A 144,179-nucleotide genomic window follows, 5' to 3' on the forward strand; every position below is an offset into this window, starting at 1 on the left:
ACCTTGAACCACCCCAAAGCTCCCCAACTCCTAACCAATTAATCCCAACTCCTTTAACATGATCTAAACAACATAATTCCACAGAAAAAACAGCCTAGCACACTCTAATCTTCTCCTTCCAATTTCTGAAACCTAAGAGCTATAAACACTTAAACCAACCATTCAAACCCAATTTAAAACCTCTAAACTAGGAGTTAAAGCTTACCTTTCCTGTTGAGTCACCTCACCAAACTATAGCCAAGCTAAGTCCCCAAGTTTCCTTCTTAATTCTGCCTTAAAACATTAAAACCATATTTGCTTCAACACTTAGCCAAAACCCAACTAGAACTCAGAATTCAACCACAGAAAATAAGATTAGATGCTTACCTTAATCCCTGTTTTAGTTCTTGATTTACTCCTGAGCTAGACCTCCAAATCCACACCACAAATCTCAGAAATTCCAGCTTGTTCCCCTGTTTTATGTGTTCTTTTTCCTTCCCTTTGTTTTCCTTAAGCGTGAGAGAGAGCTGAGGTAAAGGCTCTTAGTCGGTTTGTGTTTTTCTTCTAATAGCTTCCTTATGTCTAACTTACCTGTAAAGTTAATCCCGAGGCTAGGGGTGCCGGAACCGTCCCCAAGGCCAAAATGGTAAAATCCCCCATTATTCCCGCCTAGCCATCCTAACCTCAAATATATCTCCATATATTTATTTTCATGACCCGATAGTCCAAATCGCTACCCACTATCTAAAAGTACCCCCGACTTATCCAAAGTCATATCTTAAGTCCCGTTGTGACTTTTCCTGCTATCTGACCCTAGAATCGTCTTGAGTCGTGCTCTGCGAACCTGTCCACATAATAATGTGGTTCTCACATATATCACATATTTATTTCATATCATACTACCACATAATACCATCAATTATCATATAAGCATTACTAAACATATAATTACTCATTTAAATCACAATTATTCCATTAATGCCCTCTTGGCACACAAATCAAGGCCCTTAAGCCTTATTAGCGATTTTGGGTTGTTACATTGCCACTGAACGATCTTCTGTTAGATCTGGTATCCCTTTCTGTTGTTGAACATCAATGAACCTGTCAATTTCTTCCTCATGGAAGTACTCAGAAAAATCTTTTAGATCATCAACAATCACGTTAGCAGATTGCATAATAGTTTGGGTTCCCATGTTATAACACTATAAGCCTTACTATTATTGGAATAACCAAGAAAAACCCATAGATCGCTTTTGGCATAAAATTTTCCAAGATTCTCACGATCTATAAGAATATAACAAAGGCACCCAAAAACATGAAAATAATTGACATTGAGCTTCATACCTTTCCAGATCTCATAAGGAGTTTTATTTGTACCTGGACGCAGAAAAACATGATTAATTGTGTAGCGAACAATGTGAATTGCTTCAACCCACAATTTCTTTGTGAGTTTTTTGCTATTTAGCATAACTCTACCCATTTCCTGCAAGGTATGATTTTTCTGTTCCACTACCCCATTTTTTTTTGGGGTTTTAGGTGCAGAAAATTCATGCAGAATTCCAAAAGATTTACAATATTCATCATAAACAGAATTTTCAAACTCCTTACCATGATCACTTCGTATTCATACGATTTTTCCAGTGTTGCAATTTTTTTCAACTCTTATTCTTGTACAGAGAGTTTTAAAAGCTTCAAATGTGTCTGATTTTTCTCTTAAGAAATCAACCCAAGTAAATCTAGAAAATCACCCACACAGACAAAAATGTATCTCTTACTGTTTACCCCAAAACGGCTCCTGATGACGTGGCTAGAATTTCTCACACGTGGTTGGCACGTGGCAGCGTCAATGTGATGGAATGCTGTTCAATAGTCGACTAGGCGTTTCTTCCACTATAAGATCTCGTGATTAGATGCGACCAGCTTGGTCGCATGCTTCGGTTTATTTCCTTTAAAGATATGTAATATTGTAATAACTACATTTATTATTTCCTCTTTATTGCCTTGATACGCTGATATTAAGGATAATTAAGGTCCATTGGCCCATGTAACCCCCCTTGAGCCTATAAATATGCATGAACCTTTTCTCTAAATACTCAAGAAAGAGCGTAAGTGTGATTATTCACCGAAAAGTTGTAATTCTCCTAAGGCTTTTAAAACTCAAGAACCCTAGTTCTTTGATCACGGCATTGGGATTCAACATCAATAATAACACTAAGTGGACGTATGTTGTTACCACATTGTTGGGGCCGAACCACTATAAATCATTTGTGTCATTTCTTTACCATTTGATTCGATTCTTGATTGCCTTCTTATTTCTTTGTCGTTAATCTAACTCCGTGTCGTTGGCCAAATCGAGGGTCAACATTCTGGTGCTTTCATTGAGAGTTTGATCAAGAAGTCTTAAGAAGATCAAACGGCAAAGACATCCAAGAGAGCTAGACAGACCGCTGGCACTGTGTCATCTCAACCTCCTCCTCCAAATGTGGCTGAGAATGAACCACATTTGGAATTCGAAGAGGAGGAATTGAATTCAGAGATGCTGAGGGCAACACTAGGGGTGTTGCAAGACGAGTTGGCCAATCTGAAGGCCAATCAAGAGAGTGAAGTGGAAACCTTGGCGCTGCAGCAAAGGGAGAATGAGCGTCAATGCCAGGAGCTGAATGAGCGGCAGGCGGACATGGACCGTCGACAGAGGGATGCCACGGCCGCTCTTGAAGCAGCCATTCAATTGGCTCGAGGACAGGCTGCGCCGGCCTCTCAACCGGATCAGCCACCGAGTGCTCCACCTCAGCGGGCTCCCAATCCAAGTCCTCCGCTCCAGCTAGCAAGCCCTCAAAGGTCGGAGCAGCCACCTGTGGCTCAGGATGATGTCCCAATTCGGGATCCTAAGTAGCAGCCTCCATCTCAAGCTAGTTAAGGAAATCCCCAGCGCCAGAGGCAGAATAGGGCCGGGCAGCTGCCCCGCAGTCCTAGACGCCCAAGGGACGAAAAGCCAAATCCACCGAGCAAGGGGCAACATCCTTCTGCAAACAGAAGGCACAACAAGTCAGGCTTTGCGGTCAGGGGCCCCCCACAGCATAATAATGCACGGGGACCCCACGACCAATGCAGGCCTCCCCCTGACGCTCGGGAGATGCCAACCCGAGGAGGAAACTGCATGAGCAGCCGATCGCGCCATAGTCGGCCACAATTTAGAGACAACCATGACTATAATAAGGCCGATTTTGGTAGAAGGAATGATGGTCGGAGAAATGAAGAAAGAGGTGGAGATAGAAACCCCCCACCTAGAGAAAATAGGCTGACGAGCCATAACACTGGGGGGCAACCCCGACAAAATAACGTCTTTGATTGGCTAGGAGTTAGGGAGCATAGGCACAGGGATGATGATTTGAGGGACGTGCTCAACGACCATCATGAGAGGCACGATGAGTACGCTCCTCCAGCACCAGCCACCCCATCAATCCCTGACGCAGTTTAGGCACAAATTGATGCTCTGAACCAGGCAGTACATCAGCTGGTTGAGAGTTGAACATCCCACATAGAGTACGACCGGAGGAGAGGCACTTCATTTGTGCAAAGGATTAATGTGGCAGAAACCCCCAATAAATTCAAAATGCCAGTACTGCCAAACTTTGATGGGTACGGAGACCCAGTATCTCATGTCAACAAATTTGAGATACAAATGGATATTCAGAAAGTGTCGGACGATGCCCGCTGCAGGATCTTCCCCGCCACACTATCTGACATCTCCCAGGAGTGGTTCTTTAAGTTCCCTCCTACTAGCATAGTATCCTGGGAGATGTTCGTGAAGGAATTTTACGGAAAATTTTATGCGGGTCGCGTACACCCCATTGAGGCCAACCAGTTGGTCGAGATACGCTAAAAGGAGGGAGATCCCTTAAAGAAGTATTTCCAGTGCTTTATGCGAGCAGCAGCTGGAGCCAAAACAGTGGGTGACGAGGGAAAGATGATGGCCCTAACTGCCGGGGTCAGATGCCATTCTCCCCTCTGGAATAGCCTGAGGAAAAATGGGGTAAAGAGTACCCAGGAGTTTCTAGATCGAGCTGATCGGTACATTAAGCTCAAGGACACGATTGCCAACGAGGGGAAATTGCCTACAAAAGACAAGGGACTGAAGGAAGAACCCGCCAAGGCCGCCAACGGGTCGGATAAACCCAATGGCAACGGCAAGGGCAACGGGAACGAAAATGGCATAAATGGTGGAAAAAGGGCGGGCAACGAGCCGTCAGCTTCGTAGAATAAATGCCCCAAGGGCAATAGATATGAACCGAGATTCACCAACTATACGACCCTTGTCGAAAGTCGAGCAGAGGTCTACCAGGCGACCAGCTCTAATGTTCCTTATAAGCGACCCGCACCTACTAGGAAGGATATCTCCAAGAGAGATACAACAAAATTCTGTCGTTCTCACAGCGACTACGAACATGACACAATGAGTGCAACCAGTTGAAGGATGAGATTGAGTTCCTGATTAGGCAGGGACATCTAAGGAAATATGTGCGAGCTACAGGAGGGTCTCAGCGAGAGGCTCAAAGTGGCAACAAGCAGGCGTTTGCACGCCAACGCTCGCCACCTTTACAGCCAGCTCATGTGGCAGGTACATTACTTACCATCTGTGGTGGCACAGTGGGAAGACAAGGGAACAATACGCTCGAACCTTACGCCATGACCAGGACATCGAGATGAAGAGTGTGGAGGATCAAGCACCAAAGAAGGCTCGAACAGAGGAGGAATTAATAACCTTCTCTGAGGATGATGCCCAGCACGTACGATTTCCACACTCCGATCCGCTGGTCGTTGACGTTCAAATCGCCAACATGATGGTTAATAGGGTGTTGGTTGACACAGGAAGCTCAGTCAACATCTTATACAAGTCTTCACTGGAAAGAATGAAATTGTCCGTCAAGGACCTGGAGCCGTGAAACCAAACCATTTATGGTTTTTCTGGCGAAGGGCTCTCCCCAACTGGGTCGATTAGGCTCCCGATTACGGCAGGAACTACACCTGCAAACAAGACATTACTCACTACTTTCATAGTCCTTCAGCATATAATGCTGTAATTGGGAGGCCAATTTTGGTCGACCTGCAAGCCGTTACCTCGATATGGCACCTGGCCATGAAATTCCCAACCAATGTAGGGATAGGATGCGTGTTGGGAAATCAGCGGGAAGCCATGGAGTGCTACAACGCCTCGATATCTAAGGTGAAGAAAGGTGTATCAAGGGAAGTTTCCGGAAAAGAGTTGCAAATGGCAACTGATGTACAAGCCCAATCAGGTGATGATGTCACCAAATAGGGCGTTTCCAAAAGTGAGGATAGAGATTTAGATCCTCGCTTTGGGGATTTTGATGAAGATATAGGACCCATCGATGACCTTGAGGAGGTCCAACTCGATGAAGAAAATTCGACTAGGGTTGTGAAAGTCGATAAAAACTTAGAGACAACAATGAAGCAAGCACTGGTGGAATTTTTTAGGAAAAACCAAGAAGTCTTTGCTTGGTCGCACAAAGACATGGTTGGAATAGACCCTGCAGTCATTAGCCATGTCCTGAACAGAGACAAGAGTTTTCCACCAGTACAACATAAAATAAGGCTGCTCGACAAAGATAGATCAAAGGCTCTAAAGAAAGAAGTCGAGAAGTTGAAGGAGAATGGATTCATCAGGGTAGCGTTTTATCCACCATGGGTCTCTAATCCCGTGCTTGTTCCCAAGTCGAATGGCAAATGGCGAACATGCGTGGATTTCAGAGACCTTAATAAAGCTTGCCCTAAAGATTGTTTCCCACTCCCTAGAATCGACCAACTGGTTGATGCCACTGCACGACACGAGATTCTCTCATTCATGGATGCATACTCCGGATATAATCAGATCAGTATGCATCCTCCTGATGAGGATCACACTAGCTTTCAGACTGATACAGGGCTTTACTGTTACAAAGTAATGCCCTTAGGTTTGAAAAACACTGGTGCGACTTACCAGCAACTGGTCAACCACATGTTTAAGGAGCTGATCGACACAAACATGGAAGTATATGTCGATGACATGCTGGTTAAGTCAAAGAAGGCAGAAGGGCATATAGGGGACTTGCAAGAATGCTTCAACGTCTTGAACAAATACCAGATGAAGCTGAATCCCCTCAAGTGCTCCTTCGGAGTAGGATTAGGGAAGTTCTTAGGATTCATAGTAAACTCGTGAGGAATTGAGGCCAATCCCGAAAAGATCAAAGCCCTGGTCGTTATGAAATCGCCAACAAAAATCAAGGATGTTCAAAGCTTGACCGAAAGAGTTGCTGCCCTCAGTAGATTTATTTCCAAATCAACAGACAAATGCATCCCATTTTTTAATCTACTCAGAGGCAACAAGAAATTCGAATGGACGGAGGAGTGTGAACAAGCTTTTCAAGCCTTAAAGACTCACATCTCGCAACCTCCGATTCTATCAAAGCCGGTTGATAAAGAGACTTTGTACATATATTTGGCGATCGCTGAATACGCTGCTAGTGTTGTCCTAGTAAGAGAAGAGGAAGGCATGCAAAAGGTTGTTTATTATGTAAGCAAGAGGCTAATAGGAGTGTAGCTGCGGTATCCACCTATTGAAAAATTAGCCTATTGCCTGATCTTAGCCTCCAGGAAGCTGTGGCCCTACTTCTAAGCTCACCCAATCATAGTTTTGATCGACCAACCTCTATGGAAAGTTCTACAAAAGCCAGAAGCTGCAGGTAGATTGTTGAAATGGGCAGTTGAACTTGGGTAGTTTGATATCTCTTACATGCCACGAGCAGCGATAAAAGGACAGGCTCTGGCTGATTTCGTCGCATAACTCATTGGGTTTCTAAACAGCGAGCAGCTGAAAGGGTCTGAAGAACCTGAGTCTCAAAGCCAAACTCCTTCTTGGAAGTTGTCTACAAACGGTTCTTTTAATGAGCACCACGCAGGAGCAGGAGTGATTTTGATAACACCTGAGGGGCATCGATTTCACTGCGCAATCAGGTTTGACTTCACTGCTTCTAACAACGAAGCCAAGTATGAAGCACTGCTCGCTGCACATAAAGTCACTTGACATCTACAATGACTCTCAGTTAGTAGTCAATCAGATCATTGGAGAGTACCAGGCCCAAGGCTTAAAAATGGTCGCTTACTTGAATAAAGTGAAGGATCTATTGGCACAGTTTGATGAGTACACTCTCCAGCAAGTACCTCGTGACCAATATTCAAATGCTAATGATTTGGCCAAACTGGCAAGTGCCAAGGATGCTGACACTCTGAACATAGTGCCAGTTGAGCGATTATCTGCACCAAGCATCCAAGCAGAGGAGACCTCTTTGGTGATCCAGGCGGCGGATACATGGATGACACCTTACATAGAGTACCTGATGCAAGGCGTGTTACTGACGGACAGAAACAAAGCTAGGACCCTTCAACGGCAGGCTGCTAGGTATATCCTAGTCGATGGAATCTTGTACCGAAGGGGATACTCAATGCCACTCCTCAGATGTATTTCGAAAGAGAAGGCCAAAGAATTGATGAAAGAGATCCACGAAGGCTTTTGTGGGGACCCTGCTGGGGGGCAGAGTTTATAAAAAAAGATCTTAAGGCAAGGATACTTCTGGCCATCAATGAATGAAGACTCGATGGAATTCATGCGGAGGTGTGACAAATTCCAGAGGTTCTAAAAAATTCCACGAGCGGCCCCTAATGAACTAAAACAGATGCAAAGTCCGTGGCCATTCGCAGTCTGGGGTATAGACCTAATCGGATCTTTGCCCACAGGAAAGGGCAGCGTCAAGTACGCTGTGGTGGCCGTTGATTACTTCACAAAATGGGCCGAAGTCGAGCCACTTGCAACCATAACGACCAAGAAAGTGCTGGATTTCGTGGTTAAAAACATTGTGTGTCGCTATGGATTGCCAAGAAAAATTATCTCAGACAACGACACACAGTTTGATAGTGATCTGTTCACGGATTTTTGCGAACGACATGGAATTATCAAGAGATTTTCTTCAGTCGCTCATCCCCAAGCAAACGGACAAGTCGAAGCAGTCAATAAAACGCTAAAGGATACTCTGAAGAAAAGACTTGAGAAAGCAAAGGGGGCATGGCCAGAGCAATTGCCTGAAGTCCTTTGGTCGTACAGAACTTCCCATCGAGCAGCAACAGGCCATACTCCATTCTCCCTAGCTTATGGATATGAGGTTATGTTGCCTGTCGAATTAGATCTGCCATCGCATCGAAGAATAACGTACGATCAAGGCTCCAATAGCCAGTTGTTGATGGAATCTCTAGATTTGGTCGATGAAAAGCGTGAGCAAGCCCAACTCTGAGTAGCAGCTTACCAGCAAAAGGTTGCCCGGTATTTCAATTCTAAAGTATGCGAAAGGAAATTCAATGTCGGAGATTTAATACTTCGAAGGGTTTTCCTCAACACCCGTGACCAGGCTGCTGGAGTACTCAGACCTAATTGGGAAGGACCGTACCAGATTGAAGAAGTCCTCCATCCAGGCACTTACAAACTTGCTCGCTTAAATGGAGATCTCATTCCTCGCTATTGGAATGGAGAACACCTGCGCAAGTACTATCAATAAACAATTCTTCTTAAAGAATAAGCTTGTATTAATTTTACTTTTTACAAGTTATGAAAAAGGGTTGGTCATTTTATGTGATTGATCGCTTATTAGTGTAAGATCATTTCAATGATCACTCGTACAGACACGATTTATCCATTTATTACTAGAAATATAAGGGATTGTGCGTAGCCAGTCATTATTGTTAATTATTGTATTTATTACAAGTATTTGCTCATTACGTATGTTGTTTTGCTGTATTATCGTTTTAAATTCTCTACTGCGAGCAGAAATGTTCGAACATGTTTTGGTCAAGGCAAGTGATCGAGGACCTAAAGCTCCTCCATCACTTGGGGGGCATATAAGGCATCTAGTAAGAAAAGCATATCGAAAGGTATGTAAACACATGAGCAAAATAAGTGAAAGCATGCTAGGGTACTTAGAGTATTTTTCAAAATTTTGTTATTTTGTTAAATCAATCCAAAGTACTATGCTAAGTTCAGCCATGCGAACAGATATTATAATAAAATGCAAATATTATAATATCAAATGTGAATCCCTTTACACCACGAGCCATCACTGCTCGGATGTAATTGTTTGTTAAAAGGAAAAAAGCTGCCCATGCAGCAATTAAAGATAACAACTGTCTTTACATTTTGACCCGTAGGTCGTATATTGAAAATTTAAAATTAAAAGAGAAATAAGCTAAGAAGCAGGAGGGTCTTGTGGAGGCTCCTATTCGACAGCAGCTTTGGCTTCATCTTCTGTGCCCTCAACACCAGTGGCCAAAGAGATTTCGGGCAAGGCTGGGGTTTTCGCTCTCTGTTCTTCTTCCAAGCGAGCAACGCACCTGGCTAATTCTGTTTGCTTCATGCGCTCGGAGAGATAGCTGAAATTGGCCCCTTGATTGTGCTTCCAGAAATCATAGAAGCACTTGGACGTGGCACCCTTGTACCTCTCAAGATTGTTGGCATTGGTTTTCTCGAGCTCGGTGATGCGAGCCTCCAACTTTTCAGCCTCCTGCCTGCTCTCGATCAGGTCCGCATCAAGTCTTTTGGCTTCGCGAAAATTGATAAGGTGAGACTCTTTGTACTGCGCCTTTGCCTCGAGAGCTTTGTCTAGAGCAGCCTGCTTCTCCTTTATCTCCCTAGCCAGTGTATTTTTCTCCTCGACCAATGTCGCATTTGCCTTCTGAGCCGCCTCAAGCTGCTCAGCATATTTCACTTTGACGGCCTTCAGCTCCTCAGCGTACCGTCGCTCAGACGCCTTGGATTTCTCGGTGATGACCCCCAAGCGGAGCCGGCTGGCAGTTAGGATGAGCATTGCCTGTGATCAGAACCAAAGATTAAAATGACTATAATAGATAAAAGGTTAAGTCTTAACAGGAAGAAACAACTTACACTAGCATGTTCGTTTAGGGAGCGGTTCAGAATCTGGTCGACCTCCATCAACTCAGTCCCAGCCATGGCTTCGCGGCTGTGCTCATGCCTCAGGATCCTTGTCATCCTGTCCTTGGCCGATCTTAGAGCGCGGCTCGATATGTCGTCCCCTGTTGGAGCAAGGGCAGCTGGCTGAGTCTGGTCAACTGGAACCGGTACAGACAGAGTTTGCTGCTCGACGGGAGATGGAGGTGGTGTTGTGTTTTTTGAAGGATCAACTACTGGAGGGTCCTCAGTGTGGGCCTTCTTGGCCGGGGGATCTTTACTGCAATCCCTGCGATGCCTCCTCCTTGCCTTTTTCTTGCTCGCAGGAGCATCAGGCGCACTGTAGAAATCGAACATGTCATTGGATGCCATGTCTGCAAGAATTCAAGTACATGAACAGTGAGATGGTATAAATAAATGAGTGTGCTATGTCAGAAAAAAGAAACAAAGAAAATTGTAAGTAAAATACCCGAGCTATCATTACTAGTCGCTACATTATATACTCTACTAGTGTTACACTCACTCTCTAACATGAAGAAGTCTGAATCTAAATTAGGAGTGTACATAAAGTTGCCGTCCCCGTCAAATAAGTGACAGGGAATTGGCAAACTATCTAAGAGCGAGAGATTAGTACCATTCTCATCCGAAGACTCGTCGATAGGCTCGAGGGGTTCAGAAGCTTTCTTTTTTCCCTTTCCCGAAGGGGCAGGGGGTGCAGTCGCTCGCGGGGTGCTAGAGGGTTCCCTAATTGTCACACCAGTTGTTCTCCTCCTTTGAGGTTGCGACACATTTGGGTGCTGCTCAGGAATTTCCTCACCAGTGGCACTCCTCGCCGTGGACTCCCTCACGTCCTGGTGAGGTGCCAGAAGCCCGACCAGTCTCAGGTTTGCCTCAGTGACCAGCTGTTTGACGATCTTCTCTACGCTAGACATGCTAGCTAGTAGCGCTGCTCGAAGCTCCATTTCTGGAGTAGGAGCCGGTCGCAGCCATGGACCTGAAGAAAGCTAAATTTCTAAGAGAGACGTAGATAAAATAAAGGAAAATATACGACCAAGAAAATGAAGAAGTTACCTCCTTGGGTGAAGGCTAAGTTGTTGGCGACCAGGTCGGTAGTTAAAAAGTACTCCTGGAGTACTTTCCTACATTAGACTTGAAGGTAGTCCCACTCAGGAAGGTGTAGGTCATTTCCTGGTGGCAAAGATGAAAAAACCTTGTATTTTCTTGGTTGGGGTTGGATTTGAGGTCGAACAGGTAGTTGACTTCATGTGGCGTAGGAACATGCCACTTTTTATGACTGTAGAGGATATAGAGCGCGGAAAGCATTCTATACCCATTAGGGGTTATTTGGAAAGGAGCGACCCCAAAATAGTTGGCCACTCCTTGGAAAAAAGGATGGAGAGGCAAGATTGCTCCTACCTCGATGTGAAACCGCGACCAGGCGCTGAAGGTGCCTCTAGGTAGGTTTGCTCGTTGGTCTCTGGTGGGAAGGAATAGAGTAATCCTGGAAAGTCCATACTTTCTAAGGAAATTATTTATCATCCTAGCAGTGATTGTGCTAGGAGGAGCAAGGTACCATTCAACGTCTGGTCGAATAGCGTTTTGGAGTTAGGCTTGATTTTAAATTTCTGGGTCGGGGGTATTTTCTTCTCGACCACTGGTCGAAGGAATTTCAGCCCGAGGAGCAGGTTGATTTGAAGGAGGAGTAGATGGTTTCTTTTTCTGGGCTTTGGACTTTACTCGACTCATATTTTGAAGTGGGGTTGATGGATTATTTGGGGTGTTTCGAGAAAAAGGGATCTTCGGAATTAGCCATGATGGTTGTTCCTCGTCCTCGAGCAGTTGGGCCAGCAGATCATCGTCGATTGGCCTCTCACCTCCCCACGAATCTTGCATGAAAATCTGCAAATAGAGAAGGGGAGATGAGAATCTACGACCTAAAAACTTGTGTTACGACCAGCAGCATTCTAACAAAAAACACTACATTTCAAGTGAAAAATTTGGAAAATGGATTGAAAAGCAGAAGTGAAAAGTTTCTCAGGAAAAACTTTTCGACTCTGAAAGGGCGGGAAAAACCCAGTTTTTTCTACTTGCTCAGAAATCGAATTTTTACTTCGTTTTCACGCCCTAAGTTAAAAATCCTGACAACCAAACTGATTCTTAACCCCAGCAGAGTGTCTTTTTCCTTCCATATTAAACATCGATCAATATACCCATTTATCCCAAAATAGTTTATGTCAAGAACATGCAATAACCCAGGATATGAAACAGATAAAAAATAATATTGCATGACATGTCAACAACTGAAAGGGTTGATAAACTTACTTGGATAAAAGAGTGAAGCAAGTCTCTGAGATACTAAGTTGGTTGGCTGGGTAGAAATTCCGTGGATCGTCAAGTTCGTCTGAGATTTCTGGGTTTTCCACGCCTGGTTCTTCAGTGTGTCTTGAAGAGAAAGTGGAATGTAAAAAGTGAAAAATGTTCTTGGGGGATTATTTATATTGATCATAGCACTGTAAAAGAGGTAATCATGAAATTATTTTTTTCAAAGCATGGAGAAACGCAATAGCCGTCAGACAATGTCTTGGAAACTGAAAAGACATGATTGGTTGCCTTTTTTGAAAAGGCATGGGTGACTCTGACAGATTTGGTGGGGTACGCGAATGGTCAGTCTCTTAAGTTTACTTTATGCTGGTCGCAGTAAAATAAACTTGGGGGGCAAATGTTTACCCAAAAATGGATCCTGATGACGTAGCAAGAATTTCTCACACGTGGTTGGCACGTGGCAGCATCAAGGTGATGGAATGCTCTTCGATAGTCGACCAGGCGTTTCTTCCACTATCAGATCTCGCGATTAGATGCAACCAGCCTGGTCGCATGCTTCGGTTTATTTCCTTTGAAGATATGTAATCTTGTAATAACTACATTTATTATTTCCTCTTTATTGCCTTGATACGCTGATATTAAGGATAATTAAGGCCCATTGGCCCATGTAACCTCCCTTGAGCCTATAAATATGCATGAGAGGGCTCAAGGAAGGAACTTTTGAACCTTTTCTCTATATACTCAAGAAAGAGCATAAGTGTGATTATCCACCGAAAAGTTGTAATTCTCCTAAAGCTTGTGAAACTCAAGAACCCTAGTTCTTTGATCACGGCATTGGGATTCAACATCAATAATAACACTAAGTGGACGTAGGTTGTTACCACATTGTTGGGGCCAAACCACTATAAATCATTTGTGTCATTTCTTTACCATTTGATTCGATTCTTGATTGCCTTCTTATTTCTTTGTCGTTAATCTGACTCTATGTCGTTGGCCAAATCGAGGGTCAACACTTACCATTAATACTTTCAACCTGTATAGGACCCATGAGATCCATATGCAATAATTCCAACACATATGAAGTATTAATATCATATAGAACTTTATGGAAAACTTTCAACTGTTTTCCCAATTGACATGATTCACACTTACCAGGTGATTCTTTACCCAACTTGGGTATACCACGGACGAGACCTGTATTAGCAATCTTTTTCAAAATTTTCAAATTTATATGACCAAGTTTTTCATGCCACAAATCAGTATTATTAAAACTAGATGATGATGCATGACATGTGAATTTTTGTGTTAAGTATGTAACAATTATCCAAGGAGCGAGAACATTTAAGAACAATGTCACCACTTTGATTTACAACATTATACTCATCATACGAAAAATTAACAAATAAACCTTGGTCACAAATTTGGCTTATGCTAATTAAGTTAGCTTTCAGTCCATCAACAAGAAGAACATTTTTTAGTTTTGGTAACCCTTCAATGTTTAGGGTACCTTTTCCTAAAATGTTTCCTGTCATCTTATCCCCGAAAGTTACTACTCCACATTTCAAATATTTGAAGTTCGTTTGTATGCTGGCATTACCTGTCATATGTCTTGAACAACCACTATCAAATACCATGAACTAGATGCATGTATTTTATGACATGTAAAAGTAGTCAAACAAACTGAGTTATTTTTCTTGACCATATTGTTTTTTATTTTGAATTTATTTTGGTCAAGAATTGATTCATGCTACCAAAGTGTTTACCATAATTCTTTCTAAACAAGTTTAACATAGAAAAACACTTAGGTCTTATGTGTTATTCATACCACAAAAATGACAAACTGGTACAAATTGTCCAATTTTTGTCTTCGGAGAAATTCTCTTTAATTGTAGGTCTTTTGGAACAGATGACAACCGTGTGTTCTCCAAAGAGCCACTTGTTCCTGCAAAACGGTTAGTTGTCACAACAGAAGGATAATTCACATATTTTACAAAAACCTTTTTTCTTAGAGGATTCAGATCCATTATATCCTAATCCACTGAAATCACCAGCTCTTTTTCCTACAGAGAGAACATCATCCAAAATTCCAGATCTTGGATTAAGCATTTTGACACATTTTTGCATAAGATCAATTTCTTTACTCAAAGAATTAATTTCATTATTTTTGGAAGCAATAATCAATTCAAGTTCTTTATTTTTTTCAACCGATTTCTTGTTATTGCTAGCCATTAATCGATTCTCAGAGCAAAATTTCAACCATTGATCATACATTATTTTGTAAGAATCTTTCAATGAATCCTTATCTAAGTCAGATTCATCAGAGTCATGTTAGATTCTTCATCATTCTGAAACATAATTATTAAGGCATACAAAATCCTTGGAATCAACTGAAGGAAAAATCATACCTTTGTAAATAGAGGTTAAGGCAACACTATTGTCTTCCTCATCACTCTGTTTAGAGTTTTGATCACTCCAAGTAGCTGTCATGACTTTCTTTTTCTTTAAACTATTGGCACACTCAGATTGAATGTGTCCAAATCATTCACCTTCCCTGCACTGAATACCCTTTTTGTTAGTTTCAAAGGGTTTAGAAAAATTACCTTTTGGGTTTTTGAATATGGCCTTTTTGTTTCCCAATTTCTTTATGTACTTTTGAAAATTTTGTGTTAACAAGGCCATGTCATCATCCGAACTTTCTTTCTTATGTTTGGAAGATTTCAAGGCAATAGATTTCTCCTTGAGTTCCTCTATTTTAACTTTTTGTCTGATTTGTTGATTCAATTCAAAAATTTGATGTGAACCCATCAATTCTTTTACTTTTATTTTGTCTAGATCTTTTGCTTCCTCAATTGCAGTGATCTTAGTCTGAAACCTGCCAAGAGGAACTCTAACAATTTTTTGGACCAAAACATTCTCTTCAAGTTTCTCACCAAGAGCAAAATATTCGTTAATAATATCTGACAAATTTTCATAAAATTTGGTGAGGGTTTCATTTTCAAAATTTGTTGTGAGCATAACAAGCCTAGAATGCTTAACATAAGCAGTTCCTTCAAATTGGGTTTGAAGGATTTGCCAAGCATCTTTGGCCGAAACACATGAAGAAATCAATTTAATGTAACATTCACTGACACCATTAAAAATAGCATGTAATGCTTTATTATTGCAACTGGACAGTTTATCATATTTAAAATCATATTTTAAATAAAAAATATCTCTATAAAATTTGTCAATTTTAGGATTTACAATTTTTTTTTAAATTTCTTCCTGTCATTGCCCAAGAAGTGCTAATGGAGCGACCCGTTCTCTGGCGCAATTGGCTCTTTCTTCAGAGGCTCACTATGTATGTTGGCTTGGTCATCACCACTGTATTGGCTCTATTATTTAGGCAGATTTCATTCATCGATGATATCTCTTTGGTACTATTTTTTCCTTCTTGAGCTTTTTCTCATTGGGTTTTACTCTTCATGAGTTTTAATGAGCCCAATTTTTCTCAAAAATAAAAAAAGGTTAATAGGAGCTTTGATAAAATGGTTGTTTATAAAATTATGAAATTTAAAGTAGCTATTAAATTAATTTTTATTGGTCAAGTCAGACAGTTTTCAACCATTAATGTTAATTAGTATGTAATTAAAGGAAGAGTAATGACCAAGACATACATTTTTTTTTCTATATAAATTGTTCACACACTAATGTGACAGTAATATTAACATTCTTTTTTATAGTTCATTTTATACAATAATCTCATTTTGATAATTTTTTACAAATTACTCTTTAACATTTAGTCGAAAATTCTTAATACACCGTAAAAAATTCCAAACACCCTAATATGAATTCTTTACAATTTATTTGGAATGTCATTTTGAAAAATGATATTATAAATTAGGTTATTGTCACCAATTACTCTTTTTTTTTTTTTTTTTTGAGGAAAAATTTGGCATCGTTAAAACCTTTCAAGAACAAAATTTAATGAGAAAAAGCACAGGAAAGGAAAAAGAGTGTCAATGAGATATCATTGACAGCAGACATCAGTATGAATAATAATATCAATATAACGGGGATGGCCAGGCCACCATACATGATAAGAGTCCAAAGAAAGTGCCAATTTTGCCAAAGAGTGAGCTACTCCATTGGCATTTATGGGACAATGACAAAAAATAATGTTAAAAAAGTCATTACAAATTATAATGATATCTCTAACAATACGACCTAAATAAGAGTTGTCAGATCGCTTGTATTGGATTGCTCGAACAACATAAAAACAGTCTAATTCCACAATGACATTCATATAATTCAAACTTTTACATAACTAAAAGCTCTGTAGAACTGCCAATGCTTCAACAATTGGAGGATTGTAAGAGGCCATGTGAGTCCAAGTGGCTGAGACAATAGATGTATTAAGGTCGTCTCTCAAGGCCATTCCAAAACAAACCTTCCCCACATTACTACTTATCGCAACATCTATATTAAGTTTAAGGTTAGTAACAGGCGGGGGACTTCAACACTGGGTGATTGGTTACTATGGGGAGAGAGCGCTAGCTAAGTAGAGTTAGCATTAATCACTCATAAAAAAATATTTTCTCATTTTTTAAATAAATATGTGATTAAAAAAATTATCATGTTATTGTATATACAATGTGGGAAAAAAAAATAATGGAATGTGTACCAAAATTATGCCTCAAAACATTGCATTAAATGACGTTGTACTGTTTTTTAAAACAGTGAGTCCCATCTAAAATGAATATGAATAATTAAAAAAAATTACTATATGAGTTGGAGTAATATTTTGAAGCATTTATTATTACTAAAAAAAAATAATATATAATATATATATATATGAGTCGTCAAATCTACATCACTCGAATGTATATATATATATATATATATATATATGAATGAGTCGTCAAATCTACATCTTTAAATTTCTAGGATCAATCCACTTGATTAAAACATTGTGTTTAATTTAAGCATTTTTTTCTTTCTAAATTTGGCTCGGCACACATCATATCATACATGTGTAAGTTTAATTTTAAAATATAAATTTTGAATTTTCACAATATTAATTAGAAAATCCAATTTGTTAACTATATTTTATAAATTTAGTTGAATATAAATTATTAAGAAGACAAGAAATTTGATCCTTTCAAAATTTTGTAATTTTGTCTTAACTAGAGCCGACAATTATTATTCCATATGTTGCATTATAAGAATCATTTGATACATACACACTCTAATATAAAATAATAGTGGACTATTTTATAATTATTTCTAATTTTAAATATTAACTTTTTTCCACATAATTTGTAACATCCATTAGACTTTTGAACCAATTTACCAATGGTGGTGACATATTCTCCATTATTTTTTACAAACCTTCACAATATAGTTTAGGAAATTTACTTATTTGGTATTTTGTATTTTTACAAAATATTATCTTGGTATTTTTTTTTCTTTTCAATAATGCTCATATAGTATCCTATATTTTAAAATCATATATATTTGATACCCTATACTCATATTGTATTAAATATGTACGATTTTAAAATATAAAGTGTCAAATATATAATAATACAATATACTAAATAAGCATTATTTTAAACACAATATACTAAAATAATTCTTTAATAAATATAAAATACAAAATAGTTAACTACCTTGTAATTTATCAAAAAAAAAAGAAGGACTAGAATTTATTCGAACCCATGATGGGCTAGTTTGAATTTTAATTTTATTTCTTTTAAAAACATAAATAAATAAAACAAATTATTGGTGTGTGCTTAAATGGGACAAGCAATAATTAAGTTTAAATTTTTATTTTTTATTTATATTTATTTGTTTTTGGTATAAATGAGATCCAACACTTTTTCAAATTTCAGTCAATCACGTCCTAATCTCGTGGGAAAATACATACATACATACATAAAGAGAGAGTCAGAGTGAGGTGAGCCAATTTGGTGGTCCTATTACCCAATTCTCTTTTAGCAGCCTTTTTATTTTATTTATTATTTATAAATTATTCTTACCTTTCTTCATGTCTATTTCCAACATTTTCTATTTCTCTCTTTTTGAAATCTTTTGTCTATTATACTAACCCCACGAATATCTCAAAACCCTCAATCTTTCCCCTTTTACTTTTTTTTTTTTTGGGTGACTGACTAATATAGATTATTATTATTTAAAGATAATGAATAATGAATTGTATGAATAAATAAAAATTGTGGGGGACAAAATGGGGATTACATGTATTTTAACCGCAAACCTTGGTCGAAGTGAAAAACTAGGGACTTAAGATTTGGACACTTTCAGCGGCTCTACACTTCTTCTGAACCAATCAAAATTCGAAACGTGTCCACAAGACTAAAGTACATCCCATCCTCTTTGAAAGAGCGTGGGCCACGCGCTGTATTTGTCCGTACAAAACGTCCCAAAAACCAACGTATTTTAAATTTTTTGTAGATTTGTAGGAATTGGAATATTCCTTTTCTTATATATGTTAAAAAAATAAAATAGAATTCGAATATCTTATTAAAGTGAAGAAAGACAATAGATTTTCTCTTCTTAGGATCAAAAGACAAATATTTACTGGGATCTCTTTCTATCTTTAAAAAATAAACTAAAATGAATGATAGTCCTATACGCGATCAAATTTTAGATTTGGATCCTCCTAAAAGAAAAATAGTCACAATGATAAAGCATTTTTTTTATTCACATACTTTATGTACTTAAAATTTGAACACAATAATATAGACTCATTTTTTAATACGTGCTCTAAAATAATACCATAACATGAAGTATAATATACATAATTTTGTATCTAAAAATCTTGGGTAAATATTTTTTAAAAATAAATATTTACCCAAATATTTTAAAAATATTTGAAAGTATAAATATTTTTTTAAAAATAAAGAATTAAATTTAATGTAGCTCTATAAAATTTTAAAAAAATATATTGAAAGTATATTATAAAATTGGATAATTAGCCGTATAAATACCAAATATTTGTATTTTGTTGTAATTATATATTTAATTTTTTTCTTCAAACAATAAGGCCTTGTTTAAACCTTCAATTTTAAGAATGGAAAAATTGAAATTTAAATAATTCTATTTTTTCATGTGTAGATTAAATCAATAAATTAATAATTTTTTTAAAAATTTAAATGTAGTATGATTTTATAAAATTTACAACAATTATAAATATCTACAAAAAAAAATAAAAAAATATCTTATCAAATTTGTAGAAAAACATTTTCCACTATTTTTTTTCTCAATTTATGACTCCAATTTCCTTTGGAGTTCCAAACGAAATTTTAGAAAACTATTTATTTATAAATTAAAAAAAAAAAGAAAACACAAAATAATAAATCTGTAAAAGGAATGAACACGGAAAGTGGGTTTTAGCACGTGGTAACGTGGCGCGTGAGGGATGTGGCATTAAATTCCGTTCAAGAGCCAAACAAAGGGGCAGTAAAGAAAACTACGATTATATATGTAGAGAGAGAGGGAGGTGGATTTGGAGGTGTTGGTAACTCCGACAAAGGAAGGGTGGAGATGCGTGGAAGGAGAATGGACGGCTGAGATGGAAGGAGTGTCAGCATCGGGGCAGTGGCGAAGTCGGGAGTGAGTCGGCGGTGAAGTGAGGAGTAGGTAAGAAGTGTATAAATGCACAATAATAATTCGGTGCAGCGGGTAAAACCGGTAACCGGGAGTAGCCTTGGGTGAGGCTGGATTGGGTAACCGGGGTAGCCGGTAAGCAGGTGGAAAGTGGTTTTGTTTGACTTGGACAATATTTGGCCACAAGTGGAACTTTTTAAGATTTGGTACTGTTGCTCTTTCTCTGGACTGTAGCAACCGTATCTTCATCATCCAAATGTCGGCGACCCTTTTTTATTTATTTTTATTTTTATTTTTGGTTGGTGGAATAATGGGTTGGTTTGGCAAAATCTTTGTTGTGTTTATTCACCTGTCTAATGAGTATTGGGTTGGGCATTGGGATAGGTGAGCCCATTGGGCCTTCATAGACCATTTTGGTCTATTATGTTAGAAAAATTAGCCTATTTATGAGTTTTTGATTTGGAAAATTATCAAATTATTTGCAAACATGCTTTTTTTAATGTATAAAATGAATTTAGGTTATTTATATTTGAAACCCTGAAAAGTGGTCTTTAGCTTAAATAAATGAATAAAGGGAGAAGAAGAAGTAGTAGTAGTAGTAATAGTAAAGAGACATCAAAATTTGCACTTAAAAAAACCTTACATTCAACGCTCATGACATCATTTTTGGCATACATTTTAATTTCAAAGTGGTTTGGCCCACACCATTTAATGCGATTAAAGTGCAATTTGTGAGTATCTTACCTATCCCTCCTAAATGAAAATAGGCTTTATAGCCTTTATTAATGTTTATATATCTACTAGGAGGAGATAGAGTTGTCAATAAATCATGTGATGATGTGAAGACCACAGGTTTAGAGATAAGTAAACACAAAATTGAGGAAAATCATATCCCCTCGACTTTAGGATAAGAGTAAGAGACATTCAAACATTACATAACATGACAAGTTTTTTATTTATTTTATATATAGTAAGTTTTATTTTAAATAAATGTGATTAATTGAAACTGTTGGTTTATATCTATTAATTTTTTTTATAAATAATGCATCTGCTATAAAGGAGTAAATATTAAAAAAAAAAGCGTTTATCTTTAACTTACAAAAAATTAAATTGTAGTGACTATAACTTATAAGTGTTTTCATTGGAGTTTCCAAACTTCAAAAAAAAAAAAAAGAATTAAAGAAAAGGTCGAGAGTTAGTTTCAAAATTTGGAGGATTAATTACTTTTCAAAATTGGAAAGTTATTATATGGAAAGTAATTAATCAATGAATATTTCAATAATTTTGATTCGAAGGCATGGCCAATGTCATATAGGCGAGACAAACTTAGACTTGTGCATAGGGCTTCCAGTTATAATGGTTCTAAATTTTAGAAAAATATAATTTTTTTTCTTAAATATATGTATAGGACAATATTTTTATAAGAGCTTTATTTTAAGCCCTACTGGTAGGGCTCTCAGTGTTTCTTGACCTGTGAACAGTTTTTAGCGCGATATTTTTTTATAATCGTGTATATTGTAGCTATTTAGAGCATCCTGGAAATTTTTAGAAAATTCTGAATAGTTTACAGTACCGAAAACTAGATTCAAACATGTTGTTTTCCACTTGCATAAAAAAATTAATCACACGTACAACTACATGTTTGAACTTAGTTTTTGGTACTATAAACTATTCGAAATTTTCTGAAAATTTGCACGATGCTTTAAATAGCTACAATATACACGGTTATAAAAAAAAATCGTGTCGAAAACTCTTCACAGATTGAGAATACTGAGAGCCCCACTGGTAGAACTTAAAGTAAAGCCCGAATTCCCCAATATATACATAGATAATACTTAAACTTTGAATTATATCATTTTATATATATATAGTTATCATAAAAAAATCAAATTATTTATTGGCCCTAATGCTTCAGGGCGGTTAATTTAAACCTCAATCATTTTCCATCTCACAGAATAATTGAGAATAGTGATTTACCTACAAAATGTTTTTCAATGCTTAAGTTAGTAAAATCTCCAGCAACTAATAAGCAAAAGAGAAGTTTGTAGCTAAAATACTAAAATTTTTACTTTTCTTACATTGAAATACTAATTTTTTTTTTATTGTGGTGTAAGTATTACATCGTTATTTTTTCTTGTATTTCAGTATCAACTATTAAATCTAAATTTTGACCATGTCAACTAACAGTAGTTCTACATTTTTGTACTTTCACCACCAAAAATAGTAAGTTTTGGTATTTAGCCGTAACTAAACACATAGTTTAGGTATTTAGCCATAAGTAAACACAAAGTTTAGGTATTTTAGCCACAAATTTCTCTTATTTTTTTTTTAGAAGACAAAAATAAATTTTAGGATTTAATTTTATTTTTTTAATACATAATTTTTTTAATTAAAATAGATTTTTAATGTATTTTTTAAATTTCAAATCAATTTATATATATTTTGCTAATTTTTTTAATTTTAAAATTACTATAGGACTTAAAAAATTGAGAATCCAAAATAAAAAATAAATAATGCTTGATTACGCCCAAAATGTGACTTCCAATAACGAGCTTCATTTTTTTTTTAGCCTTTGAGCTTCAAAAACACTATTTTTAACTTGAGAAATAAATTTTTTTATTTTTTTATATTTTTTATTCATTTAAAAAAATTCCAAAATGCATTTAATTTCCTAGATAACAAATATAAATATAGCATTTTTAATTTTGAAATATATCATATAAAATTGACGAAAATATTAGATAAAATCAATTTATTTTAACTTTAATATCAGTAAAATGGCATTGCCATGTCTTAATAAATGCTATGAAAACAAAATCTGAATCCAACTCTATTAACATTCTATCATTTATTTTCTTGCTTTAAAAAAACTTATTTTTTGTTTTTATTTTATTTTATAACATAATTAAAATATAAAAATAATTAAAAAATATTTTAATTGATTTAAAAATAAAAAAAATCTATTATAATTAAAATAAATCAATATTAAAATAAAAATTAAATCTTAAAACTTATTTTTGTTTTCTAAAAAATAAAGAAGGTAATAACTTTGCAGTTAAAATGTGTAAACTTTGTGTTATACCAAAATGTGAAGCAATCGTTAATTGATACGTGATTGTTGACGCCGTTTTTCATCAACTTGAATTTGAAGAGCACTAAACAATATTTTAGAAAAGAAAAAAAGAATAGCAGAACTTTTACATGGTTCAACAGTTAAAATCTGTCTAGTTCACAAGTCAATATTATTGATCTTAATATTCTCTCAAAGCTTTCTCAGAGCAATTCGACAGAGTATTCTCAGTACAAATTTGTGTCTTAATATAAATGAAAATTACCAAGCTATTTATAAGCCTGGTTGGGAGAATATCTTCCCCTGATTCAGGGAAGTTACAACAATTTATTCCAATATGAAATAAATATTAATAAATACATTAAATACATAATATCCTATGATAATCGAGATTTAATATCAGATAACAACAAATCCCTAAGGAATAGGGATCTCCTAATAGCTGTTGTGTGCGAAACGTGTTTATGACCTCGAATGCAAGGTTAACGAGCTTTCAAGATCGACCAATACTTCGAGCTCGTTATTGCAGCCAGTCTCCTCCTTAGCTATTGATTTCATCGAAATCAATCTTCGGAGACCAATATCTTCAAGCTTACAACTCATGCTCGAATAATACCCATATGCGTCAGAGAAAATTATTTCTTTCGAGCTTGAAGCTTAAGCTCGAACCTTTTAAACTTGTGCTCGATCACCAACAAGAACAGGTCAGGAATCATGCATATTTATACAAGTGTTCATCCTCGAAATTTGGGTGTAACATTTTGCCCCCTCAAAAGAGTTGGTTCGAATCCTAAGAGAAGGAAACTTTTGAACTCCATTTTCGAAAATCGTGTCACCTACCACACTCGAGTGTGGACACGCGTCCCTCAGGATTGAATACCCAGAGTACTCGAGTACTCTCTTTTGTTGCACACATCCTTTTCTATTCCTTTTTTCTGCCATATTTCAGGAATCAAACGTGATCCCTTGGATCTTCTTCTAACGCAAACCAACGGTCCAGATCAATTCGACAACTGGGGTATATATATAACCTTTCTCCATATTCCCCATTCTCACTTTTACCTTTCAAAAAAATGAACCAGAGATAAAAATAAAGAAAGAACCAGAGCTCTCTTTGCATGTTTTCTAAACCAAAGAAGTAAAGTCATTCTAGTACATTCAACTCCATGAAATCATTCTTGCTTCCACTACTTCAATCGACGATCTCATCATATCCTCGATCCAATTCGCGTAAGTGGGGGCCCAGGTTTGCTATCCCTTACCACCCATCAACTCCCAGTCCTGAATCGTCTTTCACCTGAAACTAGTGATTGATCCAAGAGCACAAAGAATGGTGTGAGCAAGAGGATATACGAGACCACTTTCGACGTCAGTTCGACGAGGTCGAAGAGAGAAAAAGGAAGAGACTCCGAGTGGCAGCCTATCCTAACCCAGACCTCGAGATCCGACCTATTCCATTAGACCCAAAACTCAAAGTTACCATAGCCTATCCACCTGGTGAGCTTGTATACAGTCTTATGGAGGGTCCTTCTAACTAGTCGCCTAAAGCTCCCAAATCCCTTTCTATCCCGGTCTCGGAGAGTTCTTTCTTTAAGGTCGAACACTATCAAAGTTCCATAACCTCGACTCAAAATTTTTTTGAGCTCCTCTCTTGTTACGGGTTGAAGCTCTCTGGAAAGTTAGTTTGTCGCTCTACCAGCTCCGACGAGAGGAGCTGCTTTGCACCTAGAGAAGACAATCCAAATAGAAAAGTCAAGCTTGCGGCGTGGAGCCGTAAGAACTTACAAGTTGGGGCCCTACTGCCCCTAAAGGATTACTTCCGGAGCTTTCTAAACTACGATGGCATAGCTGTAATGCCCCAAATTTCCTAATGAGGTTTAGGACCTTGATTAGGAGGCCGGGAGGGCCATAATTGATTTATTATAGTATTTAATGATTATATGCATGTTTACGTGAATTATAATATTATATGATGGTGAATGCATGCATATGGGCTCATATGTTAACTATGAGGGTATTTTGGTAATTTGGCCACTGCGGGCGTAATTGTATATTTTGGGTGCATGATTGTGATTAATTAATATAGCCACATTATAAGGTGGATTGGTTTGAGCTAATCGACATGAGACGATCATGTGATGTAAGTGTTCGGTCTAGTCATAACGGGTTTAAGTTCGAGGCTCGGGGTGAGACTCGAGGTGGAATTGATGATTAGAGCATTACCGGGAATTAAAGGGTAATGGGATGTGATTTATTGGTATTGGGGAATATTGAGAATAGCGGGAGTTAGAGAGCGTTAATTATAATTAACGGTATAGGTTGGAAAGGACAATTTTGCCCTTGGGGTGATTTTAGAAGCCTTAAGTGACCTAGGGGAATTTAGGTCATTTGGCAAAGGATATGTATCAGCCTTTTGAGTTTTAGAAGGCTGTGGAATGAAAATAAAACAGAGCATCAATAACCTTCTTCCTCTCCCTCACCCGTGTACCATTTTCCTTCCTTTTCTCTTTGGAATTTTGGAGCCAACTTGAGGAGTTAAGCTAGGGAATCAAAGGTGGGAGCTTAGGGTCGTGATTCAGCCATTAAAGGGGAATCAAAACCAAGTTTGAGGTAAGTTTCAGCCATGAAATCCCTGGTTATACTCTGTTTTTGATTTAAGTTTCAGCTTGTGATTTCTTGATAAAGAGTTGGAATTAATGGAAGTTTAATTGAGGTTTAACTTGGGTTTTGATGTGGGTGAGTTGTAGATGATGTTTGGTGGTTAAATTGGGTATTAGGTTGAGGTTTGGGACTGGTTTGAAGGGTTGGTTTCGAAGGAAAACGCAGGGGAACGCAAGCTGGTGCTTGCTGGTTTTGGTAATGGGCCGCGGCACGGCTATGGTGAGCCGCGGCCTACGTGCGTTTTTGTGAAGGGTTTGGCTCTGTCAGGAAGGTGAGCCGCGGCGTGGCTATGGCGAGCCGCGGCCCATCAGGGCAGATTTGGCCAGAATAGGGTTTTTGACTTGGGGATGCTTACCATAGGCCTCGGGGTTGATCCTACTACTTGGTTAAGTGGGGATTGATGTCCCGGAGGCTAGATATTGATTTGGGAACTTATGTTGATCGTTTTTATTGATGATACCTTATATTTGGTTATGACTAGGTGACCGCTAAAGGATTAAAGGTTGATCGTTCTCAAGGGTTGTTCTTATAATTATTCTAGCTCGACTTTGAGGTAAGAAAACTGCACCCTGTGTATATGTGACATGCATGGCTATTATGGTGCATGTTGGTTGATTAATGAGTATGAGACATGCATGGATATTCTAGATGCATGTTGGTTGACTATTAAACGTGACATGCATGGCTGTTATTGGTGCATGTTGGATTGTTGGATTTATTACATATGATGCATGAGAAACATGTGTTTGGGACATGCTTTATATACTGAGTATGATACTGTTCAGAGCTTGAGCCTCTGTGTTTATGCATGGCCCTAATAGCACTACTATCTGTTTGGTAAGCATGCTAAATGCCTCGTTTATGGATGTGGAACATGTGATATGTGATTGGTGGCATGTCTTACTAGTGAAAGACACTGACTAGTCAGGGACCGACTCTAGAGTCGAGAATCATGCATTGAATGACTCATATGGGGTATTAATGCTAGACCGACCCAAAGGGTCGAAGAACTTATAAGCGCTTGCCTGGTCTACGACCAGATGACTATAGCCAAGGTATTGACCCCGGTGACCGTTTGTCACATGGCTAAGGGACGTTGTCCATAGCTTCGACTCTAGAGTCGTGAGGAAGGTTATGTTGGTGACTAATCACCTTGCACCTGTCCTAATCAAGCTTAAGTCGAGAGTCATGCATTGAATGACTCATATGGGGTATTAATGCTAGACCGACCCAAAGGGTCGAAGAACTTATAAGCGCTTGCCTGGTCTACGACCAGATGACTATAGCCAAGGTATTGACCTCGGTGACCGTTTGTCACATGGCTAAGGGACGTTGTCCATAGCTTCGACTCTAGAGTCGTGAGGAAGGTTATGTTGGTGACTAATCACCTTGCACCTGTCCTAATCAAACTTATGGAAGGATCATGTATCAGTTAAGCCCTGGTGACCCTATCGTCACATGGCTTGAAGGAGCGATGCTCATTATTGTGACTTTTGGCTATTGTCACCTATTTGCTTGGAATGATAGTCCTGAATGGTTATTATGATCGTTGTTGATATTATATCATGCTTTATTGTGTTTTCTTGCTGGGCTTCGGCTCACGGGTGCTACGTGGTGCAGGTAAAGGCAAAAGGAAGCTGGACCATCCTTGAGTTGGAGAGCTTAGGTGATGATGTGTACATATGCAGCTGCTCGTCCGCCACGGCCGAGGTTTAAAGTGGAACTAGGGTTGAACCCTGTTTTGCCGCTTAGAACGGCCTGTTGTAAATATTTTCTGTAATAGACTCTGAAATTATATTTTCGGGATCCCAACGTATATATTAAACGTTCTAGTGAAACGTTACATCTTAACCAAAAATGTTTAGACCCTAAACCGCTAATCATACTTAGTTACACGTTTTGGCCAAATGACTCGATTAGCGAGTTTAGCACTGTTTACAAGGCACACCGTAACGGTCCCTGGAGTTTGGGGCGTTACAACTTGGTATCAGAGCGAGCCAAGGTTTATGGTTCCTGAAGACAAGCTGGGCATGTACACTCATCACTGAAGATAGCTTCACTCAAGGAATGGTAACTATTTCTGTAGCTATGTGTATAGCTGTTTGAGTAAAATGTGAATGCTTTACCTGCATATTGTATTAGGGAGCATGAGATTCTGATAGAGCCTGGCTCTTGACTATATGATTATATGCTCCGTGAGTATATATGTATATATGACTGTGATCATATAGTTACCTGCTCTATGAATATATATATAATTGTGTTATTTGCATGCTGGGATTGGAAGCATGGTTTGGGTATTGGAAGAGCAGGGATTATGAGTGTGTGTGAATGCATGGGCATGTTTGCAGCACAGCAAGTGGTTTATGATTGTGGTGTGGTAAGGTTTATCCCGTGGGGGAAAGCCCTTGATATGCTAATTGTGATTAATGGATCAAGTTATTGACTGCAGATTGAATCAGCAGGTTTATGTTCAAGGCAGATTATGAGGCCTGGTGATAGTTATACAGGGGCTGGGAGTTACAACCAGGGTATCAGTTCTTCGTCTGCATCTTTGAATGTTCAGCAGACGCTTACAGATTTGCAATTAAGATTGCAGAGGCAGGAGGAAGAGATCAGGTATTTAAAGCAACAGCGGAGATTGTTGGGTAGTACCTCTGCCTTTCCTATGCCAGGGGTGGCATCAGTTTCAGCTCAGCCTAGGGTTGAGAATAGATGGGAATTTCTCTGTGGAAGATTCCTGAAGTTTTATCCTCCGATCTTTGAGGGAGGCCTAGATCCATTCAGAGCTGAGCAATGGATGGGTATGATCAGCTCCATTCTTGATAGTATGGGACTGGTGGGTCACGATAGAGTGATCTGTGCTACATGTGTACTGCGGGATGATGCCCGGATATGGTGGGAGGTAGTATCCCAAACACGAGACACAGCTGTGATGGACTAGAAAGAATTTAGGCAGCTGTTTAATGAGAAGTATTACTGTGATGTGGCTAAGACTGCCAAGATGAATGAGTTTCTGAATCTTGTTCAGGGTAATGCATCAGTGACTGAGTATGTTGCTAAATTTGATGAGTTGGCCAAGTTTTCCTTAGACATGGTACCCACAGACGTGGCCCGGAAGGAAAGATTTATTCAGGGGTTGAATCCTGGAATAGCTCAGGGCATTAGGGCTGCCCCGGTGTATGAGGTCTCTACCTATGCTCAGGTGGTATAGAAGGCCCTTGCTGTCGAGAGTATAGGGGTTGGGCAGCAGGGTTCTGTAGAGCACAGAGCTCAGATAGTGGTATCTCCACTTATTGGGACAAGTAACAGGGAAAGCTGGAAGACTCGTCAAAAGTGCACTCGGTGCAAGAGGCATCATTTGGGAGAATGCCGAGCACAGGCATGTTTTTTATGTAGAATGGTTGGGCATCTTAAGAAGGATTGTCCAAGTCTAAGAGAGCTTAAGCAAAGGAGGATAGACAGCTCGACTCCAGCTTGAGTGTTTATTCCAGGGCAATCAGAGTCTGAGACCGAGACTAGTTCCTCGGGGGTGACAGGTCAGTTTTCTAGTTCTAAGTTGTGAATTATGTTGTTTGGCTTTGGCACCATGTTATTCTTTTGTTGGTTTGTATACAGAGAAGGGTATAAATATGGTGTATATAGATCACATGGTTACGTTGTGATGGGAAAAGTAATACGGTATTGGCAACTTAAGAGATAAGTTGGGTTATGGAAAGGACTCATCGTTGGTTCCATGAGTTAGTTATGACTGACTATGGTTGATCCAGAGTGTGGATCGGTTAAGTAATTGTGGGACAACTTTATATAGCAAGGAAAGTATAGTAATTATTGAGCTTGTGAGCAGAAAGTCTTTTGGAAATCGGCACTGTGTATGGTTTGATATGTTCATGATACTGGGTGTGAGAGCTAGAGTTTGTGCAGGGGATGCATGGAACTTTTAGCTAGTGTGATGGATATCACCTGGATTGTACCAGTGAGATCAGGACAGACTGGACTAGTCTGTGAGCTCTGAATGTGTTCCCAAGTGGTCTGCCAGGCCTTCTTTTTATTAAAAGAAGATTAGAATGGTGATTGGTTTAGTACCGGAGATGGAATCAGATGTAAACACTGTTTTGAGTGGCTCAGTGGAATTATAAGAATTAAAGGTTTAATTGTTGAGTAAGATGAAATCCTTTGAAGTGGATCTTGGATCTGGTTAAGACCAGTTAGAGATCAAAGTGAGGAAATCAAGTAAGGAGTTGTGTTGGTATCAGATTAGAGCACTGCGAGTGCTGAGCATATCTTGAGAATTGTTTGATACTAAGTGTTTGTGAGTCAGATGAATAGAGCATTCAAAGGTTTATTTGAATGGGATTTATGATCGTCTTGGACGATGGAATAGTGGTGCTTTCTCTGCGGAGAATTGCCAAGAGTGAAAAGTGCCTTGGGGACAGGAAGGTCCATGGATAGTAAAGATATTTCAGGTGCCTTGGGAAGAAAGTGCTGGGTCTGTATGGACCAGGATCAGTTAGTGGATTGTTATGACATCCTAGTGATAAAGAAAAAATGTTTGCCTATGTAACATGTTGATTAAAGAATCTGTCCAGAACTGGAGTAGAGTTTCTGGTGGGCCAGGTGGCCAGTTTATTGTTTGAGATTATTATCCCAAGAAAGATAAAGGGAAAGATGGTTAAGTGAGCCACAAACGGGCAAGATTGAATGGAAAGCTTTAGCTGGATTAGCTAAAGGTTGTTTGGTGACAGACATGAGTTTATGGTGGTATAGAGATCGGATTTGGGATCCGATGGACATTGAGATTAACTGAGAGATTCCGGATGAATCTCACGCTATTCTTTTATTAGCTTCATTCAGGCATCGTGAAAGGGTTACATGATGTGAAAGCTTTATAGTGATGGCCTGAGATGAAGGGAAATATATTAAGGCATGTGTAAAGTTCTTAACCTGTAGCAGATCGAGGCAGAATGTCAGGAAACAGCAAGGCCATTACAGCCTTTGGGTATTTTATAGTGGGAATAAGAGAGCATCGTGGTGAGTTTCGCGATGGGATTCCCAAGTTGATGGATCGGTATGATTTGGCATTAAGACATTGTGGACTGGTAGTCCAAGTGAGTTTATTTTATCAGTAAGGATAGAGAGCCTTCGTGAACTCAAGGTCTATCTTATCAGATGAAGACTTTATTGTGACTTCCAGGTTTTGAAAGGGTTAGGAAGGCAATGAGTATATAAATGGAACTCAGTACAGTTTATCACTCTCAGACTGGTGGTAAATCAGAGAGAGAGGGTTATCCAATTATTGTTGGAGGAACATCTTATAAGATGAGTGAGGAAATATGTATACGTCTGAATCCTGAGGTGGTTCAGGGGAGTTATGGGATTGCTGGAGCTTGAATTTTGGTTGCTCATTTCTTAGAATAGATGGAAAAGAGTTATTGAATTGAAAAGTAGGAATATGGAATTCCAGGTAGGAGAATGTATCTTCTCTAAGGTATCACCATGGGAAAAGGGGTGAGGAATTAAGACAAGTTAAGCCCTAGTTTGTTTCAGCAGTTGGATCCTGAGTGGGTCTGAACAGGGTGACTTTGAATCGGTTTTACTTTTGGCACTGGCAGTTGTACATAGTGAGTTATGTGCTTTCATGCAGTGGGCATGGACCGAAGGAACCTATGAGTTGAATTATGAGGATCTGAAGGTTAGGTTAAGTATTCCGGTAAGGAATAGCCAGTTCAGGTTGTGACATAAGTAATGAAGTTCTATTAAACAGAATGTACCTTAGGTTAAGGTAAGGCTATTGAAATAGTGAGGTCAAGGAAATGACTTAAGGAATTTGTGACAAGTAAGTGGAATTCTAGTTCCGAGCTGTTGAGTAAATTTCGAGGACGAAATTTCTGTAAGGAGGGGATAGTTGTAATGCCCAAAATTTCCTAATGAGGTTTAGGACCTTGATTAGGAGGCCGGGAGTGCCATAATTGATTTATTATAGTATTTAATGATTATATGCATGTTTACGTGAATTATATTATTATATGATGGTGAATGCATGAATATGGGCTCATATGTTAATTATGAGGGTATTTTGGTAATTTGGCCACTACGGGCATAATTGTATATTTTGGGTGCATGATTGTGATTAATTAATATAGCCACATTATAAGGTGGATTGGTTCGAGCTAATTGACATGAGACGATCATGTGATGTAAGTGTTCGGTCTAGTCATAACGGGTTTAAGTTCGAGGCTCGGGGTGAGACTCGAGGTGGAATTGATGATTAGAGCATTACCGGGAATTAAAGGGTAATGGGATGTGATTTATTGGTATTGGGGAATATTGAGAATAGCGGGAGTTAGAGAGCGTTAATTATAATTAACGGTATAGGTTGGAAAAGACAATTTTGCCCTTGGGGTGATTTTAGAAGCCTTAAGTGACCTAGGGGCATTTAGGTCATTTGGCAAAGGATATGTATCAGCCTTTTGAGTTTTAGAAGGCTGTGGAATGAAAATAAAACAGAGCATCAATAACCTTCTTCCTCTCCCTCACCCGTGTACCATTTTCCTTCCTTTTCTCTTTGGAATTTTGGAGCCAACTTGAGGAGTTAAGCTAGGGAATCAAAGGTGGGAGCTTAGGGTCGTGATTCAGCCATTAAAGGGGAATCAAAACCAAGTTTGAGGTAAGTTTCAGCCATGAAATCCCTGGTTATACTCTGTTTTTGATTTAAGTTTCAGCTTGTGATTTCTTGATAAAGAGTTGGAATTAATGGAAGTTTAATTGAGGTTTAACTTGGGTTTTGATGTGGGTGAGTTGTAGATGATGTTTGGTGGTTAAATTGGGTATTAGGTTGAGGTTTGGGACTGGTTTGAAGGGTTGGTTTCGAAGGAAAACGCAGGGGAACGCAAGCTGGTGCTTGCTGGTTTTGGTAATGGGCCGCGGCACGGCTATGGTGAGCCGCGGCCTACGTGCGTTTTTGTGAAGGGTTTGGCTCTGTCAGGAAGGTGAGCCGCGGCGTGGCTATGGCGAGCCGCGGCCCATCAGGGCAGATTTGGCCAGAATAGGGTTTTTGACTTGGGGATGCTTACCATAGGCCTCGGGGTTGATCCTACTACTTGGTTAAGTGGGGATTGATGTCCCGGAGGCTAGATATTGATTTGGGAACTTATGTTGATCGTTTTTATTGATGATACCTTATATTTGGTTATGACTAGGTGACCGCTAAAGGATTAAAGGTTGATCGTTCTCAAGGGTTGTTCTTATAATTATTCTAGCTCGACTTTGAGGTAAGAAAACTGCACCCTGTGTATATGTGACATGCATGGCTATTATGGTGCATGTTGGTTGATTAATGAGTATGAGACATGCATGGATATTCTAGATGCATGTTGGTTGACTATTAAACGTGACATGCATGGCTGTTATTGGTGCATGTTGGATTGTTGGATTTATTACATATGATGCATGAGAAACATGTGTTTGGGACATGCTTTATATACTGAGTATGATACTGTTCAGAGCTTGAGCCTCTGTGTTTATGCATGGCCCTAATAGCACTACTATCTGTTTGGTAAGCATGCTAAATGCCTCGTTTATGGATGTGGAACATGTGATATGTGATTGGTGGCATGTCTTACTAGTGAAAGACACTGACTAGTCAGGGACCGACTCTAGAGTCGAGAATCATGCATTGAATGACTCATATGGGGTATTAATGCTAGACCGACCCAAAGGGTCGAAGAACTTATAAGCGCTTGCCTGGTCTACGACCAGATGACTATAGCCAAGGTATTGACCCCGGTGACCGTTTGTCACATGGCTAAGGGACGTTGTCCATAGCTTCGACTCTAGAGTCGTGAGGAAGGTTATGTTGGTGACTAATCACCTTGCACCTGTCCTAATCAAGCTTAAGTCGAGAATCATGCATTGAATGACTCATATGGGGTATTAATGCTAGACCGACCCAAAGGGTCGAAGAACTTATAAGCGCTTGCCTGGTCTACGACCAGATGACTATAGCCAAGGTATTGACCTCGGTGACCGTTTGTCACATGGCTAAGGGACGTTGTCCATAGCTTCGACTCTAGAGTCGTGAGGAAGGTTATGTTGGTGACTAATCACCTTGCACCTGTCCTAATCAAACTTATGGAAGGATCATGTATCAGTTAAGCCCTGGTGACCCTATCGTCACATGGCTTGAAGGAGCGATGCTCATTATTGTGACTTTTGGCTATTGTCACCTATTTGCTTGGACTGATAGTCCTGAATGGTTATTATGATCGTTGTTGATATTATATCATGCTTTATTGTGTTTTCTTGCTGGGCTTCGGCTCACGGGTGCTACGTGGTGCAGGTAAAGGCAAAAGGAAGCTGGACCATCCTTGAGTTGGAGAGCTTAGGTGATGATGTGTACATATGCAGCTGCTCGTCCGCCACGGCCGAGGTTTAAAGTGGAACTAGGGTTGAACCTTGTTTTGCCGCTTAGAACGGCCTGTTGTAAATATTTTCTGTAATAGACTCTGAAATTATATTTTCGGGATCCCAACGTATATATTAAACGTTCTAGTGAAACGTTACATCTTAACCAAAAATGTTTAGACCCTAAACCGCTAATCATACTTAGTTACACGTTTTGGCCAAATGACTCGATTAGCGAGTTTAGCACTGTTTACAAGGCACACCGTAACGGTCCCTGGAGTTTGGGGCGTTACAATAGCTCCGTTCCAACTCTAGACAAACTCATACAGGGTTCTGTCTGTGTTGAAGTCGGTTTACAAGGAGATGAAGTGGGAGGAGCCCACAACACATGAGATCTTGTACCTCTTTTGCCTCAAAAGCAACCTTTCCCGAGCTCATGGTGGGCATGGGTTCTACTATCTGTCCAGCTACCCGAAGGAGAAGCGACTGTTTGAGGATATTCCAAACCACCTCCGAACTTCAAGATCGCTTTCTTCTGGACAGACGGTCTCGCTCCCTCCCGATTCTACTCTTTTCGGAGAATTCGTATGTTCCTTACTTGTGTTTTCTGATTAAATTTTCCTTTAATATGTGAGCCCCAACTGACTTGCTCAAACCTTTTATATAGCCACCTACCATCGTCCCCAGCCTACAAATGCCATGAGGGAACATAGGGAAGCCATCCTCAAACTCCCCTATGGTCGACGTCCCTCTCTTATCTTCTTCATGAGGAGAAGCTTCTGCTTTGCAACCTTCTAGAAGAGGTTGCGTAACCCCGTGGGACAAACCCCTCAAGCCTCGTGGAACCAAACGAGGTTGCGTAACCTCAAAGAAAAGGGTCGCCTCGAAGTCGGCCAAGATCGCTGAGGGTTCTTCTCCCTCGAAGCCCACCTCTTCCGAGCCCAAAGCCCAGGCTTCGGAATCCACGGACATGGTTTCTGACAGCCCTTGCGACCTCAACAGTCACCACCGCTAAACCTCCAAAGACCATGCCACCTCCCCAACCTGCTGGAGATAAAGGCAAACAAGTCATGCCTTATTTGACTCTCAAGTCTACGAGTGCCCCAACCGTGGTCCGCAAATTTGTGGCATCATCCCACGTGCGGGAGTACCCTCTGGAGAACATTGCAGAATCTCTGGGAGCCAACCTTTGCCCAGACCTATTGTCCCAAATAGGCCAATCCTACAGCAACCTCGACGCCAATGTGTGGCAGTTTTTGAGGGGGGACAATCCCACATGCCTCACCGACCAGACAATGGAGCTTGGGGTTTCGGTAAGCTTGTTCCTCACGACTTTTACTTTCTTTGGTCATCTGTGTCGACTGGTTTCACTACAACAAAATAGGCATTTAATGGCTATATGAGGGAGACATTGTAGACATTTAATGTCTTCCCCTAAGGGAGACGTTGAATGAGCCATCTTAAGTGGCCCTACGATGACTCCCATGAGGAGACTTTGTAGACATTCAACGTCTCCCCCTGGGAGTCATTATAGGGTGTACGTTTTACACCCTACGATGACTCCCAGGGGGAGACGTTGAATGTCTACAAAGTCTCCCCATGTGAGTCATCGTAGGTACCTATGACGTCTCCCCTTGGGAGACGTTGAATGTATTCAAAATCTTCCCCTGTGAGTCATCGTAGGGTTTTATATTTAAAAAAAATTTAATTATATAATATTTTAATATATTAATTTAAAATAAAATTGAATAAATTTATTAATTAAATATATTATATTTACCTATTTTGCTCGATTTTATTTTGCAAATTTTAGTTGTTTTTACAATATTTTAATTGGCTTTTTTAAGACATGTATAATATTTCATTTTGCCAAAACTGGTTTTAATTTACACTATTCTAAAAACTATTTTGTACAATCTGAAAAGAAAGCCCACATCAACACTACAATTAAACCAAAAATCACAACAACAACAACAAAAATAACTTATTAACACCAACATTTAGATCTAAATCAAAAACAAAAGTATATACAAAGAGTTCTCCAAAATTTATATAAATAATATTAAAAAAATAGATTATGAACAAAAATATCAGAGAACAAAATGACCAAAACTTTTGAGCTTTAGAGGCTTCGACGGAGGCGCGGCCACGAGGAGGTGAGGAGGTCCGGCGTCAAGGGAGGGGCGCGATTACGAGGGAGCAACGACGTTGAGGGAGGCCTAGCCATGAGGAGGTGCGAAATCAATGGAGCAGCGACATCGAAGGAGGGGTAGAGATGAGGGGTGCTGTGATGAAGGAGGTTGCGTGTCTTTGGAGGCCGCCGATGACGACTGGAAGAGAAGGAGAGAAGAGAAAGAGAGAAGGAGGGAAGAGAAGAAGATGAATGGATTTTTTTTGTTCTTGGAGTGGAGATGAACGGTTATGAGAGAGAGAGAGAGAGAGAGAGAGAGAGAGAGAGAGAGAGAGAAAAGTTAGGGTTTGAATTGAATAGAAAAAGGCAACTAATTAGGGTTAATTTGTAAAGTCATTTACATTTTTATTAATTTATTTATTTTTTAAATAAAATATTTAAGAAGATGAATCGGTTGTGTACAGGCAATTAAAACCGTGTACCTTATTTCCTTTTATATACTTTATTTATTATTTTTTTAAGAAAGAATTTTAATGTCTCCCTAAGGGAGACGTTAGAAGCAATTTTTAATTATTTAAAAAAAAAAAAAGACTTTCAACGTCTCCCTAAGGGAGACGTTATAAGTAATTTTTAATTATTATTTAAAAAAAAAGACTTTCATAGTCTCTTTTAGGGAGACCTTAGAAGTAATGTCAAATTGGGCCCACCGAGTTTATTTACAACGTCTATCCATATTTTTAATGACTTACAATTATAGTAAAAAATAAAACATTCAATGTCTCCCACCATAAGACATTAAATACTCATTCTAATTTTTAATGTCTTACACCATATGTGTAAGACATCATAGGGAGTCATTATAAGTAAAAATTATTGTAGTGTTTTTTGGTCAACTAACGTGGAGTTAAAATAATTAACTAGAGAGCTTTCATTCAGACAATCAATGAACCATAAATAAGCCAAGAACCTAATAACTATGAGCAATGAATGATAAAAGACACCAGAAATTATAGAGGTTCGACCCCAAGAAACGGTAATGACCTACTTCCTCTTTAATTTGTGTTGTATCCTAATTTTAGCACGAGTTCATTCACTCAACTCGGGTACAGCTGGCAGATAAATACGTGAAAAAATAACCAAGTAGGATATCTGATTGTTATCCATGTGGACAGCTCGAGATTCATAATGGTTAGACCTAGTATTAGGCGTCCTAATTTTACCACGAACTAAGAATAAGATAGTTGTCAAAGCGCTAGCTCAGGGTCAGATAGCTGTCAGAGCACAAGCTCGTGGGGATTCAGATATAACGCATACTAAAGGATCCCCAAAGATTCGAGATTTGTTTATACGCTAATTAATGACCAGGCTGCATCATATTCATGTCATTTATTACCCAAGATAGCAGGAACATATTTATTTTGTTATCAAATCAAATCCCAACATAAACGGGAATGATTTGTGTTAAATATAGACATTATGTAATTACATGATTGACTCACGCAGTTACCCAAACCTGTTCATGGAATTCCGCTATAAATACTGGGAATATTGAACAGGAAAGGGAGGATTTTTTTTAATACCGAAACTCTGCTAAAATAGAGAGAGAAACATCAATAATATTGACTCGTGGACTAGGTGAATTTTAACCACCGAACCACGTAAAAGTTCTGTGTTTTTGAGAGAAATCTTGTTATTTTTGTTATGGTTTATCATAAAGCACTAATCTGCCCTAATTATTTCTCAATACACTATTGGCGAAAAACTGCGTCAACAATTTGTATTGATCTTTAAGGTTTACACAAGATGACCAGTGAAAAAAAGTACGATTCTAAGTGTAAAAACAATACAGAATGGCAGAAATCACTGCTTTGTGTTCCTAACAGGCTGGTCGGTAGGCTAAAAATCTGAACCCCTTCCACAGTGGTGGAAGATTTGTATTTATACTGTCCCCAACGCGCAGGAAGTTGCGCTTGCACCGCAACCGCTGCAAAATATCCCTTCCTTTTCGCAGGTAGTTGTAGTCCTATTCCTCAGGAGTTTGACCGAGTTTTCAGGTGAACTGTTAGGCGTGAGGAGGATGTAACTGACTTCATCTGACCAGGTATACCGGGTTTCCTGGAGAGCATACCGAGCAGCCTCTTTTTTGGTGAGTATACTGCGCAGCTGCTTTCTTGGTGAGCATATTGCACATTAATTGTTATTCATTTGGCACATGTGCTCTCTCCAGCTTGTTTGAATGTTGGATGCCTATGCCACGTGTCAAGAATATGATGACACATGTCCAGAATATGATGTCACGTGTCCAACCTTCATGTCGTATCAACTGTGTATATTTTTGGGATAACATTTGCCTCCCAAGTTTGCAATGGTGCTGAGCAGTATGTAAACTTTCCTTCTGGATACCACCACCTCTAGCCTGGTTGGGGGTATGTTCTCTTTGTTACGTAGCATCTTCATTTAATAGAGTAAAGTGTCATAGTGGCTTCTCTTAATAACTGTACCGTTGGTTTGTGTAGTTACCAACAAGTGGCTGACGTGTTGGGCGGTTGAGGTGAAGTGACTAGAAGGACGTGCTGGGTGGTGTGCTGACGTGTCTGGGGAGACGTGCTTGCAGCAGTTGAAGGGATGTCTCATCAATGCTCATAGGAGGAGGTAGAGCGTTGATACCTGGACTATAAATAGCTTCCTTCTCTTCTGACTTCATTTTTTACAGTCTCTTCTCCTTTCAGACTCCCCAAACGCTCAGAGCTTTCCTCCTTGTGAACTTTGAGTTTCTACACCGACCAGTGCCCAACCCGTGATCACTGAAGCTTTTCAGCTTGTATTACCCTCACAGACATACTACCAGTAAGTTCTTCTTTTTTCTCCTTGGTATATCTGTGATTTATGCGAGAATACTTCTGTTTTTTTTTCTGTGGCTGTGGGTTTTGTTTTTTCCAAACCCTTGGATTTCTTGCATGAATGTTGTTTGAATCAATAAATAAAAAAACTGCTTTGAGTAGCTCTTGTAATAAGTAACCTGTTTTATATTCTGATTTTATAAAAAACCATTTCTTTCACAACCCATTTTGGTAGATTTATGTTCTGTGTTCTTGAAAAACACCAAGAACGGCTCTCTGATAAATTTTTCCGAAAACCCTTCATTTTTTCAGTTTCCTTTACTTTTGATCTTGCCTTCATGTTGTGTGATATATTGTGCCGTGTTTACTCCTGAGCTGGTCGGTATACCCTACGATAATTATACCGACCGGTACTGTTCGGTGCCTTACTAACCTTTTATTTTGATTTGCAGATATGTCATCTGTGCTCTTTAAGAAATTTTCTCAGAAGCATGCCCCCGATTCGAGCAGTGAGGCTCCCCCAACCAAACGACAGAACACAGACTCTCCAGATGAACCTGCCAAGCAGATTTCTAGGACCCCGAACAGACTCCTTCTCAGAAAATTTCATAATCGCAGACCCCGATTTGCAAATCTGCCAAAGGCAAGGGACCTCAAACTGAAGAGGTTATTCACTCGTCCCCTGCGCAAAGGTCTGGCCCCCAGAGTAGAGTCCTAGAGGGTGCTGCTAAGGACCCTGCCAAATAGTTTCATTGTAATGCCCCAAATTTCCTAATAAGGTTTAGGAACTTGATTAGGAGGCCGAGAGGGCCATAATTGATTTATTATGCTATTTAATGATAACATGCATATTTAGGTGTATTAAATATGCATTTGAACCCATTTCTAATTAATTGGGTGATTTTCATATTTTGGCCATTTCAAGCATATTTGGCATGTGTGTGTGGTGATTTATTATTATTTGGTTATGCTAGGGTTACTCAGCATGAGACGATCCTAGGAGGTAAGCTAGTGGAAAAGTCACAACGGGATTTATTCTTGACTCGGAGTGAGTCAAGGGGTATTTAGTGCATTACCAGGTTATTGGGTAATGGGAATAAATATTTGGTGATAAATTGGGAGTTAGTAAGATTAGGGGGAAATTCTGGAGGTTTTGACTATTTTGCCCCCGGGGACGTTCTCAGGACCCCGAGCGTTAGGATTTTTTTGAGGCTACTTAAGCTTGAAGTAACCTTTTAAGAAATAAAAAGAACGTTCAGTAAGTTCTCTCTCCCTCTAAGTTCCATTTCGTCTCCCGATCACATTTTCGAAGGAAACTTGAGTTCTAGGACTCGGATTCAAGCGAGGATCGAGGCATAACGATCCTAGGAAAGATTAGAAGCTTATTAGCCGAAGGATTTAGTTGGGAACAACTCAATTAAAGGTAATCCAAGTTTTAAGTTCTAAGTTTTTAAGCTTGAATTGGACTTTGTGTTTTGATGAGTTTTTGATTGAATTGAAGCTTGGGTTTTATGGGTTTTGGATCATGGGGATGTTTGGGAACTTTGATTTTTGAGTTTGGAGGTGTTTGGATAGGTTTTTGGAAGGTTTTAAAATTGAGAAATTGGGGAAAAATGGTTGGTTCGAGGTTGGGCCACGACCCTGTTCTTGGGCACTGCGGCCCAGGCTCGATGAAGCAGGTGAAGGTTGCTGAAGGGGTCTGGGGGCTGCGGTGCTTGAATAGTGACACCGCGGTGCTTGGTGCTGATGCCTGATGTTGGCACCTCTGTTTTGGCTGGGGGCCGCGACTCAGTGAGTTGGGGCCACGCCGCTTGAGGGGTTTTATGGCCGAAGTGATGTTTTGATCATGGGAACTCAAACCTTAAGCCTTAGGAGCATTCTTACTACCCGGTTTAGTGGGGATCAATGTCCCGGAGGCTAGGTCTTGGTTCCGGGATTGGGTTTTAGAACTTGAACTCATTGGATCCCCGTTTGTGGTTGTGACTAGGTTATCACTAGAGGCTTCGAATAAGGATCGTGCTTGTGGCTCGTTTATTGGTAACCTGTGCTTGGACCAGAGGTAAGAAAACTACACCCCATATGTGACATGCATGGTTATTCTTGATGCATGTTGGATGTTCAAATGTGATGCATGTGATGCACGAGAAACATGTGACTAGGGCATGCCATGAATGTTGAATATGAGATTGATCAGAGCTTAAGTCTCTGTGTTTGTGCATGATCATAATTATGCTAGCAACTGTTAAGTAAGTATGCTGAATGCCCTACTTTTGGATATTTGACATATGATATATGCCTGGTAGCATTGCTTACTTGTGTGTGGCACTGACTAACTAGTCAGATTTGGCAATGGTGTCAGTATTAACTGTGAAGCTGTGACCTACTTGTCAAAGTTCATAGTAGTACTGAGCACTGGTCATCTGGTATTGAAAAATAAGTCAAGGACGACCTTAGCATGTTTAACGCTAGCCGATAAATATTAGATCTAATTGTCATTTGCATTGAATGACTCAAATGAGCATTAATGCCGGACCGACCTCGAGTTCGATGAAAACTAAAAGCGCTTGTCTAGCCAAAGGCTAGTCACTTAGAGCCAAGGCCAGAGAGTCCCACTGACTGTTTAGTCACATGGCTATGGGTGTTGAGCCCAAGTGACTTACCCAGCAGTCACTCATCTGATTATAGCCAATGCTGAAAAAGCTAGGTGACGGTTTCGTCACACGGCTGTGGGTGCTGAGCCCCGTAGTGACTTGTTTGTCAGTCACTCATTATGGTTTAACAGAACCTCAAAGTGATATTCACTCAGATGTTCAGGGCTATAAGCTCTGTATGATCATAATGATCATCATTGGCATGGCTGTGGGTGCTGATCCCCATGGTGATTTGCTTGTCAGTCACTCAGTATGGTTTACCAGAACCTCCAGTGTTAAATCACTCATTTGATTAGGATTGACTTGATAGTCATCCAATCAAGAGGGCATGGTTTCTTATCCTGGATACCCCGTCATTACTTGAACTTATTTGCATGCTTGAATAGAGCTATATTTGCTAGGCATGCCATATATGATTTGATGTCATGATATGACTATTCATGAGCATATTGAGTTTTCTTGATGGGCTTCGGCTCATGGGTGCTATGTGGTGCAGGTAAAGGCAAAAGAAAGCTGGACCATCCTTGAGTTAGAGAGCTTAGGTGACGATGTGTACATATGCGGCTGCTCGACTGCCACGACCGAGGGTTGAAGGAGGAACTAGGGTTAAACTCTGTTTTGCCGCTTAGAACGGCTGGTTGTAATTTTTTTCTTGTAATAGACCTTTAAATTATATTTTTGGGATCCCAATGTATACAGTAAACGTTTTAGTGAAACGTTATATCTTAAGCAAAATTTTTAATCCCTAAACCGCTAATCAAACTTAGTTACACGATTATGGCCGAATGACTTGGTTAGCGAGTTTAGCACTGTTTGAAATGCGCACCATAACGGTCCCTGGAGTTTAGGGCGTTACATTCATGGACCTTTAAAGAAGGCCTTAGCCATTCATCAAGGCCACACAAAAGGGGTCTCCTCTACCCAATCTGACTTCATGACTAATTTAAGTACCAAATCCTTGGAGTATATCACCAGTACTGGCCTCCAGGATGTTGTTAGGGTAAGTATTTGGCATTCTTGGAGCTAATTGATTTTCCTTGTCTGTCACTTGTTCTCAGTTTCCTTATTTCATGTTGCAGGGTATGCTGGTCCTTAGCTACGCTCATTATCATGCCAAAGGAGCAAGAAAGCAAGTGATTGGATTGGTGAAGGAGTCTGAAGACAAAACCTCCCAAGTTAATGAGTTGTCCGAACAAGTTCAGAATCTTCAACGGACCTCCGAGCAGGTTATTAAGGAAAATGAGAGTCTTAAAAATTCTGCCGAACAGAGGAACCTTGATGCTAACCGGTTGGAGAGGAGGATCAAAGAGCTGAAGGAAAAGATTGCTGTTGTTGAGAAGGCCGCCCATGAAAAGGAGGACAGATTGGTAAAGGCTCTTGAGCAAGAAAAATCTGATCGGGCTGCCGATGCTAAGGCTTTGGAGGATTTTGGCCTAAGCCCTTTCTTTGATTTTTGAGTTTGTAACAAAACAGTGGACTTCAGTTATTTGGGAGAGGCTTACGATGAGCTCATGCAGTACTGCACTGAGCGATAGAAGAACGAGGCTCTTGCCAGACCTACCGAGCAGCTGCCAGTTTCTGAGCCAGAGACTGTTGAGCCGCCCACCGAGCTAGTCGTCATAGCTTTTTAAGAGGGTGTCTTGCCATCCGACCCAAGTTTTTCAACTGAGGCTCCAACTCCTATGGACCAGTACATCAATCTCCCAGCCAAACCTCCTGTTGTTGAGCCCGAGCAACACATCCCCGACTCTTGAAAACTCTATCTGTCTTTTTATTTTTTTTATTTTTTTTTATTTTTTATAGTCTATGTCTGAACAAAAATGACTAAGTCGAGCAGTCTTTATTCTCGCACACTTATTTTCTTTTTTTTGATGCATCAGTTGAGCCGAGCAGCTTTCAATCTCGAGCGCCTTTTGACATATGTCTATATGATATTTTTATTTGGGTATGTATCTGCTCGTACTTTATTTTTCATTACTGCTCGGTGTGTACTATTTTTTTTTGGAGCTATGCGGCTCTGTTTGGAGCTGTGCGACTCTATCTGTTGATCGGAGCTAACCAATTTTTTTTCGAATGAGTTGTAAACAATACTGTTCAACCCTATCTACAGAAATTATTTTATGGCTCTTTTTGTTGCCTGGTATACCGAGCAATGCGCAAGCACTTTAGCATTAATAAAAATTAACACTTCTATGTCCTTTTAATTACGCACTTTTTTTTTCTCTTCTTGTCCATGTATGACTATGGTGCCTCCCAAGTGACCGAGCGGGATTCATAACTCTTGGGTTATCCTCTTGGTCACTTGCTAATTTACCAAAGCTGTTCATAATAACCTGTTTGGGCCCACTTGGGTTTGCCGAAACCTGCAAAGGTTTCATACACTACCGACAATCCGTGATGTAATTCACTAGTTAGGAAGATAATCATTATAAAAATGAAGGCTTGTAAAAATGGACAAAACGTGTCTTATTGATTAAAGATTAGCCATACAAGCTGTGTCGCTACAACGTAGCTTACATTCATAAACATTAATTATTACAATAAATGGGCAAATCATGCTTGTGCATAATTAATAAAACTAACTTTGGCTGGTCGGTGGTAAGGGCAATCGTGCCTGTACCAGCTAGTCAACAATCACTTAAAAGCAATCTTATTGATAGTACTTCCTTAGGTGTTGCCCATTCCAATAACGGGGGACATGTACTAGTTGGAGATCTTGGTTATATCGGGCTAGCTTGTATCTGCCGGGTGTACTATCTCCGTAACCTGGTAAGGACCTTCCTAGTTGGGGCCTAGTACTCCTGCTGAAGCATCTCGAGTTTCTAGGAATATTCTTCATAAGACTAGGTCTCCTACGCCAAATTTTTGTTCTTTAACGCTAGAATTGAAGTACCGGGCAACTTTTTGCTGATGGGCGGCCAGGCGTTTGTTGGACTTTTCGTGTCTTTCTTCAATTAGTTCCAAGGATTCAGCTAATAGCTGGTGATTACCATCCTAGTCGTATGCCGTGCACCTGTGATATGGTGGAGTCACCTCTACGGGCAACATCCCTTCACACTCGTATGTAAGTGCAAAGGGGGTATCTCCAGTAGCTGTTCGTTCGGTAGTCCTATAGGACCATAGTACTTCAGGTAGTCTCTCAGGCCAGTTTCGCTTAGCCTCTTCTAAACACTTCTTCAGAGTATCTTTGAGAGTCTTGTTTACTGCTTTTACCTGTCCATTTGCTTATGGGTGTGAGACGACTGAGAAGCTTTTTGTGATGACATGTTTAGTGTAGAAATTAGTAAATAACTGTCTGTCAAACTGTGTGCCATTTTCATACACTATTTTGTGGGGTAGACCAAACCTACAAATTATATTCTTTACCACAAAGTCCAATACTTTCTTGGAAGTGATTGTTGCCAGCGGCTTAGCCTCTGTCCATTTGGTAAAGCGATCCACTACTACTACCACGTATTGTACTCCCTACTTTCCTTTTGGCAACCGACCAATAGGGTCGATTCCCCAAATGACAAAGGGCCATGGACTTTGGATCTGTGTTAGTTCGTTCGGGGCTGCTCAGAGGATTTTTGCAAATCTCTGACACTTGTCACATTTTTGAACATGCGATATGTGTTATATTATTTCATATAATATAATATTAGATTAAATAATGTGACAAAATGTGATTTGTCACACCTTGTAACATATTATTGAGAGTCACAAAATTGGACACATGTGTATGCCTAAATGTGACATATTTTGGAGTTACAAAATTAGTTACAAATTTGTAACTCCAAAATATTACCCAATAATGTGTATATTATATGTTACACATTTGAGATTGGATTTCATAAAGCCATATGAGAAATGGCTGATAGAGATGTGATTTTAACTCCCATATTGTGTATGGAAGTTACAAAATCAAGTGGGAATAAATTGGAACGTTTTGGAAAAAACTAAAAAAAATTGGTTGCTGAAAATGACCAAGGGCCGCGGCGCTAGTGGCTGACAGCTTCATACCAATTCAGTTTTTGTCCAATTTTGAATGTTTCCAATAGCCAAGTAACTCCCAAATCTCTATTTTAATTCCATAAAACATCCAATTAATCATTGGTAACAGCCATGGGGGTTGGTGGAATTTGAAATTCAAAGGGTGTCTCAAAACTCTATAAATAGGAGCCTAATGCTCACTTGTAAGACACACCATTTTTCATCCACAAAGCACTTGGCTGAAAAATACACCAAAAGGCTTGATAATTCCAGAGAGCTATTTCCTAGAGAGATCCCTTAGTGCTTAGAGAATAGGGGGAAATAAGCTTTTGGACAAAGGTCTTGAACCTTGTTCAAGTTGGTGATCCCCACTACTCTACACTTTGGTTGTGTGAGAGTTTGTTTGTGTTTTTCATTCTTGTGTTCTTCTTATTTACTTGTATTGTTATAGTATTGAGTTGTAATACTTATTTAATAAATATTATCTTGTCCATTGTATTTTTGCATAGAGTTGTAATTGGTTTTTCCATATTTCCATTGAGCAATAATATATATTCTCTAACAATATGGAGTCCTCATTCATAGTTGGCCAGAAGTATCTTCGCCTTAGAATTTTCTTAGATAGACTCTGCCCCCAACATGATTCCCACGAAAACCCTCATGTAGCTCTTCAAGAAGCCATCCTGATTCTGTATGGATGACGCACCTAAGCAATGGCATGGAAAATCCTCTTCTGTATATGATCTCGTCCAGGATGAGGTACCAAGCAACTGCCCTTATCAATTTTCTAGACTTGTTACGACTGCTGGGCAGGATTCTGTGCTCTAGATAAGCTACAATCGGGGTCATCCAGGATGGAGTGTTGTCTATTAGAAGGACTGGTTCTGGCAGGTTGATACTGGGTCGGTCTAGATACTCAATGGGGACCAAATTGGCTTTGTCTACCATGGCACTGCTGGCCAGCCTAGCCAGTGCATCTGCCGTGGCATTTTGTTCTCTAGGTATCTGCTGGATGGTGTATCTCTTAATTTGAGAAAGCAAATCTTTGATTTTACTGAGATAGCCATCATTTTCTCTCCCCGAGCAATATATTCTCTGAGGACGTAGTTGACAACTAGCTGCGAGTCGCTATATATCTCCAAGGATTCAACTTTCACTTCTTTAGCTAATCTTAGGCCCGCAATAAGTGCTTCGTATTCTGCTTCATTATTAGATGCCTCAAATCCAATGCACAATGGATGTGTTGCCCTTCGGGGGTGATTAGAGTGAGACTAGCCTCAGAAAACTGGTCGGTAGACGAGCCATCTACGTGTAGTTTCCAGGCTTGTTGTTCTTTTTCAGAATCAATAGTGTTGGATTCTGGGTGTCCAGCATTCTGCGCAGCATTCGTGCTGCGCGGTAGTTCAGACTTGGATGACTACTCGGCTATGACTCTGTCTGGTTCTGGTACTCCAGTACACTCAGCTACAAAATCTGCAAGAGCCTGGCCTTTAATTGTTGTTCGGGGCTGGTAGGTAATCTCGCACTGCCCGAGCTCTATAGACCATTTGAGCAACCGACCAGAGGTGTCCGGCTTTTGCAAGACTTGGTGTAGTGGTTGGTCGGTAAGAACCTTGATTGGATGAGCTTGGAAATATGGGTGAAGTTTTCTTGAAGACAAAAGCAAGCAATAAGTTAATTTTTCAAGTAGAGGGTACCTGCTTTCAACCTTAACCAACCTTTTATAAACATAGTAGACAGGTTGTTGTATCTTGTCTTCTTCCCTGATCAGGACTGTACTAAAAATGTATTGAGTTACTGCCAGGTATATGTATAATTCTTCAACCTCTAGAGGTTTTGAAAGGATTGGGGGTTGTGCCAGCTGCTGTTTTAGAGCTTGGAAGGCTTGTTCGCACTCTTTAGTCCATTCAAATTTCTTTGTGCCTCTGAGGATATTAAAAAATGGAATACACTTATCAGTTGATTTGGACAAAAATCTGCTGAGTTCTGCTATGCGTTCTGTTAGGCTCTGCACGTCTTTGATCCTGGCTGGTGAGGGCATGTCCAGCAGTGCTTTTATCTTTTTGGGGTTTGTTTCCATTCCCCTGGAGTTTACTATGAACCTTAAAAATTTTCCCGACCCCACACCAAAGGAGCACTTTAGGGGGTTTAATTTCATTCTATACTGCATTAGGATATTGAAACAATCCTCCAAGTCCTCAATGTGCCCCTCAGCCTGCTTGGATTTCACCAACATATCGTCCACGTAAACTTCCATGTTATTCCCTATTTGGTCCTTGAACATACGGTTTATCAGCCGCTGATATGTTGCTCCAGTGTTTTTCAGGCTAAACGACATTACTCTATAGCAACACCACATCTTTGCAGAAACTTGTATGCTCCTGGTCGGGTGGATGTATGCTTATTTGGTTGTATCCCAAGTAGACATCCATGAAGGTTAAAATTTTGTGGCTGGCTGTAGCGTCCACCAGTTGGTCAATTCTTGGAAGTGGGAAGCAGTCCTTGGGGCATGCTTTATTCAAATATGTAAAATCTATGCATACCCTCCACTTGTTGTTAGGCTTTGGTACCAATACGGGATTGGAAACCCATACAGGATAAAAGGCTTCCCTGATAAAGTTGTTATTTCAGAGCTTCTCCACTTCCTCCTTTAATGCTTTTTCCCTCGTCTGATCCAATAACCTCCTTTTCAGCTGTACGGGCTTAAAGTGTTATGTGTCAATGTTGAGGGCATGACTTATAATGGTTGGACAGATCCCCACCATATCATCATGTGACCAGGCGAATACATCCTGGTTGTCCCATAGGAACTAGATCAAAGCAGATCTTATGTTCCCGAACAGCCCTTTCCCTACCTTGACAATCCTGGTTGGGTAATTTGGGTCAAGTGGGACCTCTTCTAATTCTTCAACTAGACCCACCCCTGTATCAGTATCCCCAAAACGAGGGTCTATGCTATCTCCCCCGTTTTGGGTTGTATCCTATTTCTGGTGACTGGGCCCTGTAGGTTGGCCGGTACAAACTGCCTTGCCTGCCTTTTTAACTGATGAATTATAACATTCTCTGGTCACCGGTTGGTTCCCCTTAAGACATCCTACACTTGCTCGGGTTGGGAATTTGAGTAATAAGTGGAAAACCGAGGTGACTGCTCAGATGTCATACAAGGCCGGCCTATCATGGCATTGTACAGAGAGGGAATGTGGCCGGCCTATCATGGCATTGTACAGAGAGGGAATGTCAATTACCACGAACAAAGCCATTACCGTGTTTCTTTTAGGTGCCATTCCTACTATTAAAGGCAACCTTATGCTTCTTGTGGGGGCCATACCATTCCCAGTAAACCCATACATCAGTTGCTCGCATGGTTCCAAGTCTCTAATGCTGGAACCATGCGAGTCGTGATCAATCATCGTTCAAGCCACGATCATGTTGGCGATTTGCACCTCTACCACCAAAGGGTCATTATGCGGATGATGTACGTGACTTGTGTCTTCCTCACTGCATGTGATGGGTTCACATTCGTATCGAGGTTGTTTGGGATTACGGTCCTGGATAGCCAGTATATCTTCATCTCTCTCGTGTCTAAGGGAACAAGCGTATCTTTCTCGGGCCTTGCCGCTGTTACCGACCAAATGTGGTCCTCCACAAATCATATCTAGCCAGCCAGTAAATGGTGGTGGTAGGAGTGGTTGATTGCTTTGATACTACTGAGACTGTTGCTGATGAGGCTGTTGAGGATGCTGGTCGGCAGCCGGTCGTACATACCTCTTCAGATGAGCATTGTTTTGTCTAATGAGGAATTCTATTTCCTCCTTCAAGTGGTTACATTCATTGGTTTTGTGACCATAATCATTGTGAAACTGATAGAACTTGGTCATATCTTTTCTATTAACATCCTTCCTCATCAGTGGAGGTCTTCTGTACAGTACGACAGCCTGTGTAGCATTAAAAATGTCAGCTCGGGTCTCTAGCAGGATGGAGTAAGTAGTAAATTTGGGAACATATTCCCGTGGCTTGGGTTGCTCAGCGATCTTAGGCTTCTTGCTGTCATTCTGGTTACCACTGCTTCCAGCCCTGTTATCGTGTTTGCCGCTCTTGTCCCCATTTTTACTTCCTTATGCAAGATTGGTGGTATTCCCAACACTTGTTTTCTCCTGCTCGGCAGTTGCCTGGGTAGCATTATCCACCTTCCGTTCAGCTTCCTCTAACTTGATAAACTCTTCTGCCCTATCAAGGAATTCTTGAGTGGCGCGCGCTGACTTCCTCTTCAAGCTACTCCAGAATAGAATTTTTACCTTGACTCCCGAATTGATGGCTATCAACTTTCCATCATCACTAAGGGATTTCATCCTGGTGGCCTCCCGCATAAAACGTTGAATATACTCCTTCAAAGGTTCATTATCTTTCTGTTTTATGTCCACCAGGTCATTCGGCTTAGCGGGAAGGGGCATTGCTGAGGAGAATTGGGAATAGAATATGTGTACAAATCCATCCCATGATGTAATCGATCCTGGTGGTAACTTAAAAAACCACTACTAGGAAATTTCCAACAGGGCGGTTGGGAAGATCCTGCACCTGGCATCATCCCTAACTACCTGTAAATTAGTCTGTAGTTCAAAGTGATGGACATGAGATACTGGGTACCCCAGCCCAATATACATTTTCTATGTTGGCATTTTGAATTTGACAGATATGGGCAGCTGATTAATACGTTCTGAAAAGGGGGAACCTCTCTGCCTTTCCATTTTAATAACTGTTAACTTGGGGGCTGTCAATTCCCTTACTAGTCGGGTTAACAGATCTAGCTGGGCTTGGATGTTAAGGTCTGTAGCTGCCTGGGGCTGTGCTGCATTGCGGACCTCATCCATTCTCAGGTCTCGAACAGGCTTAAGCGGAGCTACATTTTTTGAGTCCTGCTTCTCCCTGCTACGATTAAGAGTGTCTCGAAGGTCTTTACCTCCCATGGACCCATTCGATTGAAAATAGAGTTTGGCCGAGGCTTGCCCCCAGCATTTTGACTATTTGCTCGTCCTGGTACTGGAGGTACTCCTTGGAAACCTCCACCTCGGGGTGGTTGGTTGTTAGGGATTTCCTTCCCTTGTGGGACAAATGGTCTTTGGGCTGGTTACCCCCTAATCTTGGTTATTATACTGGAAAACTTGGCTAGCTGCCTCATCTTGATCATGCCCATCAGCATAATGGGATCTAAATGCACTACTAACTTCTGGCTCCTCCCTTCTAGGTCTTGGTCGGTACTCTTGCTGTTGTCTGTACCGACCAGGTTGTTGCTGGTAGTTCTGGGGTTGACCGCTCCTGTTTTGTGTTGGCACTCGGTGGTGGCCATCCCGACCCACAGCATCCAGATTTCTTTCTCGGCTACTTCCTTGAGATCTTGGCCGAAAATTCCCTTCTCGGTCCAGCCCCATGTAGTGCTCAGGAAGGACCTGTTCATCAACTGACAGGGGATGCCTATTATTGTTGGCTTGGGCCCCCCAACCAGATCGATGACTCCTAGTCGGACCATGATTTCCTTGCTGAGGTCGAGTTTTTGGTCCGTGCATGACACCTTCACCGAGACCAAAGACAGGAGAACGTTGCTGGTTAAAGGCAGTAGTTCCAGTTGCAGTCCCCACACCTTGGGTTTGTTCCTGTTGCATGTAATTGCGAATAGATTCAGCAGCCTCCCTTGTCCGACATTCCATATCCTCTTGTCGGGTCTGTATCTCCCGTGTATGCCGGTCCATCCACTCTTGAAAATCCCTGTGCTGCTTCTCGAATGCCTCGTTAATTTCCTGCTGGGCGGTGGCCTGCCCCTGGTTTATAGTAGCAAGATGATCCTACATTTTTCCCATGGCTTCTCTCATTCGTTCGATCTCAAGATCGAATCCTTCAATATATACATGGGGCTCATGTCGTCCAGGACCCTCAACCCTTGGTCCTTGCTGGTCGGTACCCCTTGCAGCACCTCCACTTGAAGTTCCTGCATGTGTGATTCCAGTAGAAGCGGCAGCTCCATGTCCTGTTGCGATGGGCCCAGCGGTTTGCCCCCCAACACCAGATGAATTCCTAGGCGGCAAATCACTTCACTACCCATTGAAATTGCTTATTGACGGGAATTGGTGAGAGACTTCAGCCACGGGCTCTGGAGGCTCTTGGCTCAACCTTCTGGTTGAGACTACCATCCTTGCAGCAATAGAATCCGAATGTGATTGTCTTAGGCTCTCAATGAAAGCACCAAAATGTTGACTAGTTTTTTGGTCAACTAACGCGGAGTTAAAATAGTTAACTAAAGAGCTTTCATTCAGACAATCAATGAACCATAAATAAGCCAAGAACCTAATAAATATGAGCAATGGATGATAAAAGACACCATAAATTATGGAGGTTCGGCCCCAAGAAACGGTAATGACCTACTTCCTCTTTAATTTGTATAGATCTATAAGGTTTACACAAGATGACCAATGAAAACAGGTATGATTCTAAGTGTAAAAACAATACGGAATGGCAGAAATCACTGCTAAGTGTTCCTAATAGGTTGGTCGGTATATTTTTGGTGCTGGTCGGTAGGCTAAAAATCTGAACCCCTTCCACAGTGGTGGAAGACTTGTATTTATACTGTCCCCAACGCCCAAGAAGTTGCGCTTGCACTGCAACTGCTGCAGATATCCCTTCCTTTTCATAGGTAGTTGTAGTCCTATTCCTCAGGAGTTTGACCAAGTTTTCAGGTGAACTATTAGGCGTGAGGAGTATGTAACTGACTTCATCTGACTAGGTATACTGAGTTTCCTGGAGAGCATACCGAGCAACCTCTTTTCTGGTGAGTATACCGCGCAACTGCTTTCCTTGTGAGCATACTGCGCAGTAATTGTTATTCATTTGGCAAGTGTGCTCTCTCCAGCTTGTTTGACTATTGGATGCCTATGCCATGTGTCAAGAATATGATGACACATGTCCACAATATGATGCCACGTGTCCAACCTTCATGTCGTATCAGCTGTGTATACTTTTGGGATAACAATTGATTTATTTTCTAACCCTTGTAAACATTTTTTTGTTCCAGGCTCTTCTTGGTGTTCTTCACCAGAGTTCGGTGTTCTCCTCGAAGATGGTGGCGGTGGATACCCTGGTTTACGAAACAAACCAGGCTCGCATCTGAGTTGATGGCCTAAAGGAGGCCAAGGGAGCCCAAGTCAAAGCTAAGGAGGCTCGAGCCAAGGCCGAAGAAGCTTGAGGGCTTCTTCAAGCTAAACTTGATTCCTCCGAGGCTGCTACCAACAACCTGAAAGTGGAACTCAACACCAAGACAACAGATTTCGATGCTGCCAGGGCCGAGATCAATCGCTTAAAGGCAGAGACAAGTGCTGCCAAGGTTGAGGCTGAACGCCTGAAGGTGGAGAAAGATTCCACCTTCAAAATTATTGAAGACGAGAAGAAGCGCCTCACCGAGGAGTTCAAGACCAAGAAGGATTGGGCTACAGACCAAGCTATGTACATGATATGGTCTCTGAACCCCGACATAGACACTTCGTTCCTTCAGGATAAAGAAGAGGAGTTCATCTCCAAATGGAAGGCTCAGTTGGCCGAGGAGGAGGTCACAGCCACTACCCAGGATGGCGAGAACAGGGATGACAAAGGCGAGGAGGCCGAGTTTGGTTTAGTCGACCAACACTGAGCTTTCTCGAATAGGGCTGTGTCCCTTATAATTTTTGTAACTATATATTTTTTGTGCCCTTATGGCAAAGACAATTTACAGCTCGAGTCTGAGCTATTTTGATTATTTTATGAATATTTATATTTTAATAGTAGTTTTTATGCTTTCAACTTTCTAGCAAGAAAATCTTTTTGCACATTATCTACCTTTAGATTTTTGTCTTAATATTCTACATCATATTTCTAGATCGAAATATTCTACATCATATTTCTGGATTGAAATATTTCAAGCATGCTATTATTAAGGACCTGCTTTTATACTTGTTTATTCGTACAAATATACGTTGGGTTTAAGTTCAAATTTTAATACATTCATGCATAGTTTATTGTTGTGATATTTTTGCTATGCGAGTGCATACAGTCGCAATTTGTAATAAAATAGTAAAAACCAAGTGTCGTCCTCAAGGATTGATTTATCAATTACCAATCAATTAATTTCTTGTTCTATTTGATAAATTAAAATTCTTGATTTTTGTAAACACAACAAAAGAAACTATAAAGTGCAGGAACAATAACTGAAAAGTAAATGAAATAACAACTAATAGTAAAACTTTTAATTTAACCACTGAAGAAACAAATAGGATATTTAATCTCATCAACTATCCTCCCTATTATTCCCTAATGCAAAGTATGAGTTCTTCTTCTTTTTACCTAATTCAATTAACAAGTTGATACAACAGCCTATAATCATACTATGAATTATAAACTCAACCTAGGTGACAATTTCCTATATTTCTATGGTAAATTGAACCACAAAGGTAGCATTAATCTTGACAACTTAATAAACAGTTACACAATTAACTTAGATACTTTTGTTCTAAATTAGAATTATGTCCAATATAACCACAGCAGATTTAAATCTCACTTCTCAGATTTTGACTTAAAAACATGTATGTCTGACTATAGATGGCCAATCAATAATCAGTCAATAAGAACAGGTTATATGGAATTGAATACGATTGAAGAAGAAGAGAATTGAAATTGCATTAGTTCATAATAGGGGTTCAAGTGATTCAATTAAACATCCTAAACATAAAATTAGTTCATAATCATAATGCTAAACACAATGAAAATTAAAGATAACATCAGGAAGAAGAAGAAAAACATGTAAAAATACTCTAAGCCTTCAGCCTTCAAAACCAGAACTCCTCTCCCCGTCCGTACCTCTCATCTTTTGTGTTTTTCGCCATATTAAAAACCTAGGATTGAATTTTTAAAAGAGGCGGGCCGCGGCTCTACATGCACCATGCCGCGGCCCGTGTCAAAATTTCTGGGCAAAATGCTCTTTCCATGCCGCGGCATTATGCAGCCATGCCGCGGCCCGCGTCGATGAATTCTGGGTTGATGCCCATCAATGCCGCGACCTTCTCTACCCATGCCGCGGCCTGAGGATCTCCTTCAAAATAGTGGTTCTGTTTCACCACCTAGCCGCGGCTCTACTTTGCTCATGCCGTGGCTCTTAAGGGATTTCTCAATTTTTCAAGTTTTCATCCCAAAAATTCACCAACACTTCCAAATTATGTTGAGATCCATTCTTTCTCGAAATATGTTGAAAAACTTGGTTATTTCTTCCGTTTCTTTGACATTTTCCTCCAAGTGCTCAATTCTTCCTGATATTCACAAAGACAAACAAACAAAGCATAAACTCGCACTGAATGAAAGAAAAACGAAATAAAAGACTACTTAAAACATCACCTAAACATGACAAAAACTAGACTCAACAAACTCCCCCAAACTTAACCTTTACTCGCCCTCGAGTAAAGACCAAGTTAAACTAAAAAAAAGAAACAAACACAAAACGAACAAGCTAAACCATCATTACCATCTACACTGCTTTGCCAAAACTCATGAAATCTCAATTGCAATATTAATAACCAGAATTTCAGCTCAATTGCCTTAAAGTCCAATTTGTAAAGTTCAATTAGGGAAATCAATAATATATCACGAAAATGACTACAACACTTGGACTCTATCATATATGCGCAACTCATTCCAGACAATTCCACAAACCAATTTTTCAATATGCTTACATTACTTGACCTTCTCCACTAATGTCAATAACACGTGTTTTGAAATCAAAAGGACTTTAACAGGTTATAGCGTTAGGCTTAGGCAAGGGTAGATGAAATTATCATTTAGGCTCAACATTACCATAAGCATATAAACTTTGCACCCAATCTTGATATTCACAACACAATTTAACACAACCCAAAGATCCTCTTTATTTGCAAAGATTGAGAAATTTAAACACTAGAGAGTTTTTTTTTTTTTTTTTATATACTCCCTTTCCCCCAAACTTATGCATTTTAATGGGGACATCAAAAGAAAAGTAGTTTCTCTCAAATCTCTTTTTGTTTTTTTTTTCTTATTTTTTCTTTCTCAATCTTTTCTTGAATTTTTTTTTCTATTGCCAACACCAATACACAAGAGTAATACCCATTATAAATCAATCCCTTTTTATATTTTATAAGCTCATGGTACAAATCTAGGAAATGAAAAATAATAAAGTATTCGGTTAAGCTCAGAACAAGTGTTTAACAATAAAAGGTTGACTTTTAGGCTCAAAGAGGGTATCTAGGGAAAATTAAATCAAGGTTGGCTTGAAAAGCACAATCGATCCAATAAAATTGCCTAAATCACTTTTCAAAACACATGTCATCAAGGATTTCGTCTCAAAGGCCAAATAATGCAAGTTCTATCAAATTCAAATTGTCATACCACCAACCCTAGTCAAACATATATAATAAAATCCAAAATGTTGCATTTTCAAAACATATTAAAAATTTCCCACAAAACCTTTAAATTAAACTCTAAAACAATTAAACCAAGCACACAGTTGAATTCAATTTCCTTTTCACGAGCAAAGACAAAGCAACAACAGACAAGAATAATGGCTTAACAGTTACACTAAACAACACAGAAAATAACACCACAGATTAAAAGCTAAACTAAACAATGCACAAAAAAAAAAAAAAAACAAAATAAGCTCCCCCCCAAACTTAAGATGCACATTGTCCCCAATGTGATAAATAAAAGAACAAAGGAAGAGAACTTACCTGACGCCACATCAGTATGGTGGAGGAGGTGGGGGCTTGAGTTCGGGATTGTAACGCCCCAAAGCCAAAAAACATAATTCCCAACTCAGCACTAGAAAACTGACCTGTTATCCCCAAGGAACTAGTCTCAGTCTCAGACTGCTCTGAAACAAACACTTGAGTTGGAATCAAGCTGTCCATCCCCTTTAGCTCACGCTCCCTTAGCCTTGGACAATCCTTCTTAAAATGCCCAACCATTCTACATATGAAACATGCCTTCGCTCGACATTCTCCCAAATGATGCCTCTTGCACCGAGTGCACTCTGGATAGGGCTTCCAGCTTTTCTTCTTGCTTGCTCCAATAAGTGGAGATACCACTATCTGGGCTCCGTGCTCTCCAGCACATCGCTGCCCAATCTGATGTCCTGTGCTCTCAACAACAAGAGCTTTCCCTACCACCTGAGCATAGGTAGAGACTTCATACACTGGGGCAACTCTAATGCCCTGAGCTATTCCAGGATTCAACCCCTGAACAAATCTTTCCTTCCGAGCCACTTCTGTGGGTACCATGTCTAAGGCAAACTTGGCCAACTCATCAAATTTAGTAACATACTCGTTCACTAACGCATTACCCTGAGCAAGAGTCAGAAACTCATTCACCTTGGCAATCTTAGCCACATCACAATAATACTTCTCATTAAACAGCTGCCTAAATTCTTTCCAGTCCATCACAGTTGTGTCTCATGTCTGGGACACTACCTCCCACCATGTCCGGGCATCATCCTGCAGTACACATGTAGCACAGATCACTCTATCGTGACCCACCAGTCCCATACTATCAAGAATGGAGCTGATCATACCCATCCATTGCTCAGCTTTGAATGGATCTAGGCCTCCCTCAAAGATTGGAGGATAAAATTTCAGGAACCTTCCACAGAGAAATTCCCATCTGTTCTCAACCCTAGGCTGAGCTGAAACTGATGCCACCCCTGGCATAGGAAAGGAAGAGGTACCACCCAACAGACTCCGCTGTTGCATCAAATACTTGATCTCTTCTTCCTGCCTCTGCAATCTTAATTGCAAGTCTGTAAGTGTCTGCTGAACATTCAAAGATGCAGACGAGGAACTGATACCCTGGCTGTAACTCCCAGCCCCTGTATAACTATCACCAGGCCTCATACTCTGTAATGCCCCGAATTCTCCGATGCATTTAGCGGTGTGAACAGTAGGCCGGGAGGGCCGTACTTGCTTAATTATGTTATTAATTGATAAAATGCATGTATATGTTGATTATATTATGATATGATGTGAAATGCATGCATGTGAGTCCATATTTGTTATTACAGGGGTGTGATGGTAATTTGGCCCGTTGAGGGTAAATTGATTATTTATTCGCATGTCGGTGATATAAATTGAGACCACATTATGATGTGGGTTCGTTCGAGCCATTTGGCATGAGACGATCAAGGAATGTTAATTATCGGTTTGGTCATAACGGGCTCAAGCTCGGGGCTCAGGGTGAGTCTCGGGGGTGTTTTAATGATTAGAGTGTTACCGGGCATTAAAGGGTAACGGGATGTGAAATAATGGAGTTTGAGACTATTGAGATTAGCGGGAATTGGGAAGCATTAATTATGATTAACGGTATAGGTGGAAAGTACCAAAATTGCCCTTGGGTTGGCTTTAGAGACTTTTAAAGACCTAGGGGTATTTTAGTCTTTTGGCTTGGATATATGTTAGGCTTGGAAGGCTGTGGATAAACAGAGTAAAAACAGAGTGTAAGCCTCTTCTCTTCCCGTACCTTCATCTTGCTTCTCCTTCCTTGTGAGCTTTGTGAATTTGTTGAAGGTTTGAGCTTGGGAGCTAAGCTTTGGTACTTTGGGAGAGCGTTCCACAGTGGAAGAGCACCATAACCTGAACTTGAGGTAAGTTTTTAGCCCTTAGTCTCCATGTTTGCTCTGTTTTCGTTTTAGGATTTCAGCTTTAGAATTTGATGTGGAAAGTGAGGATTAAAGGGAGTTTTCATGTTGTTTTTGATTGGGGTTTGATGAGGGTGAGCCATGGGTGTTATTTGGGGGTTGAATTGTGTGTTTGGAAGAGGTTTAGAGAGGGTTTGAAGGGCTGGTTTGAGAGGAAAGAGCTCAGGGGAGAAAACTGGTTCGTGTGGCCGACTTAGCCATTCTGGGCTGAGCGCCGCGGTGCAGCAGGGGAGCGCCGCGGCCCTTGGCGTCTCGCAGGGGAGGTCCCTTCTGTCTGAGGGGCGCGCCGCGGTGCAGCAGGGAGGGCCGCGGCCCTTAAGGTCAATTTTGCCAAAAAGGTGTTTTCAGCATGGGGATTCAAACCTTAGGCCTCGGGATTGAACCTACTACCCAGTTGAGTAGTGTTTGAGGTCCCGGTGGTTAGGTTTTGGTTTAGGAACCTTTTATTATTCATTTTATTGATGGAATCCCATAATTTGGTTATGACCAGGTAACTGCTAAAGGACCAAAAGGTCGATCGTTCTCAGGGTCACTTTTTTCTTTGTTCTTGCTCGAACCGGAGGTAAGAAAACTGCACCCAAAGTGTGACATGCATGGATATTTGTGAGGCATGTTGATTGTATAAATATGGACATGGATTGAATACAGAATCGACAAAAGTGTTAGTATCAGCTGTGAGGCTGTGACTTATTTGTCAGGCTCGGCAGTGTTACTGGACACAGGTCAGGAAGCGCTGACTTATTTGTCAGAACGGCCTTAGCGTGAATCACGCAAGCCAACATAGATTAGATCTAATCGATTACTAGCATTGAATGACTCAAGGAGCATTAATGCCTGACCGACCCTGAGGGTCGATGAACAAACAGAGCCTGGAGGCTAGTGGCTTACCTATCAGCCACTCTCCCGCTACAAAACAGAGCTTGAAGGCTAGTGGCTTACCTATCAGCCACTCTCTTGCTAGAAAACAGAGCTTGAAGGCTAGTGGCTTACCTATCAGCCACTCTCTTGCTAGAAAAGAGAGCTTGGAGGCTAGTGGCTTACTTAACAGCCACTCTCCCGCTAAAGTCATGTGTTATTCATTTGTTTGAAAGCTTTATGCTCAGTGTGATTATAATGATAATCATTTAATGATGTTATGAAAAGTATTATGTTTTCTTGCTGGGCTTGGCTCATGGGTGCTATGTGGTGCAGGTAAAGGGAAAGAAAAGCTCACCTAGCCTTGAGTGGAGAGCTAATGTGGTGTTGTGTACATATGCGGCCGCTTGACCACCACGGCCAAGGCGTTCTCAGAGGAACTAGGAGGTTTACCCTATTTTTGCCGCTTAGGTCGGCGGGATTGTAAATTTCAAACACTAGTGACCATTTTGTACTGAGAACCTCTTGTAAATGTTTTGTTTAGCTTTGCAGAGCAGTTTGTAATAAAATCTCCATTTCCTTTTTATTGGTTTTGTACCTTAACCTGTTAATCACACTTAGAGCACGTTTTTGACCAAAGGACTCAGGCAATGAGTCAAATTTCCGGTCCACCGTTCACCGTAACTGTTCTGGGGTAGCCAGGGCGTTACATAATCTGCCTTGAATATAAACCTGTTGATTCAATCTGCAGTCAATAACTTGACCCATTAGTCACAATAACCATATCAAAGGATTTTCCCACGGAATAAACCTTACCACACTACAATTGTAATGCCCCAAATTTCCTAATAAGGTTTAAGACCTTGATTAGGAGGCCGGGAGGGCCATAATTGATTTATTATAGTTTTTAATGATTATATGCATATTTACGTGAATTGTATTATTATATGATGGTAAATTCATGCATATGGGAGAATTTATTATTGTGAGGGTATTTTGGTAATTTGGCCTGTTGAGGGCATATTTGTAAATTGGGTGCATAATGTAATTTGTGAATGAGAATTTATTATTATGGAGATATATTTGAGCTATTTGACATGAGACGGTCATATATAATGGATTAGCGGTTTTGTCATAACGGGGTCAATTTCGGGGTAATAGAAATGTTTATTTGGTAATGGATTGGGAGTATTTGGGATCAGGATGGAATTCTGGAAGTTTTGACTATAGTATCCCCGTGGGTGTTTTCGGGACCCCGAGCACTAGGTTTTATTTGAGGTTACTTAAGCTTGAAGTAGCTTGTCAGATAAGAACGTATGTTAGAAACCTCTCGTTCTCTCTCAAAGACGGTCCGTTTTACCGTTTGAGCGTTTTCGAAGATATCTTGAGTTATAGGAGTCGGAATCAAGCGAGGGTCGAGGCATAGTGATCCTAGGAAAGAATAGAAGCTTCTTAGCTGAAGGATTTGACGGAAAACAACCCAATCAAAGGTAATTGAAGTTTAAGTTGTGAGTTATTTCGAGTTTCTAAGCTTTGAATTGATTTTGTGAATCGTTAAGTTTTCGGTTTGTTTGAACCCTGGGTTTTGAGGTATTGGGAAGCTTGGGAACTTTGTTTTGATGATTGGGGAATGTTTAGGTGTGTTTTTGGGGACTTTGAAGTGTTGAAAACACGTTGGAGAATGGTTCTGGGTTGGGCGCCGCGGCCCTAGCTCGAGTTAGCAGGTGGCCTTTCTGTTTCGCTGGGCGTCGCGGCCCTTGTGTGGGGCGCCGCGACGCTTGCCTCTGGAAATTCTGGGGGCCGCGGCCCAAGGTGCTAGGGCCGCAGCCCTTGCCCTGTTTTCACCCCGTTTGCTCGTTTTGACCCCGGGAACTTAGCTATGAGCCTCGGGAGTGTCCCTACTACTTGGATTAGTTTGGATTGATCTCTTGGAGGCTAGATATTGGTTTGGAAACCTTTGGGTTATCATGTTATTTATGGTGTTCCATGTTTGGTTATGATTAGGTGACCGCTAAGGGCTTAAAGGTTGACCGTTCTCAAGGGTCGTTCTTATATTGGTTCTAGCTCGGATTTGAGGTAAGAAAGCTGCACCCTGTGTATATGTGACATGCATGGCTATTATGATGCATGTTGGTTGATTACTGGGTATGACATGCGTGGTTATTATTGATGCATCTCTGCTGATTATTATGTATGACATGCATGGCTATTCTTGATGCGTGTAGGCTGACTATTAAACGTGACATGCATGGCTGTTATTGGTGCATGTTGGATTGTTGAATATATTGCATATGATGCATAAGAAACAGGTGATTAGGACATGCTTGTATACTAGGTGTGATATCGTTCAGAGCTTGAGCCTCTGTGTTAATGCATAGTCCTAATTGTACTAATATCTGTTAAGTAAGCATGCTGAATACCTTATTTATGGAAATTGGACATGTGATATATGTTTGGTGGCATGGCTTACCTGTGTATGGCGCTGACTTATTAGTCAGAATCGACAATGGTGTCAGATCCGTCTGTGAAGCTGTGACTTATTAGTTAAGTTCACCACGGGCTGAGCACTGGTCGTGTTTTACCGACCTAAGGGTCAGAGCTGGCAGTGCGTTGTGAATGCCGGGCCAAATAAAGATTAGATCTAATCGAGGTCGGCATTGAATGACTCATATGGGGTATTAGTGCTGGACTGACCAGAAGGTCAATGGGAACTATAAGCGCTTGCCTGGTCTACGACCAGATGACTATAACCAAGGTATATGACCCCGGTGACTGTTTGTCACATGGCTAAGGGACGTTGTCCATAGTTTCGACTCTAGAGTCGTGAGGAAGGTTATGTTGGTGATTAATCACCTTGCACCTGTCCTAAACGAACCTAAGAAAGAATCACTTATCAGTTGAGCCCTAGTGACCCTATTGTCACATGGCTAGAGGGAGCGATGCTCATTATTGTGACTTTTGGCTATTGTCACCTACCTGTATGGACCGTTGGTTCTGAATGGTTACTTTGGTTATTGTTGATATTATATCATGATGTATTATGTTTTCTTGCTGGGCTTCGGCTCACGGGTGCTACGTGGTGCAGGTAAAGGCAAAAGGAAGCTGGACCATCCTTGAGTTGGAGAGCTTAGGTGATGACGTGTACATATGCAGCTGCTCGTCCGCCACGGTCGAGGTTTAAAGTGGAACTAGGGTTGAACCCTGTTTTGCCGCTTAGAACGGCCTGTTGTAAATATTTTCTGTAATAGACTCTGAAATTATATTTTCGGGATCCCAATGTATATGTTAAAAATTCTAGTTAAACGTTACATCTTAACCAAAGTTTTTAATCCCTAAACCGCTAATCATACTTAGTTCACGATTTTGGCCAAATGACTCGATTAGCGAGTTTAGCACTGTTTACAAGGCACACCGTAACTGTCCCAGGAGTTGGGGCGTTACAACAATCATAAACCACTTGCAGTGCTGCAAACATGCCCATGACATTCATACATTACTCATAATCCCTGCTCTTCCAATACTCAGCCATGCCTCTAACCCCAGCATGCAAATAACACTATTATATATATATATATATATTCACGGAGCATATAATCATATAGTCAAGAGCCAGGCTCTATCCGAATCTCATGCTCCCTAATACAATGTACAAGTAAAGCATTCACATTTTATACAAACAGCTATGCACATAGCTACAGAAATAGTTACCATTCCTTGAGTGAAGCTATCTTCAGTGATGAGTGTACATGCCCAACTTGTCTTCAGGAACCATAAACCTTAGCTCGCTCTGATTCCAAGTTGTAATGCCCCAAACTCCAGGGACCGTTACGGTGTGCCTTGTAAACAGTGCTAATCTCGCTAATCGAGTCATTTGGCCAAAACGTGTAACTAAGTATGATTAGCGGTTTAGGGTTTAAACATTTTGGTTAAGATGTAACGTTTCACCAGAACGTTTAGTATATATATATTGGGATCCCGAAAATAAAGTTTCAGAGTTTATTATAGAAAATATTTACAACAGGCCGTTCTAAGCGGCAAAACAGGGTTCAACCCTAGTTCCACTTTAAACCTCGGCCGTGACGGACGAGCAGCTGCATATGTACACATCATCACCTAAACTCTCCAACTCAAGGATGGTCCAGCTTCCTCTTGCCTTTACCTACACCACGTAGCACCCGTGAGCCAAAGCCTAGCAAGAAAACACAATAAAGCATGATATAATGTCAACAACGATCATAATAACCATCCAGGACTATCAGTCCAAGCAAATAGGTGACAATAGCCAAAAGTCACAATAATGAGCATCGCTCCTTCTAGCCATGTGACGACAGGGTCACCAGGGCTTAACCGATAAGTGATCCTTTCATAAGTTTGATTAGGACAAGTGCATGGTGAATGGTCACCAACATAACCTTCCTCCCGACTCTAGAGTCGTGCCATGGACAGCATCCCTTGTCCGTGTGACAAACAGTCACCGGGGTCATATACCTTGGCCATAAACATCTGGTCACAGACCAGGCAAGTGCTTATAATTCTCATTGACCTTCTGGTTGGTCCAGCATTAATACCCCATATGAGTCATTCAATGCCGACCTCGATTGGATCCAATCTTTATTTAGCCTGGCGTTCACAATGCACTGCCACTTCTGACCCTTGGGTCGGTAAAACACGACCAGTGCTCAGCCCGTTGTGAACTTAACTAATAAGTCACAGCTTCATAGACGGACCTGACACCATTGTCGATTCTGACTAATAAGTCAGCGCCATACACAGGTAAGCCATGCCACCAAACATACATCACATGTCCAATATCTATAAACAAGGTATTCCGCATGCTTACTCAACATATATTAGTACAATTAGGACTATGCATTAACACAGAGGCCCAAGCTCTGAACGATATCACACCCAGTATACAAATCATGTCCTAATCACATGTTTCTTATGCATCATATGCAATATATCCACAAATCCAACATGCACCAATAACAGCCATGCATGTCATGTTTAATAGTCAACCAACATGCATCAAGAACAGCCATGCATGTCATACATAATAATCAACCGACATGCATCAATAATAGCCATGCATGTCACAAATACACAGGGTGCAGTTTTCTTACCTCAAAGTCGAGCTAGAACGATTAAAAGAACGACCCTTGAGAACGATCAACTTTTAGTCCTTTAGTGGTCACCTAGTCATAACCAAATAATCTCCAATTAATGAAAATTACCAAAGATAGGGTCTTAACCTAAACCCCATTCTCGGGACCTCGAAACATGCCCACATAGTGAGTAGATTCGATCCCGGGCCTTAAGGATTGAAACCCCAAGCCAAAAACCCTTAAAAACACCCAAAACAGGGTTATGAGGAAACAGGGTAGCGCTACAGCGCTGCCCTTCTAGCGCCCCAGCGCTCAAGGCAGAACCACAAACCGCCCAACCTCCCTGCAGGTAGCGCTGTAGCGCCCTACACTGGGCACTGTAGCGCTACCTTCAGCCAGCCAATTCCCAGATTTTCCTTCTTTCGACTCTACCATTTCTAACCCAATCCAAAAGCTTCCAAACATCAAATTAACTCCCAAATGAACCCAAATACCATCTCCACATGTCCTAGGGACCACAACCCCAAGAACCTTAGCCAAAACTCCAACCAATTCCCAAGTTTCCAACCCAAAAACCAGCTGAAACTTAACTTAGAAAACAGAGCAAAATCAAGAGTTCTAGTGGCTAGAAACTCACCTTAATCCCAGAAACACACCCTCTACAATGGTGGAGCATAACCCTAGCTTGGCTAAGCTTTGTTCCTTGGCTTAATTCCTCAAACTGAGCTTGAAAATCCAAAGAGAAAAGAGGAAGAAAATCTATCGGGAGAGAAGGAGGAGAGACTCTGTTTTTTTTACTCTTCTATGGCCTTAATGGCTGATATATATCTCTTAGGGTAAAAAGACCTAAATACCCTTAGGTCTAAAATAAAACCTTAACAGCCACCAAGGGCAAAACCGTCCTTTCGCACCTATTTCATTAATCACAGTTAACACCCTCCAATTCCCGCTATTCCCAATAACCTCAAACACCAATAATCCATATCCCATTACCCTTTAATTCCCGGTAATGCTCTAATCATTAAATTCACCCCGAGCCCCGGACTTAAACCCGTTATGACTAGACCGAACACTAGCAGCTCATGATCGTCTCATGTCGAATAGCTCGAACCAATCCACCTTATAATGTGGCTATATTAATTAATCACAATCATGCACCCAAGATACACAATTACGCCCACAGCGGCCAAATTACTAAAATACCCTCATAATTAACATATGAGCCCATATGCATGCATTCACCATCATATAATAATATAATTCACGTAAACATGCATATAATCATTAAATACTATAATAAATCAATTATGGCCTTCCCGGCCTCCTAATCAAGGTCCTAAACCTTATTAGGAAATTTGGGGCATTACAGGGATGGCGGAGGTGGTGGCCACCCCTTGCATCCTTGAGAGCCATCGTGTCATACGAGGAGAATTCCCTTCCACTATTGAGAATATTGAAATTATCCCCAATGTCATCGAAACCTTCAAACTTGCCACACAATAATATTTTCATACGACGTCGAATTGTTCGAAATCGTTCTTTGGCCTTCTTCTTCTTCTTCTTACCAATTGAATCTTGACCATCATTCACCACATCAACTCTACAACAGGTAGGAATTGCAGTTGCTGCAAAAACATTAAAACTTATTTCCTCATTTTGGACTCGCAACCTTAACTCCCCCTTTTGTACGTCAATTAAAGCTCGTCCTGTGGCTAAGAATGGTCTTCCAAGAATGATTGGAACGTTGGCATCCTCCTCCATATCAAGTACAATAAAATCTACTGGGAAGATGAACTTGTCCACTTTTACCAAAACATCTTCAATAATACCCTGAGGATGTGGTATTGATCTGTCTGCCAACTGAAGAGTCACTGTTGTAGGTCTTGCTTCCCCAAGCTTCAATCTTTTGAACACAGAAAGCGACATTAGATTGCGAGGTCGATACTCTTTTGCAAAAATTTCCAACCCTAGTCTCGACTTGTGTTTTTTAGTTGGTTTATCTAGAATTCCAACTTTTGACCGTGTCGATTAGGTCTTGTCGTGTTTGGTTAATGATCCATATACTTATTGTTTTCTTCATGTTAGGTTAACAATCCATACATTGTTATTTAGAGTTTATTTTTATTTATGTTATATTTTATCGAGTCTATGGTATGATTACACACCACTTATGCCACCTTAGTGTCCTAAGATTGTGATCTTAGGTTATTAAATTTTGAGGGCTGGCAAAAAAGTGTAACAATAAAAATACTACATTTGAATGAAATACAATACTTTATTGACAAAAAGCAAAAATCAAATATACGCTTAGTTAAAATGAATAAACATCATTCCTATATTACTGATAATAAGGTCGTAGATGTTCACCATTCCAAGCTTGCGGAACCAATCCTCCATTCAGCCTTGCTAGTTTATAAACTCCAGGTCGAATAATGGACTCGATCTAATAGGGTCCCTCCCAATTAGGCCTGAGCACTCCAGCAGATGGGTCTCGTGTGGCTAGAATCACGCGCCTTAACACCAGTTCTCCCAATCTGAATTTCCTATCTCGGACCTTTTTGTTAAAATATCTCGTAGCCCTTTGTTGGTATACATCATTTTTCAACTGGACTTCATCTCATCTTTCTTTGATAAGGTCCAAACTTTCTTTGAGCTGGGATTGGTTCGATGCTTGATCATATGCATAGCGTCTTATAGTTGGGATTTCGACCTCGATAGGCAACATGGCCTCACATCCATAAGCCAGGGAGAAGGGGGTATGCCTCGTCGAGGTTCTCGTCGTTGTTCTGTATGCCCACAGGACTTGAGGTAGTTCCTCCGGCCATCTCCCCTTAACTTGTTCTAGCCTTTCTTCATAGAGCAATTTAGAGTCTTATTTACTGCTTCGACCTGTCCATTTTCTTGGGGATGGGCCACAAAGGAAAAACTTTTAATTATCCCATTTTTTTCGCAGAAGTGTGAACAAATCATTGTCAAATTGGGTCCCATTATCTAACACAATCTTCCTGGGCATCCCGTATCTACAGATGATGTTTTTTACTATGAAATATAGGACTTTCTTTGAGGTGATAGTAGCTAACGGTTCAGCTTCAGTCCACTTCATGAAATAATCGACGGCGACTACAATGTATTTTACTCCACCTTTTCTGGTTGGCCAGGAGCCTATGAGGTCGATACCCTATACCGCAAATGGACATGGGGAGCTCATCATGGTAAGCTCGGTGGGTGGAGCTCACAGCATTGAAGTGAACCGTTGACACTTATCATAACGCTTAACGTACTTGAATGAGTCTGCCTTGACTGTTGACCAGAAATATCCTTGCCTAATCACCTTTTTTGATAGGCTATGCCCGCCAGTGTGGTCTCCGCAAAATCCTTCATGGATTTCTTCTAAAATATTCTTTGCCTCAGGGGGAGTGACACACCTAAGTAGTGGCATGGAGTATCTCCTTCCGTACAATTTTCCTTCCAAGATGGTGTATCTTGCTATTTTGTACATAAGCTTTCTATTCTCGTTCTGGTCTACTGGGAGACTTCCGGTTTCAAGGCAGTCAACTATCGGGGTCATCCAGGTGGGTTGTAAGTAAATCATGTTTACATTTTCTTCCCCAGGCTCGGTTATGCTTGGAACTGGTAGGAATTCTACTGGAACCACGTTGAGTGTTGTTGACGGTGAGAACTCGTCAACGAAGTTAAGTTGGAAAAATTATCAAATCAAGATCGCTAATTGGATTGCTATATAAACCAAAACTCAAGAACAATGATGGAACAATAATGGAGAATTCAGTCTTTCATTCACACTCAAAACTCTGCTACAGTAAAATTTCCAACCCCCTTTCAGGTGGTTTTAGAGTTCATTTTGTAGTACGCTCTAATGGCCTTAGGTACATAGTGGTCCAGGGGACCAAGTGGTACATACGTACTGTGTCAGGGGAGTGGCTCCAGAGGCTGTGGTCGTACACCCCGTACAGGAGCAGGTGTCAAGAGGATGTCTCCACTACCTGTCTGTATCCATGTCTGATGCGTGGTGGCAGGCGTAGTGGCGCAGGAGGAAGTAGTGTCGGCTCTGACCTATGGCCGTAGACGAACGGACCATAACTCCTATCCTTGCATACCCACTCCTGGCATTCCCACTACTTGTCTAGTAGGGGTACTATATCCGTACTCTGACTTCTTTAGGTTTGTAGGCACATTCCATATTCATGCATGTACCTTGCCCCTTGTGAGTATTCTCACCTCCAAGGCCATGGGCACGGGACTGTGGGCGAGGCCATGGGAGAAACCATGGGCGATGCCATGGGTGAGGCCGTGGGTGAGGCCATGGGCGAGGCCATGGGCGAAACCATGGACGCATCTTGCGAGGCCACTTGGGAGGTGTGGCCTAGGCATCTCGCGAGGCCCTTTGGGTGGCGTGGCCTAGGCATCTCGCGAGGCCATGGGCGAAACCATGGACGCATCTTGCGAGGCCACTTGGGAGGTGTGGCCTAGGCATCTCGCGAGGCCCTTTGGGTGGCGTGGCCTAGGCATCTCGCGAGGCCACTTGGGAGGTGTGGCCTAGGCATCTCGCGAGGCCCTTTGGGTGGCGCGGCCTAGGCGTCTTGCGAGGCCACTTGGGAGGTGGGGGCTGGCGAGGCCAAGCGAGGCCATGTCGCCTCGTGCCTAAGCATCCGAGCGGGGCCGTGCGAGGCCATGACATCTTAGCACCCACACCTTGTAAACCGCGTGTTTTCCCTTGATGAGATTTTGAGCATCAACAAGTGTGTCAGCCTCTTTGGTCGTGGCGAGACTGGCCAATGCACCTGCATTCGAATTTTTTTCCCGAGGAACTTGTTCTATAGCGTACAACTCAAATTCCCCAAATGCTACCTTAACTCTCTTCAGATAGGCTGCCATTTTTATGCCACGAGCCTGATATTCACCTAGGACCTGGTTAACGACCAATTGAGAATCATTGTAGTAGTGGATGGCCTTTGCTTTGAGCTCGGAGGCTATCCAAAGACTTGCCAATAATGCCTCGTACTCAGCCTCGTTATTTGATGCCTCAAAGCCAAACCTTAACGCCAAATGGAAGCGATTTCCCATCGGGGTGATCAAAATGATTCCTGCCCCAACCTATTTTCATTAGAGGATCCATCGACGTAAAGTTTCCACAGCTCGTGGGCTGGGGTTACAATTTCCTCATTGGAGATTCCTGTACATTCAACAATGAAGTCTGCCAAAGCTTGCCCTTTGATCATTGTTCTAGGATGATAGGTGATCTCAAACTGTCCAAGCTCAGCAACCCATTTCAACAATCTCCTAGATGCTTTGGGTTTGGATAATACCTGCCTTAATGGCTGATCAGTTAACACATGGATAGGATGTGCTTGGAAATAGGGTCGAAGCTTTCGATATGCGTGCATTAGGCACAAAGCCAGTTTTTCCATTGATGGCTATCTCGATTCTACCCCCAGTAACCTTTCGCCAACATAGTATACAGGTTTTTGTACTTTCTTATCCCCCTGAACAAGTACTGCACTAATCGCATGCTCAGTTGTGGTGAGGTATAAGTACAACACTTCCCTTGTTATTGGTTCAGACAAGATTGGTGGCTCGACGAGGTGTTTCTTAAGGTTCATGAATGTGAGTTCACACTCGTTTGACCATTCAAACTTCTTGCCCCCTCTCAAAAGATTAAAGAATGGAAGACATCAATCTGTAGATTTCGAGATATCCCTACTTAAGGCCGCCATTCGTCTAGTTAGACTCTAAACATCTTTATGTTTTTGAGGTGAGGGCATGTAATTTAACGCTTTAATCTTGTCAAGATTAGCCTCTATCCCCAAAGCATTCAGTATGAATCTGAGAAACTTTCCCGAGGATATTCCGAATGAGCATTTCTGTGGGTTAAGTCTCATATTGTATTTTCGGAGCATAGCGAAACATTCAGCGAGATTGTCCACATGGTTACAGTTATGTTTGGACTTGACTAACATATCATCCACATAGGCTTCCATGTTATTCCCTATCTGCTCTACGAACATCCTATTCACCAATCTTTGGTATGTTGCTCCTGCGTTCTTGAGCCCGAAAGGCATTACATTGTAGCAATACAAGCCCTTATCGGTCACGGAGTTCGTATGTTCTTGGTCGAGTGCATGCATAGATATCTGGTTATATCCAGAATAAACGTCCATGAATGACATGATGCCGTGACCCGCAATGGCATCTACAAGCTGATCGATTCGAGGCAAGGGAAAACAATCCTTGGGGCATGCCTTGTTGAGGTCCGAATAATCGATGCAAGTTCACCACTTGCCATTGGGCTTCAGAACCAGCATAGGATTGGCTATCCAATCAGGGTAGAAAGCATCTCGAATAAATGAATTTGCCTTTATCCTTTCGACCTCCTCTTTTAGAGCTTTCTTCCTATCGTCCTCCAGAAGCCTCTTTTTTTATTGCTTCAGAGGGAAGCTCTTATCTATGTTGAGTGCATGGATTATAATGCTCGGACTAATCCCTACCATATCCGAGTGTGACCATGCAAACACATCCTGGTGTTCTCTTAAGAAGCGAGTTAATTGCTATTTCGCATTTTCAAAAAGATTTTTCCCTATTTTTACCACCCCCGTGGTACCTTTCTCATCAAGCTTCACTTCTTCAAGCTCCTCCATTGGTTCGAGATCGACCCTTTCTTCAACCCTAGGGTCAATCTTTTCCTCGATTTCGAAGACAGATCCGTTAATTTCCTGAATAACAAGTGCTTGTGCACTTGTTTGGTTCTTTCCTATCATGGAAATGCTATAGCATTCCCGTGCAACGAGCTGGTCTCCCTTCAGTGTCTCGATGCCACTAGACGTCGGGAACTTGATGGCTAAATGCCTAACAGACGACACTGCCCCCAGCCCAATCAGGGCTGGTCTCCTAAGCAGTACGTTGTAGGCCGACGGGGTGTCCACCAATATGAATTCCATCATCTTGGTCACCGAGACTGGATAGTCTCCCAAGGTTACGGGCAGCTCGATGGATCCAATGCTCGAAATCCCTTCTCCTGAAAATCCATACAACATCGTTGCACAGGCTTTTAAATCTCGAAGCGTGAGCTCACGTTATCTATCATGACCAGATCCACTGAAGGCTGAACTGTGGATGAGTATGATTACCTCCATCCTAGATTTTATGAGGGTTGAAGGTAATGATAGGGTGGCGTGTACCACCTATATGCTTAGAGAGGATGCCTGTATTTGGTGGGAGGTGGCATCACAAACTATAGATGTTTCTGCTATGAGTTGGGATGGGTTCAGAGTTCTGTTCAACCAAAAATATTACAACATTACCATCAAGGCGGCAAAGGTGAATGAGTTCGTTGGGTTGATACAGGGCAGCATGACAGTTACTGAGATGCCTTGAGGTTTGACAGGCTAGCAAAGTTTGCACCAAATCTAGTGCCTATAGATGCAGCTAGACACGACAGATTTTTTCGAGGGCTTAATTCTATGATAGCCCGAGATGTGAGGATCACATCTGTAGCTAGGGAGACGACTTATGCCCAGGCGGTTGAGAAGGCCCTCACTGCTGAGGAGGCGGAGAACAAGATCTGGAGGGAGAACGTTGTGAGACAGAATGTTTGCAAGGCAGTGCCTCCATATACAGGGTCTGGTAGGGGCAGAGGCCCCAGTGATCAGAAGAGGAAGATCCTTGGCACCTCGACCACTACTAGTCCTGATAGGAGGGGCCGGAATACCTAGGGTGGCCGCCTGGGAGGAGGTGAGTCATGGAGGAGTTACCCAGAGTGCCTTAGATGCAGGAAGCACCATCTGGGCAAATGTCGGGTAAAGGCCTATTACTTGTGTGGGGTGGTTGGACACCACAAGAAAGATTGCCCGATGATGAAGAAAGAGGAACCGGGGAAGGTGGACAACTTGACTCCAGCTCGAGTGTTCACCTTGACAAAGGCAGAGGCTGAGGCTAGTCCCTCGGAAGTGACATGTCAACTTTCTAGCGCTGACTCTTCATATACTGTATCAATTGACTCTGGTGCTACACATTCATTTGTTTCTAGTAAAGTGATTGATAGATTGTGTAGGCCTAGTGAGTAATATACTGCAGGGTTTGGGATTATACTACTTACAGGGGAGCTGGTGGTTTCTAGGAGATAGATTAGAGCATTGCCAGGTGATAGTGGATAGTAGGGAACTATCAGTAGATTTGATTGAGTTGGGTATGGATGATTTTAATATGATCTTGGGGATGGATTTGTTGGGCAAACTTATACATGATATTTATTTATTTTCATGTATATCTAATATTAAACAAATTAATACGAGATAGCCTAGAACATGTTTCTAAAATTGAATTCAAAGAGAAACAAAGACAAGAATACTTACAGTATACGCAACGGAATGAAAGAGTCATTCCTTCAGTCTCTCTAACTCTTGTATCCTCTCTGCCGCAGAGTATTATCAAGAAACTGAACCGATCTTCTATTTTCTTCACAGTCTTCCAATGTATCCTTAGAATCACCTAGACTAGTGTGGGAAATTCTCAACACATGAGATAGATATAGAGAGATGAAGAGAAAATAACAAAGAGGCTTAGAAAATGACTTGTGCTTAGAGAGAATCTAAAACTATCAGAAAATCTGACTTGTCACTTATCAAACTTATGTTTTGACTTCTCTCTAAGCACTCATTTTATAGACTCAATTAGGCCATTTAATTTAATTAAAAAACCAATAAAATAATAGCCATTTTAAAGCCCTAGGTCGAAATTACCATGGACTTTAGGCCCGTGAAATTTCCCATTTGATTATAAGCCCATTGGACTTAAAAACAAGGCATGTATTATTTTCTATTAATTTGATTAATTAAATAATCATTTAAATCCTTTATCAAATTAATTATTTATGATTTGAATCTTGATTTAAACTTATTTATTAATTTAGATACCAATTTATCTTAATTAATAAATATGCCATAATTTCTCTTTTCTTCTAAAAAATACATAACTCTGTAAAACTATCCAAAATTGACCTGGTCAACTTTGATAATTCTAATTGATAATTAAATCAATTAATTGAGACTATCTAGATGATTTTATTCAAGGTACAATGGGGACCATGGGCCTATGAAATCAAGCTCCAATAAGTTATCATAAACCTAACAAATAAATTTACTAACTTATTAATTTCTCGTGACTCCATTATAGACTCGGAATTACACTTTTGAATTCATAAAATGCTCTATAAAAAATATAGATACACTATTAATTATCCATTGTTACAACCATAATTGTCACTCAATCCTCTATAGACGGTCTACAATGAGATATGACTAAAATACCGTTTCACCCCTCATTGTATTTTATCCTTAAAACACTTAGTTCCTTGTAAATGATATTTCAGTAAACTAATTTAATTACTGAAATGCGATCTCTATCATTTAACACCTTGAACCAAACTAAAAGGAAACCATCATTTCACTTCTTCATCAGAAGCTATAGATGTTCATATCTATGATTAACACTCCCACTCAATTATACTACCGAGTTCCCAAGATGTAAGTATGGGTTTGTCCGTAGGGTAAGATGGTAACGAACAAGTCAAAGAACTCAAATAATACAATCAGTTAGAATACTAAACACTCAGAATTGAGATTGAATTGACATATGGCCAACTATATGATATGACTAGAATAGATAATAACGTTATGTTTACTTATCTTATTAACTGTCAATATCCGTCCTGTCCGATGTAACAAATACATCCGATCTTATCTACTTTGCTAATGTTCTAGAATGTACATAACACTACAATGTGTAAGTAGATCATATCGTAGATTAACAAGTCAGTGTAAATCCTGTGCACTGACTAATCTTAGGACTAACTTATTTTGAACATATAATCATATTTATATTCCACTGTGATTATGTCACTATAAATACGATTTGATATATGCTCGAGATTTAATAGAAGTTTATATTAAACAAATAATCATGAAAATAAAACATGTGAGCAAAGTGATTGAGCAAGTCAAAAAATGATTTCTATTCTTTTATTGATAAGAAAATGAGATTACAAAGAATTCGGGTTTTAATTAGGGCATAAAACCCCAAAAAACTCCCACTTGCACTAATTGAAACTAATGCCTTAATTCTACTAATCCCATTTCCTTGATATGCTTATCAAATGTAGCTTTTGGTAGTGTCTTTGTAAACAGATCCGCAAGATTGTCTTCAGTTGCAATCTTCATAACCTTCACATCTCCCTTGGCCACATATTCTCGAATAATGTGATACTTCCTTTCTATATGCTTACTCCTCTTGTGACTTCGAGGTTCTTTCGAGTTGGCTATCGCTCCTGTATTGTCACAAAACAACATAAGGGGTTTATCCATTTCTGGAATAACACCAAGATCAGAATAGAACTTCTTTAGCCAGACTATTTCCTTAGCTGCTTCAGACGAGGCTATGTACTCAGCCTCCATGGTGGAATCTGAGATTGCAGTATGCTTTACGCTTCTCCAAATCACAGCTCCACCCCAAGAGTAAACACCATTCCAGTAGTAGACTTCCTGTCATTGACATCAGTCTGAAAATCTGAATCGGTGTAGCCTACACGGTTCAGAACACCACCCTTGTAGACTAACATATAATCCCTAGTCTGCCTTAAATACTTCAGGATATGCTTAACTGCTATCCAATGTTCCGGTCCTGGGTTTGAATGATACCTGCTCACTACTCCCACTGCATAGCAGATATATGGTCTAGTACACAACATGGCATACATCAGACTTCCAACTGTAGTTGCATAAGGAACTTTTCTCATTGCATCTTCCTCTTCAGGAGTTTGGGGAGGCTGCTTCTTTGAAAGATGAATTCCATGGCGGGACGGTAAATGCCCTTTCTTGGAATTTGTCATTGAGAAACGTTCAAGCACTTTATTCATGTAAGCTGCTTGTGATAGAGGTAAGAGTCTGTTCTTTCTATCCCTGATGATTTGGATACCTAGAACATAACTCGCTTCACCCAAATCCTTCATCTGAAATTGAGTGCTCAGCCAATTCTTCACATCTGATAATTTCTTAACATTGTTTCCAATGAGTAAGATATCATCTACATAAAGAACCAGGAATACCACTATTTGATTTGCCTTCAGTTGGTAAACACAGGGCTCATCAATATTTTGTTCAAATCCATAGGTCTTGATTATTTCATCAAACCTAAGATTCTAGGAACGAGAAGCTTGCTTAAGTCCATAGATGGACCTATTCAACTTGCAATCTTTTCCTTCTTGTCCAGCTACTTTAAACCTTTCTGGATGATCCATATAAATGACTTCATCAAGCTTTCCATTAAGAAAAGCTATCTTGACCTCCATTTGCCAGATCTCATAGTCGAGAGTGACTGCTATGGATAAGAGGATGCGAATGGATTTGAGCATGGCTACCAGACTAAAAGTTTCCTCATAGTCCATGCCTTCTCTTTGGGTATAACCATTTGCCACTAATCGAGCTTTATAAGTCTCGATATTTCCATCAACACCTCATTCCTTCTTGTAGATCCACTTGCACCCAATGGCCCTAAAGTCACTAGGTGCTTCCACAAGATCCCAGACGGAATTTGAGTATATGGACTCCATTTCCTGTTTCATGGCTTCGAGCCATAGTTCCTTTTTAGGGCTAGCCGTTGCATGTTTGAAAGACGACGGATCATCATCACTAGTGTCACCAACAACCATATTGGTTTCACCATCCAAACCATAGCGAACTGGGTTCCTAGAAACCCTCCCACTACGACGAGGCTCTGTGACAGTTTGCTCAGGAACAGTGGTACTTTCTTCATTTGAATCGACTTGCGTCGGTTGGATGTGAAGAGTGGGAATTTCATCATCAACTTGCGTTGATGACGATGGAACATTTGGAGTCAATTATTTAACCATTTCATCTAAAACTACTTTGCTGTGAGGTTTGAAGTTCTGAACATAATCATTTTCCAGAAAAGTAGCATTTGTAGAGGTAAACACTTTCTTTTCTGAATGACTATAGAAAAGTCCACCCCGAGTACCTTTAGGATAGCCAACAAACATGCAAACTTCAGTTCGCGGTTCAAGCTTTCCCTCCTTTTTCCTCAGGACGTGAGTGGGACACCCCCAGATTCTATAATGGCGTAAACTAGGTTCACGACCATTCCAGTGTTCTAAAGGTATTTTGGGGATTGATTTAGATGGCATGACATTGAGAATGTCATTCGCAGTTTCAATTGCATGTCCCCAGAATGAAGTTGGTATAGTTGAGTAACTAAGCATGCATCTAACCATTTCCAATAAAGTTCTGTTCCGGCATTCCGCGACACCGTTTTGTTGCGGAGTACCTAGGATTGTAAGTTGTGATAAAATCCCAAGTTCAGTTAAATGATCTTGGAACTGCATATCCAAATATTCTCCACCCCTATCAGATCGCAAGATCTTTAACATTTTACCTAATTGGTTCTGAGTCATTGCTAGGAATTCCTGAAACTTTGAAATTTTTTCTGATTTCCTATGTATTAGGTAAAGACATGAGTATTTAGAGTAATCGTCAATGAAAGTGATGAAATACTCAAAACCACCCCTGGCTTGTACATTCAAAGGTCCACAAACATCTGAATGCACAAGACCAAGTGGTTCTTTGGCCCTATCACCCATTGCAGAGAATGGATGCTTGGTCAGTTTGCCTTCTAGACAAGATTCACAGACAGGCAATTCACCTAAGGTGAGTTCCCTCAAAGGTCTGTCCTTTGTAAGTCTTTGAATCTTATCATAGCCGATGTGACCTAGTCTCAAGTGCCATAAATATGTCATATTATCGTTATCGGTCTTTTGACATTTATTGGTCCTAGGTTTAGCTACTTTGAATAAATCATTATTAAGAGCGAGGAGTTTGTTAAGTCGCAGAATATAAAGCCAGTTTTCCAAACATGCAATACACAATTGTGATCCATTGAAAGAAATAGATATATTAGAACTTGTGAAAGTCATAACAAATCGTTCTAATTGCAACATGGAAACTGAAATTAAATTTCCACTAAAATCTGGAATAAAAAATACATCATTTAAAATTAAAAATTTATTTCTGTACTTCAGTCGAGCTCTTCCTCTAGCTTGGACCGCAACGAACGCTCCGTTCCCAACTCTAAGCTTTAAGCCGCATTCGTTCACTTCCTCCCATGATTCAAGAAGTTGTAAAGAGTTACAAACATGGTTAGTTGATACAGAATCAATAATCTAAACAGAGTTAGCATTCTCTAAAACACATATTTCCAAGATAAATAAACTATAATCATTACCTTTATTTTTATCTGCTAGAAACTTGGGGCAATCCTGTTTCCAATGCCCATTCTCTTTGCAGTGAAAACACTTACCTTTACCTTTCTTGTTTTTCTTGTTCTCCCCTTAGGCATCTGTACACTTGGTTGTGCACTCGCCTTTGCAGTCTTTGCAGGCTTGAGGTTGTTGTTTTGTCCACCTTTCCTCTTGTTTCCAGTTTTCGAAGACGAAGCTGAGTTAGCTTCAGCCTTAGCTAGATCAGCAGCAACATCAGTAGTCTTATTTTCACCTCCTTTACTAGGTCCACCGATGATAGACTCAAAATTCTGAAGCTCGTTCATGAGCTGCGTCAGACCATAGTTGAGTTGATCACGAACGTGCAGATACCGTGCCATCCGAGAATTCACGGTGCCATCACGTACGTGCGGAGATGGTGTTATCCAAGCATTTATAGTGCTATCACGAGCATTGACGGTGCCATTATGAACGTGTGGACACGATGCTTGTTCTGGGGATTCCTCAATCATGACGAACTCAGGGTTGTCACCAATCAATTCTATGTTGATATTTTGCTTCCAATTAAGGAAGTTTTCTCCAGTGAGTTTCTCCATCGAAAGTTGAGAAAGGATGAGAGTAGACACATATACTACTTAACTTAAAACTAAAAATTATCAATAAAATAGAAATCGATCACATTTGCTCAATAAAACTTCTATTCACACATATTTCAAGAAACAACACAATATATAACAAAAATATGTAAGATATGAGAAAAAAATATCAAAAACAATCATATCTTTATTTCTTTAGGTTTTTAATTGATCTATGATATCCTTGTCCCAGTTGGCAAGAGTAAAAAATACCACTAGTTAAATAGAGTTGTAAATTCATTTAATAATGGACACCACTATTAACAACCTACTATTCGATCAAAATAAGAAAACAAAATCTCTTATTTTATGAGCTAGACCCACGGTTTCAATAATCATAGATTTAGTTCTAGTAGTCACCGTAGGGGTGAGTCTAGTAGAATTTGACCTATAATTATCTATCTTTCAAAATCTAACCTTGTCAAAATAGCTAATGAACACCTTCCGTAGAGGGATGAATCAAAGCGTCTCGAGGCTCCATTAAGCTATTGACTATGTTAAATCAACGGTGGAGATCGAATAAAAATCTTAAAATAAGCTCATTATTAAAATATATTTTTTTATTATTTATCTAAGAAAATTAATGACTATGGTTTTCCAAAAAAAAAAAAAAAACAGATTAAATTTTTTAAAACCAAAGTCCTATAATTTCCTATTAATTCTAAAGTGTCACATTGAAACAAATTCAATTAATTTAGGATTAATATGTTGCTAATCAATATTTAGGTTTAACTAGTATATGAACCTATACAATTAAGTCCAACTCAGGTAAATAAGCCGTAGCAATTAGGCTTGTATGGAGGAGGGCTGGGTCCAGTATGTCGTTCCCACTACAAATGCCCTCTATCTTCCATACAAGGTCCAAAAGACAGAAATTTAAACCTTTATTTTATTAATTGTTATTAATTGATTAGACCCACTATAGTCATGCAAGGCAAATGGACATTCACAAGTGGAATCACCCACAAGAGAGGAATTTAAAATTTACATTTTCTAATGGGCCCAAATAAAACCTATAATTTTATGAATATTTTATTTGGCAAAATCCATATATTTAACAAACATATAGGCCACTATATGCATCTAAGCCCAATTGCAAAAATGCCACATATAGTGCAAACAGATATGTTATAATTGGATGGGCCTAATCATGTTACTATATGAGCAATTCTATGAATTTATGCAAAAATACCACAATTAATTATCTAGAATTTTTCAAAAAATTCAAATTAATTTAATTTTTACAAAAAATAAGTCAATTTAAATGAAATTTATCAACAATTAACAATAGTTAATTTAAATTTCATTTATCAACAATCAACTTGGTTTTAGGTTAATTTGAAAAAAAAATATTAATTTAATTTAAATAGGATTTATCAACAGTTAACCAAAGTTAATTTAAATCCCATTTATTAAAAAATATTTTATTAATTGGTTGAAAAAAAATGATATTTTTCAAAATTTAACCAATTTAAAATTTTAAAATCAATATCTTAACTATTTTCCAAAATATCTTTTGTTGTTATAACTATTAGCTAATATTTTAATCATTAAAAAATAAAATAAAATATAAATAGTTATAACAATCCAAAAAATCTCAAAATAGTTAATCAAATTCAAATATCCATAAAAATATCTAACTAACAATATTCAAATTTTAAATAATTTAAATATTAAAACTATAGAATAAAAAGATATTTATATTTTCAAATAAAGATTTAATAAAAATATCAAGAATTTAAAAGAAAATATTTGATATCCTAATTCTAATATTTTAATATATAAAAAGATTCAAAATTAAGTTGTTAGTCTATTTTTAAATTTGAATTTGAATCTTTGTAGAAAATATCTAATTATTTAAATCTCAACTAACAAAAATATCTTATTTTTAAGAAACAATTTTAAATACAAAATAAATCTGATATTTTTGGCTTTGATTATAAATAATAAATTTCCACAATTTTAATTTAAAAAATAATAATAATAAAAAAAATAGGATGAACAGTACCCGTACCGAGTACTATTCATTGGCTGGGCTGCAGGTGGCGCGCGCGGGGGGCTGGTTTGCGGGCGGGGGCGTGCACCGCGCATGGCAACTAGAAGAAAAAAATTTCATAAAATTCTTTTGTGCAATTTTTCAAACCAAAACCATTTTATAATTAATTTTTAACATGTTTTACACAAAATAAAACACAACAAAATAACCTAAAAAATTGCTAAAATTCACATAAAATCAATATGCTTAATAAAAACATGAAAACCATCCAATTATTCAAACATATCACATAATATAATTTTAAACTTGTTCATATATGAAAATAAAGATTACCAAAGGCTCTAAGGCCAGTTGTTAGAAAAACTTTATACATGATCTTTATTTATTTTCATGTAGATCTAATATTAAACAAATAAATGTGAGATAACCTAGAACATGTTTCTAAAATTGAATTCAAAGAGAAACAAAGACAAGAATACTTACAGTATACGCAGCGGAATGAAAGAGTCCTTCCTTTAGTTTCTCTAATTCTTGAATCCTCTATGTCGCAGAGTATTATCAAGAAACTGAACCGATCTTCTATTTTCTTCACAGTCTTCCAATGTATCCTTAGAATCACCTAGACTAGTGTGGGCAATTCTCAACACATGAGATAGATATAGAAAGATGAAGAGAAAATGACAAAGAGGCTTAGAAAAGGACTTGTGCTTAGAGATAATTTAAACCTATCAGAAAATCTGACTTGTGACTTATCAAATTTATGTTTTGACTTCTTTCTAAGCACTCATTTTATAGACTCAATTATGCCATTTAATTTAATTAAAAAACCAATAAAATAATAGCCATTTTAAAGCCCTAGGTCGAAATTATCATGGGCTTTAGGCCCGTGAAATTTCTCATTTGATTATAAGCCCATTGGACTTAAAAACAAGGCCTGTATTATTTTCTATTGATTTGATTAATTAAATAATCATTTAAATTCTTTATCAAATTAATTATTTATGATTTAAACCTTGATTTAAACTCATTTATTAATTTAGATACCAATTTATCTTAATTAATAAATCTACCATAATTTATCTTTTCTTCTAAAAAATACATAACTCTGTAAAACTATCCAAAATTGACTTGGTCAACTTTGATAATTCTAATTGATAATTAAATCAATTAATTGAGACTATCTAGATGATTTTATTTAAGGTACAATGGGGACCATGGGCCTATGAAATCAAGCTCCAATAAGTTATCATAAATCTAACAAATAAATTTACTAACTTATTAATTCCTCGTGACTCCACTATAGACTCAGAATTGCACTCTTGAATTCATAGAATGCTCTATAACAAATATAGATATGCTATTAATTATACATTGTTACAACCATAATTGTCACTCAATCCTCTATAGATGGTCTACAATGAGATAGGATTAAAATACTGTTTTACTACTCATTGTATTTTATCCTTAAAACACTTAGTTCCTTGTAAATGATATTTCAGTAAACTAATTTAATTATTGAAATGAGATCTCTATCATTTAACACCTTAAACCAAACTAAAAGGAAACCATCATTTCACTTCTTCATCAGAAGCTATAGATGTTCATATCTATGATTAACACTCCCACTCAATTATACTACTGAGTTCCCAAGATGTAAGTATGGGCTAGTCCGTAGGGTAAGCTGGTAACAAACAAGTCAAAGAACTCAAATAATACAATTAGTTAGAATACTAACCACGCAGAATTGAGATTGAATTGACCTATGGCCAACTATATGATATGACTAGAATAGATAATAATAGTATGTTTACTCATCTTATCAACTGTCAATATCGATCCTGTCCGATGTAACAAATACATCTGATCTTATCTACTTTGCTAATGTTCTGGAAAGAACATAACGCTGCAATGTGTAAGTAGATCATATCGTAGATTAACAAGTCAGTGTAAATCCTGTGCACTGACTAATCTTAGGACTAACTTATTTTGAACATATATTCATATTTATATTCCACTGTGATTACGTCACTATAAATACGATTAGCTATATGCTCGGGGTTTAATAGAAGTTTATATTAAACAAATAATCATGAAAATAAAACATGCGAGCAAAGTGATTGACCAAGTGAAAAAATAATTGCTATTCTTTTATTGATAATAAAATGAGATTACAAAGAATTTGGGTTTTAATTAGGGCATAAAACCCCAACAGGATTGGCTAGTCAGATACGGGGCCACTATAGATTGCAGGAAGAAGATGGTGACTTTTGAGCCTGAGGGTGAGGACCCCTTTGTTTTTGTGGGTGCTATGCATGGACCCCGCATTCCTATGATATCTTCATTGAGGGCTAGGGACCTATTACAAGGAGGTTGTATAGGTTTTCTAGCTAGTGTTGTGGATACCACTAGAGTTACGCTAGTGGGGCAAGGAGAGAATAGACTGGTATGCGAGTTCTTGGATGTGTTTCCCGAGAATTTACCGGGATTCCTGCCGCACAGGGAGATTCAATTCATCATTGAGTTAGCGATGGGTACAGAGCCAGTGTCGAGGGCACCATATTGAATGGCTCTGACAGAGCTAAAGGAGTTGAAGATGCAGCTGCAAGAGCTTTTAGACTTGGGATTTATCAGACCTAGCTTCTCTCCATGGGGTTCTCTGGTGTTATTTGTGAAGAAGAAGGATGGGACTATGAGAATGTGTATAGACTACATGAAGTTGAACAAAATGATCATCAAGAACAAGTACCCCTACCAAGGATAGATGACCTATTCGACCAGTTGCAGGGTAAGACGGTATTCTCGAAGATTGATCTTCGATCTGGTTATCACCAGCTGAGGATCAAGGACGAGGATATTCCAAAGACGGCCTTCCATACAAGGTATGGGAATTATGAGTCCTTGGTTATGTCGTTTGGTTTGACCAATGCCCAGCAACGTTTATGGATTTGATGAACAGGGTGTTCAAGGAATTTTTATATCAGTTTGTGATTGTCTTCATCGACGACATTCTAGTTTAGTCCAACTTAGAGGCAGAGCATGGGCAACATCTCTGATGGGTATTACAGAGATTAAGGGAGCATCAGTTATATGCTAAATTTAAGAAGTGTGAGTTCTCGCTACCAGAAGTGACATTCCTTGGACATATTGTTAGTGGAGATGGGATTAAGGTAGATCTGGCCAAGGTAGAGGTAGTTAGGGATTGGCCAAGGCCAAGGAACGCCTCAGAGGTTAGGAGCTTCCTTGGACTAGCAGGATATTACAAATCGTTTGTAGAAGGGTTTTCTAAGATTGCCACACCATTGACTGAGTTGAAACGGAAGAACCTGAAGTTTTCCTGGTCAGACAAGTGTGAGGGTAGCTTTTAGGAGTTGAAGCGACGATTGATTACTGCTTCAGTGTTGAGCCTCTCTTCGGAGGGAGGGAAGTTTGTGGTATAATGTGACACGTCGATACTGGGATTAGGATGCGTGTTGATGCAGAATGAAAGGGTTGTTGCCTATGCGTTGCGGCAGTTGAAAGAATATGAGCATCGGTACCCTACCCATGATTTGGAACTGGCAGCGGTGGTGTTTGCACTGAAAGTATGACGACATAATCTGTATGGGGAGAAGTGCGAGATATACACCGATCATAAGAGTTTGAAGTATTTATTCACCGAGAAGAACTTGAACATGAGACAGAGACGTTGGCTGGAATTGGTGAAGGACTATGACTTTGACATCCTTTACCACCTAGGAAAAACCAATGTAGTGGCAGATGCATTGAGCCAGAAGGGCCCAGGATAGCTATTTAGTTCAAAGCAGATATCGAAGGAATTAGTAAAGGAAATGACTAGAGCGAGGATAGAATTGGTTGTGGGCCAGTTGGCCAATATTAACGCCCTGGGTAACCAAGAGCGTTACACTGTGTATTTGAAATAGTGCAAGACTTGCTAATCAAGTCATTTAAATAAAAATGTGAATCTAACGACTAATTTTCATTAAAACAAATATTTGGTACATGGGATCCCAAATCAAGGTTTAAATAACGTAATTACAGAATTTCCAGAACAAATAAATAACCAAGCCACTCTAATGGCAAAATACACGTTTTAGGTTCCCGTCCCTGTACAATCTCTTGAACGTGGCAGCTGAGCAGCTGACAATGTACACCTCGCCCCCAGAGCTCTCTAACTCATGGTCAACTCATCTTACCCTTGCCTTTACCTGCACCATGTAGCACCCGTGAGTCGAGGCCCAGCAAGAAAACATAACATCATAACATAACCAGTAGTAACAACTAAGCAATTCACAGAGCATAACGAAAAAATTTACAAGGCATTAATCAATTACCCAGCAAGCCATAGCATACATTCAATGCAGCACACCGGTCAATAACCAATGATCTAGTTTCAGATACTCATCACATCATACACAACAATTAAAAATAGAATACATGTCGAGCAACAACTAGGGTTAATGCCCGTAGGCCGCACCCTCTATTTAATCCATTGTCTATGGCTCACTTAGGCCAAGCCCAATGCTATACCCACTGACTCCGGCCAGCTTAACCGAGCTCAGTGATTATTAAGCTGTCCTCAGCTACCAGTGGCCAAGCCGCACCCTGTGCGCAAGTATTGATTTCGACACCCTTAGGCCGTTTATCACATGTCCCAGTGGCATAATACCACCTCATGACATTCATACAATTATAGGGAACTCTTAGTCCCAACACATTCACATGGTTTATCACAGTCATATAACAATGCATACAAATATAGGGAACACTTAGTCCCATCCTATCAACATATACAGGTGCAGTTTTCTTACCTTTAATTCCAAGTGCTTTAATTAGAAAAGATGACCCCCAAGCACGATCCTGCTCCGAGCCCAAGCGTATACCTAGTCACAACCATGATAAAAGATTCCATCAATAATTATATAAGGATTTCCAAATAAATTTCTAGCCTCCGGGACCTTGAATTCCACCAAACACGGTAGTGGAATTGATCCCGAGCACTCTAGGTTAAGTTCCCATGCCTTAAAGCCCAAAACACAAATATCCTTAAGGGTCGTGGCTCAAGCCTTCCCATGCCGCGACATGGCCCCAAACAGAGGTTCAACCTCGCCTAGAAATGGACACGGGCCACGGCCCTACATGCCCCATGCCGCAGCCCGCCCTTCTTCTCCAGCACCCATCAGCTTCGAAGGGTCGCAACTCTCCAAGAACTATGTCGTGGCCCGACCGCTTCGAACCCAGAAAAACCACCATTTTCAACTCTCAAACCTCACTCAAAACCTTTCATAATCATCCAATAACATACTCCAATTATCACAAACATTCCTGCATGATTTCGGTAACATAAGCTAGCAGAAATCTAGTCTAGAAACCCATAAAAACACCACTTTAATTTCTGCAGCCCACACATACAAGAATCCCAAAACCAGTCAAGAAAACACTGAAATTCAAACATTATATCATCAATTCAAGCTTACCTTCACTTAAGACTCAATCCTCCAAGCATTTCCTGAGCTAACACCAAAGCTTTCTGCCTTAATTCAACCTTGAAATTGAGAACCTAAGAACTCTTAGAACTCAGCCCCAAAACCACATAATCAATTGATCAAAAATGTAATTCAATGCTTACCTTAGTTTCTAGTTAGATTCCTTAGCCTCCACTGAGTTAATCCTCCAAATCTTCCATTCAATTTCCTTGTGTTTCAAGCTAATCCCCTTAGTTTTCAATAGTTTTCCTTGAGAGAAAAGAAAAGGGAGAGGGGAGGGTTGGTTCCTGATATTTCCACCAATTTCTAAGTTTTGTCTAACATTTCCTAACTTAATCAAGTTAATCCCGAGGCACGGGGTACCGAAAATGTCTCCGAGGGCAAAATGGTAAAATTCCTCGATATTCCCACCTAGGCTTCCTAATCTCAAATATATCTCCAATTATTTATTTCCATAACCCAATAACCCAAATGACTATCTAATATCCCAAATACCCCATGACTCACCCCGAGTCGAGTATCGGGTCCCGTTGTGACTTTCCCGCTTCTTGCTCCCTAGGATCGCCTCGTGCCGAAAGTTACAAACACATATATCCAAATAATTATGTGGTCTCAACATTTTATCACAAATAATCATGTTTATGCCCTAACGGGCCAAGATTACAATTATGCCCTTACCAGCCAAACAGGGCCCACATGCTTATCCAATACTCATAAACATGCATTCTCACACCATTAATTCACATAACCTCCAATTATGCCCTCTCGACACACTAATCAAGGCCCTTAAGCCTTATTAGTAATTTTGGATCGTTACAACAGTCTACCCCCTATAGAGGATAAGAGAGGGTCAGAAGAATGTTGCGCAGTTGCAGGAGGTTAGAGGAAATGTCCTAGCTAGGGTGACTAAGGATTATTCTATTTCTGAGATGGGTTTACTACGATATAAGGATCGGGTCTGTGTTCTGATGGATATGGGGATTAGACAAGAGATACTTGATGAATCCCATACTACACCATACTCGATCCATCCAGGCACCACAAAGATGTACCAGGATCTACAGACTTTATATTGATGGCTTGGGATGAAGAAGGACATGGTTGAATACATGGCCAAATGTTTAATTTGTTAGCAGGTAAAGGCTAAACATCAGCAACCAGCGGGATTGTTACAGCCTTTGGGTATTCCCGAGGGGAAGTGGGAAGACATATTAATGACTGAATTCTGGTGTTCCATTGTTGGTTTTTGTGTTCTTAAGTTCCTGTGTTTCAGAAATCAAAATGGGATTTTAATGAGTTTTAAGCTAGGTTTTCTGTTGGATTATGTTGCTAGAATCATGTTAAAAGTATTTAGATCAATAGGTGTTGGAATTAGGATGCTTTGGGGTGGTTTTGAATAAGGTTAGGATGTTAGAAATAGTGGGTTTTCTGGGCACGAAGGGTTGGACCGCGGCTCTGTTCTAGGGCGCTGTGGCCCTACGAAGTAAAGGAGCCAGGGAGGCTCTGCCAAAGGGGAGCGCCGCGGCGCCACAGGGCAGGGCCGCAGCACGTGTCTGCCTCCAAAGAGGCTTAGCCTCTATTTTAGGGGCGGGCCGCGGCTAGGTTTCAGGGGCCATAACCCTTAGGTGCATTTTTTATCTTTTGGGGATTTTAAGCACGGGAACCTAACCTAGGGTGCTCGGGATCGACTCCACCACCATGTTTGGTGGAATTCGATGTCCCAGAAGCTAGCATTGTACTCGGAAAACTTTATTTGAATAGTAATGGAATCCATTACCTTGGTTGTGGCTAGGTGTTAAGCTAGGACTCGGGAAGCGGATCGTACTCGAGAGTCGTCGCTCGTAGTCGGTGAACGTGGAAATTAAAGGTAAGAAAACTGCACCTGGTTGTGTATTCATAATGGGACTAAGGTTACCTAATATGTATGCTTTGAAAGGATGGTAATATGCCATGTAAACAGTAAACCACGGCCTAAGAGTGCCCAAGGTTACACTAGCGCACAGGGCGCGGCTTTGCCACTGGTAGCCGAGGACAACTTATTATGCACTAAGCTCGGCTTAAGTGGGCCGAAGCCAGTGGGGTAAACAGAGGGTGCGGCCTAAGTTGTCAGCCCTGATTATCATGTAACTTGATTGTTATTAATGCTTGGTTGCACCTTTGATTCTGAATACGTGCTATGTGATTAATATGAGTATTAAGTGTTTGATCATGCTTAAAGGACTATTCATCTGTTATTATTGTTGTGATGCATATTATGTTTTCTTGCTGGGCCTTGGCTCACAAGCGCTATGTGGTGCAGGTAAAGGCAAGGGCAAACTTGATCAGCCCTGACTTGGAGAGCTCTGTGAGCTGAATGTACATGACCAGCTGCTCGGCCGCCACGGTTGAGGGGAAGACAGGAACAGGGGAACCAGAAATGTCTGTTTTGCCTTAGAATGGCTAATGGTTGTTTAAACTTTGGAAGTTTTGTAAACTGACTTTTGAACGCTGTTTCTTTTTGGGATCCCATGTATAAAATGTTTTGTTACGTAGGATGTACACTTTTGAGACCAAAACCTTTTAACCCTAGTTCATTAGTGGTTTCAGTATCACGTTTTAACTAAATGACTTGATTAGCGAGTTCTGCATCTTTATAAACACATAGTGTAGCGGTCTTGGCTATCCAGGGCATTACAGTTCGTCTCCATGGGGTTCCTAAATCTATAGTATCGGACAGAGATCCCATATTTACCTCCAAGTTTTGGGGTGGTTTGCAGAAAGCTATGGGAACTCAGTTGAAGTCTAGTACAACCTTTCATCATCAGACAGACAGACAGTCTAAGAGGACAATTCAGATATGGGAGGACATGGTTAGAGCGTGTGTGTTAGACTTCCCGGGGTCTTGGAGTAAGTACCTCCCATTGATTGAGTTTTTGTACAACAACAACTATCAATCAACGATTGGAGTAACTCCATACGAGATGTAATATGGAAGGAAATGTAGATCGCCCATTCATTGGGATGAGATGGGGGAGAGGAGGTATTTGGGACCGGGGGTGGTTCAGAAGACTAATGAAGCTATTGAGAAGATCCAAGCTCGAATAATCACCTCGCAGAGCAGATATAAAAGCTATGTTAATCCAAAGCGTAGGTACGTGAGTTCCAGGTAGGGGACCACATGTTTCTGCGAGTTTCACCATTACGAGGGGTGAGGAGGTTTGGGAAAAAGGGCAAGCTGAGCCCTAGATTCATAGGACCTTTTGAGATCCTAGAGTGGATCGGGAAGGTAGCCTATAGATTGGCTTTACCACCATCATTATCAGGAGTTCATGACGTATTCCACATCTCTATGCTTCAGAAGTCCGTCTCAGATACAACTCATGTATTAGTGATAGGATAGATTTTTAATACTTTTTAGTCTTATTTTTATTATTATTATTTTATATTTTTAGTTCTTTTTATGTGTGGTTGTTGTATTTTTCAGATTGTCATTTGTTAAATGGATATTTGAAAAATATTTCAAAATTTATTTGAATTATTATCTTCAATCAAGATAAAAACAATAAAAAGATATTTATTTGAATTTATTAAAGAAGATATAGGAGAATTCAAACTTAAATTTTTGGAAAAATCTGAGATATTTTGAATCTGAGACAGTTCGGTACTTTGACCATATCTCCCAACTCACTTATACGATTTATGTGTTCTTGGTGGTGTTGGAAAGCTTATTCAAAGACCTACGAAAGCTTGTTTTACAAGAAAAGTCAAATTCGGACATTTACATAGTGATATATGACCTACAAGATTACGCAAGCTAGAGTTACGAGATTTGAAATTCAAATAAAGATATTTTGGAGCATTATCAAGTAACAAATGTAAACATCTAGAAAACTCTTTTCACAATCTTATCGCTATAAAAAGAGTGCTTTAGACTATTTTAGATATATCTCTCTCTTTCTTCTTGGCCTCTCTCTATTTCCTCTCTTTCTTCTTTTACTTCTTTTTTCTATTCTTTTCCATGAACTAATTTTCTTATCTAGGGTTTAATGTAGTCACTTGGATTTCTATTTAATGTTATTATGATATTCTTTTGATTTTTCTTCTCTATTCTAATCTATATAATGCGCGTTTAATGCTAGTAAATACTTGATCAAGATTTGCTTGATTTTATGATTTTGATTGAAAATTCGAAAGATGAGAATTGAATATGCTATCATTATATAGAAATAGGTTACGTATTGGACTAAAGTACATGTATGACTTGTGTAGTTATTAGGTTTCCATGCTTAATGCCTTCTATATGTTTAAGTTTATCACGAAGATGTAGAAAACCTGCATATAGGTTGAGATCTTATATCTTGAAAAAGAATAGGGATCGAGTTATGTTAACCTGCTATTAGAATAGGAAGAAAGAAATTAAGAATTGATTAATAAAATTAGTAGAATGAAAAGTTGATGAAATTAACACACTAGGTGTAATGCCCCAAAGTTCCTAATAAGGTTTAGGACCTTGATTAGGAAACCGGAAGGCCATAATTAATTTATTATGTTATTAAATGATTATATGCATGTTTAGGTGTATTAAATATGCATGTGAACCCATTTCTGATTAATTGGGTGATTTTCATATCTTGGCCATTTCAGGTATATTTGGCATATATGTGATATGTGTGTGGTGCTTCAATATTATTTGGTTATGCTAGGGTTACTCAGCACAAGACGATCCTAGGAGGTAAGCTAGTGGGAAAGTCGCAACGGGATTTATACTCGACTCGGAGTGAGTCAAGGGGTATTTAGTGCATTATCGGGTTATTGGGTAATGTGAATAAATATTTGATGATAAATTGGGAGTTAGTAAGATCAGGGAGAAATTCTGGAGGTTTTGACTATTTTACCCCCGGGGACGTTTTCGGGACCCCGAGCGTTAGGATTTGTTTGAGGCTACTTAAGCTTGAAGTAACCTGTTAAGAAATAAAAAGAATGTTCAGAACGTTCTCTCTCCCTCAAAGTTCCATTTTCGTCTCCCGATTGCATTTTCGAAGGAAGCTTGAGTTCTAGGACTCAGATTCAAGCGAGGATCGAAGCATAGCGATCCTAGGGAAGATTATAAGCTTATTAGCTAAAGGATTTAGTTGGGAAACAACTTAATCGTAGGTAATCCAAGTTTTAAGTTCTAAGTTTTTAAAGTTTTTAAGCTTGAATTGGACTTTGTGTTTTGATGAGTTTTTGGTTGAATTGAAGCTTGGGTTTTGTTGGTTTTGGATCATGGGGATGTTTGGGAACTTTGATTTTTGAGTTTAGAGATGTTTGGATAGGTTTTTGGAAGGTTTTAAAGAGGAGAAAATGAGAAAAAATGGCTGGTTCAAGGTTGGGCTCCAGCCCAAGCTTGCTAAAGGAAGAGGAGGCTCTGTCAGGGGGGGCGAGCCGCGACATGGTGCATGGAGGGCTGCGGCCCTTAAGGGAAAAAGTTTCCAGAATTGTGTTTTTGTCATGAGAAGTTAACTCTAAGAGCCTGGGATCGATCCTACTACCTAGTTGAGTGAGATTCGACGTCCCAGAGGCTTGGGTTGGGTTTGGAAGTATTTATTTACTCATTTTTATGAGGTGTTATATTATGGTTGTGACTAGGTTATCACTAGGGGCTTGGAATCAGGATCGTGCTTGTGGCTTGTTTATTGGTAACCTGTGCATGGACCAGAGGGAAGAAATTGCACCCCAAATGTGACATGCATGGTTATTATTGAGGCATACCGAGTGTTTAATTGTGATGCATGTGATGCAAGAGAAACATGTGATTAGGGCATGCCATGATTATTGAATATGAGACTGATCAGAGCTTGAGTCTCTGTGGTTGTGCATGATCATAATTATGCTAGCAACTGTTAAATAAGCATGCTGAATGCCCTACATTTGGATATTTGACATATGATATATGCCTGGTAGCATTGCTTACTTGTGCGTGGCACTGACTAACTAGTCAGAATTGGCAATGGTGTCAGTATTAGCTGTGAAGTTGTGACCTACTTGTCAATTTTACAGTAGTACTGAGCATTGGTCACCTGGTATTGACTAAAAAGTCAAGAACGGCATAAGCGTCATGAACGCAGAGCCAATAAAAGATTAGATCTAATCGACATCTGCATTGAATGACTCAAATGAGCATTAATGCCAGACCGACCTCAAGTTCGATGAAAATTATAAGCACTTGTCTAGCCAAAGGCTAGTTACTTAGAGCCATGGCCAGAGAGCCCCAGTGACTGTTAGTCACATGGCTATGGGTATTGAGCCCGAGTGACTTACCCAGCAGTCACTCATTTAATTAGAGCCAGGGCCAGAGAGCCCCAGTGACTGTTTAGTCACATGGCTATGGGTGCTGAGCCCAGGTGACTACTTCGTCACATGATTGTGGGTGCTGAGCCCTATAGTGACTTGTTTGTCAGTCACTCATCTGATTAGAGCCATTGCCAAAAAGCCCAAGTGACTGTTTTGTCACATGGCTTTGGGTGTTGAGCCCCGTAGTGACTTGCTTGCCAGTCACTCATTATGGTTAAACAGAACCTCAAAGGGATATTCACTCATCTGTTCAGGGCTATAAGCTCAGTATGATCATGATGATCATCATTCCCATGGTTGTGGGTGCTAAGCCCCGCGGTGACTTGCTTGTCAGTCACTCATTATGGTTTAAAGGAGCCACCAGTGTTAAATCACTCATCTGATTAGGATTGACTTGATAGTCATCCAATCAGGAGGGCAGGATTTCTTATCCTAGATTCCCCAGCATTATCTGAACTTAATTGCATGCTTGAATAGAGCTATATTTGCTAGGCATGCCAGATATGATTTGATGTCATGATATGACTGTTCATGAGCATATTGAGTTTTCTTACTGGGCTTCGACTCACGGGTGCTATGTGGTGCAGGTAAAGGAAAAATAAAGCTGGACCATCCTTGAGTTAGAGAGCTTAGGTGACGATGTGTACATATGCGGCTGCTCGACCGCCACGGCCGAGGGTTGAAAGAGGAACTAGGGTTAAACTCTGTTTTGCCACTTAGATCGGCTGGTTGTAAATATTTTCTTGTAATGATCCCTTAAATTATATTTTTGGGATCCCAATGTATACAGTAAACGTTCTAATGAAACTTTATATCTTAACCAAAAATTTTAATCCTAAACTGCTAATCATACTTAGTTACACGATTATGGCCAAATGACTCGATTAGCAAATTTAGCACTGTTTAAAGGCACACCGTAACGATCCCTAGAGTTTAGGGCGTTACACGAGGTATTTTTAATAGTGATTTAAATATTTTAATTAGTGATTCTTGTTCATAGTTATCTTTTATAATTTTAAAATTAAATTCATCTAAATTTTGATTGCCAAATAAAAATTAGAAGAACAATTAGTTGTACTTGGAAGATAGTCTTCGTGGAAATGATACTTTACTTATCATATATATTACTTGAATCGATTACATGCACTTGCGTATATATATTTTCGCAATCAATTAGGGTATGAGGATCTAGGGCTACAGACATATTTATCGTATGAGGAGCGACCTGTTCAGATTATAGATAGAATGGATAAAGTTTTGAGGAACAAGAGAATTCCTCTAGTCAAAGTATTATGAAGGAATAGCAAGGTCGAGGAAGCGACCTAGAAGCTTGAGTCAGCTATGCGGGATCAGTATCCTGAGTTATTCAAGTAAAATTTCGATGACGAAATTCTCAGTAGGAGGGGATAGTTGTAACGACCCAAAAATGCTAATAGGGTTTAGTGCCCTGGTTAGCGTGCCGGGAGGGCATAATTGGATATGTGTGTGATTAATTGATTAAATACGTGACTATGTGGCATGCATGATTTATATGAAGATATGAATATATTTACATGCATGTTTATAAGTATTAAATATGCATGTAGGCCCGTTATTGTTTATAAGAGCATATATGTAATGTTGGCCCGTTAAGGGCATAAATGTGATTATATGTGTTAAATGATTGAGGCCACATTATTATGTGGATATATTTGCAGTATACGACACGAGGCGATCCTAGTGAGCGAATTAGCAGAATAGTCACAGTGGGGTTTAATACCCAGCTCAGGGTGAGCCTAGGTGTATTTTGGGAAACATAACATATATTTAGGACATATCGGGTAATGGGTAAGTATTTGCTATTTATTTGGACATGACAGGATTAATTGGGAATTGGTACGAATATTCGAGGACTTAGCGGGTATCGAGATTAATGACTGTTTTACCCTTAAGGGCAATAAGAAGGCTAAGTTGGTTTAGAGGGCATTTTTGTACCGTCCTAAATTCCCTAATGTAACTTAATGCTTGGATTAGGGGGTTAGGAGGTTCATAATAGATTTAATATGAAATTATGTGATTATATGACTGATTATGTGAGTTATATTATTATATGATGATAGTTGCATGCATGTGGGCCCACTTCTTTTTAGAAGGGCATTTTAGTAATTTTGGCCAATGAGAGCATAATTGTATATTTATGTGCATGTATGTGATATATGGGTGAGATCACATTATTATGTGGATATATTTGAGCTATTCGGCATGAGACGATCCTAGGATGCAAGTTAGCGGTTTTGGTCATAATGGGGTCAATTATCGGGATATTGGGTAATGAGAATGATTATTTGATGATATATTGGGAGTTAGTGAGATCAGGAGGAAATTCTGGGAATTTTGACTATTTTACCCCCGGGGGCATTTTTGGGACCCCAAGCATTAGGATTTACTTGAGGTTACTTAAGCTTGAAGCAACTTGTCAGAAGCAAAATACGTTCAAACACTTTTTCTCTTTCTCCCGTTATCCCTTTTACTGTTCATCGCATTTTTGAAGGAAACTTGAGTTTTAGGACTCAGATTCAAGCAAGGATCGAGTTATAGCAATTCTAGGGAAGATTAGAAGCTTTTTAACTGGAGGATTTAGTGAGAAACGACTAAATCAGAGGTAATCCAAGATTTAAGTTTTGAGTTTTCGAGTTTTCGAGTTTTTAAGTTTTGAATTGGATTTTATGTGTTGATGAGTTTTTGAGTTGTTTGAGCCTCGAGTTTTGATGGTTTTGGATCATTGGGAACTTTGATTTTAGGATTTGGATATGTTTGGATAGGTTTTAGGAGGATTTTAAAAGGGGAAAACGAAGGTTTTTGGTTGAGTTCTAGGTGGGGCCGCGACCTTGTTCTTGGGCGCCACGGCCCAAGCTTGGTGAAGATGAGAGAAGAGGTTGAAGGGTGGTTGGGCCGCGGTGCCTGGGAGGCGGGCCGCGGCGTGTGGTGCAGGAAACTTGAGGTTGGCATCTCTGTTTGGAGGCGGGCCGCAACTCAGAGGTGTGGGGCCGCGGCGCTTAAGGGCATTTTTGGCCATAATTGTGTTTTAATCATGGGAATCCAAACCTAAGGCCTCGGGATCGTTCCTACTACCCAGTTTAGTAGGATTCAACGTCCAGGAGGCTAGGTCTTGGTCCGGGAACCTTTTATTACTTATTTTATTGATGGGATTTTATATTTGGTTATGATTAGGTGACCACTAAGGGGCTTAAGGACCGATTGTTCTCAAGGGTCGTTCTTTTATTATTTCACGCTCGAACCAGAGGTAAGAAAACTGCACCTAGTATGTGACATGCATGGTTATTGATGTGGCATGTTGAGTGCTCTATATATGGACATTGATTGCATTGTAAATGCCTAGCAACTTTGCTTATTTGTGAATGGCACTGACTTATTAGTCAGAAAACGACATTGGTGTTAGTACTGGTCGTGAAGTCATAACTTATTAGTCGTGATTGACAGTAGTATTGAGCACTGGTCATATGGTATTGGCTTAAGAGTCAAGAATAACATTAATGTGTTTAACAGAGGCCGAAATGATTAGATCTAATCAACATGAGCATTAAATGCTTGATCGACCCAAAGGTCAAAGAAAACTAAAGCGTTGGTCTAGTCTAAAGGCTAGTTACTTAGAGCCAGGGCCAAAAGGCTCAGGTGACTAAAATGTCATGTGTCTTAGGGTGCAGAGCCCCAGAGTGTGACTCATTAGTCACCTATGCAGAGTGTGACTTATTAGTCACCTACCCAGGGTGTAGCACCCTACTTCCTTAGAGCCATTACTAAGTGAGTTTAAAACGTGCATTCAACTCACTAATCGAGGTTTTAAGGAAAAAGTGTAATTAAACCATAAACAGAGTCATAAACTTTGAAAACAATTTCATTTACTAAAAATCATAAAGCGTTTAACATTTGGGATCCCAAAACACTGTTTAGAAATATTTACAACACAAAAGTATAACTAAAGTCGACTAAACGACAAAATCTAGGTTTAGTGCAACCATCTCCCAAAAACACCCCTGGCCGTGGCAACCAGGTAGGTCAAACATGTACGCGCCGCTTCATGCTCTCCGTACTCATGGTTGGTCGACTTTCTCCTTGCCCTTAGCTGCACCACAGAGCACCCGTGAGTCGAAGCCCAGCAAGAAAACCCTCACAAGCGAATGACATATGCATATTACACACTTAACATATAAACATGCCATCACGAGGCTAACCACATACGGCCATGCCGTCCCAGACGCTTTACCAGGCCCTGGGTTCACTGTCCACACCATGAGGATATCCCAAGTATCCTTTAGGGTCTCGCCCTGGCAACTTGCACTCTGTGTGCTAAACGCTGCTCCCGGCCCCTTGCTGTTCTCGACTCGTGCCGTTCTTGGCTCTTGCTGTTCATTCACATATATGCACACATAGCATAATTAAACATATACTTAAACATGAATAAACTCAATCAAAGGGCTACGCCCTGCAACATAATCATATAGGGTCGTGCCCTGCAACACAAGCTCCACGGGTACAATAGTTTTCTTACCTGTGTCTTGAGCTTTCCAAGCACCGATGTCCCCAGCACAGTCCCCTAGTCCGAGCCTCGATGAAACCCTAGTCACAATGCACCAACAATATCCATCCATCAAGTTCTAATCCAGTAAATAACTTTGAGTCATAATTCTAATCTCCGGGACCTTGAATTTTATCAATCCAGGTGATAAAATCCATCCTGAGCCTTAACCTTTGGATTCCCAAGCCTAAAACCTCTTAAACACCCAGAAATTCACTAAGAGCCGTGGCCCCATGAGGCCATGCTGCGGCCCGCCCCCAACCAGAGAGCAACCCCAAAACAGGCAGGCGCACCGCGACCCAAGCTAGGGCAATATGCTTCAGAGGGCCGCGACTTAGCAAGAACAATGCCGTGACCCGACCCTTCGAACCCAGAAAAATCCTACATTTTTGCCACAAAAACCCATCCAATTAACCCCAAAATCAACCCAACAACTCAAGCTAATCATCACAGAAGTTATACCATGAACTCAACAACAAAACCTAACAATAATTCCAGCTCAAAACCTCATCAAACTCTTAGATGATTCCTCACCCAACACACATGCAATACTCTAAAATTTCAACAGAAAACCAGCTGCAATTCAACACAACTTAACACATTTAAAAGCTTACCTTGAGCAGAAATGAATCCCTGAATTAGGTCCTTAAGCTCCAAGCTTCCAGCTCCCAAAATCCAAGCTCTAAATCCTTAATCTTTGGTTAGTTCCACCAAAACTCACTAAGCTTCCAAGAGAAAAAAAGAGAAACCGAGTAATGGAGAGAGAAAGGGTCGATTAGAGAATTCTGAGTGTTTCCTTTGTTTTGTTTTTATTAAACTTAGTCTTTAAGGTTATCTCAAGGGCTCGGGGTACCAAAAACGTCCCCGAGGAAAAATGGTAAATTTCACCCATATTCCCTCCTAAACATTCTAACCTCAAATGTATCTCCAAATATTTATTTCCATAACCCAATAACCCCATAAAATGTCTAATACCCGAAATACCCCTCGTCTCGCCCCGAGTCAGATTTTCAACCCCGTTGTGACCTTCTGGCTAACGACTCCCTAAGACTGTCTCGGGTCGTGCAACACAGATATATCACAAGTATATCACAATTATTACAATGATCACATTTATGCCCTCAATGGGCTAACATTACAAATATGCCCCTAATAACCAAACGGGGCCCACATGCATATTTAATTCACCTAAACATGCATCTCTAACCATATAGCCACACAAATTCACATATTATAACAATAAATCACTTATTTCCCTCCAGGCACGCTAATCAAGGCCCTAAGCCTTATTAGCAAATTTGGGTCATTACACAGGGAGTGACTCATTAGTCTCATGTCTGATTAGAGCTGCAAGCCCTAGAATGATTACATGATCATTTATTGATATTGTATAGATGCAGTAATAAGTTTTCTTGCCGAGCCTTGGCTCACGGGTGCTATGTGGTGCAGGAAAAGGGAAAGAAAAGCTCACCCAGCCTTGAATGGAGAGCTTAGGTGGTGATGTGTACATATGCGGCTGCTTGACCACCACGACCAAGGTGTTTCTCAGAGAAACTAGGGTTTAACCCTATTTTTGCTGCTTAGGTTGGCAAGTTGTAAGTTTTACACTGTAATGACCATTTTTTTTATTGTAAATAACTTTGTAAACACTTTTGTGGGCCCATGTATAGTTTAACGTTTTAAATTAAAATATATCTATTCATTTTGACAGAGATTTTCACCCTGGCCTATTAATAACACCCAGATGCACGTTTATAACCTAATGAATCTTTTAGCGAGTTAAGAACTATTTAAAGTTCACACTACTGGTCTTGGAGTAACCAGGGTGTTACAACTTGGTATCAGAGCATGCCACGGTTTAGGGTTCCTGTAGACTAGCTGGGCATGTACACTCGCCACTGAAGACAAGCTTGACTCATGGTTCGGTAACAATTTATGTGGTTATGTGTTTAACTGCTTAAATAGAATATATATGCTCTACTTGCATGCATGAGATACATTAACAAGGCTGGGCCTTGACTGCTGCATTATAAACAAGAACGTGCTTATTAGCACTGATATTGTTAGAACATGCTTATTAGTATTGTTAATTGTTGAATTATTAACTGATAATTGCTAAATTCTATGATTATGAATCAATGTGTTCATCTATATGATTGTGGAACATGGATGAATATCTGCTTGATCTTGGACCGTGAGGCGGCAAAAGGTTTAGTTATCACTGCCTAACTGGCCATATTGATTGTTTTAGCACATTATAAGTTGATAATATGCTTCCAAGGCAGATAGATTCACCAGCTGTTCAGGAAGATCAGGGCTAGAATGATAGATAGGGTCAAGAGAATGACCAGAGTCAGATCCCTCAGCCAGCTCCTGATAACAGGCAACAGTATAAGGAAGAAGAAATCCGCCTCTTGAGACAAAAACAGGTTCCTGCAGGGAACGTTTTACTAGAGGCACCACCTGCAGCGGTGCCAATAGTGGAGCAGTTGCCAGAGGCTGAAAGTAAATGGGAACCTCTTTATGAAAGGTTCAGGATACATCACCCTCCAGTCTTTGAGGGTAGTGCAGATCCAACTAAAGCTGAGGAATGGATGAGCATGGTTACCACCATCCTTGACTTTATGAGGGTGTTTGGTAATGAGCGGGTGGCTTGTGCCACGTATATGTTTCAGGAGGATACCCGAATTTGGTGGGAAGTGATATCCCAGACCAAAAATGTAAATGCCCTGAGTTGGGAAGAGTATCAGACTCTGTTAAATGAAAAGTACTACAATGATGCCATCAGGGCTGCAAAAGTTGGAGAGTTCAGCAGATTACTTCAGGGGACAGACTACCCAATTTTGCAATGGAACTAGTGCCCACTGATGAGACCAGGAGGGAAAGGTTTCTCTAGGGGCTACAGCCTAGAATAGCCCGAGATGTTTGTATCACCACTGTGGTTGGAGTTACTACTTATGCACAGGTGGTTGAGATGGCGCTCATAGCTGAGGGCATAGAGAACAAGATATGGCTGGACAATGCAGCCAGAAGAGAGTTTAGGAGGACAGGACCTCCATCTATGGGTTCAAGTAGGGGCGGAGGCCACAGTGATTAGAAGAGGAAGGCTCTTGATGCCTTCCAAGCTCCAGGTTCTAATAGGCAACCACGTGGTATTTCAATGGGCTGCCAAGAGGTGCCATACGGGGGAGTGTAGGGTAAAGGCTTGCTTCTTATGTGGGGCAGTGGGACATTTCAAGAAAGATTGCCCGAAATCAAGAAAGGAAGAACCCAAAAAGGCGGACAGCTCGACCCCAACTCGAGTGTTCACATTGGCTCAGGCAGAAGCTGAGGCTTCACCCTCAGTAGTTATAGGTCAACTTTTTAGTGTTGGAACCCCTTATACTATTTTGATTGATTCAGGTGCTACACATTCTTTTGTTGTTAGTAGAATTATTGATAGATTGAGTAGACCATGTGATTATTATGTTGTGGGGTTCGAGAACTTGTTACCCACTGGGGAGTTAGTAGTATCCAGGAGATGGGTTAGATCACTGCTAGTGACAGTAGAGGGTAGAGAGTTTTCAGTTGATTTTATAGAGTTGGTTATGACTGATTTTGACATGATTCTGGGTATGGATTGGTTAATGAAGTATGGGGCAACCATAGATTGCAGAAGCAAGAGGCTACACTTCTGACCTAGGGGGCGCCGCAACCCTCAGGGCTAGGTCACGACCCTCCTAGATAGTCATGGCCTAGGTTCGTTATTAGGCTCATGGATTTAAACCTAAGCGCTCGGGACAAATTCTACTACCTAGTTTAGTAGAATTCGAGGTCTCAGAGGATAGTATTTGTTTCCAAAACAACTAATTGGATTAGAATTTTATAGTTATCCATTGATGCTTGTGACTTGGATTACCGTTAAGGCTTAGGGCAGAGAATCGTGCTCGGGACCGCTCTTTATCCTACATTCGGGACTTGAGGTAAAAAAACTGCACCCAAGTGGTTAGGAATGGGACTGAGATTCTCTGTAGCTGAACTTATGTGTTTTGTGAATTATATATTTGGTATGTGTGATGTGAAAGTACGAGCTAAGGGTATCGGGGCTAATGATAAGCGTACTGAACGTAGCTCAGCCTAAGTGAGTCAGGATTAGCTAAATAACAAGAGGGCTCGGCCTAAGGGCGCCAACACCTAAATATTTGCATTACGGATTGAGTTATATGTTTCAAAGTATATCTTTATCGTTGCCTCGCTTAATACTTGCATTTTGTTGATTAACTGAACTGATTAGATTAAAATTGTTGTATGTTCTTGTTGCTACCTATGTTTTTTTAATTTAGTTTTCTTGCTCGGCCTTGGCTCACGGGTGCTACGTGGTGCAAGTATGGGCAAAGGAAAACTGGACCAACCATGAGTTGGAGAGATTTTTTAATGCCCTGGTTACTCCAAGATCGTTATTGTGGACTTTAAACAGTGCTTAACTCGCTAAACTCGTCATTTGGTTATAAACGTGCATCTAGGTGTTATTAATAGGCTAAGGTGAAAATTCTCGATAAAAAGGAATGGGTATATTTTATTAAAAACATAAAATCATACATGGGCCCATAAAAGTGTTTACAAAATTATTTATAATCCAAAATGGTCATTACAGTATAAAAATTACAATCCGCCGACCTAAGCGACAAAAATAGGGTTAACCCCTACTTCCTTTGAGAAACACCTTGGCCGTGGTGGTCAAGTGGCCGCATACGTACACATCTCCACCTAAGCTCTCCACTCAAGGTTGGGTGAGCTTTTGTTTCCCTTTACCTGCACTACATAGCACTCGTGAGCCAAGGTTCAGCAAGAAAACTTATTACTGCATGTATGTAATATCAATAAATGATTCTGGTAATCATTCTGGGGCTTGCAGCCCTGATCAGATAGTGAGTCACACTTTGGGGTCCGCGTCCTAATCCGAAAAGTGACTATTAAGTAATACTCTGAATAGATGACTAATTAGTCTATCTCTAGAGCTCTGCACCCTAAGCCATGTGACGTTCAATCACCTGAGCCTTTTTGGCTCTGACTCTGCATAACTAGCCTTTAGACTAGCAACCGCTTTTAGTTTTCATCAAACTTGGGGTCAGTCAAGCATTTCATGCTCATGGTGATTAGATCTAATCATTTCGGCCTATGTTAAACACATTAATGTCATTCATGAATCTTAAGCCAATACCATACGACCAATGCTCATATCCCCGTTGAACTTGACTGATAAGTCATAACTTCAAGATCCATACTAAACACCATTGTCGTTTTCTGACTAATAAGTCAGTACCATACACAGATAAGCAAAGCTACTATGCATTTACAATGCAATCAATGTCCCTATATAGAGCACTCAACATGCTTCATCAATAACCATGCATGTTAAATACTGGGTGCAGTTTTCTTACCTCTGGTTCGAGCGTGAAATAATAAAAGAACAACCCTTGAGAACGATCGGTCCTTGAGCCCCTTAGCGGTCACCTAGTCATAACCAAATATAAACTCCCATCAATAAAAATGAGTAATAAAAGGTTCCCGGGCCAAGACCTAGCCTTCGGGGCGTCGAATCCCACTAAACCGGGTAGTACGAACGATCCCAAGGCTATACGTTGGAGTTCTCATGATTAAACCACAATTTTGGCCCAACCTGCCCTTAAGCGCCGCGACCCCATACCTTTGACTGCGGCCCGCCTACCTACACCACGCACCGCGGCCCACCTCCCATGCGCCGCGGCCCAACGCCCTGCAACCTCATCTCTCATGTCTACTAAGCTTAGGCCGCGATGCCCAAGAACAGTCCGCAACCCCACTTGGAACTCAGCCAAAAACCTTCGTTTTTCCTCTTTTAAAATCCTCCAAAAACCTATCCAAACATATCTAAATCCCAGAATCAAAGTTCCCAAACATTACTTCTGATTGAGTCATTTCTTGCTAAAATCCTTCGGTTAATAAGCTTCTAATCTTCCCTAGAATCCTTATAACTCGATCCTTGCTTGAATCCGAGTCCTAAAACTCAAGTTTCCTTTGAAAAGGATATGAACAGTAAAAAGGGATAACAAAAGAAAGAGAGAAAGTGTTTGAACATAGTTTCCCTTCTGACAGGTTACTTCAAGCTTAAGTAACCTCAAGTAAATCCTAATGCTCGGGGTCCCAAAAATGCCTCCGGGGCTAAAATAGTCAAAATTCCCATAACTTCCTCCTAATCTCACTAACTCCCAATATATCATCAAATAATCATTCTCATTACCCAATATCCTGATAATTGATCCCGTTATGACCAAACTGCTAATTTGCTTCCTTAGATCGTCTCATGCCGAATAGTTCAAAAAAATCCACATAATAATGTGGTCTCACCCATAAATCACTAACATGCACATAAATATACAAATATGCCCTTAACAGGCCAAATTAAAAAAATGCCTTTCTAATAAGAAATGGGCCCACATGCATGCAATTATCATCATATAACAATATAATTCACATAATCATGCATATAATCACATAATTAAATATTAAATCAATTATGTCCTTCCTGACCCCTTAATCCAGGCATTAAGCTACATTAGGGAATTTGGTACATTACAACTATCCCTTCCTTACATAAATTTCGTCCTCGAAATTTACCTGAACAACTCGGGATGCTGACTCTGCATATCTGACTCCAGCTCCCAGGTCGCTTCTTCGACCTTATTGTTCCTCCATAATACCTTAATTAATGGTATAGTTCTATTCCTCAGGACCTTGTCCTTTCTGTCTAGTATCTGGACTGGCTGTTCCTCGCAGGAGAGATCTGCCTCAAGCACTAGATCCTCGTAACTCAATACATGAGTCACATCCGATACATACCTTCGAAGAGCTAAGATATGAAACACGTTATGCACATCTGACAATGCCGGTGGTAAGGCCAACCTATAGGTCACCTAACCAATCCTCTCTAGGATTTCAAATGGTCCTACAAATCTAGGGCTTAACTTGCCCTTCTTTCTAAATCTTCTCACCCCTTTCCATGGTGAGACTCTAAGGAAAACATAGTCTCCCACTTAGAACTCCACGTTCCTGCATTTGGGATCTGCATATCTTTTTTGTCTACTTTGAGAAGCAAGCATCTGAGCTGTAATCTTCTCAATGGCCTCATTGGCCCTCTGAACTTCCTCAGGACCCACGTATCTCCTTTCTCCTGTCTCATCCCAATGAATGGGAGATCAAAATTTCCTACCATACAACATCTCATAGGTTGCCACCCCAATGGTAGATTGATAGCTGTTGTTGTAGGAAAACTCTATCAAAGGTAGATACTTAATCTAGGATCCACCAAAGTCCAGCACACATGCTCGCATCATGTCTTCTAATATATGAATTGTCCTCTTAGATTGTCCATCTGTCTAAGGATGATAAGCAGTACTGAACTTTAACTGTGTTCCCATGGCCCTCTGTAAAGCTCCCCAGAACTTGGAAGTGAAAGTCGGGTCCCGATCTGACACGATCGACCTCAATGGTCCATGGAGGCGCACGATCTCTCTCACATAGAGATCTACGTACTGGTCAACTATCACGTTGGCCTTTCCTAGATGATACAAGATCTCACAATCATAATCTTTTACTAACTCCAGCCAACGCCTTTGTCATATGTTCAGATTTTTCTGTGTGAAGAAGTACTTTAGACTCTTATGGTCAGTATAGATCTCACACTTCTCCCCATAAAGGTAATGTCTCCATACCTTTAGTGCAAAGACCACAACCGCCAATTCTAAATCATGAGTGGGGTATCTCCGTTCATACTCTTCCAGCTGATGTGAGGCATAAGCAATCACCTTCTCTGACTGCATCAAAACACAACCCAAACCTTGATGTGAGGCATCACAGTATATCACAAACTTCTCCTGATCTATTGGAATACGCAGAATTGGAGCTGTAATTAACCTCTGCATCAGTTCCTGGAAGTTGTTCTCACACTTGTCTAACCACACAAACTTTTGATTCCTGCGTGTCAGCTCAGTCAATGAAGTGGCAATTTTTGAGAACCCTTCCACAAAACGTCTATAATAACCTGCCAACCCAAGAAAATTTCTAATCTCTGAAGAATTCTTTGGCCTTGGCCAATCTCTAACTGCCTCAATCTTGACTGGGTCCACCTTAATCCCCTCCTTACTGACAATGTGCCCAAGGAAAGTTACCTAAGATAACCAGAACTCACATTTCTTGAATTTTGCAAACAATTTGTGTTCCCTCTGTCTCTGTAGAACCAATCTCAGATGTTGCTCATGTTCTGACTCTAACTGAGAATAAACCAGAATATCATTGATGAAGACGATCACAAACTGGTCTAAATAATCCTTGAACACTCTGTTCATCAAATCCATAAAAGTAACTGGGGCATTAGTCAATCCAAAAGACATGATTAAGAACTCCATCCTTGACCCTCAGCTGTTGATAACCTAATCTAAGGTCTATCTTTGAGAATACCCTTTTACCTTGCAATTGATCCAACATATCATCTATCCTTGGAAGAGGATACTTGTTCTTAATTGTTAACTTATTCAGTTCTCTGTAATCAATACACACCCTTAGAGAACCATCTTTCTTCTTCATAAACAGAACTGGTGCACCCCACGGTGAGAAACTAGGTCTGATAAAACCTAAGTCTAAAAACTCCTGGAGTTGTATCTTTAGTTCTTTTAATTATGATGGGGCCATTCTGTAAGGTGCTCTAGACACTGGCTCTTTCCCTGGTGCCAGTTCAATCACAAATTCAATCTCTCTGTGTGGTGGCAACCCTGGTTAATCTTCTGGAAACACATCCAAAAACTCACACACTAATCTGGTCTCCTCTGGTCCCACTGGCATGGCCTGAGTGGTATCCACCACACTGGCTAAGAATCCTATGCAACCTCCTTGCTATAAATCTCTAGCTCTCAAAACAGATATCATAAGTATATGGGGTCCATGCATAGTGCCAAAAAATACAAAAGGATCCTCACCTTCACTCTCAAAGGTTACTATCTTCCTTCAACAATTTATGGTTGCCCCATACTTCACCAACCAATCCATACCAAGAATCATGTCAAAGTTAGTCATAACTAACTCTATCAAATCAACTGACAACTCTCTGCCCTCTACTGTCACTAGCAGTGATCTGACCCATCTTCTAGATACTACCAACTCCCCATTGGTAATAAGGTCCCGAACCCCACATCATAATAATCACATGGTCTACACAGTCTATCAATAATTCTACTAGCAACAAAAAAATGTGTAGCACCTGAATCAATCAAAATAGTATAAGGGATTCCAACACTAAAAGGCTGACTTGTAACTACTGAGGGTGAAGCCTCATCTTTTCCTTGAGTCAATGCGAACACTCGGGCTGGGCAATCTTTCTGGGTTCTGCCTTCCTGGGTTCTTCCTTTCTTGCTTTTGGGCAATCTTTCTTGAAATGTCCCACTGCCCCACATAAGATGCAAGCTTTTGCCCTACACTCCCCCATATGGCGCCTTTTGTACCTAGGGCATACAAGATAAGTCCTCCAAGCCTCACTGCTACCCTGGCAGCCCAATGAAATACCATGTGGTCACCTATCAAGACCTGGAGCTGGGAAGGTATCAGGAGCCTACATCTTTTGATCACTAGGGCCTCCGCCCCTACCTGTACCCACAAATGGAGGACATGTCCTCCTCAACTCTCTTCTGGCTGCATTGTCCTGCCAGATCTTGTTCTCTGCGCTCTCAGTTGTGAGCGCCTTCTCAACCACCTGTGCATAAGTAGTAACTCCAGCCACAGTGGTGATACAAACATCTCGGGCTATTCTAGGCTATAGCCCTTGGAGAAACCTCTCCTTTCTGGTCCCGTCAGTGCGCACTAGCTCCATGGAAAACTTTGCCAATCTGTCAAACTTTAGAGCATATTCAGTCACTCAAAAACTCCCCTGAAGTAATCTGCTGAACTCTTCCACCTTTGCAGCCCTGATGGCATCATTATAGTACTTCTCATTTAACAAAGTCTAAAAGTCTTCCCAACTCAGGGCATTGACATTTCTGGTTTGGGATATCACTTCCCACCAAATTTGGGCATCCTCCCGAAACATATACATGGCACAAGCCACCCTCTCATTACCAGACACCCTCATAAAGTCCAGGATGGTAGTAACCATGCTCATCGATTGCTCTGCCTTTGCTGGATCTGCACTGCCCTAAAAAACTGGAGGTTGCTATTTTCTAACCTTTCATAAAGAGGTTCCCATTTGCTTCCAGCCTCTGGCAGCTATTCAACTGTTGGCACCACTGCAGATGATGCCTCAATGTAATGACCCAACTAAATCTAAGACCTTGGACCATTAAAAAACTACTAGACTCAGCTACTATTTTTTAGAAAACATACATAAGAAATATTCACAACTTTATTAAAACTCCAAAGTAAATATTGAAATACATAAATGCGGGGTATGAGATCCCATTGTTTTAAAAGAAAACATAACTTTAAACTAAAGGAAATTGTTTTCAAAGCTAAATAAGGAAAATACATAAAACATAATTTAAAAAGACTAAAAATAACGTCGTCCTCGAATCGTTCACGCAGTCCATCGAATCCCTTCATCCTTAATACACAAACCAAGCTGCCAAGAATCCTTCCGCCGCCATAACTATTTTCCTGCATACATAAAAAATAAAGGAGTGAGCCTAATGCCCAGCATGGAAAATCTACTAGCACATATAGCATGAAACATAAACATAAGACTACAAAACATATGACTATAAAACATGCATTATAATGGCCATCATACCTCTTGGGTCTTGCTAGCTAAGCAATCATATGCCCATAAATTTACGGGGCTTAGTTATCTAAACAATTCATATAAATTTATGGGGCTCGTTATCTAAACAATCATATGCCCAAGGAATAAAGTATTGGGACTTGTTATCTAAACAAGTTATATATTTGTTATCTAAACAAATTATGTGATTGTTATCTAAACAAACCATATACTAAAACAACTAAAAACATATCATAAATATAGCATAAACATATCAAAACATAAAAGCATACAAGATCTATCCTATTTTCCTTACCAATAATAATAATTGTGTGGTGCTCCAACCTCCAAGTGTCCCGATGATTGTGAATTGGGATATGGCTGAAGGTTCCAATGGGATGTCTAATGATGGTCCAATGTGTAATGCCCTGGATAGTCAAGACCGTTACACTGGGTATTTTAAATAGTGATAGGCTCGCTAATCGAGTCATTTGGCCATAAACGTGCAACAAAATATGATTAACGGTTTAGGGTTAAACATTTTGGTCAAAAGGAATAGATATTTCATTAAAATGTTAAGTTGTACATGTGATCCCATAATAATTGTTTATAAAGTTGTTTACAGTTTCAAAAGGGTAATTACACCTCAAAAATGGAAATTTTAGTTTCTATGCATCATATTGTGTGCTAATTAAAAAATTTGCTAGGCATATTAAGTATTTCAAAATAATGCCACTTTTTGGCTCTCGACAAAAAATACTCCCATCTCTTCCCTCTTCTCTCTTCTCACTTCTCTCTTCCCTTTCTCTCTCTTTCGGTTATCTCTATCTCACCTCACGACACCACCAACACCACCACCACATTAAATACTGCATTTCAAACATATTTGAGCATGGTTTTTGAGTTTTTTTTTTGCGATTTTTTTTCAGATCTAAAACTCTGAAATCTGCAGAAAATCGACATTGCTCGATGGTGGTTCGATGGTGCTCGATGGGGCCTTCAAAATCAAGATTTTCATGAAAAAATGACTTTGCTAGATGGTGGTTTGATAATGCTCAATGCCAGCTCAATGGACTGATGCGATTCTTGCAAGAGACATAATTTTTCACTCGGGTGTCTATTTGGGGTGATTTTTTTTTATTTTGGGTAATTTTTCAAGATATACACGTTTGACATGCTCATATGCACATTTGTGAAGTTTAACACTTGAAACAAATACAAAAATCCAAATATACCTCGTGTTTAAGACAAGTTTTGGTATGCTTTCATGTTTTAAACTTCACAAATGTGAATATGAGCATGTTAAATGTATATTTCCCCAAAAAAATGCCCAAAATAAAAAAAATACCCCAAACGGACACCCGAGAAAAATTATGTCTCTTGCAAGAATCGCATCGAGTCCATCGAGCTGGCATCGAGCACCATCGAGCAAGGTCAATTTTCTGCAGATTTCAGAGTGTTAGATCTGAAAAAAATCGCAAAAAAAAAACTCAAAAACCATGCCCAGATCTGGTTGAAATGCAATATTTAATGTGGTAGTGGTGTTGGTGGTGCCATGAGGTGAGAGAGAGTGAACCGAAAGAGAGAGAAAGAGGGAAGAGAGAAGTGAGAAGTGAGAAGAGAGAAGAGGGAAGATATGGGGGTATTTTTGGTAGAGTGCCAAAAAGTGGCATTATTTTGAAATCTTTAATATGTCTAGCATATATTTTAATTAGCACCCAATATTAAGCATAAAATGTGAAATTTCCCCTAACACATTACAATCAGCCGACCTAAGCAGAAAAATTAGGGTTTGACCCTAGTTCCTCTGAGAAACCCCGCCCATGGTGGTCGAGCAGCTCCATATGTACTCATTGCCACCGAAGCTCTCCAATTCAAGGTTGGTCCAACTTCCCTTTTCCTTTATATGCACGACATAGCACTCGTGAGCCAAGGCTCAGCAAGAAAACTTAAACATGCTCATAAGCAGTTATTCACACGTTACCAAATCATAATAAGCATGCATAGAAGTAATAAACCTACTCATGCATGCATAACATTCAGATAAATGACTACAGCGTCATATGGGGCCAGCTGCCCTAATTAAATGATTAATGAATTATACCAAGGCCTGTTGCCCAAAATACATGATTAATGAATCATACTGGGGCCCAGCCCTGGGATATGGGACTAATAAGTAACCCCAGGGGCCCATTGCCCTATCCTCTGTATAACCAGCCTTGGAGCTGACCCAACATACCTAGTGCTTGACTTTCCACGAATATTGGGTCGGACAAGCGTATGATGCGCTCCTGATTAGGCCTAACCAAAACGACTAGCACTCAGCATGCTATTGCCGCCCTTGATTTATAAGTCAATGCTTTTCAACCAGTGCTCAACGCTATTGCCATTCTTGACTTAGAAGTCAAGCCTCTGTCGATCAAATAATGCAAACAGACATTCATTATATTACAAATATCCAGATACATAGCATTCAACATGCTTAATCAAACAATCACAGGCATAATCATAATCATGCACACTTGCAGGGGCCCAAGCCCTAATCCAATCCATACTTAACAACCAGGCCAAGCCCTAATCACGTACATCACGTATTCGGTGTAGTTTTCTTACCTCAAGTCCGAGTGTAATGTAAAATAAGAACGATCCTTAACCACGATCATGATTCCGAGCCCTTAGCGATATCTTAGTCACAACTAAGTATAGAATCCCGTCAACAACGAGCAAATAAAGGCTTCTGGACCGAGTCCTAGCCTCCAGGACGTCAAGTTCTACTAAACTGGGTAGTAGGATCGATCCCAAGCCCTTAAGTTTGAGTTCCTACACTCAAAACCCTCCATGGCCGAAATCCTCTATTTGTGCCGCGACGCCCCCAATTAGGGTCTCAACACCCAACAATTAGAGTTGCGTCTCTCACAAAGAGAGAGATCAACCTCTAAATTCTCTGGACACGGGTAGCGGTGTAGCCATGCAGGCGCTGTGGTGTGACCTTGCTTCTGGAAACCGCCTAGATTCCTGAGTTCACGAGGGCCGCAGTGCCCAAGAATAGGGCCGCGATGTTACCCCGTGAACCCAGCTTTCTCTGATCCAACTCCTCCCAAAACTCACCCCAAAACCGTACCAAACTCTCCAGTCAATCTCAAAACATCCCCAAAAAGTTCCAGGCAACAAAACTCACTTTTCAAATGGATTAAAAACTCACCAAACCATAAAATCCAAATCAAAACTTAAGAAGCTTAAGGAAACAGAAACTCTAAAACTTAAAGCTTAAATCACCTCTGATTATGTTGTTTTCCAGCTAAATCCCCGAGCTATTAAGCTTCCAATCTTCCCTAGAATTGTTATGACTCTAACCTCGCTTAAATCCGAGCCCTAAAACTCAAGTTTCCTTAAAAAATTCTAACAAGCGTCAAGTGGGAGAACGAGAGTGTTTAACGTGTTTTCTGTTTATGATAGGTTACTTAGGGCTCAAGTAACCTTAAGCATATCCCAAGGCTCGAGGTACCAAAAATGTCCCTGAGGGTAAAATGGTCAAAATCCCCAGAATTCCCTCCTGATCTCACTAACTCCAAATTTATCCTCAAATATTTATTCCCATTACCCAATGTCCCAGTTATGTACTAAATACCCAAAATACCCCCTTGACTCACCCCGAGTCAAGTATTGGTCCTGTCGTGACTTTCCCACTAACTTTCTCCCTAGGATCGCCTCGTGTCGAGTAACCCAAATATATCCACATAATAATGTGGTCCCACACATATATCATATATATGCCAAATATACCCATAACAGGCCAAATTACGAAAAATTGCCCTTTGATAAGAAACGAGCCCACATGCATATTTAATACACCTAAACATGCATATCAAGTCATATTATAATATAACTCACATAATCATATAATGACACAAATATATATTACATAAACACATAATTTCCATAGTTTTCCATCCTAGCCCCCTAGTCAAGGCCCTAAGCCTTATTAGGTAATTTGGGACGTCAAAACTATCCCCTCCTTATAGGAATTTCGTCCTTGAAATTTTACGTGAACAGTTCGGGATACTAATTCTGCATATCTGACTCCAGCTTCCAGGTCACTTCCTCGACCTTACTGTTCCTCCATAATAGCTTAACTAAAGGTATAGTCGTGTTCCTCAAGACCTTGTCATTCCTGTCTAGTATCTGGACTGGTTGTTCCTCATAGGAGAGATCTGGCTAAACCTTTAAATCCTTGTAACTCATCACATGAGTCACATTTGACACATATTTCTGAAGGGTCGAAATATGAAATACATTGTGTACGGCTGATAGTGTCGAAGGTAAGGCCAATCTATAGGCACCCTGACCAATCCTCTCCAGGTGCTCAAAGGGTCCTACAATTCTAAGGCTCAGCTTGTTCTTCTTCCCAAATCTCCTCACCCCTTTCCATGGTAAGACTTTAAGGAAGACATAGTCTCCCACTTGGAACTCCATGTTCTTGCGTTTCAGATCTGACTAACTTTTATGTCTACTTTGAGAAGCGAGCATTCGAGTTATGATCTTCTCAATAGCCTCATTGGTCTTCTGAACTACCTCAGGACCCAAGTATTTCATTTCTCTTGTCTCATCCCAATGAATGGGAGATATGCATTTCCTACCATACAACATCTCATAAGGAGCCACTCCAATAGTCGACTGATAACTGTTATTGTAGGAAAATTCTATCAAAGGCAAATACTTACTTCAGGACACTTCAAAGTCCAGCACACATGCTCGTAGCATGTCCTCTAATATCTATATCATCCTCTTAGATTGTCCATCTGTCTGAGGATGATAAACAGTACTAAACTTCAGCTGTGTACCCATAGCCTTCTGTAAACTTCCCCAGAACTTGGAAGTAAATGTGGGGTCTCGATCTGACATAATCGATCTTGGAGCCCCATGAAGGCGCACTATCTCTCTCACATAGAGATCTGCGTACTGGTCAACTGTGTATGTTGTGCTCACTGGTAAGAAAGCTGAATTGGTGTATCGATCCACGATAGTCCACATGGAATCATGTTAACCCATAGTCCTTGGTAACCCTACCACGAAATCCATCTTGATTTCCTCCTATTTCCACTCTAGGATATCTACAGGCTGTAATAGCCCTGCTAGTCTATGATGCTCAACCTTGACCTATTGACATGTCAAGCACTTAGCCACATATTTTTTCACATCCATCTTCATCCCAGGCCACCAATATAGCGATCTCACATCCTGATACATCTTCGTGGTGCCTGGATGCAAAGAGTAAGGGGTAGTATAAGATTCATCCAGATTCTCCCGTCTGATAATAGTGTCCATCGGAACACATATCTGATCCTTATACCTCAGCAAACCCATATCTCACATTGTACAATCCTTAGCCACTCCAGCTAGGACGTCCTCTCTAATCCTTATCAGTTGTGGATCACCCAAATACCCTTCCTTTATCCTCTCCAAAAGTGTAGACTGTAGCGTGATATTGGCCAACTGGCCCTCCAACAACTCTATTCCAGCTCTGTTCATATCCTCTGCCAACTCCTTGGATATCTATCTCGCACTGTATAGCTGTCCCGGACCCTTCTGGCTTAAGGCATCTGCCACCACGTTGGCCTTCCTTGGGCAATATAGGATTTCACAGTCATAATCCTTCACCAACTCCAGCCAATGCCCCTGTCTCATGTTCACGTCTTTCTGTGTGAAGAAGTATTTCAAGATCTTTTGGTCAATGTATATCTCGCATTTCTCCCCATAAAGGTAATGCCTCCATACCTTTAATGCAAAGACAATCGCTGCTAACTCTAGATCATGAGTGGGGTATCTCTGTTCATACTCTTTCAGCTGACATGATGCAAAGGCAATCACTTTCCACGTTTGCATAAGAACACAACCTATACACTGTCTTGAGGCATCACAGTATACCGCAAACTTCTTTTGATCTGTCGAAAGACTCAGAACTGGAGCTGTAATCAACCGCCACTTTAGTTCCTGGAAGTTTTTCTCACACTTATCTGACCTGACCACGCAAACTTCTGGCTCTTGCGTGTTAGTTTAGTCAATGGGGTAGCAATCCTTGAGAACCCTTTCACAAAATGCCTGTAATACCCTGCCAAGCCAAGGAAACTTCTAACCTCTGAGGCATTCCTTATCCTTGGCCTGTCTTTAACTGCCTCAATCTTGGTTGGGTCCACATTGATCCCATCCCTGTTGACAATATGACCAAGGAAAGTCACCTGTGGTAACCAAAACTCACATTTCTTGAACTTCACAAACAATATGTGTTCCCTCAGCCTCTATAGAGCTAACCGGAGATGCAACTTATGTTCTGCCTCTGACTGAGAATAGACCAGAATATCGTCGATGAAGATGATGACAAACCGATCTAGATACTCTTTGAACACCCTGTTCATCATATCCATAAAAGCAGTTGGGGCATTAGTCAAATCAAATGACATGACTAAGAACTCATAATGCCCATATCTGGTACGAAAGGAAGTCTTCGGTATATCTCACTCCTTGATCCTCAGCTGGTGATAACCATATCCAAAATCTATCTTTGAGAATACCGTCTTACCCTGCAATTGATCAAACAAGTCATCTATCCTTGGCAAAGGATACTTGTTCTTGATTGTTAACTTGTTTAGTTCCCTATAGTCAATACACACTCAGAGAACCCTCTTTCTTCTTTAAAAATAGGACTGGTGCACCCCATGGTGAGAAACTTGGTCTAATAAAACCCAAGTCTAACAACTCATGCAGCTGTACCTTTAGTTCTTTTAACTTTGTTGGGGCCATTCTGTAGGATGCCCTAGACACTAGCTCTGTCCCTTGTGCTAGTTCAATAACAAACTTTATCTCTCTGTGTGGCGGCAACCCTGCTAAGTCCTCTGGAAACACATCCAGAAACTCACAGACTAATCTAGTCTCTTTTGGTCCCACTGGCATGACTCGGGTGGTATCTACCACACTAGCTAGGAATCCTATGCAACCACCTTGCAATAGATCTCTAGTCTTCAATTCAGATATCATAGTTACATGGGGTCCATGCACAGTGCCAACAAATACAAAAAGGTTCTCACCCTCAGGCTCAAAGGTTACCATCTTCCTTTTGCAATCTATGATTGCCCCATACTTCACTAACTAATCCATACCCAGAATCATGTCAAAGTCGGTCATAACCAACTCTATCAAATCAACTGACAACTCTCTACCCTTCGCTGTCACTGGCAATGATCTGACCCATCTTGTAGAAACTACTAACTCCCCAGTGGGCAACAAGGTTCCAAACCCCACAGCATAATAATCACATGGCCTACACAGTCTATCAATAATCCTACTAGCAACAAAAGAATATGTAGCACCAGAATCAATCAAAACAATATAAGGGGTTTCAGCACTAGAAAGCTGACATGTGACTACTGAGGGACAAGCCTCAACTTCTGCCTGTGTTAGTGCGAACACTCAAGCTAAAGTCGAGCTGTCCGCCTTTCTTGGTTCTTCCTTTCTTACTTTCGGGCAATCTTTCTTTAAGTGTCCAAATATCCCGCACAAAAAGCAGGCCTTTGCTCGACACTCTCCTATACGGCGCCTCTTACATCTGGCGCACTCTTGAAAAGTCCTCCAGCCTTCATTACTGCCCTGGCGGCCTATCTGAATACCACATGGTCCCTTGTCAAGGCCTAGAGCTGGAAAGGCATCATGAGCCTTCCTTTTATGATCATTGGGGCCTCCGCCCCTACCTGAACCCATAAATGGAGGTCCTACCCTCCTATTGTCTCTCCTGGTCGCGTTCTCGCGCTAGATTTTGTTCTCTGCGCCCTCAGCAGTAATGGCCTTCTCTACCACCTGTGCATAAGTCGTCCCCCAAGCACGGTGGTAATGCGAACATCCTAGGCTCTCATAGGTTGTAGCCCCTGAAAGAATCTTTCCTTCCTTGTCCCATCAATGGGCACCAAGTCTGCAGTGAACTTGGCTAGTCTATTGAACCTCAATGCATACTCTGTCACTGACATATTCCTTTGAAGTAGTTTACTGCACTTTTCAACTTTTGCAGCCCTGATGGCATCATTATAACATTTTTCATTGAACAAAGTTATAAACTCTTCCCAATCTAGGGTATTAACGTTCTCAGTCTGGGATATCACATCCCCCCAGATTTGGGCATCCTCCCAAAACATATATGTGGCACAGGCCACCCTCTCATTGCCAACTACCCTCATAAAATCCAGGATAGTGGTAACCATGCTCATCCACTGCTCGGCCTTAGTCGGATCTGCACTACCCTAAAAAACTAGAGGGTGTTGTTTCCTGAACCTTTCATAAAGAGGTTCCCATCTGTTCCCAGTCTCTAGCGGTTGTTCTATTGTTGTCACCATCACAGGTGGTACCTTTAGCAAAACGTTCCTTTCAGGAACCTGTTGTTGTCTGAGAAGGAGGATTTCTTCTTCCTGCCTCAATAGCCTGGCTTGCATATCAGCAAGCACTTGCTTCCAGTTCTCAGGAGCTAGCGGAGGGGTCTAACCCTGATAATCATTCTGACCTTGTCTGTCATTCTGGCCCTCATCTTCCTGGCCAGCTGATGATTCTATCTGCCTTGGAAGCATACTTCCAAGCTTATACCTTGTTGCAATAATCAATTCAGCCAGTTAGGTAGTAATAACTAAACCTCTTGCCGCCTCATGGTCCAAGACCAAGCAAATAATCATTCACATTCAACAGTCATGCTATTAAGCATGTCGATTCATGTTCATATCCAAGCATGGTGCTAATAAGCACATCTTGACATTTATAACAAATAACGATGCTAATAAGCATTTTCTAACATTCATAACCAAATAACAATGTTAATAAACATTTTCTGTCCATGTATCTATGACAATGTTAATGAGCGTGTCTTGACCTACATGTCCATAAAACAACGCTAATGAGTGTTTCATTTGCATTCACAAGAAATATCAGTGCTAATAAGCATATCCTTATCGTTCATGCAACAGTCAAGGGCCAAGCCTATCAGAGTATCTCATGCTACCTAATAAGGCAGGCAGATAAGGCATTTATATCCTATTTAAGCAGTTAAACACATAACCACATGAATAGTTACCAAACCCTGAGTCGAGCTTGTCTTTAGTGGCGAGTGTACATGCCCAACCTGTCTTCAGATACCCTTAACCTTGGTACGCTCTGATACCAAGTTGTAATGCCCTAGATAGCCAAGACCGTTACACTGTGTATTTTAAATAGTGATAGGCTCACTAATCGAGTCATTTGGCCATAACGTGCAACTAAATTTGATTAACGGTTTAGGGTTAAACATTTCGGTTAAAAGGATTAAATATTTCATTCAAATGTTATGTTGTACATGGGATCCTATAATAAATGTGTACAAAGTTGTTTGCAGTTTCAAAAGGGTAATTACAACTAGCCAACCTAAGTGACAAAATAAGGGTTTGACCCTAGTTCCTCTGAGAAACCTCGGCTGTGGTGGTCAAGCAGCTACATATGTACACATTACCACTGAAGCTCTCCAACTCATGGCTGGTCCAGCTTCCCTTTCCCCTTACCTACACCACATAGCCCACGTGAGCCAAGGCTCAACAAGAAAACTTAAACATGCTAATAAGCACTTATTAACACGTTACCAAATCATAATAAGCATGCCTAGCAGTAATAATCCTACTCATGCATGCATACAATTCAGATAACTGACTACAACATCATATAGGGCCAGCTACCCTAATTAAATGATCAATGAATTATACCAGGGCTCGTTGCCCAAAATACATGATTAATGAATCATACTAGGGCCCAGCCCTTGGATATGGGACTAATAAGTCACCCTGGGGGCCCATTGCCCTAATAACCAGCATTGTAGCTAGCCCAGTGTACATGACGCTTAATTTTCCACGACCATTGGGTCAGAAAAGCATATGATGCGCTCCTGATTAGGCCTAACCAAACGACCAGTGCTCAACACGCTATTGTTGTCCTTGACTTCTAAGTCAATACTTTTTGATCAGCGCTCAACGCTATTGCTGCCGTTCTTGACTCATAAGTCAAGTCTTTCTCGATCAAATAATGCAAACAGCCATTCATTATATAACAAATATCTAGATACATAGCATTCATCATGCTTAATCAAACAATCACAGGCATAATCATAATTATGCACACTTACACGGGCCCAAGCCTTAATCAAATCCGTACTTAATAACCAGGCCAAGCCCTAATCACGTACATCACGTATTGGGTGCAGTTTTCTTACCTCAGGTCCGAGTGTAATGTAAAATAAGAACGAACCTCGAGCACGATCCTAATTCCAAGCCCCTAGCAATAACCTAGTCATAACCAAGTATAGAATCCCATCAACAACGAGCAATAAAGGCTTCTAGACCAAGTGCTAGCCTCTGGGACGTCAAATTCTACTAAATCAGGTAGTAGGATCAATCCTGAGCCCTTAGGTTTGAGTTCCCGCACTCAAAACCCTCTTTGACCAAAATTTTCTATTTGCGACTCGGCGCCCCCAATTAGGGCCACGGTGCCCCACAATTAGAGTCGTGGCTCTCACAAACGGAGAGCACAACCCCTAAACTCTCTGGACATGGGCTGTGGCGCGACCCTGCTTCAGGAAACCGCCCAGACTCTTGAGTTCGTGAGGTTTGCAGCGCCCAAGAACAGGGCCACGGTGTGACCTCGCGAACCCAACTTTCTCTGATCTAATTCCTCCTAAAGCTCATCCCAAAACCGTACCAAACTCACCATTCAATCTCAAAACATCCCCAGAACGTTCCAGGCAGCAAAACCCACTTTTCAAATGGATTAAAAACCATAAAATCCAAATCAAATCTTAAGAATCCTAAGGAAACAGATACTCAGAAACTTAAAGCTTAAATTACCTCTAATTACGTTATTTTCAAGCTAAATCCCCAGGCTATCAAGCTTCTAATATTCCCTAGAATCGTTATGACTCTAACCTTGATTGAATTCGAGCCCTAAAGCTCGAGTTTCCTTAAAAAATTCTAACGAGCGTCAAGTGGGAGAACGAGAGAGAGAATGAGAATGTTGAACGTGTTTTCTGTTTATGACAGGTTACTTAGGGCTCAAGTAACCTTAAGAAAATCTCAAGGCTCGGGGTACCAAAAACATCCCTAGGGATAAAATGGTCAAAATCCCCAAAATTCCTTCCTGATCTCACTAACTCCAAATATATCCTCAAATATTTATTCCAATTACCAAATATCACAGTAATATACTAAATACCCAAAATACGCCCTTGACTCACCCCGAGTCAAGTATTGGTCATGTTGTGACTTTCCCGCTAACTTACTCCCTTGGATCACCTCGTGCCGAGTAACCCAAATATATCTACATAATAATGTGGTCCTACACATATATCACATACATGCCAAATATACTTATAACAGACCAAATTACGAAAATTGCCCTTTTGATAAGAAACGGGCCCACATGCATATTTAATACACCTAAACATGCATATCAAGTCATATTATAATACAACTCACATAATTATACAATGACACACATATATATATCACATAAACACATAATTGCCATGTTTTTCCATCCTAGCCCCCTAATTAAGGTCCTAAGCCTTATTAAGTAATTTGAGACGTTACAATTATCTTGTCCTTACAGGAATTTCGTCCTCAAAATTTTACTTGAACCGCTCGGGAATAGAAAGAATAAGATTTATCAATGCATTCAATATATCATGTCTAGGGTTTTGAAATAACCCCCAACTACAAAGAAAACTACTCCATAATCACATTCATATTCACAAACATAAATATTCAATGACAATAAAGAAGGTTTGAGAACAAAGAAAAACTAGATTGAAGAATATAAATGACGATGTATTTTCTTCTCCTCTACTGCTCTAGCCTCTTAAATTCACCATCCCAAATTTGTTCTAAATCCTTTTTATAGACCCTTAAAAATTACATTTAAAAATAAAAAATTTAAGAAAATTTATTCATATGTTGCGGCCAGTGATTCTTGGTGGCCGCAACCACGGGACTGAGCTCGGAAAAATGCGCGCGTTGGCCACGACCAGCACACTTTTTCAGCCCGAGTACATTTTTCTTCAGTTTTTGCATGTTTCTTAAGCATTAGCCACTGACGATATTTTAATCATAACTTCCTTGATATAACTTATAATTAGACGATTCAAAAGGTATGGAAAGTTAAGAAAAAGATCTAAAACTTGTATTTCTAGAAAAATTTCCAAAAGAGTATTAGAAAATTGTCAAAATCAAGTGTGAAGTTTCAGACTTATAATTCTGAGCTTAACCATTACTTGTAAAACATCCAAAATTCATTATTTTTCACCCAAATGTCTTGGATGTCCTAAAAATACAAAATAAACTTATTAAACATAAATAAATAAATAATCACGTGCATAATCATAGAAGAATAATGAATTAAAAAAATAAAAATTCGATACTTATCAAATTCTCCCACACTTGACATTTTTTCGTCCCCGAGCAAACAAAATAAAAATTAAAAACACAAGCAATAGTTTTGTCAAAAGCATTAGTTGTCTCAAAAATTTATCAAACAAATACATCATAATAAAAATAGGAATTTCAACGCAATGAAAGTTACCACTTAAACTTGATCTCTTATGATTATACACAATTAAACTTACCAAAACACAAACATTCGAATAAATTTATGCATACCAAAGTATGTTTTAAAGTCTCTTTTATAGTATATATTTTCATGAAAAATATCCACTCCATAGACATTAACCAATTATTCTACACTAATATAAACACACATAATCAAGAATCAAAAGGTCGGTAAAGGCTTGTAATGTAAGGCTAAGGTTAAAGGTAGATGAAAAATGAATATTTAAGCGTAAATCACACCATAGCTTATATGTTTTTTTCTTTTTATTCTCTAGATCTTCCCACAAATTTCTCATACAATTCAAGAAAATACATAATCTTTCACTTTTTTCTTACATATCGATCATACTAATTCCCCCACACTTAACTTTTACAAACTTTTTTTAATGCAGAATTTCCTTTTTTTTTCTTTCTTTTTTCAACTTCATTGGGAGAAATAGTATATCGTATATATTCATGTTGCAATCCAACAAACCAATCCAAATTGTCCCCTTCTTACAATCCATAACCCAACCCACCAAATCTAACATTCATATAAAACTATGGTGTAATGGGTTACAAAAATGGATAATTTTTTTAAGCTGCAATGGTTTAGAAATTGGTTTATAAAAGAAAAAGATTGGTCATTATGGCTCAAAAATGGGAAACTAGGGTATTCAATTTCATAAGTAAGCTTGAAGGGCTCAAACGATCCAAAGAACATGCCTTAATCATCTTCCTAATCATGTGTACTTAGGATTTCACCATAAACAATTAATCAATGATATCTAGAGTGGTCGAGACTATATATAAATAAATAATAGCAAGCATAAATATCTCCAAACAATTGTGAAAAGGTAAATCTAATTGTACACATTATGTTTAAAAGTTGAAGATCAAGCTTATGTGACAACCAACACACGAGTTAAGCACACAATTCATGAAGAATTCTTCAAGTTCCTAGAAGTAGTCTCATCTTAATTAGAAGTTTTATCATCAACAAATGACTTTCAACACAACCATGCTTATGACAGCCTAAAAACAAACTAAAAAAGTGATACTAAAAATAATTAAATAACACAAACACAAATAACAACTAAAGAAGTGACAAATAAATATAAACACATGCAGTTTTCCCTTCCCCCAACTTAATTTAAGCATTGTCCTCAAGGCATATAATAAATAAAAAACCAATGCAAAATAAAAAGATAAGGGTGAGAAAAACTCCCGCAAGTTTGCTTTGTTTAACGTTGTTAGCTCATCTGAATGCTGCTCTCAAGATCTTTATGTTGGGCATTTCAACAAAGTCTCCTTCCCTTTGATCTCACCAGTAGAATCAAACACATTGAATTCGATAACTTCACCATAAAATTCCATTGTCAGCGTTCCAGCTCTATCATCCAGCCTTGTATTTGTTGTCATCAAGAATGGCCTCCCAAATAAAACCATTATCGATTTGGGTATTGATGCATTTCCCACTTCAAGTATATATAAATCCACTGGAAAGATAAGTCCATCAATCTTCACCAGCACATCTTCAACTACCCTTAAAGGATAAGCATTAGTGCAATCTAACTGTTGAATAAGAACTCATGTCTCCTTTAATGGCCCAAGATTTAAGGAAGCATATGTTGAATATGACATGAAATTCATCGATGCTCCAAAATCTATCATACACCACTCAATCCTTTTATTCTCAATCATACAAGGAATTGTAAAGGTTCCATTTACCTTGCATTTTGGTGGCAACTTCTTTTGGAGAACAGCAGAAACGTTCTCCCCCACATTGATCTTCTCATCACCCTTCAATTTCTTATTATTCGTGTACAACTCCTTAAATTTTTTTGCATATCGAGACACTTGTTTAATAGCATCAAGTAATGGAATGTTCACCTCCACCTTTCTATATGTTTCAAATATCTTCGTGTCTATCTCTTCCATCTTAGTCTTTCTTATTCAGTTTGGAAAAGGCAGAATAGGGACATAGGTTGGCTTATGTGTTGATGGCTCATCATGGATGGAATTGTCTGCTACTTGCTTTTTCTTTAGAGCTGGCGATGAAGGTTGTGTGGATGGATCATATTGTATACAACTTTGTAATGTTATCGCACTTTCATTTGCTCTTGGGTTCCTTTCTGGCTGGGAAGGTAATCATTCAGAATTTTGAACTTCAAGCTTGCTTAGAGATGTAGCAATCTATCCCATTGTGTTCTCCAAATTCTTGAGGGATGCTTGAGTACTCTGAAGAATTACTTGAGTTTGTATATTGGAAGCCACCAAAGTTTTAAGCATGTCTGATATTGATGGTTCATGATCTTGTAGGACTCCAGTAGGACGATGTTGGCAAGCTACTTCTTCTTCTAATGCTTCTGACCGTACTTTCCCCAAAAGTCGTCATTTTTGGGACTTTGCAGGCACTTTCTTGTCCAAGTTCAAAGTATGCATTATTATAGTCGGACTGATTCCCACCATATCTTCACGCGACCAGGCAAAAATGTCTAGATTCTTCCTTAAGAATTTGACCAGCTCGTTCTTCCTTTTAGCTCCCAGATTTTTCCCAACTTTTACAACTCTTGAAGTTGTTTCTCGGTCTATACTGATATCCTCGAGCTCCTCCACAGCTTTGAGCTAAGATCTATATTTGCTTATTCGTGGGTCAATGTCATCCTATTAGGAAACCTCATTATCTCCTTCTCAAGGTTCTTCCGTCCCATGGGTAACTTCCATTACCCGGGACTCCTCACCTTCCTCGTCTATGACCATTGCCTGCTACCCGGGTTATGATTTTCCCTTCATGTCTATGCTATAACATTCTCAGGCAGCGAGCTGGTCCATGTACTGTGAATATCCTCGAGGCAGAGGGGAACTTCATTGCCAGTTGTCAGATTGAGGTAATCACTTCAAAAACCATCAGTGTGGGTCATCCCAAAATCCTGTTATACGCAGTAGGACAACCGATTACAACAAACTCAAGTATTTTAGTAACAGTTCATGCATCATCCCCTAGCGTAACCACCAATTTGATTGTCCTTATGGTCGCCATCCCTTTACCTGAAAATTCGTACAGTATCATTGAGGTCACCTTTAGATCAGTTACGGATAATCCCATCTTTTCTAGGGTGGACTTGAAAAGCACATTTACTGAGCTTTCATTATCTACCAATATCCTCCGTACCCTTTGATTAGCGAGCTGCACGGGTACCACCAGCAGGTCATTATGTGGGAATTGAAAGTGCCTAGCGTCCTCCTTCGTGAAAATGATTGGTTATTTTTCCAACTGCTGATGTTTTGATAACCGTTGCTCTGGGATAACTTCCATACCATTATGAGTTTTTAGCTTATATATATACCTCTTTTGGGATCCATTGCTCGTGCTCGCCAAATAAGGTCCTCCGACAATAGTAGTTATATCTCCTTCTACTATTGGGGGAAGGTCAACTCGATTCTGATCCATCTGAGTCCTAGGCTGACCTGTCAGAATTTTTGAAGCTGAACGGGAATTCTTCCCGGTAGATTGATTGGGAGAAACTTGGTTTTGGGCGTACTAGGCTAACGGTCCAGCCCGAATGAGAGTTTTAATCTCGTCCTTCAGTTTTTGGCAATTATCGGTATTATGACCGATGTCATTGTGGTATCGGCAAAACTTTGAGGGATCTCTCTTCACCCTCTGATGGCTTAATGGCTCTAGTTTCTTCCACGGAAGGCGATTAGAGTTTGCCAGGAAAATGTGTTCTCGTGTATCCGTTAGGTTAGTGTAGGTGGAATAAATGGGCTTGAATTTTTCCCCGAACCTGTTTTTCTTTGTGTCGTTCTGGTCGTCTTCACCATTCTCTTTCCTCTTATTATTTCCCGCTTGGTTAGTTCGGGTAATAGGTTGAGCTGCAGCTGCACCACCTGTCACCGCTCCAATGGGCTGAATAAAGGCATGGTTGATTTCTGCGATAGCAGATCACGCCTCCTCCAAGTTTATCCACTCTTGAGCTCGGGCCAAGAACTCATCTACACTGTTAACCCCTTTTCGCTGGAGCTCCTGCCATAGATCGCCTCCTACTAGGAATCCTGTTCTCATTGCCATGAGCTTGGAGCTATCATCAGCATCTCTAGATCATGCTGCAATGTTGGCGAATCTGCTCAGATATGCTTTCAAGGACTCACCAGGTTGTTGTTTTATGTTGGCCAATGAGTCAGCCTCTACGCGAGTTTCCCTTGAAGCTCGGAACACTCTCTTGAACTCAGAAGACAACTTCTTCCAAGAGCTTATCGAATGTTTTTTATACTTTTTGAACCACTATCTGGTAGGTTCGATCAAAGTCGTGGGGAACAGAATACATATTAGGTCGAACCCGACATTGTGGGCCATCATCAACGTATTAAGCATCCCAATGTGGTCGGATGGATCTGTGTTTCCATCAAATGTTGGCATTTTTGGCATCCTGAAGCCAATAGGATACACAACTGCTGCAATGTTCGGGGCAAAAGGTTCGAGCTCCTCATCAGAGTCACAATCATCAATCCCTTTTCCAGATAAGAGCTTCTTCATTTGCTCCTCCATCAAGGCCAGTCGCTCGAGGGTTGGGTCTTTGGTCTCTAGGTTAGTTGGGAGTTGTTCACCAGCTCCCATCCTATTGTATGTGTTTGATGGGTTTTTTTCCCTCCAAGTTCGAGCTTGGTTAGGCAAGGCATTTCCATTGTTTCGTACGTTAGGCAAACCTCCCTCATGTTAAGTATAACTCATATCATTATTGCAAGCTGGATACCTCCTTTGTCAATTCAGATGATCACGCAGGTCGGGATGGGGATCAAAACGAGGACTTTGTGCTGAACTAAGATGATTCCTCAGGTCACTCTCATACCTGCCTCCTCACTGGCTCTCCGTCCTGTAACTTCCATTTGCAAAACTTACAGCACTCGGCTGAGATCGAGGACTTGGATTATCAGCACATGCTCATGGGATGTAAGTGTTTACTGACGGAGAATGATTTTTCTTACTATTTCCACGAGCTGGAGCATCTCTTTGTGGGCGCGGTGGTGTAGGATGTCTAACAGGTGATGATGAATGTCTTATCGGTGAGGTTATCCTCGTTCCATCATGAGGAACTAAATTAACATGTCTCGATTCTACCTCGATGTCCCGAGTTCTCTGTGCCTGGGGTTTTGATCGCGGTGCAGGAGGATTCGCTGGGGTGTTCTGTGTTAGAGAATATATTTTTATACTCAATGGAAATATGGAAAAACCAAAATACAACTCTATGCAAAAATACAATAGACAAGGTAATTGATTAAATAAACATTACAACTCAATTGCTCAAAATACAAGTAAATATAAAGAGGTAGAAGAAGAAGATTACAAACTCAAAACAATAATAATACAAGTAAATAATATCAACGAGATCAAAAGAATGATAATAAAATCAATAAAAAGAACAAACTCTCACACAACCAAAGTGTAGAGTAGTGGGGATCACTAACTTGAACAAGGTTCAAAACCTTTGTTTAAAAGCTTATTTCCCCCTATTCTCTAAGCACTAAGGGATCTCTCTAGGAAATAGCTCTCTGGAATAATCAAGCCTCTATGTTGTATTTTCCAGCCAAGTGCTTTGTGGATGGAAAATTGTGTGTCTTACAAGTGAGCATTAGGCTCCTATTTATAGAGTTTTGAGACACCCTTTGAATTTCAAATTCCACCAACCCCCATGGCTGTTACCAATGATTAATTAGATGTTTATGGAATTAAAATAGAGATTTGAGAGTTACTTGGCTGTTGGAAACTTTCAAAATTGGATAAAACCGAAGTTTGGAAAATGCTGTCAGCTGCTCAGGCCGCAGCCTGAAAAACATGGGTCGCGACTCACGATGTTTTCTGGCTCTTGGGTCGCGGCCTGAAAAACTCAGGCCGTGACCCAAGATGTTTTTTCAGCAACCAATTTTCCAAATTTTCCAAAACGTTCCAAATTCATTCCCACTTGATTTTGTAACTTCCATACACATTATGGGAGTTAAAATCACATCTCTAACAGCCATATCTCTTATGGCTTTGAGAAATTCAAATCAAAATGTGTAATATCAAATCTACACATTATTGGGTAATATTTGGGAGTTACAAATTTGTATATGTCACATTTGGGCACATACATGTGTCCAATTTTGTGACTCTCAATAATATGTTACAAGGTGTGACAAATCACATTTGTGTGACAAATCACATTATCACATTATTTAATCTAACATTATATTATTTAAAATAATATAACATTCCCCCACTTAGATTAAATAATCACCTTTTGTAACACTTATTTAATCAAACATTATATTAAAATATAATATTCCCTCACTTGATTAAATAATCACTCTCTATAGAAACCTTTGCATTGGTGCATAAAGTAAAATGTCTTTCGACTTGAATTTTACCTTAGTGTAATTACCACAAAGTTTGTTGAAATTTTGGTTGCCGAAGCATTGAACTACTATCCCTTTATAATTAACTGGTGATAACACACAAACATTTGCTATGTTCACTTGAGACCTCAATGTCTCGCTTTTGCACCGTTAATGGCCATGTGCACATTCCATTCATAAACTTTTCTTGAGAATGACTCCCAATTCTCATGAGGGGCGGCACCACCCCTAGGTCTATATAGGTAGAACTCTTCTAGCATTTTGTTACCCTAAAATACTTGTCTTTTCAAGACCGAGTTCTATTAAAAAACCTTTCGGTTTTAACCCCATTTTGGTAACACACTAGTACTCATATCTCAGATGGGACAAAATTTGAGTACTACTACTATTCACTTGATTTATTTGTTATTACCTATTGAACCTAATACTAGTTTGGTTACTAGTATTAAGATATGTTACCATCAACCGTGAATCTCTTTAGGGATTCTAAGTCCCATCCCTTGAGATGTTGAAATGATTCCATTTGAATCATTTCTTTTCTCATGTATGCATACTTAGACATTCTCATTATTTTATTCAAACTTTGTTGCTATCTATAGTTTGATTAAAATAGTTACCTCTTTAAAATAGTGATTTTGACCATCGTAAATACCTCCACTATTTTATAGTTCAATATCCAAGATAAACGTTTGAATATTAATTCTAGAAACCTCTTTGTTTCTATAATTCTCCTTTATGTATTAAATTGATTCCTTCTTGAATCAAAATATTGCAAACAATAACTTTAGACACTAAGCATGTCTAGATTTGTTCATTCTATACACATATAGCCATTGTGATTTAGAATGTGGAATTCCAAATCACCTATTTGATAGGATGACCAAATTAATTAATTATTATCAACAAAATAAATTGATTAACTTTTGGAGCATCACCCCCACATTTCTCTCATAGTGATAATCACTTTAAAATATAAATATATTTATTTCTATTAAGTCATTTATCCACCAAGATAAATCTAGACTTATAATCTCAAAGTTGAAGCCACATGATAAACTCTCAATAGATCAAGATAAAATAACCTCAATGTTTATCTTGATTTATTTACTTGCTATAGGAAGACACACTTCTTTGAAAATAACTTTCACTTTGTTGCTTTCTTTTATATATTTCACAAAATAAAATATGTTAACACAAATGTCATGTGAAAATTTCTCAAACAAATAATCACTAATTTTCACTTTTAGTTGTCTAAATAATCTCAAAATCACTTAAACAACTTTTGTGTATTTCTTAAGAGTCTCTTTGAGATTCTTTTGAAAATACCAATTTTACATCCATTGATTTTCTCATCAAAATCAATCTGAAGATGTCAATTCTTTTTAAACACTTTAAATCAAAGAAAATAAACCCTCATTGATTTATTTAAACACTTTAAATTCTTATGTTTTAGTTTAAAAATATCTTATCTTTGAGAATAATTTAAACATATCACCATCTTTAACCAAAATGAATAAAGTTCACTTTAATCTATTCACTATTGGTGTAAAGATTCAAAATCATTTCTCCAATTTTACAATGTCTCCTCATTGATACATTGAATATTTAAGAATTATTGTCACTAAATAATTCTCAAATATATTTCATTTGACCACACTCTAGACTTCAAGTTTATTGAGTCAATATGTCATCCAACAATTTTTTAATCCACATGGATCCATTTTTCTTGCAATAGCAAGACACAACCATTAAAAGATGTAACCCCCTTATGTTCATCTTTTCTTATCTCATAAAATGAGATGCTCATCTTTTAAGTGAGAAAAAATTAAATTCTCAAATAATTCTTTATTCACAAATCACATACTAACAAAAATATAGGACAAAACCTATTAACATCTCACAAATGTTTGCATGATTATATTTTCACATAGTTGTCAACATATATGACTTATATCATACTCACATGACTCTTTATTAATATGTAAACATAAATTACAAATATCAAACACATATGATTTCATATTTTTTATTGATTCACAAAATCAATATAGTTATGCATGTCATATAAAACTCATAAAATTGTCATTCTAATAATTTTTCATTATCACAAAATAAGGCAATTATATAACATGCTAGCATATTACCCAATAATCTACTAGATTATTTACACAATATGTTAATTAATCACATATAGCAACAACTCAAGATGTTGAATTATCTTCTAATCTAACCACTATATTTGAAAAACAAAGGATATGAGAAAACAATGAACCTCATTTATAAAATTTTATTCTTCTCATTTATATCACTGTATGAAAACCATTAGATATTCTAGGAAAACTAAAGAAGCACATTACCTTATCTTACCATCTTTTCAAAGTTGGATCCTCACAAGATCTCTATGGTTTCTCCTTTAATTGAAAAGGAAAGTAAGCTTTTGATTGTTAGAGAATATATTTTTATACTCAATGGAAATATAGAAAAACCAAAATACAACTCTATGCAAAAATACAATAGACAAGGTAATTGATTAAATAAACATTACAACTCAATTGCTCAAAATACAAGTAAATATAAAGAGGGTAGAAGAAGAAGATTACAAACTCAAAACAATAATAATATAAGTAAATAAGATCAACAAGATCAAAAGAATGATAATAAAATCAATAAAAAGAACAAACTCTCACACAACCAAAGTGTAGAGTAGTATGGATCACCAACTTGAACAAGGTTCAAAACCTTTGTCCAAAAGCTTATTTCCCCCTATTCTCTAAGCACTAAGGGATCTCTCTAGGAAATAACTCTCTGGAATAATCAAGCCTCTATGGTGTATTTTCCAGCCAAGTGCTTTGTGGATGGAAAATGGTGTGTCTTACAAGTGAGCATTAGGCTCCTATTTATAGAGTTTTGAGACACCCTTTGAATTTCAAATTCCACCAACCCCCATTTACCAATGATTAATTGGATATTTATGGAATTAAACTAGATATTTGGGAGTTACTTGGCTGTTGGAAACGTTCAAAATTGGATAAACCGAAGTTTGGAAAATGTTGTCAGCCGCTCAGGACGCGGCCTAAAAAACATGGGTTGCGGCCCACGATGTTTTCTGCCTCTTGGGCCGTGGCCTGAAAACTCAGGTCACGGCCCAAGATGTTTTTTCAGCAACCAATTTTCCAAATTTTCCAAAACGTTCCAAATTCATTCTCACTTGATTTTGTAACTTCCATACATATTATGGGAGTTAAAATCACATCTCTAACAGCCATATCTCTTATGGCTTTGAGAAATTCAAATCAAAATGTGTAATATCAAATCTACATATTATTGGGTAATATTTGGGAGTTACAAATTTGTAACTGTTTTTGTAACTCCAAAATATGTCACATTTGGGCACATACATGTGTCCAATTTTGTAACTCTCAATGATATGTTACAAGGTGTGACAAATCACATTATGTCACATTATTTAATCTAACATTATATTATTTAAAATAATATAACATTTTGTCTCCGTGAAATTGTCCCAACTCGCCCTGATGGGTTGTTGTGGGCATTCTTGAGAATTTGTGCAAAAGGCACAGAGCTGGGGGTCGCAGTTCTGACTGGCCGATTGACATACAGATGATGGTTCCTGTGCTGATTAGTGAGTTGAGTACTTCGGTGATTTCGCTCTGAAGGTACAGAGCTCGGAGTGGCGGTCTTGACAGAACGACTGGGTTTGGACCGGTTATTCCTGTGAGACTTATGGGACCTGTAGCGTCCCAAATTTTCTAATAGGGCTTAGGGCCTTGATTAGCGTGTCGGGAGGGCAATAATTTATTTAATTATGCTAGTATGTGAATTTAATGATTATGTGATTAGAAATGCATGTTTAGTTGAATTAAATATGCATGTGGGCCCAATTTGGTTATTAGGGGCATATTTGTAATTTTGGCCCATTGAGGGCATAAAAGCAATATAATTGTATGTTGTGCTTGATACCACAAGAGTATGGTGAGACATTTTTGGTGTGTGATCCGAGATGATCCTAGGGAGCAGATCAGCTAAATAGTCACAACGGGGTCGAATACTCAGCTCGAAAGGAGCCTAGGGGTATTTTGGGAACACAGTTGGTGTTCGAGATTCAATGAGTAACGGGTAGTGATTTAGTGACTGATTAAGTATGTCAGGATTAAATGAGGATTTATAGAAACACTTGAGGATTTAGCAGGATGTGGCAATTGATGGAATTTCCCTTGGTGGAACTATAGGATTAAGATGGACTTAAGGGGTATTTTAGACATTTTGGAGGTTGGGGCATAAGTTTGAACTTAGACATTAGGCAGCCGAGACTCTTGAATCACTTAGAAGATAATAAACTTCTCTTAGCTTATCACACTATAACGCCCTACTTCCTTAGAGTCGTTACTAAGTGAGTTTAAAGCGTGCAATTAACTCGCTAACCAAGGTTTTAAGACAAAAGTGTAGCTAAACCATAGACAAAGTCACACAATTTGAAAATACAACCATTCATTGAAAATTATCAAGTGTTTAACATTCTGGATCCCAAAATACTTGCTTAAAAATATTTACAATATGGAAATATGATTAAAGTCGACTAAACGACAAAACTAGGTTTAATACAAGCGTCTCTCAAAATACCCCTGGCCGTGGCAGCCGGGCAGGCCAAACATGTACGCGCCGCTTCACGCTCTCCGTACTCATGGTTGGTCGATCTTCCCCTTGCCCTTACCTGCACCATAGAGCACCCATGAGCCGAAGCCCAGCAAGAAAACTCACACATGCAGATAACATATGCATATCTATCATTCGGCATACAAATAAACCGCCAATGGGCTAAGCACATACAATCATGTTGTCCCAGGCACTTTACTAGGCCCTGGGTTCGCGGTCCACACCGTGAGGATATCCCAGGTATCCTTTAGGGTCTCGCCCTAGCAACTCGCACTCCGCGTGCTAAACTCTGCTCCCGGCCCCTTGCGATTCTCGGCCTTCGCCGTTCCCGGCCCTCGCCGTTCCCGGCTCTTGTCGTTCATTCACATATATGCACACATAGCATAATTAAATAAATACTTAAACACGTACTAACATATTCAATGGGCTACACCATGCAATACAATCATATAGGGACGTGCCCTGCAACACAAGCTATAGGGCCTCGCCCTGCTCTACGGGTACAACAGTTTTCTTACCTATGTCCCGAGCTTTCCAAGCATCAATGTCCCGAGCACAGTCCCCCAGTCTGAGCCTCGCTGAAACCCTAGTCACAACGCATCAACAATATCCATCCATCAAGTTCTAATCCATTAAATAACTTTAGGTCATAATCTAGTCTCCGAGACATTGAATTCTATCAATCTGGGTGATAAAATCCATCCTGAACCTTAATTATTGGATTCCCGAGCCTAAAACCTCCCTAAAGCCTAAAAACACACTAAGTGTCGCAGCCCCATGAGCCCATGCCGCAGCCTGCCTCAACCAGAGACCTCCAACCCCAAAACAGGGCAGGCGCACCGCGGCCCCCCCTTTTCCTGGCCTCCAACCTGTTCTAGAGGGTCGCGGCTCAGCAAGAACAATGCCGCGGCCTGACCCTTAGAACCCAGAAAAATCCTCCATTTTTACCTCCAAAACCAAGCAAATTTACCCCAAAATCTAACCAACAACTCAAACTAATCATCACATGAGTTCTACCATAGTCTCAGCAACAAAACCTAACAAGAATTTACCTTAAACCTCATCTAAAACTCTAGAATGATCCTTCACCTATCACACATGCAAAACTCTGAAATACCAGTAGGGAACCAATATAATTCACCAAGTTAAAAGCTTACCTTTGCTTGATTAAGTCTTTGAGTTAATCTCCTAAGCTCCAAGCTTCAATCCCCCGAAATCCCTGCTTTAAACCCTTAATCTTTGGTTAGTTTCCACCAAAACTCACTAAGCTCTGAAGAGAGAAAAGGAAACTGAGAAATAGAGAGAGAAAGGGTCGGTTCTTCTAAAGTTCTGAACACTTCCTCCTTTTTGTTTTATTTAACTTAATTTCTAAGGTTATCTCAAAGGCTTGGGGTGCCAAAAACGTCCCCGAGGGCAAAATGGTAAACTTCCCCAATATTCCCTCCTAAACATTCTAACTTCAAATATATCTCCAAATATTTATTTCCATAACCCGATAACCCCATAAAACATCTAACGCCTGAAATACCCCTCGACTCGCCCCGAGTCGGGTATTCAACCCCGTTGTGACTTTCTAGCTAACCGCTCCCTAGGACTGTCTTGGATCGTGCAACACAGATATATCACAAGTATATCACAATTATTACAATTATCCCATTTATGCCCTCAATGAGCTAAAATTACAAGCATGCCCCTAATAACCAAACGGGGCCCACATGCATATTTAATTCACCTAAACATGCATCTCTAATCACATATTCATACAAATTCACATATTATAATAATAAATCACTTATTACCCTCCAAGCACGCTAATCAAGGCTCTAAGCCTTATTAGCAAATTTGGGTTTCTACACACACACTCTCTCTCACGACTCCCTCTATCTTTATTTGGTGCTTGGAGTTTGGTGGAGCTTTGAGGATTCTAGATTAAAGAATTGAAGGATTAGACTTGTTGTGCTTGGGAAATCAACTCAAGGTTGGAGATATCACAGAGGTTTACGTCAAAGCTCGGATTAGGGGACTGTGCTAGGGATAGCGGTACTCAATCAGTTAAGAACACAGATAAGAGAATTGTTTGTGCCCGTAGAGCTATGTGGTGTGTAGTGTTGTATTTATTGTTTATAACTGCTATGTAATACATGTGGATGTGACTGATCGGCAAGTGCCGGAAGCGGCAAGAGCCGGGAGCAGCAAGAGCCAGAAATGGCAAAGGGTAAGGATTGGTGTTAGCATGCTGAACGCATGTCGCTAGGGCGAGACCCTCTAAGGGTGTTGTACACACCCATTCAGTTATGGGGTAGCGAAGGGAAAAAGAAGATTAAAACAAATTTTTGCTTAGTACGTTTATTAACAATGAATAATAATGAAAAGATTTCTTTTTTTTATAAATTTTTTTTGTATTAATACGAATGTAAGAAGTATGGTGGCGCCTTTTATTACTATTCCAAATTTTGGTACTAAAAACACTTTTTCGTATCCTCATGAGTCAGATAATACTATACTATTTCCTATGCTTGTATTGGGTATATTTACTTTGTTCATTGAAGTTATTGGAATTCCTTTCTTCACTCAATTCAATCAAGACCACGGACCTGGTGCCTGAAACCACACCCCGAGCGGAGGAGGCCGCTACTATGCTACTGTAGTGTTGTATTGATTATGTTGTTATGATGTTATGCTATTGTGCTTATGTGTTGTTATGTTTATGTGTTGTTGTACTACTATGATGTGATGTTGTTGTGTTGTTGTGCCATCGTGTATCCCAATAACAATTTGTAGATCATTTATTGCCTTTAATTAAGTATTTATTTGTTAAGATAAATTATTGTATGTTGTGTTTTGAGGTTCTCTTGCTGGGCCTCGGCTCACGGGTGCTATGCGGTGCAGGTAAGGGCAAGGAAAAAGTCGATCAACCATGAGTTGGAGGGCATGGAGCGGTGCGTACATGTTCGACCTACCCGGCTGCCATGACCAGGGTTATTCTGAGGAATATGTTGTAAAAGTTAGTTTTGTCGCCTAGGTCGATAGTATTTCCCCTTTTGAGTTGTAAATATGTTTCTAAACAGTATTTTGGGGATCCCAATGTAATACTTTTATAATTTAAATGAATGTCCAACCCCTTTTATACCAAAATCTTATTTAATTGAGTTCTCATTTTAATTAACCACATTTTTTGGTCAAATACCTCGATTAGCGAGCTAATGACACATTTTTTTTAAATTCACGTGGTAACGACTCTAGGGTAGTAGTGCATTACAACTTGGTATCAGAGCCTTGACCCAGCCGGAAGTGCGACCAACAGGGACGTCGGACCTCTAAGAAGGGGTGATTGTGATAGTCAGAATCCCATGATCCGCATGGGGAAAGACTGGGTAAAAGATGTGCAATCCGACATTGCCTGGGGAAGGTCAAGTGTCATGATTCTAAGACTGTGTAGGTATGAGACTACACAGTTGAAGAGGGCTTAAATGGATTGATGGGTACTACATATGCCAACAAGATGCATCTTCTTCTTGGTAGCCCATCACTTGAGAACTCCAAAGTTAAGCGTGCTTGACTTGGAGTAGTCTCAGGATGAGTGACCTCCTGGGAATTTTTCCTAGGAAGGGTGCGAGTGAGGACAAAGCACGCTGGAAAGACTTCTATTGGTTTGCAGGGCCTGACGTCATTCCAGGAAACAGCCATAGTGACGTGGGGCGTTACAAATGGTATCAAAGCGTGCCAAGGTTTATGGTTCCTGAAGATTAACCGAAAGTGTATGATCGTTGCAAAAGACAAGCTCGACACAGGGTTAGTTGGTATTGAGTGAAATATTTTCCTAGTTGTTTATCTGAATTACCTTATCTGTTTGTGATATATGGAGCATGAGCAATATATATTTGTGTTTGGTATGCCTATTGCATGTGGCTGTTGTGTTTTATGGCCTTGCTTGGGGAATGGTTCCAGATGGGATTACCATATCTGATGAATGGAGTCATTGACTGCAGACAGATTTAGAAGTTATGTATCTGAGGCAGCCAAGTGGAGTAGGCATTGTTAATGTTGGGATTGTGAATAGTAGTCGGGGCTAGAACCCTCCAACTGTCCCCTGGGATTGGCAGCAGATGTTCGCTGGCATGCAGGCTAGACTGCAAAAGCAGGAGGAAGAGATTAGGTGGTTGAGACAGCGGGTTCCATCAAGGAACATCGCTCTGTGTGCTTCTACGACATTGGCATCAGTTTTGGTTCAGCCTGAGGGTGGAAACAGGTGGGAATTGTTGTATGAAAGATTCTAGAGGCATTATCCTCTAGTTTTCGAAGGGGCTTAGATTTGTTTAGAGCTGAACAGTGGATGGTCATGGTTAGCTCCATCCTCAATTATATAGGAGCAGAAGACAATGATAGAGTGGCTTGTTCCACGTACATGCTATGAGAGGATGCCCGAACATGGTGGGAAGTGGTATCCCAGACCCAAAATGTTGTTATGATGGGTTAGGAGGAGTTCAGACAATTGTTCAACTAGAGGTACTATTGTGACGCAATCCAAATTGCGAAGACCATTGAGTTCATGAATTTGGTTCAAGGCAGTAAGACGGTGACAGAGTATGTCAATGAATTTGATGGGTTTGCCAAGTTTGCATTTGACTTCGTACCGATGGATGCAGCCTGGAAGGAACGATTAAAACGAGGGCTAAACTCTAGGGTAGCCCATGGGGTTAGGGTCGCTCAAGTCCACGAGATTTCTACCTAGGCTCAGGCGCTAGGGAAAGCCCTTGCTATAGAGGACGCAGGAGGTGAGATATTAGGCAAGGGTGTCGTGGGATAGGAAATTCGGGCAACGGTACCCCCATTTGCGGGGGCAAGTAGAGGCGGAGGCCCCAAAAGTCAAAAAAGAAAGACCCCTAATAGTTCTACCATTTTCAGGCCTGACAGGAGGGGTCATAATATTCAGGGCAGCCACCAGGGCGGCAATGAGGTCTGGAGAAGTTATCCAGTGTGCATCAGGTGCAGGAGATGCCATCTAGGAAAATGCCGAGCGAAGGCATGTTTTCTTTGTGGAATAGTGGGGCACATCATGAAGCATTGTCTAGAATTGAAGACAGAAGAAAAAAGAAGTACAGATAGCTTGACCTCAGCTCGAGGTCTGCCTGGAGGCAGCCCAAGGTTGGTCCCTCGGAAATGACAGGTTGGCCTTCTAGTTCATGTTCCTTATATTGTACTGACTCAGTTTGGTGCTACGTACCTCTTAGTAGGGATATAGACATGGGATACCTACTGTATGAATAGTATGCTATGGGGCTTGAGATTTTGCGTTTGTTAGGAAAGTTGGTAATATCCATGGAATGGAACAGAGTATTACAGGTAGAAAATTTGTAGTAAGAATTGGTTGGGATTTTCATGTGATGACCTTGGTATAGTCCTAATGTAACGCCCTACCTCCTTAGAGTTGTTACTAAGTGAGTTTAAAATGTGCATTTAACTCGCTAATCGAGGTTTTAAGGCAAAAGTGCCAATAAACCATAAACAGAGTCATAAACTTTGAAAATAATTCTATTTACTGAAAATCATAAAACGTTTAACATTTGGGATCCAAAAATACTGTTTAGAAATATTTACAACTCAAAAACAGAATCTGAGTCGGCTAAACGAAAAAACTAGGTTCAGTACAATCATCTCCCAAAATACCCCTGGCCGTGGCAGCCAGGCAGGCCAAACATATACGCGCCACTTCACGCTCTCCGTACTCATGGTTGGTCAACTTTTCCCTTGCCCTTACCTGTACCACAGAGCATCCGTGAACTGGATCCCAACAAGAAAACCCTCACAAGCAGATAACATATGCAAATCAAACACTTAGCATATAAATACGCCATCAATAGGCTATAAACATACGGCCATGTCGTCCCAGGCGCTTTACCAGGCCATGGGTTCGCGGTCCACACCATAAGGATATCCCAGGTATCCTTTAGTGTCTCGCCTTAGGAACTCGCACTCTGTGTGCTAAATGCTGCTCCCAGCCCCTTTCCGTACTCGGCCTTGCACTTCACGTGCTTAACGCCGTTCTTGGCCCCTTGCCATTCCTGGCCTTGCCTCGGCCTGCGCCGTTCCCGGCTCTTGCCGAACATTCACACGTGTGCATACATAGCATAATAAAGCAAATACCAAACATGAATAAACTAAAAAAAAAAGGGCGATGCCCTGCAACACAATCATATAGGGCCCTGCCCTACATACAAGCTCTATGGGAACAGCAGTTTTCTTACCTGTGTCCCGAGCTTCCCAAGCACCGCGATCATGAGCACAGTCCTCTAACCCGAGCCTGAAGAAATCCTAGTCATAACACATGAACCATAATCAACCATCACGTCCTAATCCATTAAATAGTTTCGAGTCATAATTCTAACCTCCGGGACCTTGGTTTCTACCAAACTGGGTAGTAGGAACCTTCCCGAGCCTTAACGTTCAAGTTTCCGAGCTAAAAACCCTCATTTTGCCAAAAATCCACATTTGGGCTGCGGCTCAGCCTCCCTTAAGCGCCGCGGCGCGCCCCTAGACAGAGGCAAAATTTCCTCACATTTGCAAGCCTAGGGCCGCAGCGCCCAAACCTTGCGCCGCGGCGCGTGGGAAATTCCCTTGAAGGCCACTAGCCTAAAAACGCAAGCAGGCCGCGACGCTGAAGAACAGGTCCGCGGCGCGAGCCCGAAACCCAGAATTCCCATGCAAAATTTTCGAGCTAACTCCCCTGAAATCATTCAAAACACACCCCAACAACATAATTGAATCCCATAATCACCCTAATACACTTTAGGCAGCACATAAACCCAAAGAAACCAACCAAAATCCTCTCTAACTCAAGTCCAATTATCTAAGCTTTAACCCCTCAAACTTCAGAAAAACAAAGGAAAATTAAACAGAATTCAAGCTTAGATCCTTACCTCAAGAACAATTCGACTCTCAGCTATCTTTAACCTTGCTCCTTGCTTTGATTTCCCCAATTTGCAGCCTCAAATCCAAAGCTTTCCCCTCAAAATTCCCTTGGCAAGTTTGAGAGAAAACAAGGAAAAGAGACGAGAAAAAGTTTGGGTCGGTTCCTCTAAAAACTTTGAACATATCCTTAGTTTATTTTATTTAACTTAGTCTCTAAGGTTACCTCAAAGGCTCGGGGTACCGAAAACGTCCCCGAGGGCAAAATGGTAATTTTCCCTAATATTCCCTCCTAAACATTCTAACCTCAAATATATCTTCAAATATTTATTTCCATAACCCGATAACCCCATAAAACATCTAATACCCGAATTACCCCTCGACTCGCCCCGAGTTGGATTCTCAACCCCGTTGTGACTTTCTGGTTGACAGTTCCCAAGGACTATCTCGGATCATGCTACACAGATATATCACAAGTATATCGCATTTACCACATTTATCACATTTATGCCCTCAACGGGCTAAAATTACAAACATGCCCCTAATAACCAGACAGGGCCCACATGCATATTTAATTCACCTAAACATGCATTTCTAATCACATACTCATCAAATTCGCATATAATAATAATATATCACTTATTACCCTCCAGGCACACTAATCAAGGCCCTAAACCTTATTAGCAAATTTTGGGACGCTACAACTATCCCCTCCTTACAGAAATTTCGTCCTCGAAATTACCTGAACAACTCGGGATACCGCTCCCGAATCTCTGATTCAAGTTCCCATGTCGCCTCCTCAACCTTATTGTTCCTCCACAGCACTTTCACCAAGGCGATGGTCTTGCTCCGCAAGACTTTATCCTTCCGATCAAGAATCTGAACTGGCTTCTCCTCATAAGACAAATCCTGATCCAGCTCCAAATTCTCATAACTCAAAACATGTGTCGAATCAGACACATACTTCCGGAGCATGGACACGTGAAACACATCATGAACCCCTGATAAGGATGGAGGCATCGCCAATATGTAAGCTACCTCTCCAACCCGCTCCAAAATATCAAAGGGGCCCAAAAATCTAGGGCTCAACTTGCCTTGAACACCAAACCATTTCACACCCCTCAAAGGTGAAACCCTAAGAAACACATAGTCACCAACCTAAAATTCCACGCTCCTGCGTTTCAGGTCTGAGTAACTCTTCTGGCGACTCTGGGAGGCGAGCATTCGCGCTCTAATCTTCTCAATCGCCTCACTGGTCCTCTGAACCATCTCAGGACCAAAATAACTTGTAACGCCCTGGATAGCCAAGACCGTTACACTGTGTGTTTGTAAAGGTCCAAGACTTGCTAATCAAGTCATTTAATTCAAAACGTGTTACTAAAAGATTTTGGTCTCCAAAAGCTGCATTTCCTTATAAATAATCATTTCCTTTTTACATGGGATCCCAAAAGTAGCAAGTTTAGGACTGTTTACATAATTTTAGGACAAAAGTACAGTGATTAGCCACTCTAAGGCAAAATAGACAGTTAAGTATTTCCATCCAGTTCCACTCCTCGGCCGTGGCAGCCGATCAGCTGACTATGTACATTCAGCCCCGCAGCTCTCCATATCAGGATTGGCCCAACTTGCCTTTGCCTTTACCTGCACCACATAGCACCTGTGAGCCAAGGCCCAGCAAGAAAACACAATAACAAAGCATAATCATTCAATAACAATCAGATAACTCATACCGCATAAGCATGTACTCAACAGTTTAGGCATTCATGTTAATCAAGTATTCAGCATACCAAGTATATCACTTCATATCAATAATCAATCCACATATGATAACTAGGGTTAACGCCCTAAGGCTGCACCCTCTATTTATCCCACTGACTCCGGCCAGCTTAAACCGAACTCAGTGAATATTAAGCTGTCCTCGGCTACTAGTGGCCGAGCCGCGCCCTGTGCGCAAGTATAATTTACGACACCATTAGGCCATTTATCACACGTCCCATGGCATGATACCATCTATGACATCATACAAATATAGGGAGCTCTTAGTCCCATCATAAACACATAACCGGGTGCAGTTTTCTTACCTTTAGATTTGCTAGCTTTGTTCGATTTGATCCTCAAGTATGATCCCTCTTGAACCCTAGTGTACACCTAGTCACAACCATAGATCAGAATCATCACCAAACCTCAAGTCCAAAATCCAGCCTCGGGATCAATCCCGAGCCCTCGGGAAGCCCTAATTCCACCAAATGGGGTGGTGGAATCGAACCCCGAACCCCCGAGCAAAAACCCTTGAAAATAACCCAAAAACCCATTTCTAGATACAGGGTAGTGCTACAACGCTCTAAGGAGAGCGTATAGTGCTAAAAATAGAGCCAAAAGGCTCAGAAACTTTAGGGCCTAGCGCTACAGCGCCTAATTACTAGCATTGTAGCACTAGTCACAGCACAGCCCTGCACAACATTTTCTCCTTCGAATTTTCCCGAGCCAAACCTTACCAAAAATCTTCCAAACTTCAACCAAACTCAAAAATAAGCCTACCAACATTCTCCACTCATCCCAAACATCCCAACCACACATAATTCAATCACATGCACCCCTAATCAAAGAATTTACCGTAGCTGGACCTAAAGCTCAGAAACTCAGCAAAACCACAGAAATCACAAAGCTTAAAACTAAAGTTCCTTACCTTTAATGGATGAGCTTAGCCTAGGTTGTCTCCCACTCTTGCTCAACCTTCTCCTCCTCAAATATTCAGCCTCAACTCCCTAGGATTCCCACAGAACTTTGCTCAGAAAAACTAGCTCAACACCAAAACCAGGAACTGAAATATTAACCTCAAAGTCTTACCTCAACTGATGAACAACCTCAGCTAGTTTCCCCAACCTGATCAAGACCCCAAGTATACAATCTCAGCCTTAAGCTCCTTTGGATTCTAGCCTCAAACCTCCAGAAGAAAATGATGAAGAAGTCCCAAACCGATCTTAGAAATTGCCCTGTTTTTCTTTCCCTTTTTCCTTCTCTTCTTTCTTTTCTTTCCATTTTTCCTTCTCTTCTTTCTTTCCTTTCCTTTCTTTCCTTCAGAATTCCAGCCCTTTCTACACAACCCACTAAGGCATAAAGCCTAATAACATTTATCCTTTATAAACCAAATGACCACAATACCCTACCATAAATCCTAAGCCTTTTAATCCACCTAGGGGCATTTTGGTCATTTCACCCAATTTTCCTGCTAATTCCTCGAGTGTCTTTAATATATACCGCTTACCTCCCGACACCTAACTAATCACCAATTATATTCCTCAATGTCAAAATTGACCCCAATATATTCTCTAAATTCCCAAAAATACCCCCAGGCTCGCCCCGAGCCAGGTATAAATCCCCGCCGTGACTTTTTCGCTAAACCGCTCATTGGGATCGCCTCGAATCACAGATTACAAATATATCCACATAATAATGTGGTCTCATCAATTTATCACAAATATATACAGTTATGCCCTCAACGAGCAAAAATTTACAATTATGCCCTTCTAACCTAATCAAGGCCTACATGCATACTAATACACATGGTCATGCATCATAGATATTCAAATAATCATATAACATGATTTAATCATTAAATCACATATAATCCAATTATGCCCTCCCGGCACACTAATCAAGGCCCTTAAGCCTAATTAGTAAATTTGGGTCGTTACATAACTTCTCTCACCCGTCTCGTCCCAATGGATAGGTGATCTACACTTCCTTCCATAAAGCATCTCATACGGAGCCACTCCGATAGTCGCTTGATAACTGTTGTTGTACGAGAATTCAATCAAAGGGAGATACTTACTCCAAGATCCCCAAAAATCTAACACACAGGCTCATAGCATATCCTCCAATATCTGAATCGTCCTCTCAGACTGTCCATCTGTCTGAGGATGATAAGCGGTACTAAACCACAATTGCGTCCCCATAGCCCTTTGCAGACTCTCCCAAAACTTGGAGGTGAAGGTGGGGTCCCTGTCGGATACTATCAACCTCGGAGCCCCATGAAGTCGAACAATTTCCTTCACATATAACTCGGCATACTGCTCCACAGTATAAGTCATCCTGACAGGTAAAAAGTGGGCGGACTTGGTATACCTATCCACAATCACCCATACCGAGTCATGCTGACCCACGGTCTTCGACAAACCAACCACGAAGTCCATGGTGATATCTTCCCACTTCCATTCTGGAATCCCCAGAGACTGCAGCAATCCTGCTGGCCTATGATGTTCAGCCTTGACCTGCTGACAGGTTAACCACTTGGCCACATAATCCAAATCCACCACATCCAATTTCATACCCGACCACCAATACAAAGCTCTCAGATCTTGGTACATCTTCATCGTACTCGGATGCAAGGAATAGGGAGTGGTATGTGATTCATCTAAAATCTCCCGTCGGATATCAGAATCCATCAGAACACAAATCCAACCCTTGTACTTCAGCAACCCCATCTCTGAAATAGAAAAGTCCTTAGCCGCTCCGACTAAGACGTTCTCTTTGTGACCTCTCAACTGGGAATCTTTCCCCTGCGCCTCCTTGATCCTCTCGAGGAGTGTAGACTGAAGAGTGATGTTGGCTAACCAGCCAACCACCAACTCTATACCCGCTCTAGTCATCTCCTCAGCTAGCTTATCGGATATCTGTCTCGAACTGAACAACTGTCCTGGGCCTTTCCGACTCAATGCATCAGCCACCACATTAGCCTTCCCAGGATGGTATAGGATATCACAATCATTATCCTTAACCAACTCTAACCATCGTCTCTGGCGCATATTCAGATCCTTCTGAGTAAAGAAGTACTTCAAACTCTTGTGGTCGGTGTATATCTCACACTTCTCACCATATAGATAATGTCTCTAAATCATAAGTGCGAATACCACCGCTGCCAACTCCAGATCATGCGTGGGATAACTCTGTTCATATTCTTTCAACTGTCTCGATGCATAGGCTATCACCTTAACAGCTTGCATCAGCACACATCCCAAACCCTGTCTGGAGGCATCACAATAAACCACGAACTTCTCATTATCCGTCGGCATACTCAACACTAGCACTGTGATCAATCGCCGCTTCAACTCTTTGAAACTGTTTTCACATCTGTCTGTCCAAACATACTTTGTCTTCTTCTTTGTCAATTTTGTCAACGGCATAGCTATCCTGGAGAATCCTTCAACAAACCATCGATAATATCCTGCCAATCCCAGAAAACTCCTCACTTCGGAAACATTACTCGGTCTAGGCCAATCTCTCACTGCCTCAATCTTACTTGGGTCAACCAGAATCCCCTCCTTACTAACAATATGGCCCAGAAATGAAACTTGCGATAGCCAGAACTCGCACTTGCTGAACTTAGCATATAACCTATGCTCCCTTAACCGCAAATACCAGACGCAGATGTTGCTCATGCTCTGACTCTAGCCGAGAATACAACAAAATGTCGTCGATGAACACAATCACAAACTTATCCAGATAGTCCTTGAAAACCCTGTTCATGCATTGGTTAATCCAAAGGACATAACCAGGAATTCATAGTGTCCATACCTTGTGCGGAAAGCGGTCTTTAGTATGTCCTCTTCTTTGATTCTTAACTGGTGGTAACCTGATTGGAGATCAATCTTGGAAAAAATTGTCCTTCCCTGTAGCTGGTCAACTAAATCGTCGATCCTGGGCAGTGGATACTTATTCTTAATGGTCAACTTGTTCAACTCCCTGTAGTCAATACACATCCTAAGAGATCCATCCTTCTTCTTAACAAACAGCACTGGAGCACCCCATGGCGAGAAACTCGGTCTGATGAACCCCAAATCCAATAACTCTTATAACTGAATCTTCAACTCCTTTAACTCTGTCGGAGCCATTCTATAAGGTGTCCTAGATACCGGCTCCGCCCCTGGCGCCAACTCTATAACAAAGTCAATCTCCCACTGCGGCGGCAACCCTGGTAGATCTGCTGGAAATAAATCTGGAAACTCACATACCAATCTGGTCTCACCTGGTCCAACCGACACAACCCTAGAGGTATCCATAACATTCGCTAGAAATCCTATGCAACCCTCCTGCATCAGGTCCCTAACCCTCAATGCTGAAATCATAGGTACCCGCGGTCCGCTAGATATCCCCACAAATACAAAGGGTACCTCCACTTCTGGTTCAAAA

The sequence above is a fragment of the Humulus lupulus genome, chromosome 2, assembly GCF_963169125.1.
Source record: "Humulus lupulus chromosome 2, drHumLupu1.1, whole genome shotgun sequence".
Classification (NCBI taxonomy): Eukaryota; Viridiplantae; Streptophyta; class Magnoliopsida; order Rosales; family Cannabaceae; genus Humulus; species Humulus lupulus.